The sequence below is a fragment of the Ascidiella aspersa genome, chromosome 2 (assembly GCF_963924565.1).
Source record: "Ascidiella aspersa chromosome 2, kaAscAspe10.2, whole genome shotgun sequence".
Taxonomy (NCBI): domain Eukaryota; kingdom Metazoa; phylum Chordata; class Ascidiacea; order Phlebobranchia; family Ascidiidae; genus Ascidiella; species Ascidiella aspersa.
In genome coordinates, this window is record NC_139448.1 from 17098387 (window position 1) to 17213875 (window position 115489).

Sequence of the window (115489 nt, forward strand, 5' to 3'; positions counted from 1 at the left end):
TACTGCTGAAAGGTGGAAAGCGAAATAAGATTGGATTAAAAGCAGTCATTTGGAATGATATGTATCTATCGACATTACTTGTCCAAGAGTGTAAAACGATGCGGAAGATGCTTCGATAAAAATAACAATGCGTTTAGTTAAGAAAAATTAAATGCATTACCACTGAAAGTACTGTTTCATTGCATTTTTTCTCTTTAGGTCGCCGATGTCTTTAAAACAGTAGAGCGTAATTTGCTTCATTTGCCCTCGACAGAGACCGAAACGCATTTTCTTGTCACTAGGTTGGCTACGCAGTTGGCAGTCGGGGCCTACCCCTGCCCGATCCTTGTCTGAACGCGCTCGATGAACAGCTCATCTTTCTCTTGCACCAATCTTCAGCCCACCTGCATCCCGAAGACGACGTTGTCACTTTCGAGCTTATCTTTTCCGTCTTAGATATGAGATCCAATTGGAAAGTTTCGCAGTAGCGTCGGCGCAATTCTTCTTTAGTCCATTTCTCTCATTTGTTGTTGTTGTTGTTGCCAGTATTTGTGGTGTTTAAATTTCCTCGTCTTTTCGACGTTAACAACTGGTGCACTCTTTCCTGCCTAGTTCGGAAATCGTGATTGTTTTTTTATTACTCGCTTCTGTATTATACATCGTTAGATAATAAATGTTCTCTTTTGCAATGCAACGTAAGTGCAAATTAAGATTTAATTCCAGTCATGTGTACATACGATTTTAATTTTTCGAAAACGTTCAGCTGTGAACTATTGCAGTTGTGCTTTTATAGGAATATGTGGAATTGTTATCTCAATATGATACTGTATTACATAGAATCACACTTATGGGTAGCATTGGCGCGTTTGTTTTCTAACACTACACCACCCCTGCTGTCTAGCGGCTATAACCAAAGAGGTGTGTATTTTTTAACATATCGTGGGTTACATAAACTGTTTTCCTTCGAACGAACCATTTATAATACTATAAATAAAATATATATATTATCGTTCACTAACCAAATGCGTGCATAAAGTGTTTTACAGTTTTATGTGGTTTATGGTATAAGTGTAATAATAGACAGGGAAAGTTTACTGTTTGTTCAGCAAATTTATCAAGTAGATTTTTAGACATAATTTAGACAAGTTTTAAGGTAGGAAGGTTCAGCACATATAGAGCAGTGCTCCGTAACCGAAGTGACAGGGAAACAGACCTGTGGTTTGTACATATTTTCGGAAAACTTCTATACCATTGGTAAAAAACAAAGAGATTCTAAACTCATTATGTTTTTTGCGAAATCGGTTACGTCACTATTGCGTATAATTGGTCCAGAGGTGTGTTTATAGTAAGCCCATTATTAGATTGTTCAGTTAAATATTCTATTGGGATTTCCTGTTTGAGTTTTTTGATAAAATAATATCGAAAAAATATACTCGAAAAAGTAGCTTCACGTTTCACGGATATCGTTGATTATTTTATATATGTTTTCCATTGTGACATGCCAGAATTTTCAAAATGAAAGTGCCGCACTTGTCCCCCCCTGGAATTTCAAAATGCGATTATTAGTATTATTTTTAAGTGTAATATGTATTACTTATGAAGATTAAAAATATTATACATTATCCATTGCCCCCAGTGGCGTATCCAGGTGGGCGGTAGTTCTTACCCCCTTTATGTAAGTGATATTACCGTTTTTTGTTCGTTTTTGTCATAGTTTGACAAACTGTTCGAAGCGGTGTGCTTTTTAAGTAATTGCACCCGATCCGTTAGAAATCAGTGCATTTCTAAGCAAAAAGGTCTACGACAATCAGGGCATCCAATGGCAGAAAAGTCTAGACTTTTAGACCTTGGGGTCCTGGCAATGCACTGATTTGGACCTTTAGGTAAACTCCCGGCGAAGATAAATTAAAAATATTCATTAAAAGTTCAGAAAAGATAACAAAAATTGTGAGATAGGATTAATAACACTTGACCCACCTAAACCCTAACGCTAACCCGAATCCTAACCCAAATAATGTGCGTTATTTTAATAATTCTTTAAATGCTGGGGAAAAAAGCCCAAACTCGGATGGTTTCTCGTCCATTGTATTTAAGATTATTACGTCACAAATTGAGGTATTGGGGCCTGAAGCGTTATAATTATTAAATTATCGCACATTATTTGGGTTAGGGCGCTGGTTAGCGTTTGGGTTTGGTTGGGTCAAGTATTGTTAAACTTAATCTTCTTATGCACATTGTTAATGGAAATTAGTGCATTGTCCAAGACCTCAAAGTCTAAAAGTCGGACTTTTTGATCCTTTGAATGCACTGATTGCCGTAGACCTTTTTGCTTAGAACTGCACTGATTTCTGACGGATCGGGTGGTAATTGGGTCACGCGTCTTAATCTAATGCAAAACCAAAATCGAGCGCAAAACGCCGTTTTTCGTCTTTTGTTTGGTCGACCGTAAACGCCGGGAGTTTTTCTCTTTCGTTATTTGTTTAGATCAGGGGTCGGCAACCTACGGCCCGCGGGTCGGATCAAATACTTTTTAACTATTTTAACTACGTAAGTGTAAAAACTTTTCGCGCTTCGCGCGAATCAGCATTCTACCTACGGTTTGTTCACGATTCGATGCGGTGTATTCACCTATGATCAGCGCTTCTTTACCGTTGCACTGTGGAAGGCAGCCAAGTGCGTCATGGAAAAACGCAAACGTATTCAAAATATTGGACATATATATTTTAACATTTTTTTATTTTCGGCATTGTAATAAAAACTTGCAAGAAATTTAAAAGAAATACCGGTATACCCCCAAATAAGTGCGCCCTAACGTAAAAGGTTGAAAAACACGCGTTGCTTCAAAATAGTTTTATCACACTTTCAATTAATAGTATGGATGACGACGTGTGAACTCGAATTTTAAATCAAACAAACGCTTTTTTCGCGCTTTGCGCCAACACTTTAGTGCCACCTTAACGTAATTAAACACGTTTTTAAGTGCAAAAACGATCCGAGGTTCGGCTGATTCACAGTTGTTCTAACATGAAAATAACACAATTCTTAGTTATCATTTTGTGCGGCCCGCAGAGATCTTTCCGAGTTTGGTTTTGGCCCGCGACTAGAAAAAGGTTGCCGACCCCTGGTTTAGATTGACTATATGATTAGCAAGTGTGTATTCGACAATTGACAACGCTAAGTCAAACCTTCTTTCTTTTTTTCTCTCTAAAAAACGAGTTATACACAGTATGTTCCTCGCTGTTCGGTCTCTGCGCTAATATCCGATGTTGGTGTAACATCGACATTTGTTTACCTGAAGCAGATTCTTAAAATGAGGTATAATGGTGACTGTCGTGCGCGTTTCAAAGTCTCCATTTTTAAGTAATGATGGTGAACGCAAAATTATGCTCTTTAAGCATACTATAAGACCACGTACTAAGTGTGCAATGGACACAACTTATTTCCCCTCAACCGCAGCTTGTAATTTAGCTGACTTGGCACACAGCTCGGCGCAGATGTTGCGCTAATCGTGGCATAATAACACCCGGAAAAAACGATCTTCGTTTAGTATTGCAGGTGGTGAAAGACGTGCTTGTAATTTAGCGCTCGTTCCGTTCATGGAACTTAAAACCTGCGCTGCTGATAGCCGAATTATGTGTGATTCTACCACAATTAAACACACATATTTCACGGTCTTGGTTGTTTTTTTGCCTGAAGTTAAAGATTGCACACCGTGATTTCGCAGCTGGCGCCTGACAGGATTGTCGACGACGCACGTGGTCGCTTTTGCTGGACGTATTTGGCTGTTTCTGATTAGTTTTTTTATTACGTCTTGCAATCACCATTCTATGACGTCATACTGTCACTTTTTTATGACGTCATTATTCATTAACGTCAGACGAAAAATAGGAAGTCCCCAAGTTGAAAATTCAGCACCCCATTTTTGATTTTCTGTTTACGCCCCTGATTGCCCCCCCTGGAAAATTTTCTGCGGGCGCCCCTGTCTGCATTATCTGTTTGTTGCTTTGTAGGTCTTATTGTATGTTCCCTTATGGCTGATACTGTGAAGAAACAATAGACTTGAATAAGATTTTTATCGAGAATAAATGATTAAATAACTTATTGTCGTATCTACTTTTCCTTCCTAATTCACCCCTGGAACAAATATTCTGCCATAAAATAAAATCCTTCTTTTAGAGAAGCCAAATGGCATCCTTTGAGAACCACTAGGTTCTAGAACTGCTAGGTAAAATATAAATTTGGTAAATTGTCTATTGTTTAGTTAATTAACTTACAAATGTATGTAAGTATTATTTTCTACTACTCTTTTTAAACAAAAAAATAAAACTTGAAGTTTTGTCAAGTTTCCTTTGTTAGTTGACACACTTTTCACGGTTGATTTCTCTACCGACCCTGTAAGTTTTAGAAATCCATTGCGCGTGTAGAGTGGACGAAAAGCGGTTTATGTTTCGTTAGTTTTTAACTTGTCTTTCAATTTAACAATGGAACTTGGTTAAAAAATAATTTCAATATACAAACCAAAACTTTTATTTAATCAATCCTTTTTTCGTAGGAAACAAAGCAGGAAAGTAAATGACTTCGGTTTTACCGAAGATTTTTGCGTTTTGTGATTGAGGGCGCTGGTCTTATAGCGGTGTAAGACCGTTAAAAGATGTACGTTTAGTATTTTTGGGTGAAGACTGCTACCTGAAGCCAAAACCTAACCATTTAAAACTAATGAAGAAGTATTTTTCAATTCGTATCTATTTAATTTCTTTCATGTTATAATGTTGGCTATATGTTTTATCTGAGTTCAATAATATCTGAAGTTAAGGGTTTTGGTAACTACAACGGTTGTGATTTCTTCTGAAATAGATAGGAACTTTTATAATCCACCACTTTGTATGGTAGCTGAAGAATCAATAACAAGTTAATCTATTCTTAAATTTTTGTGCAACAAAGCAGTTTCGCATCAGTATGTTATTAAATGTTACGATGTAACAACTCATGCACCAATGCATAAAACAGAAAGAAATGTAACAAAAGCCAAATATAATTTATCAAGTTTTCTACAGAACTAATCTGTTGCTGCAAATATATTAGTTACTATACTCTGCGTTGCCCAGGTTCAACATAATTTAATCAGTTTAATACTTTTTTGCTAGACTTGGAAATTTGGATTATTAAACTATGCTTGGGTAACTGGCGTTGTCCCGGTGAAAAAGTATTTACTGAACTGCAATAAACGCCATAAGACAAAATCAACTTATATACTTTTTTTCAGCCTTCTATGTCAAATAACAAAATACATGTGACATACATAAATGATTAGTTTAAACTTTTTTAACTGTGCTTAAAAATGTGCTAGGGTAAACAAAACTCATTGGGTATTTTAATTCTTTACCAGGTTGATGCAGGGCAGGGCTTGTAATTTGCAATAGACTCTATGTTCTGTACATATAGCCGAGATTAATATGTTTTATGTTATAAAAGGTGTTTTATTGTACTAGTGAGTAAAACGTACCTTTGTAGCAGATTATCAAACTAACAGTTATTTACATATAAAGTTCTGGATGCTTTTTTTCAAATTACTGTTTCCCTATTTATAAATTTATGTTGAATGTCTAACAATGCAATTTTGATAGACACAAGTCATTCTTTTTTGTCAGACTGTTTTGCAGGAAGTACAAGTAATTTTTTTCTGGGATTTTTAAACAAACCATACTTGCATAACAAACTATACCTAATAAACAAGAGGGTGTAGTATGTTAACTTCATCTTTAAGGAAAGACGTCAGCTTTCCTTCCAAAATGGATGATCAAATAAATCAGTCTGTACCTTCAACCAACCAATATCCATATTATTCTTCACCACATCATTCACAAATGGCGAGCGTTCAAAATCAATCTTACAGTAAGTTTTTGTCTCGTATTCTGTTTTACAGAGGAAAAAGTATAGATTACACTACCTGTTTTTTAGTATATATTACTTTTTGCAGTCTTTCCTGTCATACATATTAAGTTATTCTTTGGGCAGTGGTTTTAAGAACTGTTGGCATAAATAACAGTCAGTTAATATGAGTTTATTAAATAATAAATACAGTGTACATATCTGCAATTTAATAAAATCCTATTCTTGTATCAAAGTGATTGAATCGTTCATTTTCCTTGCTCACAATGGCTTTTTTGAAAATTTACTGGCAAAGTTTAATCTTGACTAAGACATAAATTTACCATGTTTTTTACCTCATAATGTATATATAAACCCAATGTAGTTATAACAAACACAAAATAAACAAACTTAACAAAAAAAATTTGGATCACTTTGATTTTAAGTAAAACATTGTATATTGTCAATTTAGGCCCAGCTCAACATCCAAACCAACCTTATGGATATCAAGGAGTCCCTCCATACCAACAAGGAAGTCCATATTTTAACCCTCCGAATCAACCTCATACTCAACAAATGGCATCACAAGCTAGACCATTACATGGTTTGATGCCAAATGCTATTTCAGGCCAACCTGTGCACAATCATTCCTATCCCACTGGCAATGCCAATGGACCTTCGGGCCAAGAGTCCCAACGTCAGCACCATGCTTTGCAAAATGATTCAAGGCCAATGCAGTTTCATTCTTCAACTCATAATACTAACAACAACCATATGGTTCAGCCGCCACCTCAAAATCACTTCCAATCACCAAGGCTACAGGGTCATGGTAACTTACAGGCATCTTCTGGTGGGAGTACATGGACTGGTGCTGCTCAATTTAGAGGTGCTTATCCTTCTAGCCATGCTGAGCAGCCTGTAGCTACGAAGGATCATGTTGAGGAGCCAGTATCCGAAGGAAGCACAGAAAACAATGTAACACCCAATAAGCGTGCTTACCCTTGTCCCAAGTGTCAAAAGGTAATTTTACTTAATCTTAAACTAGGAATATTGGTAATTTTAACATCATGTTTAAATAATTATTTATCAGCCGCCATTTTTGTTCATTTTCAATTGGTTGTAAAATTGTAATGTATTTAAAAAAAATAGCAGATAGACTTAATGACAAACTATGACCAAGTGATGAGTCATAAGCTTCCCCCACATTTCCATGTTTGGTTACCATTTATGTCTAAGTTGAATACCTTAACCGCACAAGGAGGGAAACCGATGTTAAATCTATGTCTGTAAAATTTCCAATTTTATGAGTTCTTTTTAACTTTGTTTTTGTAAATAACTAAGATTGGTAAATTAAGTATTCAACGAAGATAGATAAAGATCCCTATGCATATTAGAATATTTATCTTAAGGCAACTATCATTTTAGCTTTTTTGTTGGGTAGGCTATGGGCAAAGTTTTTAATTGAGGGGCCGACACCCTTAACTTGTGTCATGTCCATCAGGGTTAAGCATATTTAGAAAGCAATTTAGTTCACAATAAAATACCCAAAGGGTATTACAGGTCGAAGTTTGCCAATGTCTGGGCTACATGCAGGTCAAAGTACAAATTCATTAATGTATGGTATATATATAATTTTTTTTTTTTAAATAATGTGAATTCTGAAACACTGTGATGTGGTGTAGGTTTTTAAACGCGGTGATCACTTAAAGAGGCATCTGCTCTCTGTTCATGATCGTGAACACCCATATCAATGTGGAGAGTGCTCCAAAGGTTTCGCTTCAGTTGTCACTCTTACACGCCACTTACAGGCTGCACATTCTGACAATACAAGCAAGGGGATTCTGTGTATGAGGTAATACTTTTATACAATTTCCTTTCTTTAGGACTTTACCACAATCTTTATAAACCTGTGAGTCTTAATGTAATACTTAACTGGACACTGTTATAACATAAAAATCTTGCATGTTTTATTAGTTTTTTGTAATTCTATATTTTGGTTATCTTAAATTAGGTGCAACATTCGATTACCTACTTTGACGGAACTGGAGGTACACTCAAATGCCCTTCATAAGTTGGAAGACGTTGAGTATATGAAAAATATCAACAAAAGCAGTAAGACATTCCAATGTGAAATGTGCCTAAAAACTGTGTCAACAGAAAAAAATCTAAAGCGACACATTAAGAAACAGCACGGGTAAGTTTTTAAAATCTAAAACGATTTAACAGTAAGTTTGTGCGAAAGGTAGTTATTTTGAGTTGTTATATTTCAAACTTATGTTTGTCAATAACACCCTTGGTTACCACAAAAAATAATGTTTGACCTTTTATTTTAGTGTTGTCTTAAGTTTGAACTTTTTCGAACTTTGTTAAACATATTGTTTTGTTATAAAATTATACTTTTTTATTCTAAAGCTTTTTATATACAACCTAAGGATATTACTAGCTTGGTTTTCCGGTACCGTTTGTATGGTTTACAGTTGCACTGAATTTGTAGATCTGGCCTGGGTTTACCGATTTTGCAACTGCCTGAATTATTTATAATGCAGCGTTGTGCTAATTCTTTGAATTGCCTGTGAGATTTGCGTGTGTGCATTGTGCAGTAGTCTCATTTTTATTTGAGACTGCTTACTTTACTTCAGGGTTATGTCACCTATGAAAGTAATTTGATTTATTTGTGATTTGGTGTCAACAGAAGACATGTGATCGATTTTCAACAGAACTTAGCGTGCAGCTGATTCTATGAAATTACGGTTAGCGAGTGTAGATCATGCATTTTTAATGTAGTGAATTGGAAAATTGTGTAATGAGTTGTGCAGATGTGTCTTGGACTATTTCCAATCTTGGTAAATGGGTATTTCTTGATCAAGCCTGAATAGTTTAGTAAGAGTATAAAATGAGTCCCGTGTTCAATACTGTTAACTTCGCTGTTTACATTGTTTAGTCTTTGGATTGGAGGAAGCCATTGGTGGAGCACCAGCTTGACTGGTGTATTTGCTCAATGCTTCCTGCTATTTTCATTAGAAAGTCGTTTATGCTGCACTTGCATGTATGCTGTTTGTGTCAGGAAGTAGAGTGTGTTGTACTCAAAGTCGATAAGAAACCAAGTTTATTTTATATTCAAGCTTTGTCACTTGTAATTCAGGTTTTAATTTTAGTTTTCATGTCAATTTCACAATGATATAAAAGCAGTTAACTGTGTTTTAAAGAAATACACATACTTTTGCAGAGAAAATGCCCGGGACATTCTGAGTTGCAGTGTTTGTGAGCATTCCTTTATATCAAGCTCAAACTTGAAAGACCACATGCGAAGAGCCCATTCCACACAGCTTTCAGCAGCACCCATCAGTCAATTGAGCGCACCATGTAAGCTTAACAAATCTATGCTTTGTTTTATTGCTACGTAATCTTTGTTGGTAACCATATTTGTTTATATATTTTTTATTCTGGAAAATAGGTGGTGTCACTGTTTAACAACAAATTGTATTAAAATCTTGACAAGCTTTTACACAACTGTGCTTTATCACGTAAAAATATCACTGAAAGGAATTAAAATAAATAAAGAAGCACAATTGCGAGTAAAAGGCGATAAAAAGTATCAATCTTGTGTATTCACAGTTGCACACTCTCAAAACGTTCCACTTTAAATAAAGTGAAACAGGAACTAATGTTTCTGTATGTTTTCAAAATCGTTTATTAACGAAAACTATAATTTTATCTGCAGGCCGGGTCTATCGCATTACATTTATCTCATAGTTTGTTTTTGCTTTGTCTTTTGTTATTTTTTGCAATTTTTTATCTTCTACTTCAACTAAACTGTTGGCGCAACAATTTTCTAAAATATCTAGCATCTTGTTTTTTAGCATTTTTATAATTGTTTTGTCTATTTTATATGCCAAATTTATTTATTAACTAAGCGTTTTTGAAGGTTTTGTATAACCCGAAAAATACCTGATTTGTGTTTCATCGGTCATCAGCAAAACCTCAAACAAGTGGCTAACAAAGTCAAGACAGTAGACAGTAATGCAGTTTGTCATACCCACAGTCAGGGGCATATCCAGAAAATCAAAAAGGGGGTTCCCAAATTTTCAACTTAGTGAATTACCCTATTTTTCCTCTATTGTTAATGAATAATGATGTCATAAAATAGTGATTTGTAATGACGTCATGAAAAGATAATCAGACACAGACAATTAACTTCCAAAGTGCACTTTTAAGATACAAAGCAAACACATGCGTTTTTCTAAGTTCCATGTGCGGGACAACGCTAAATTGCAAGCATGTATTGTACACCCTTGCTAATCAGCCACCAAAAAGATACACCCTTGCTAAATCAGCCACCGGAACGAAAATCGAAAGGCAAAAGAGAAAAAAACTCCTGTATTTACGGTTGAAAAAAGACGAAAAATGGTGTTTGCGTTTGGTTTCGAATTAGCTTAAATGCATGAAAAAACGCAACGCATAATTACATGAAAAACATTGTTGTTAGAACGGTGAGTAAAACCCTAAAACAAAGAACAAAAAACGATAATATCACTAACTAAAAGGTGGTCTGTAGTCCGCACACCCACCCCTGGAAACACCACTGCCCATACTAGTATAAATCAATGTATTCCTAAAGGTCAAAACAAATTGTAGTTTAAAATTTGTCAAATTTTGAATATTCTTTTTTCTATCAGACCAATTTGATACACTGTATATGTCAGAATTAAAAATAATTGTACTACCTTGACAGCACTTTATTGTAGTCCTAAATATATATTACACCTTTAAATTAAAGATCTGACAATTTGGTGGCAACATAACTAAAGGCTTGTGTATACCTTTGCATTAAAATTCAAGATGCTCAGTTACTAGAAAGTTTGCACAATGCCCATTAGTTTGTTTAGTTCAGGGGTCACCAAACCTTTTTTAAAAACGTTGGCTGGATAACAAAAAAGACTGGCAAATGCAGATTAAAAAACTGTAAAGATTTAATAACAAGGCCTGGATATAAATTTTTGTGTCGAACTTCATTGACCTGATTATTATCAAAGGAAAAGAGTCTTAAAAAATTATATAAGCGTGCTTAAAACGGTGCTTTAGTTTAAAATTTTATGCAAATTAAGTTTTTATTTGAATCCCACAAATCTTTTTAGTCGCAATAATAAACTATGCCACCACAGACAACATCTGGTCTTATTCCTTACTGCAATATAGTATTGTTTTGTCAAAACGTATTCTGTCTTGTTTTAGCTGTGAAGCAGGTACCGGGACCAAACAACTTACCAATACAAAATATGAAAGGGATGCAATCCTTTCAAATACCAGCCTATCCTAACCTCCCTTCAAGAACAGGAATTCATTGCCCAAGTCACAAGTACAAACATGATCATCAGCAACAGCCCTCAAGCCAAGTGCAACCAAATCAGCAGGTCTATGAAAAAACAACTGTTTCTTCCAAACCAAATGCATTTGTAGGCAATTCTGTTGAAAGGTATACGCCTGAATATGGACAACAGCAACCTAGCATGAATGGTACCTTCTCACCTGAAGAGCGATACATGACCATTACCAGTAGCCTAAGTGCTTCTGATGATTTGGTAAATAACAGCAAGGATCTGCTGCAGGGAAACATTAATAAGGAAACCAATTCCGTGTCAGAAGCTTTCTCAATTGCCATGAAAACCCTTTCAGACTTTGGATACGATGACTTTTTAGGTTCATGTGGTGAATATGTGCCTATTAGTCTATCCAGCTTTCAATCTAACTTTGCTTTGCCAAACTTTCATTACCCAGCCTCTGTATCTTTAGACCAAGGCAGTTCAGTTAATGAAGGCACTGCTGCTGCGATCAGTTCACAATCATTGTGTACTGTGGGTTTAACAGGGCCTTATCCTCCTGTCACCACCGATGAAGTGAAACCAAGTATTGCAAATCCAGGTCCTAACATCGAGTTGGATTCACAGAAAAGTCGAGGAGGAAAAAAGAAAAGGCAGCAGGGAAGTGGAAGTGATAGTGATGATTTGCTTGACAATGGTATGATAGTGAAAGGCGATTCGACAAGCAAATTCACATGCACTGTGTGTCAACAGGTTTATCAGGTTGGTTTTGACTTTATTATCCTCGCACCTTAACGCCAAATGTAGTTATGATAGAACAAATATAGTTAAATGTCATTTCTTTCCTTTATTATCATTCTCAATCCAAACGACATTAGTTAGACAAACTTTACCTCTGCTTAGCTGTTAACGTTTAACCAATCTACTTTTAGGGGATTGATAACCTGATGCAGCATGTTGAGTCAGTTCATTTAAGTTCAAACCCGCACGAATGTTGTATATGCCATAAAAGGTTTGCCCAGGCTGGGAATGTGAAACGGCATATTCGCTTTGTACACCTACGTGAAAGGCCATTTCAGTGTCGCGACTGTTCCTCTACTTTTGACAGGTAATTTAAAATTTTCTGTTAGTTTGATGTTACCTTATATAGGTATTTACTATTTCCCCCTAAAATTATATTTATATAACAAGACTGTGCTATTTACAACGTCACATGCGATCCCATCTGGACTCAAAGTCCCAAACTCCTGACACATCCCATCTGCATCCGTGCAACTGCCCAGAGTGTGGCAAGCGCTGTTTGACGGCACACCACCTACGTGGACACATGCAAAGAAAACATTTTGCAAAAAACAAGCGCCAGTCAGACAAAATGATGGAAAAGTATGGTCACCTCTTTGGTAAAGACCCAAAAGTGGCTGGTTCACAAGTGTTTAATGAATTTGGTCAACCAATTGAAGGCAAGACTAAGTCCAAGAAAAAAAGAGTGCTTTTGGTATGTATTTTTGTGCTTGTTTTAAAAATAATAAAAAATATGAAGCTAAATTGCTGCTTATAACAAGTTCTTTAACTTGCTGCATGTCAACTGCACTTAAATTTTGTTCACAATAAGTTTAACAGTCGCAACAATCTAACTTTCTTTTCTTACTAACTGCTCCTGAAACATTGGTATTTTATCCAAAGGATAATGATGCTGTGCATCAAATTGCATCGTTTTCAAACCACCAGCATAATATGCACCCAACACTGCCTGCTAAAATACCTGACTATGTGTATGGTGCAACTGGTCACAATATGCATGGCAGCAACTTACATGAAGACTATAAATATCCTTCTAAAATAACTCCGATGGTGGGTTTTATGTGGTTTTTGTAACACTTATTAGTTCATAACAGTTTTTAGTGTGTCATTGTTTTCTTGTTTTTTGTATATGACCTTTGATTGGTTTAAGCAATTTAAATATATATATATATAACTAAGGTTTTTTTAAGACATTTAATTGTCTTTAAATCACTGCGGGGGCAACTATATTTTGGCTGTTTTAATATATTTGTCTTGAATATACTTTTAGAAATATCTTGCAATGCAAAAGAATGATTCAAAAAATGCAAATGATCTGAAGGAAGCTTCAAACAAAAGCAACACCAATAAAGAAAATTCACATCATGAATCACTTCTTGATCAATCTAAAATGGCAGAGGAAAATGCCTGGTCAGATAAAATGTCTGACAAAGCACCAGCCGCTGCTGACAAGCAATCACATAGAAAGACACCACCAAAGAAGTCGTACAAGCTCTACAACAGTAATTGCAATTTCCAGAAGCAGAAATTCAAACTGTTAAATTACAAGTGTCAACATTGTGCAGGCCGCAAATTTTCAAGTCTTGCCTTCTTAAAGAGTCACATTGCTGTTGCGCATCACAGCACCACTAGACGACATCTTTGTCTACTATGTGGTCGTAGTTACTCATCTAACCTCCAGTTGATGGCGCATGTGAGCAAGCACCATTGCAGCACCAAAAGTAAAAAGCGGGCACCAATTAGGAAAGGGGGCAAACGGATTATTGCTAACACGTTTGTCATGCAGCCTAACATTCAAAGAAATGATGCCTCTTTTGCTCACAGCAGCTCAGATCTGATTTCAGAGCCATTAGGACCACCACCACAGGGTTATCAGCACACTAAACCCTATGATTCTGTAGATCGCATTCAGACGCAGCCCCTTGTACCAACTCAGTGAACTGTCGTTTTATTGCAAAACCAATGTACACATTAAATGAGCTGCAAATAAAAACAGTTGTGGTTTGTACATATTTTACCTTGCGGTTATTTTCTGTTGTGCTGTTACTACTTACTACCTAGCATTTGCTATAGCTGCATAATTTATACTGCTTATGTGCTCGCCGCTGTTATAATCGTTTGAACTTTTTATGTCAACACTTGTAAGACAGTTTTTTGATCACTTGAAAATCAGTGTTTCTTTCTATTCGGAATCATGAATACAACAACCTATTATACATGCCAAACATAATTGAAAGAAATAACACTTATAGGAATTTATTTACTTTGTATGTCGTTTCATTTTAAATCAAGTGATGTGTAAGTGGTGCTTTTAGTTGATTGTATTTTTTTTCAACATGGACCTATTAGCTTGCAATGAGTACAGCAATAAACAATTACAATAAACCCTTCTTCATTTGTTTACCCCTACTATCACTGTCTATGTACTTCCAACATTCTGTACTGTTTCATTTTACCTTGGTTGAGTGCGTTGTTGTCACTTGAGTGGCTTTTTCTATTGGCGATCACACAAAAACATTTTTGTTGCTTGTTTGCACACCAAGCCTGCTTTGGTGCCTTTTCTTCAGGCATTTAATAGTTGCTGACTCAAACCGTTATCCTGCACTACAAAATTTTAACTTGTTGTCATGACGCTTCCCCCAAAGTTATGAGTAGCAAATCGTGTTAACGTGCTTTTGATATTTCTTTTTAATTGTTTTTTACAGTTTGCACTTTGTTGTAAGGTGGATTCTTTAAAGTGTATTTTCACTGCCCTGAAGTAATATTTGTATTTTAAATTTGTACAAATCAAGTTTTGTCCAGACAACTGTAATCGTTTTATCACCAAAAAGCTTTGCTATGATTGTATTAGTAGTTTGTTTATCATACCATGACAATATGGTATTTTTATTATGTTTGATGTGTTATCTGCATTGTGCAGCTAACTTATACCAGTGTTTAATCTTGGTATAATAGTAAAATGCCTAAAACGTGTTGATTGAAAGTCACATTTCATTTGCAGTATTTACAAATATTTAGAACTGCCATAAAATTGTTCAGATTTTAAACTAAATCATGCAATCCTACTTCCTTATTCAAAAAAACAATTGTGAGAACATATGCTGTTGTTTGGTTGAAACTGCTAGTGTGTGTACTGTACATACTTGTATATTTTGCTTACCCTATGTATGCTGTTAGCAATATTGACTTGTCATCAAGTTATGTCTTGGTGGTTTTGTATGATGTTTAGCTCTTAAATAAAATCATTTGTGACCTATTTAATTATAAAGTCATCCTTAAAGTTGTTTGGAATCTTATTGTAACTATGTAAACTTTTTCCAAACTTAAAATATCATGATGAAAGTGTAATTTTACACAAGTTTTAAACAAAAGTAGAAATCATATTGGTTTGGTACACACGTTTGATAATTAACAACACACTTTTTATTAACTCTGTTTGTTGTGCCCAAATCCATCATTATTGGCCTTCAGGGTTTTGTGCTGTAAGGATTCCCAAATTTCATGTGGCTTTGACTGGTGTTGTGGTGTGGGCTTCTGCCTCCTAAAAAAGTATTTTATTTTTTTAGTAATTCCTCCTTCGTGTTTAGGTGCCACGTTCATCTTGTCCAGATCAGCATAGGGTCTGTAAAAGCGATATAATATAAAAGTATATCTTTTTATTTTAAAATGGCTTCCACGTGTTTGTTGTAGGTAAAAAGTTAAGTAGGAATTCATAAGGAAATTTTTTGTCTTGCTACTTTTCTTTGATGTTAAATTGATTGCTGTCTTTTTGGGTTTCTTTCATCAATTCATGCAGCTGCACAATTTGGTTGTCAGAAAAGTTACTTAGGTTTTCAACAGACAAGTTTTGTCCAATTTCTTGCTTTTTTACTTCAGCAGAGACCTGTTCTTTTAAAGTATTAGCATACAACTCCCACTGTTGCATAAACTCAGGGATAAACTCAGGAGGACACGTTTTGTGGTGGCGAAACTCACTCCGAACGTATTGGTCCCCTATTGCCTTCAGTTCAATTGGAAGAAATGAATGCAACTGTAAAATAGTTTTGTAGAGACGTTTTACAGTAACAACATGTTTGCTGGTCATTGCAGAAGCAGTAACCTAAAACAACATAATAATTTAAAAGTTGTTAAAACACAAGTCTGTCCACCTATTTCACAATTTACATTGAGAAATAAAGACTTTGATCAGGGAATTCAATCTGCGAGCTAATAAAAATTCTAAAATTGGATTTTTAAATGATATAGTCAAGTGGTCTCCAATTTGTGGTAATGCTGTCACAGTTATCCTTGTTTTTTTAAAGATTGGCCGAAGCACAAGTCTAATGGCCTAGTTTTATCATAAATAGGAACTGTGGCCATTTGACTGCTGAATACCCATCTCTGACACTTGATAAAACTCTTATGTAACAACATTTTTTCCCCACTTAAACATGCACAAGATTATAAAAATATCTATAGTGAAAAATACTGCCATAAATCATTTATTTAACCTTTTTTTTAAGACAAGATCACTTATTGAGCTTTAAAAAGTTGTAAATTATTGTCAAGTTCCCCTAAAAGAGTTTATGTCAGTCAATTATTTTCCACTGTTCTTTCAAACGCACACAAAACTTTTTTTGGGGGGATAAATAAGTCTGAATGATGCAAATAAAACCGAAATTGTAACTTTATTTACTTGTGTGTGCTTATGGCTTGTATCCCTACATTCTTGTGAAAATTTAAAACAATCTGTCTAGAAATAAAAACATTTGGCCGATTTGTATATGATTGTAATCTGTGTAATATGCCAAAATTGTGGGGTTGCTTCCAAGGGAGGTTTTAGAAAACTAAATGAGGTTGCGACAACAAAAAGTTTGTTGTATACCACAAAAATTACAGCACACTGCTAAATGTAAATACATCTAATCACATTTTTGCTATTGTTTAAAATCAATTTTCCAACATCCACTGCAAAGGTTAAAAAAAGATTAAAGTTTAGCACAAATCAGTAGCACTGGTCATCAACCCATGATCTATGTATTTAACCAAGTACGGCAGTTTATTCAGAACAAAAAACTTAGTCAACTACTGAACTGTCTTAAAGAGCTGATTAAGATTCAGTATCTAGTAATCACGTAATTGTATAACAATATTTATAGTTTAGGTTTTTGTTAAACTTGAACAGGGCACTGGTCTAGAATCCTACCACAATTATTATTATATTCAATGAAACAATTATTATTGTTTGTATGAGTTGGGGTGGGCGAAGTATTATTATATTGGTTATATATTTATTACTAATTCTTAACCCACCCAAACAATGTGCGTTGTGGTAGCATTTTAGACCAGCACCCGGCGCTCGTCTAGAATCCTACCACAACGAACATTATTTGGGTTAGGGTGCCGGTTAGCGTTTGGGTTTGGGTGAGTCCAGTAATAGTGTTGAACAACATTACTTGACCTACCCACACCCAAACACTAACCGACACCCAAACCCACATATTATGCATTGCTTAATAATCATTTCAACGTTGTGGTAGGATTCTAGACCAGCGCCCAGCACCCTAGAAGAGTAGTATATTGATATTAGAATATATTAGCAGGGCGATTAATTAGCTTTTTTATCTGGTTTTGGTTTTACTTTTACATAGTCTATATTTCAAATCAACCTTATACGTTACTAATAGACTGAAATACAGTATTACAAGTTTTATCAGATGGTGATGTAAAGTTTACTGGGAGATCACTTTTTGAAGTAGGTCAGCGAGCGCCGTCGCAAACCGGTCACCGTTAAGCAATTTTTATTTTTAAGGATTATTTCACGTATGACGCAGTTTGGTGCCGGTATTATTGCTTGCATATTATACGCAAGTCTAAACAATTGCTGTTACAACTTAAAGTTTAACATTTATTAGTAACTCTAGATTAGGGTTGCCATACGTCCGGATTTCCCCGGACATGTCCGGAATTTTAGTGTTCAAACTGCGTCCGGGGTGAAATGCCAAAATATGCTTAAATGTCCGGAATTTTTTTAAATTGTTTGTTGCGAACGTCATAAACGACAATACAGAGCTTTATTTGGGATACATGAATGAGTCATGGTTGCCAGTTAGGATTTTTTAAAGCCAAATTTGAAAATTTAGGCTTTTTTTGAACCTCTTTGGATTTTATTTTTTCCAAAAGGGCTTTTTTAGGTTTTTTTTTGTTTTATTTCAAAATGTCATGAGTGTTATGTTAAGAAGAGATAAAACTTACACAAAAAGAGAAAAAATTTCCGAAAAATATCACAAAGAGAAAAATTGCTAAGAAAAATTTGCGAAAACAAAAAAAAAATTGCCAATAAAAAATTCCAAAAAGAGAAAAAAAAATAAGAAAATTTGCCACAAAAAGTGAAATTCAATGTACCGGCATGACCATTTATTGCATTTTTTATTTATTTAAGGAAAAACATAGGCTTGTTAGAGCAAAGAGATTATAATCTCTTTGGTTAGAGTTTGTAGTAGATTTGGCTTTTTTTGGCCTTTTTTTAGAGTAAGTTTGGCCTTTTTTCTTTTTTTCTTCTGGCAACCTTGGGATGAGTGGAGCTTGGCTAATAGCTGAAGGCCTTAAATCTTGGTCGATATTGCAAAATTTAGAACATGTCTGAAAAGATAAAAGTGTATATTCGCTGAAGAAAATTATAAAGCAGCAAAAGCAGTAGAAAAATAGCACAACAAGAAGTCTGTTGCAGACCAAATGAGAACTTGCATTCGTGTATTGCAATACAACATTTCTTTTCTGTTTGTCTATAGTTTCGTGTTTATCCTTCTTTCACAAAAAAACAATGGCGGTATGGTGAAATTAAGTGGGTTAACACGGTTTCCGAACCCACTTAAACCAATGATACTATATAATATACAGCTTATCGAAACAAAAGTGCAGACAATATGATGTTAGACAACGATTAATATGATACTTTACTGTAAAGCAAGATGAGGGGGGCGATATGAAACAATATTTAGCCCAAGGGGGCACTAGTGTCGAAAAGGATGGGAAATCATTTAGTTAACCCATTTCAGGCACAGTAAGCAAGAAATAGTCAAGGGACGACCAACATATATGCTGTATATAACAATTAACGATTGTAGAAATTAAACTGTTTTATTAAGAAAAAATTAAAATGTTGACGACGTTACACACTATTTAGCTCTCAAGCCAGGATATTACGCTATCCGTAACATTACTTAATAGCATGGTAAATTACCCTTTTAAATCATCGGCCAAAACACGCGGCTCAAGCAAATGACGTATACAGCAATAGTTCTAAGAGGACAGCTATGGAATCCAACATTTTGTTTAACTTATGCTTGAGAATGATTTGGTCTAGGAATACGAATTTGTCATGTACACAGCGCCTTTGCCAACATGTACATACGGCCTAATATTATTGCTGCTTTCACGAGGGCCGCATCCTACTTTACTTATACAAAGTATTTACCCGACTCATTTTATTCACAATACAGAACATTACTTTCCGTTACAATTATTTAAATTACTTAGACAGCCCACCCTTAAAAATACCTCCTGACAAAATATAAAACAACCGCAACCCCGTAAAGTTAATTACCTGCATTAAATGTTTTGTATTAGGTCTACATTAAGTTTATTTTTTTTTCAATATGCGTCCCGGATTTACGTTTCTAAAAAATGGAAAGCCTAGTTATGTTAGTCTTTTTCTTTTTATCGTGCCATTTTATCGCCAGTTCTAGTGTGTTCTTTTTGATTCGGCGCTCCTGGAATAAAGGCTTGCCATTGCCTTATTGGTGACCCCGACGTGATCGTAGCGCACAGTTCACTTCACATCTATGGTCAAGTATGATTAACACGCTCGGTGTGGAAATTTATCGCACCACTTCTTATCATCCTTAGGCTAATGGACTTGTCGAGAGATCCCATCGCCATCTCAAGTCTGCGTAGATCGCTCGCCTAAACTGACTCAACTGAATTGATCAAATTGCATGTGTGCTACAAAGGAGGACCTACACACGCCGAAATTTTACGTTTCTATACCTAAAGCGTGCTTTATTTTTTTCTTCTATTTTGTTGCGTTATTCATATCAAGCGTTCACTCGGTCAAAATCATTGAATACGCGAAGAGAGGCAGCGCCAAGCCGTGCCTCTCTTCAGATCACAAAAGTGCCATGCACTGCATTATGCGTGCCTTTTTCTTTCGCTAATTCTCTCGGAAAACCTGATGAACGATTTAGCTAAGATTTGAGCCATGACCAGGGCTGCCACTCCTAGTGGTTTTCGACTAGATTTAGTGGTTTTTGAAATAATCTAGTGGTTTAGTGGTTTTCTTATAGAATCTAGTGGTTTTTATAATCTTGAAATGGAGTAATAAACTTTAAGTTATTTCCCGGCTTCCATTGTTAAAAATGGTAAAGTGAATGAAAAATTCCCTTTTTTAAATCTAATGTAAAAGCCTGATCATGTTTGGTGATCGTCGATGGCTCAATGCTTGTTAATAACAAGTTTCGGCGCTCTTTCACTATTGTACGTAAAAATTAATAAAAAACATTTTTCTTCAAATGCCGCATACCACAACGCATATTGTTTGGGTTAGGGTGCGGGTTAGCGTTTGGTTGAGGGTGGGTCAAGTTATTATTAATAATAACATAATATTACTTGACCCACCCTCACCCAAACGCTAACCCGCACCCTAACCCAAACAATATGCGTTGTGGTATGCGGTATTATTGTTATTTTTTTTTTGCATAACTTTTCACGTACAATAGTGAAAGAGCGCCCAAGTTTCTATACTGATTACTGTTAGTGTCGGACAGCAGACTATATTTAGAAGTTTGTACAGCTGTAGTGCACTGTAGGGTGTGGGCCTATTTAATCACCGCTTGCCAACCAAAGGTGCTAAAGGGAGAAGAGGGGAATGAGAGGAAGGAGCAGGTCTAGGTAGGGTATAGGTAAAGCTGATAAATTAGCCGATAAAATAAAAAAAAAATCTTTCAAAAAGTCGACCTTTAGGGAGGAATTTTTGGCAATCTCTGGCTACGACCCCCAGGGTCAGTTATACTCATTTATAGTGAATAGAACTGCCCCCAGGGCCCAAACCCAATCTTTGCGATTGGCCCTTTTATTGTACTTTACAGTTCAATTGATATCATAGTCGGAGTGTGATGTAACTCCACCACGAAAAAACATGTTTTTATCGCCTGTTTTACCGTGAATTAGAATAATGACAATTTAAAGCCTGACTGAAACCGGACAAGACTTATAGATATTCAGCAATATGCCAAGCTTGCTATATAAAGTTAAAACAACCAAACACAAGTGGCGTTTAATGTACCGTACAAAGACAGTGTTAAGCATAATAAAAGAATACTGCCAAACTCAAAACCACTGTTGCTACATTTTTTTAAGTAGGTGCCTTAATATTCAACAAAAAACGGTAATAAAAGCAGAGCTTTTGTTGTGTGTATTTAGCAAATAGTAGCTTTAATCACGCAATTATGGCACACAGACTTAAAAAATAGTCTGTTTTTACATTGATTAAACGTCTGGAGATGTTAAATCAACATAAAAATGGAAATATGTTGTCGCGATAACAATCTAGTGGTTTTTCTCCGGATCTAGTGTTTTTTTATGGTCCAATCTAGTGTTTTTTTAATTTTGAGAGTGGCAGCCCTGGCCATGACTCAATTGTGACGTTCCAGCTATGAAACCTTTCTTCGTCCAGCTTGAATGCCGCATACAGCGTGTACATTGACTTCCTGTAGTGTAAAGCTCTAAAGTTGAAGTCATAAATAATGGCAGACCTATTGCAAATTTAAAAGTTTTGCATCAGACGACTGGACAAAAACTAACACGCAATTTTCAAAGAGATTGGTAAAAAAGGTGTGATGTGTGGCTGTCACAGGCGTAGCCAGGGTGGCCATGGCCACCCAATTTTTTTTAAATATTGTACTCTTAATAATAATTTGTTTTGTAGCTTTTATGAGCAGTACCACAACAGTGTCCATCGCAGACATGCCACGCCACCAAATGTCATGCATTGTTACGTCATAAAAGATGTAGTCATTATTACTTATAAAGTGGTTTTACTACTGTACTTTTTAATGATTTTGTTTTTGCTCTCTAAATAATTTTTGAGTATTGCACTAAAACTCAGTCAGTTGCTGCTCGAAACGGTTTGCCAGCATATTTATTTATGTTCGATACGCAGTTCAAACAATGGCAAAAGCTAAACAAAACGAGTTCAAACTTTATTTTTATTTTTAATATTACGATACCGTTTTTGTGGTTGTTAAAGAAAACGTGACTCGAAAAAATTTGTGCCTCACCATTTAGGAACCTCACCGCACGTCACTGATCTGCACCAACCCAGCGCCTTGCAGCTATTCAGAGGCAGTACGTCACCTGAAGCCACCAACCATGTCACGACATACGGTTTAACGTGCACCCGTGTCTGCAACATTACGTAATCGGCGACTCCCAGGGGAGTGACCGTGTGGTTTTGTGACGCCGTGTCGCTTGGTATATGCTGTGCACAGGTACAAGGCGAATAATTAAATTATTTTAAACTTAAGGCATAAAGCAAACAAACTACAATGCTTATTCATAAGATTATTTTACTAAATACCGGTTATGTATTTATTCGCAAGGAAACACATCGCCCTCCCCTTACACCAGTGCTCCGCAACCTTTTTTCACTTGCGGCACACCAACAGAGACAAAACAATTTGGCGGCACACCGACAAAATGTATGTCGATCGACAATATACTAAATCAGCAAAAATCCGAGGCAACGAATAGAAAAAGGAGCTACGTATGATAAAACGCGCCAAGGGCGCCGAAAATTTTACGTATTACTTTCCTTTATCTTCTAATTTTGCGGTTTTGCAGACTTACTGAAATTTCTCAGTCAACGTACTGAAAACTGTGCCTTATTTTGCTGATATCAGAGGGCTTTGACCAATTAAGTACTATTACATAATGTCAATAATATATTTACAACGATGATTTATCCCTTTTTAGTTTGATGTAGGCCTAAAGTTTGAAACATTCGTTGTATGTTTGTAATCCTGGTGGTTCCTGGTAGTTGAGTCAGTAAAAAAAAACTATTTTGATATTTGATTTCCTGTAATAGAAAGTAACCATATGTTTTGGAAAAGTTTAAAATATTATGAAGAGTTTATGAAATTACACCTGTATTATTGCATAATTTAAAATACCTGCCTAGATGACATATACCGGTACATTTTTCGCGTTTATTCGACTGATCATTAAAAGTGCATCTCCGGGAACGTCGCGGCACACCTGGTATGGTCTCGCGGCATACCAGTGTGCCGCGGCGGCACTACCTTACACCAATATACACAGGCCCGTACAAAGTGTTGGAACGAGAAGATAAAACGTACAGATTGGAGGTAGAGAGGAATGCATCTCTGTAAATCGACTCAAGCCAGCTCATGCGGACGAAACCCAGCCGGCAAAGTAACGATGCCACAGTGGCAGCTTGGAATTGTGATTGGAACAAACCCAAGTTGTTCTGTTCAAACAGCATGGCTGGTTGTGACGTCATCACGCCTGCCTATGTGTGTTATTCAAACTGTCAGCATATTGCTTGGTCGCGCTTTGCTATTTATACGCCTAATACGAAAATTGGTTATATACAGGACTGTAATAACTTTCTCTCCTTGGTTGCGGACGGAAGTGTTTCATAAGCCAGATAAACATAGTTCGAATAATGTTGTTTATATGTGTTCTGTTAAGAGCAAAAGTTGAAATTTGTAGAGCTAAATATTGTTCCAGCCACACCCGTCCCGATAACTAAAGAACTAACGTTTGCCAAAGCAACGATTTAAACATGTTTTCTAGTGACGTATCAAAACGTATCAAAACGGTGATTAGGTGTTTGAAAATTTTTAGATCAATTTGACGTTAAAAATCTACACCAAACAGTTTCTTGACCCATTGCAATTTCTGTCCAAATTTTTGACCTTAACTGAAACAATAACGTTCCAACGTCAACAAAAATCCGTTTCACATTATTGGTAAGTTTAATAAAAATTTATACAATCAAAAAAAAATCAATAAGTGAACGGCAAAACACACCAAGTGCTTTATTAAGACAAACGCATGAAAAAATCGTTATGACTGATATGCAGTTTCTTTAGTTGGAGTCTCTACCCTCGAAGTCGCGTACAAAGGATTAACCCGCACGTCGCCGTCACCGAACTCACTGCGTTTGGAAATGTACAAATTGCCAGCGGGCGACAAGTACAGGTCTTCGTTGTTGCCGCTACTCGGCGGCGTTATGGCGTCCGGCGGCAGATCGTACAACGTATCTTCGCGCAACGAACCGCCGGTAACCGGGGGCAGGTCGTACAAGCGATCATCTGACTTGCCGTCAATCGAAGCGTAACCGGCATCACTGGATGGGGGGTCAGTTGCGCTCACAGTGCCTTGCGGTGGTGGCGGCTGGCTGTAAGCGATCGCAGAAATAGACATGGCATTCTGGCGAAAAGGTCTCGACAATACCGACATAGATCGTACAGTATTGTAGCTGCTCATCGAGAATAACCTCGGTGGTACCGGAGGAATAGCTGTTGAACTGCGACCGCCGATTGTTTGGTACACACTGGACTCCGGTCGATTCCCAACACAGAAGTAATCGGCGACTCCCAGGGGAGTGACCGCGTGGTTTTGTGACGCCGTGTCGCTTGGTACCTGCTGTGCACAGGTACAAGGCGAATAATTAAATTATTTTAAACTTAAGGCATAAAGCAAACAAACTACGTAATTCAATGCTTATTCATAAGATTATATCATACCAGGGAATTGCAATCCGTCCGCGCACGACGTTTTTGAAATATTTTGCAGGTACAGTAGGCAATCACTAACAGGACGATTAGTAATAAGACAACGCACAGGGCGATGATAACTGACACCATTTTCGCCTTATTCCGAATTCTGGTCTTGTTTCGTTTCTGCGTCACTGGTGATGTCACATCCGGACTAGTGAAAGTTTCCTGTGCAAACAAGTTAATATTACGTCATCGTTGGCCGTCAATAGCAGAATACAGGGTGTCTTACGTATGTTGGTATAGCCACTTTCCTTATATGCACCCACCTATATTTTTCAACCGTTTTTAGTTATTTCATAAAATCACTTGACCATCATCTGACAGAAAGGCAGAGGCCGTTTTTTTATTTACATGAAACACATAGAAATATATTAATTTAAATTAGGGGAAAGTCCAAACTCTTAGGGGAAAGTCCAAACTGCACTAAAAACAGTATCAATAAAAGAAGGGAATAATTACTCACAAACTTAAAAAAACATTTATCTGACTAAAATATGGAATTAAATTAAGAATTTCATGCAAGTATATAACTGCCTAAATACATTTAACTTAAAAAACAAGCATTACCATTGTATAGTGTTGGCTTGTGTTGTAGGTTTGTATATTCCAAGTTGTGTTTTGCGAAATAGTGTTGTTAAATATCATCGGAGTCGTAACGCTTAACAAAATAACATTACATTATAATCCCGCTACAACAGCTAGAAACATAAACAACATTTTGAGAATGTTAAAATAGAAATAGAAATTTGGTAAAAATACATATGCTGGTGTTAATTGGGAAGACACAATAAGACTTGCAAAGCGACAATATCAGGCAGAATAATCTATACTGCTTTAAGAACAAAGCATTAAGAACAAAGACATAATAAAGTCAAATACCTAGTAATTACCAGGACAGAATAACTTTGAAAATGGTCTAAATAAGACCTAAACCTGGCGGAATAAGTCCTAAATAAATAGTTTGAACGGCGTGTCAGGGCACCGTTGTGGGGTTAGAAATTTGGGTTAGGGTTAATTATTAGAAATTATTAGAGGAGTTAGTGATGTAGAGGTTTGGGGCTGGGGTTAGGTAAAAGGTTTTATAGGCCTGATATTGACATTTGTCTTATGACAACGGGATTTATTCCGATTTAGACGTCATTACGACTATTAGGTATTAGTTCTATTTTAGTATTATTCCAAACCGTGTTTTACGTTTGTGTTGCTCTTATTTCTTTCTTATGGCTGAAGTCGATTTATGATCGAAAATTACCTTTCGGTTGATAAAGGAATAGTCGTCGGACATTCGCACTGTACAGCCTTTAGTTTGCTGTCACATGACTTGTCCTCGTAACCGTAGTCGTCTAAGCAAACTTTTGTTTCAATCCGAACTCCCAAACTGCTTCTAGAAAAAAATGGTTAAATAACGTTTTAGCCAAAATAAACTCAACGATGAAACGGGACAAAAGTAGTTTCTCATAGTCGCATTAAAGATTCATTTACCCTTGATGCAATATTTTGTAATTCGATACAATTCTAATATTTTTTACAAGAATACATACGTGCAGATACAGTCGGACTTTCGGGTAACATGGTCTTCTTCCTCGCAGAAGCGATGTTGTTCTCGCCAGATAACCGAATCATTATTGGGACATCGGAATTGCTGGGTCGACCAGTACCTTTTACCCTTAGAACCCCTTCCTTGGCGCTTCTTGATTAGCCGAACTTTAAGCCTCGGCGTATCTCCATTGATGGATCTTGCGGCTCGGTGAGATTGAGCTTTCGTCATGGCGAAGCAGGGGGTGCTAGTGGAGAAGTACGCGTTGGTCCACAGTCCCGAACGATATATAACGTCTATCAAAACCTGATTTCCAAAACATTCTCTATTAGAGAAAATGTCCGCTTCGGAGCCAAAGGGCTAACGTATTTTCTGAACGAAATTAATGTTTGTAAAACCAGACAATTCATGATTTGTCTGCGACGTTAGTTTCTTTTAGCACAAATATTCGGACTATTAGTAAACATTTTAAGAAATAGTTGCCCAAAGAACGAATAGAAATATTTTAATTGCCTTTAGACTCGCTCTCCACTTTCCACCTTTGCGTTTAAAGTTGGCAAGAAACGTGTCGATCGCCTGCTGTTTGAGGAAGTCAACTCCAAAGCAGTGGTCAGTGAATGCGGCGAGGTAAAGGTGGTCGTCATAAACCCCGCGGGTGCAAGGGCCATGTCCGCATTCGTAGTATCGTTCGACCTGTCGATACAAAGTTTGATATTCAACCCAGATTTGTAACGTAAAGGCGGTTTCATTTTCGTACGACTTGCGTTGAAAGCTATGGACTTAACATTGAGTTACATGTCAAGCTGCAACTTTATGCAGCAACTCTCAAACACCCAGTTTATACATACTACACACGAGATATGACTTCTGTAACTTCGGCGATGTGATACTAACAAGACCATATAATTTCTTGCTTCATTGAGTCGGTACTACATTGGCTAAAATAGTGGTTTTCAAAGTTTGTTCGATATGTCTGCTTTACAAACCAAGACACTGTCAATTCTTTCCTAGCCAAAAACACAAAAGTTTTTCACATTTTTTAGTTTTTCTTCGATGTTCCCTTCTGACAAAAACAAACCTATAGAAAAACACACGACAATTTTTTCATAAATATATGTAAAATGACAGTAGACGCATATGGCAAATATCCATCACAAGACTTTTTGTCGTTCATTAATGTCCAAAACAAACACCCACACACGAAAAAGGCAGTACGTTTTGTTTTAAAATATAATACCAGGCATTGGTCGCAATCCTTGGTGGATGATTTATACCAGGCCTGTGGCGTTCCAGAAAAATACGATTCACTTTGATGAAATAACAAAGCAAATACAAACCAGAGCATAACTGACGAACTGACGGTTTTAATTTAATATCTAAAAGTCTTGCTTAACATTCACTGCTATACAATAAAATTTGCCTTTACATTCGGTCGCATATAGCACGTATAGACTCGCGTTTCCGTCGATTTATCTTCAAGTTTGTGTGGTAAAGTACCCGACACCAACTTACGTGCTTAGGGACATGTGTAAACTGTTTCGTTATCGGTCCATCAAATGACAGTCAAAATCTGATCATATCCGATAGGTGTTTAATTGCCATTTTCGCACCAAAAGGATGCCCGCGGGCAAACGACTCGCCCACTTTCCCTCACTATCGATAAAACCTACTTTGCGGTATCGTCCACAGGAAAGCGTAATTTAGCCGTAATTACTTAATGTGAAAGTTAAGTCAATTTTGGCGAAAATCGTGACCGATATGTCGTTAGGAGGGTCTCGTTGGTAAAAGTCGAGCCCGATGTGAATCACCAAAAATTTATTGCATCTACAGTATCATATTTAAATATTTTTCATATACAGTCACCATATTTTCGAATGCCTAAACAACGGTGATGCACAATATTTTTCGTAATTTAACTTGTTTTTGAGAAGAATGGAAATTATTTACTTAATCACATAGATCCTAACAAGTGCACGGTATCATAATGTATGATGGAACATCAATGAATCCATAATAAAGACAGCTTTTTGGCATTACACTTTCTGTACCGGTACTTTAACAAAAGTTGCCAGATTGCCTATAGAAACCAGGGCTTTGGAGCAGGCGTAAATGTTAAACGGCTCCGGCTCCAGAGCTTATTGATACCACTGCTCCGGCTCCATTACGACAAGAACTGAAGTTTAAGGCTGAACGCTTAATTTGCAATATCTAGCGTTTTAAAATATTCACAAACGAAACACCACAATGATTAGTTGAAAAAGGTGCGCCAAAGAGGCAACAATTCTTAATTTTGTGAACGGTTGCTGTTAAATTATGTGAATTCAGTTATTAGTGGAAGGCTAGTAGCATAGCATCTTATGAAATACATCGGAGCCGGAGCTATTTTTTAAACAACTGGCTCCAGCTCCTGCTCCGGCTCCATTTAAATTTCACGTAGAGCTCCGGCTCTGTTAAAAATGCACGGCTCCGGGGCTCCGGCTCCAAAGCCCTGCTAGAAACCCTGCATAATAGTAAACTAGGCTACTTTTTTTGTGTTGTTTAATAATGACTGGTCTCTATACAAAACCTCGTACCTTCAAAATTTGGGTTTTTCTTTTTTTACCTGTCTGGTAGTTTCAAAAGATTCTTTAATAACCACCGATTTATTCAAAGAAATTTGGATCTAACCAACGACATATAAAGAGTGTGTTGATCTAACCTTTTCTCAAACACCAATCTATCCAAAGAGATTATAATCTCTTTGAATCCAACTAACTGAACAACACCGAAGTCTAGACAAGTTTAAGATTTCTATGACATTTTATCGAAATTCATTACGGACTTTCCCTATTTTCTTCAGTGACAACTTTTTTAAGTTTTTGTAATTGTCAGCTTGTTCAGTAATTTAAAATGGACACAACTAAGCCCATGGCGGAAGCAATGGATACCTTGCTGGAAATCTCAAAGCTCCTTAACACTGGGTTGGATGCGGAGACTCTTAACGTGTGTGTCCAGCTCTGTGAACTTGGAGTTAATCCGGAAGCCATTGCAACTGTTATTAAAGAAATAAGGTATTTTGTTTCTGTAATAATAATATAACTGGGATGATCTCTACAACATCCAAGCCGATACATATTTTGTTACTATGTCTTAACGCTTGTTGTATAAGTCTTTTGATAAACTTATGGACTTCAACTACTTATTTTAATGTTGGTCCCAGCCCAAACGCCTGTCGTGGGAGTGAGTTAGAGCGCCAGCTTTAGATTTGCCTACTTCAGTGATTCCAAATAAGGGTGAAACCATTCAAAAACACGAAGCTTTACAACATTGTTACTGTTTTCCAACTGTTATCTAACCTGAAAAATTTCAAAGTTGAAGAAAACCAACTTCTTATGTAATCCATGACTTCAGCAAAAACTATAACTTTATTGAATGTGATTTTTGTAATTTTTTTTCAGCGGGCCAATTTTGGGAGAAATATTTAAATTATGCTCTGCATCTGCAAGCCGACTACAGCTCTTTGATTTTATATTTAGCATCACCTAAAATCCCTAACACTCGCTTTGCTACATCTTTTGCACTTCCAAGACACAACTTTCCTATTTATCCACTAATTGGAACTAAACGATTTTGCCAAGTGAACAGTAACAACCTGGGAGACTCTTGCACGAACCACTGGTTGGGAACCCTTGCTTTGCCTATAATAGCCCAAATGTGATCTTAGGTTGTATCCAAATTTTATTGGATATGCATGATCAGTAGGGTTGTTCAAAAATACACTTTTTTGCCAAATTTCAGTGGGTACCCCTGGAATTGTTAGGTTGCGTCTAAAACCCCCACCAAACAAACCGAAGCACGTTTGGTTCAGTATTGACTGTGCTACGCCAATTTGAAAATTCAGATAATTAGACTAAAATTTTTGAAAAAAATAAATTATCCTTCCCTGAAAATTTTATTTTACTTTTTTTGCATTGCTTTGCAATTGATGTGTGATGCATCTACTTTATTTTTAATTTTTAGGCCATTTATCATATAAAACAGCCTAACAAATGTGACTACTCACTTTTAAACTGTAAAACAGGTTTATTCATAGCTATTCAATTGCAAAGCAATGCAAAAAAGTAGAAAAAATATTTTTTCTGGCGGAGGATAAATTATTTTTTGCCCAAATTTTAATTTTTAAATTGACAGAGCACGGTTAATATATACTGAACCAAAGTGCTTAGATTTGATTTGTGGGGGTTTTAGACGAAACCTAACAATTCCAGTGGGTCCCCACTAAAATTTGACAAACAAGTATTTTTTTGAACAACCCTAATGATCAGTTTCAATAAATGTTAGGCTAGCTGGACTTGTATAACATTTATACTTCTTTGTCATATATTATTTTATTAATATTAATTTGGTTGTTTTAAATTAACCCCAAAATCATGGACTTGATTTCGTTTTTGTTACAGGACACAGACAGCAAACCTTGCGACTCAATCTTCAAACACCAAGGAAACAAAATGAGAGAACGTTTTCGCTACATTCAAAGTCTTATGTAGCTTGTTATGTCTCATTTTAGAAAATGTTGTTTTGTATTTTATACATTTAAATTAGATTTTGTAGTAAAAAATATTTTGACAATCGACAAAAATTTTATTGATTCCACACAGAGTAATGAGTGCTAAGCCAATGTTTCATAAACGCATTAGGAAAGTCTGCATTGAGCATCATGACACACATAAAAAGTAACACAAAATGCATAAATTATCAAACAGGTATAGTAAGTTGATTTGCATAAAAGATAAAACTGAGGCAAGAAATTACACAAATTTTTATGAAAAAAATCAACAGATTTATTTTTCCTTGTGTACCTTGTCAAATATTTCTGGCATGCTTTGTTCACAGTTGGGTATGCTTCTTCTTACTTTATCATAAAGCTGGTGATCAAACATGTCTCTGAATTCTTCCCTTGTCATATAGCTGTCCGCATACAACATTTGAAAACTGATAAAATAATATTGGTTATGTTTAACTTTTCAATGGAACACAAACTCAATTGAACTGGTGCTGTATTTATATGAACTATCAATAATAAATAAAAATTTCACAACATTGTTTACATCATTGCTGAATGGTAATCAATAAAATAGGTTTACCCAGAAAATGACTTGGTCGCTTGCTCCAGTCGCCTAATGGTTTTAACATTGTTGAAATTCTTTGTTTGTGGTTCACCATATGCTCCCACATCAACATACATTTCCGCCTTTCCATTAGCGGGGTGAACCATGCCAGGATCATCAGGCAAATTAAAAGGACAAATCCATAATGGATAAAGCTGAAAAGGTATTTACCCTTTACTGGTTATAGATGCTTTCAAAATAGTAGTTTTACAAACACTAAAATAGGTTAAATTTGACACCTTAATTTCCTCTTCGAAAGTTTTAAGGCAATCTCCTAATCTATGCAGTGGTAGCAACATGTCCTGTACAACATGGTGTTCTTCATAAAGCCTTTTAACAGTTTCTCCCTGTGTAAGTTTCAGCAAAGATATTTTCGGTGGCATAAGCCAACCAACAAGAGTCCGAAAAACAGGATGATTTCCAAAAGGGATAATGTCCTTAAAATGGAGAGTAAAGATATTAGTTTTGTAATTTTTTGCACAGAGTATAGAAACAAAAGTAAATACTTGTAGTTCCCAAAATATACTTCGAGTGTGCCTGTGGTAGTAATCCCTCAATGGGATATACTCTGTAACAATTTGTTTATCAGATAGGATGTCCTCAACATGTTTAAAGAACCAAGGCTTGTACCATTTTCCAATGCTATTCAACTAAAATGTACGAATTTAGTGTATAGATAAAATATCAACTTTCCAAATTTGGAACTTTATTTTTTTACCTTTCCACTTTCAAACTGATCAGAAAAATTTGCTGTCATAATAACACCACTTGTGTGAGAATAGGCCAAACATTCCACAAAATCATTTTCCTCAGTGTTTCGAGATTCTAAAAATAACAACCTGCATTTCAAACTTACATGACTATTTATATTGCATGCGAGGTTTGGTATTGGTACCTTTTATTGGTTAAAAACAAAGCAGTGTGTATGGTCAACAACACAGGCAATTGAAACATTACATTGCAGCATACCTTTTGTAAAAATGTTTAACATGTCCTTTGTGTTGTTTGCTGGCTGGTACTTTATTTTTACATAAGGCTTGGCTGGAACAATGCGAATTTCTGCAGCCACCAAAAATCCCAGTGTACCATAAGACCAGGGAACAGCATAGAAAAGATCAGAGTTATCCTCCTTAATTTTTTTACAAACATATTGTATGTGACCTAATGTTTACTAAATACATATCCAAAATGTATAATACCCACTTTACTGCATTTTACCAAAGACCCATCTGGAAGTACTAGCTCATATGAGACACAAACATGCTGCATCAGTCCATACTTATGTGAGGATGTTTCAATGCCTACCAATGGAGGGTTTTATTACATGGTTACCAGTATAAGGAATGTGTAATATTGTTGAAAAGCAAATAAATTTCCAAACCAAACATACCGGTGCCCATGATAAGACCTCCAACAGTCAAATCATCGAGCTCTGGCACAATTGGAAGCGTCCAACCGAGAGGTAGCAACAAAGATGTAACTTGGCCCATGTTGACCAATGGCTCCAAACGGACAACCTGTAATTTTCCAATAGTAATTATGTAATTGAAAGTAATGTTTTCTACTGTAAATTTAAGTCTTAGACTTATTTTATAAGTATTGTAAGTCTGATCTCCGGTTTACCTGTCGTTGTGTGTCAACTTCTAGGATATCCATTAGGTTGATATTGATTTTCTGCATGTCTGCTTTGTACTTTCCCAGTCTGATTGAGACAGTTGCCCAGCCAGGTCGCCCTGTACACATTTTTTTGCCATTGCCATTTTTCTTCCAGTCTCTTACCTAAAACAAATAACTTATACAAAAAAGCTTCCACCATCTTTCTCTTGGTAAACTAAGACAAAATATGCATTTGTGTAGAATTTATTCCAAAAATTGTTTATTAAAAATCACTAATATTTCAAACCTGTCTTTGTACTTCTTTTACTCTTGCTTCGTGTTGCTGAGGTGCGCTATTGAACTTAAAAATTATCCAGGCACGAACTTTCATGTAAATGTTGAAAAAAAATGAGGCAGGAAGAAGGAAAACGCACACGATCAGCCATCGATAATTTACAAGAATGTACTCAAGATCTAAAATAATAGGCGCTCTTTTACTATTGTACGTAAAAATTAATAAAAATTTTTTTTTTCAAATGCCGCATACCACAACACATATTGTTTGGGTTAGGGTGCGGGTTAGCGTTTGGTTGAGGGTGGGTCAAGTTATTATTAATAATAAACATAATATTACTTGAACCACCCTCACCCAAACGCTAACCCAAACAATATGCGTTGTGGTAGGCGGTATTATTATTATTTTTTTTTGCATAACTTTTCACGTACAATAGTTAAAGAGCGCCAAATAATAAACAATGCTTTTAAACTTGTTACATTGATATAGAATTTGCGTAAAAAAAAATGCGAAATGCAACTTAATTTTACCCTTACCCATGTTTTATAGACGAGGAATGCTTGAACCAAGAAACAAAAACTACTAGCCTCCAATTGCACCAGTGCAGTGCAGTGGTACAAATGTAAACAAAGTTCGACTTGCGCAACAGCACTGTACGGTTCATTAATTTTGTCGGTTTCTTTTAATAAACAGTAAACACCGGCCAAAGAGTGGTAATCGAATTGTTAAAACTGGCAATCAAATATTTATTAATATAAACACTATCTATGACACTGGCACGGAAAATGTGGACCTTTTAAGCCATTTTAAGTGGGTCACAGGGTATTTATATAATATTTCTTTTTTGTCTTTTTTTGTGGGCCACGTGATAGCCGTACCTTCATTGTACTGTATTTTCAAAGTTGGTGTGCCTACCTTTGACCAAAAAACGCTACACGTTTTTGGCTCATTGTTGGCTGTTTGCATCACAGGGCATTTTGAAATGACTTAAGTCCAAATCAAGTCTTTTGCAAAAATAACAAGAGTCCCAGTCCAAGTCATCTGTTGCCCAAGTCAAGTCCCAGTCAAGTCATAATTAGAGCAAGTCAACTTCAAGTCATGTCATTGACATAAAAGTAAATTATTTGTCTATTAAAATTGGTAAACTCGTCCGATTATAAGCAACAATTTAACTAAAAAAACACATACGCAATACACAGCAATTAAAGTGTTTAATATGCAAAATTTGAGATAAGTTTTAATGAAAAACACTTAATTTACTCCTAAGTTATTTGCCAAAATGACTTAAGTCAAGTCATTTTGGTCAAAGGACCTAAGTCAAGTCAATGACTTAAGTCATTACAACACTGTCACAGGGTCACCAGGCCCTGCCCCAAACTGTACTATTAGGCTTGCAAAGTTTAACCATATAAATACAAATTTGTATAAATTCGTACAATGAAAGTTCGGGCAATTTAAACTTTAAACTATACAAAGGTATTTTCCACGCTTGTCGGGAGTGGGGGTGAGGGGGAAATGCAAAATATCGCTTTTAGGGCGACAAACGTTTCTATGCATTAACATTTTCTATTTGTGGCATTAGGGTACCGTACGCCAGGCGACGGATGGAAGATGCCAATCGACAAATTATCGGTTTTACACGGGCCGTAAAGTTAAAACGGGCTTCTCACTATACGTAAGTCTCGCCGATAAACGCTTGTTCTTAGAGTAGGGGAAAGCGGAGAAAAATAGACCCCTCACAAGACAGTTCGCTATTCTGCTGTGTCACCAATTTAAGCTTTACTTTTTGTATTTTTGATAGGTCTTATTGGAAGTGGAATAAAATTACTTAATATCTCATTATTTTATGTTTAGATCAGTTTTGCAGGTAGGCTAGAGCCGCTACAACAACGTAATATGCAATAGTGATGAATAACATGATGGATTCTAGTTTCTAACATTCTGTTAACCACGTAAATTTCGGGAGATTATGCAAAATGTCGCCCTTATTGCAGCGGTAGCAATTTAAATTGCCACTACAATAGGCCTACCATATGTCCTATTTTAGGAGAATTTGTCCTCTTTTCTCAAGAAAAGTAAATGGTCTTCCGAGAACGCTCAAAAATACTTAAATGTTCACTTTTTTCGCAATTCGAGTTAGACTTTTAGACGAACGTTGTATTTATTTCCCAAAAAATACTGTCTTGGCGGTTGTCTATAATTTCAGTGATATTTCGTGTAAACATTTTCACGATCTCGTTTAAATTGATCATTTCTTTTGGGCGAAAGTTAAGGGAATTGCAAAGTATTTATGGGTTGAATCTGAAAAATAAATTTGGTTTGTTGTTTTTGTGTCCGCTTTTGTAACTTTTGCCTGCAACTTCCAAGGAAATATAAAACATCATCAATCTCAACTTAACAATTCTACTTTCGTTTTACTTACTATAATAAATCTTAGTCAGGGACGGACCTAAATGTTTTATGCAATTAAAAGTGATTTAGCCTACTTCATACCGTTACTAAAAAAGATAGCAACGCGCAAAGCGCGAAAAAAATCTTTGTTTGGTTTACAGTAAGTTGGCGAACGAATTTACAATTCAACAGATTCCATGCACGCATTGTATTTGGCCTGAGAAGAGACGCTTATAACACTGATGTACTTCAAAGTCAAATAACCTTCGCGCGAAGCCCGCAATTTTTTTTTTGCATTTTAGTATAGTTAAAATAGTTAAAAATATATAACATCGCCTTTGTGCCCAGTTTGTACCAAACGTCGCGGGCCGAATGATTTAAATAAAGTGTTTTTTAGAAAGAAATGTTAATAGATGCCAGTTGAATATTGATGCACTATACGTTGTACCATGACCTCAGGTTTTCTAAAGATAATTAGTTAATTGCTTTAGACGTTTAGTTGTGACATAACCTTGTGACGTCATCTCTAAAATTTTCATGCGATCCTGGAAAACAATTTTTCATCTTTCAGGTAGGAAAAATATTCTACTTTTAACCCTGGTTATATAAGTATACTCCCTATGTTTGTTTTAATGATCAAATCGGTAAAAAATCTTAGCATTTTTGTGTGTTTAAAACTCTAGAAAATATAGTTTTTTATTTTAGTCGATCTTTCTTTTTGTTGTTATCTGCGTAATATAAAAACATATAGGCGTAGGCTAAAGGTTCAAAAAGGTAAAAAAAGTTTATTATTTCTAACCTGATGTTTAAGTAAGGGGTATACTTGGCTTATTTTGGTATGGTTTTGGGATGGTTGTGAGACACGTGTGAAACGCAAAAAGTCTAGCAAAAGGTAAAACATCTTAGTGATATTACAGAATAATTTAACCCCAAAATTACGCGATACAGAATAGCAAAGAAAAAACAGTTAGTAAATTATTAACCATAAATTTAATTTCATACAAAACAGCATTAAATTCAGTTAATCTTCATCAGGGCATATAAACTTGTAACCTTGCAGAGGTATATATATAGTATAGAAAATTTTTTTTTTTCGTCGTTTTTCTATACTATATATATACCTCTGCAAGGTTACAAGCTTATATGCCCTGATGAAGATTACCTGGATAGGTTATCGAAACGTCGGTACAGAATAAATAATTGTCGGAAGAACCTTCTTTATAATTAATACAATGCCTGGCAGCAACAGTATATTCATTAAATTCAGTGTTTCCCAAAGTGGGCGGTACTGCCCCTGGTGGGCGTTACAGAGTACAAGGGTGCGTTCTAACTATTTTTTTGTTTGTATAAGCATCAATCCAACATTCAGGGGCGTTATCAAAATGTCATTGTTTCACTAATCACAGGCCTATAGGCAATAGATTTTTGTTGACAAAACATCTGTTAACCACTTCCATATTATTATAATAACTTGTACTGGCTTTAGCTTGCATATCAGAGTAGCAAAGCAGTAAGGTTTACAATTATACAACTTAGGCATTGCTATGGCATTAGTCTTTAATTGCCTCTATTATTTTACCTTGTTTTATTAAATGCCCTTAATAATCCATAATTTATCATCAACATTAAATTACAAACCACTTCGTAAAAAATATTTTATTGCTAATTTACGCAAAATCTAGAAAAATATTTTCCTTTCATAAAAATCTTGTTTGGGTAGCATATGTTTCAATTTAATTTAATAAATACATTTCGTCGTGCTTTCACTTATAAGTTCAAATGTTTGTTTAACAAGAATAGTTCAATACTTTTTTATTTTTACGCGCGAAATCTTATACGCCCACGACAAATTAGCTGAATGTATGCCCATTTAAGTTACATTTATGATGCTTTTTTAATGACATATTGTGTTGGGCGTGGGGGTGTTGCAAGAATCTGTCGAGCCAATGGGGGTTGTACAAATAAAGTTGGGAAACACGGATAGTTGTAGCGTAAAGTTGTGCTTCACCGTTTAGATATCCCTACACAGGTCGTCATTATTTTAACCCATATAATACACTGCATGAAAAACGAAATTAATAAAAACATGGCCACTTGACTAGGAACTTGTAAGGTGGATTTATTTACAATAATTTTGTCATAAAATCTATAAAACACGGATAGTTAAGCTGAGGATGCCACTTTTTATGAGGCGCGGGCTCTACACCAATATTTAACTTTGCAGAGTACTTTTTATGGTTCAAGGCGACGCATGGTGTTAATTCGACTTTAAGGCTGTCCTATACTTTATCTCAAAATTACATATGTGTAGTTAAAGAACTGAAAAATATGGTTAATGGTATTGTGATTTGCACGTTTTAAATTCTAACTTTTTTGGATCTTTTTGACGTTTGCGAGAAGCCATAATGCAAAGATTATTTAACTATGCGTCGCGACACCCTTGTGCGTCGTTTCAACATTTAAAGGGCGTTGCACAATGGTTATAACTTAACAAAACCACGGTAATACAATGCTCACAAATATATTATTATTATATTTTCTGCTGCAAAAAAAACGATAAAATAAAAATTAGTAAAATGTTATTCGCTTGGTGCGACGCAATTCCAATGAACTTTTACAAGGCGTCGTAAGAAAAAACTACTGCCATAATATTTTTTTAAAACTACTGCCATAATATTTTCACATTACGACCATTGCATTGTGTGTAACATAAACGCATTCTCTATAATTATATGTATATGTGATATATGTTTTGCATCTCACGAGAACTTTGGATGATGCAGTCTTACAGCTGTAGTGGAGTCAATGACCCTCACCATATGTTTCTCAAAATGAGCTTGATCTAAGCCTTTGACAGAAACAAAATAAACGCAAAATATTTGGCTCTTCGGGCAAATAAGAAGTTTTGAATTTTTAGGTTGTCTCACTGATATTTAATCCAGAAATACCGAATGTTTTGATGTCATACGTCTTATATTTGAGGGGGCTCAAGCATATTATAAGGGTGCGCTATCGAAAGAAGATCAAGAGCCATGGGCTAGAATTCTATAAATCATAAATGAAAAGCATTAAGCTTAGGTAATTTAGTTTAGTAAATATCACCCAAACCCTTAAGGCTTAAGCTAACCTCAGACCTAAACCAAAAATCATGTGATGTTTACAAAATTAAATAGATGGACAAAATACCCATCCACTGAGCAACACATTTTGTAATAAATTAGGTTTTCACACAATCACTGTAAGCGTTGTTTGCTAAAAGGTGTGCAGCCTACTGGTTATCAAACTTTGAAAATCGCAATTCTGCCACGGATGAGTAAAAATTACCTTTATTGACCATTGTTGAGCGCAAGGAAAATGGCGTGACGGCTACGGTGTGGAACTAACTACTGCTCGACCCCAGATCCGAAAAAGGAAGATTTTAACCCGGCTTGAAGCCATCCATAGTGGTCAGATCGGGTAAAACCTTACGGCCTCAAGTTTGTAGAGTTCTGCAGCATAAGAAATAAACTTTAAAGGTGATAATTAACATTTGCAAAATTATATTTTTATGGATAATAAAAATATTTATTTTATTTTTTTTAAAACCAATTTTATACATAAGTTTTGGTTGCAAATCACTGATTCAAACCAAATGTTACTTCATTTTTCTTTATGCTATACTAAAAGTTGTGACTATCTGTATTCATACCTGAATACCCATGAAGTAATTGTTCCAAAGGTTTCGACATATCACACAACAATGACATTATCGCTAGTGTAGGCTACGCTTGTTGCCTGTAGTCGCCAATTTGAAGTTGCAACCTTGTCTTCGATTTCAGCGAATTGCCGTCAATTTTGTCCACTTTAAGGTCTTTCATCCAATCAGCGGACACGCGAAACGAAACGCAAACTTTCTGGGCGCTTTGAAATCGGAGCCAGCTGTTATGCGATAGCTGATACAGACTATGCAATTTAGTTCAGCTTCGCTGCCTCGCATCAAACGCCGAGCCCAAATTGGCTGTCGAATATAACATGTTGTCTAAGCCAGTAAAAAGCGATAATGCGCGCTTCTGAAGAACTGAGGCGAATTTTTCGGAAAACTTACGGGATCATTGTTCGGAATTGTTAGTTCGATTTTATGATTTTCTTTTCTACACTGATATTTTTGCCAAGATTGCGTAATGACAATATTAACATGATTTGTAAAAAACTGTTATCTAAAAGTAAATATAAAAACTGTTATCTAAAAGTAAAATATCAAACAAAAACACCATTATCGCATTTCCACAAAGGGATCAAAGTTTTTTGGTGGGCTTAAAATAAATAAAGGCGAAACAGTTAAACAATTGTAACCTAATTGTAAAATAAAATAAAATTTACTCTAATCACTAATAGATAAAAAAAACAAATTGGCTCTGGCCTTGTCACACAACCAATCCAGACGGCGACCTTATGAAATTAGAATTTGTTGAAATCCGTGATTTTAACGTCTAATATATGATTGATGGAAAGGAGAAACGAACTTTTGGGCGTAGCGTAGCGTCACTCCGATTTCGCTAATTTCGGTGCCTTAACAGTAATGCGTCGCGTCAGTGCCATTGAACAAAACGGGGCGCATAACTAAGTTTCGCTCCAGCGTCAATTTTCTGTTAAAAAGTACTACTTCTAATCAGCACAGCGTAGGTGACTCATCCACATTGCGCGGTGATTTGGTATTTTCGATTGCGTCTTTAAGCTGATGTTTTTACCAATGTTTAGCGCCAAATCACCCCGGTAGGCGGAGGTAAGTTGATACAAAGCCCGATGCCCCCAAACAAAAGGCTTATTTGGAATTAGGTGACTAAATTTTTACGAGAGGGAAAAAGAGGAACGCACGAAAAAGGAGACACAATTTTTTGCGTTTCCCACAGGCCTAAACGTTTACGTGAAACTGGGTTAGTTGTCAAAAGTGATAACGTAAAATATGTTGGCTACAACTAGTTAAGGTAATATAACAAACAAAATGGTAAAGTGGAAATAGGCAATGAAATAAGCTTATCCGAGGTCAATGTTTAATATGCATACTAGCATTCTAACTTGGCAGCGGAGAAAGAGGGTAATATAACCCATTTACATGGATTGCTGACAAAAATAGTTCTCCCTTGGTAATGTTCGATGTACGCAGCCAGAACGACAGGCAACGTTTGAAAATTGGTGGCTCATGTCTAGCTGTTTTAAGTTCCTCAATCTTTTTTCTAAAATGTAGACCAGTATACGAGCAAAGCAGCTTTCAAGCCAGCTCACAAATACTCTCACTCGCTCAGTACAATTGTTTCTATTTGGATCAGGCTGCCGAAAAAGGTGCATTCGGATTTATTGTTGTCGAACTTAGATTAAAGAGTTTAAAGCTAGGAGTGTCTGGGAAACGAACACAAAGCGTTTTACTATAACGAGAGGGGACCAGCTTGATTTCGTAGTAGGGTTGGTAAGATGTTTTTGAGAAGTGATTAGCCTTTCACGATATGCAGTTCGTGCGATATATATTAACTCAATAAAAACTCGGTTAAATATAGGCTTGCCATTTTTTAGAAACGTAAATCCGGGACGCATATTGAAAAAAAATAAACTTAATGTAGACCTAATACAAAAGATTTAATGCAGGTAATTAACTTAACGGGGTTGTGGTTGTTTTATATTTTGTCAGGAGGTATTTTTAGGGCCCTATTTTTAAGGGTAGACTGTCTAAGTAATTTAAATTGTAACGGAAAGTAATGTTCTGTATTGTGAATAAAATGAGTCAGGTAAATACTTTGTATAAGTAAAGTAGGATACGGCCCTCGTGAAAGCAACAACAATATTAGGCCGTACGTACATGTTGGCAAAGGCGCTGTGTACGTGACAAATTAGTATTCCTAGACCAAATCATTCTCAAGCATAAGTTAAACAAAATGTTGGATTCCATATAGCTGTCCTCTTAGAACTATTACATATTATGCTGTATACGTCATTTGCTTGAGCCGCGTGTTTTTGCCGATGATTTAAAAAGGTAATTTACCATGTTATTAAGTAATGTTACGGATAGCGTAATATTCTGGCTTGAATGCTAAATAGTGTGTAACGTCGTAAACAATTTATTTTTTTCTAAATAAAACAGTTTAATTTCTACAATCGTTAATTGTTATATACAGCATATATGTTGGTCGTCCCTTGACTATTTCTTGCTTACTGTGCCTGAAATGGGTTAACTAAATGATTCCCCATAAATGGAGTTAGAGTCTTTAGCCTGTGTGAAAGCAGAATTTAATCGGATGGCGTGTTAATAAATTATCACATTTATCTGCGTGACTGTGAAACATCTAATTGTTCGTCTTCACAAACTAAAATTTTACATTTTGTAAAATAATGTGTGCTTATTTGCATTGAAACGAGTAAATACCCAATGGCTAAGAACGTCAAACATCTTTTACGTAACAAAAACCAGTGACATATATCGTTAGGGAACCACTCACTAACGTAAAACCTTGTTGTGTAGCAGCCATTGTTAGCATGGCGTGATATTCAGCAAATACGTAATCCTGGTGTCATATTGCGTCCAACATAAGTAAAATCTTGATTAAAACGGAAAATTGGTTAGTATTAAAACCGCCGCCTTAAATGCGAAATTTTGCGAACTCTACCTAAATCTTGCGCGGTAACAGACATCACGAAGTTTTTAAACATATAAGTCTTAAGTTGGAAACATTAAAATTTTTTTCTATTAACACACTGATTGCTTTAAATCAAATTGAAGTCATAACACACTGATTGCTTTATGACTTCAATTTGATTTGCTGAAAACCTGCGACATTTATCGATCTAGAATTACTAACAAATGTTAAACTTTAAGTTGTAACAGCAATTGTTTAGACTTGCGTATAATATGCAAGCAATAATACCGGCACCAAACTGCGTCATACGTGAAAAAAATCCTTAAAAATAAAAATTGCTTAACGGTGACCGGTTTGCGGCGGCGCTCGCTGACCTACTTCAAAAAGTTATCTCCCAGCACCCGCCAGATAGGCCCAATATCCATTTAAATTTTTTTACTCACCACAAACAAAAAAGGACCTAGCTCCAGCAACCTCACCCACTGGAAAAATAATTAATTTATGTTAAAAAAATTTGCTTGACAGCCTTACCAACCAAAAATAAAAAGTAAAAAGTATTATTTTTATATAGTTTTGAGAAAGAATTGCTAAATGGCCAACTCAAGAATTTTTACATTTTTAATTTTTTTTTGGTAAATCTCAAACTGAAAAATTCGGGACAAATTGGTTAACCGGCCGGGACACCGGGACAAGGCCTTAAAACCGGGACTGTCCCGGCTAAACCGGGACGTATGGCAAGCCTAGTTAAATATAGATGTTAGAATCCGTACCAACAAGAGCGTGAATTAACCATTTTTTGGTGTTCAAAGAAACTTCTGTGTGTAAAATTAAAAATCACTTCAAATAAAAATTTGTTGCTTCGAAATGATAAAGCACCAACGTGTCGAGTCGCCAACGTTGGTCGTCGACGGTTCCAGTTGTGACGATGCCGACCCCCCGCCGCAGCCACTCGGCATCAAGCGCGGCCCGGGCGCCCGAAAACCCCTGAGGACGCCAAAGTGCGCCAGGTGCCGCAACCATGGCGTGGTGAGCACCCTGAAGGGCCATAAGCGCCATTGTCGCTGGAGGGACTGTCAATGCTCCAACTGCCTTTTGGTGGTCGAACGGCAAAGGATTATGGCTGCGCAGGTGAGATAATGTTGTAATACGTTTTGACTTTTGATGTAGATTATTCATGATTTGATATGGGCTTCTACTTACTAAATAACATAATTTGGCTAACAACTAGATTAGTGGTTCCTAACCTTGGCTCACGGCACCCTACAGAAAATATAATTTGCGCCACTTACTACAGGTTTATCGGGTACCTTGCACACCGATTGGGAACCACCTGAAATCAATCTAGATTTTTGTTGCAATGGATAAGGAAATAAATCGATGTTATTTTAGGCGTACCGTCAATTTTATTCAACTCTTATATTTTCAAAATATTTTTCTAAAACCGTAACAGAATTTCCACCTTTCGACGGCTTGTTGAGAATTGCTTGGACGTTAAAGATTACTGTCGATTGGGGACATCATTTAGAGATTGGCATGAGGGTGCTTCGAAACGTTTAGTCGGTAACCTTGTTGTAAAAGCAATATTATACGTGACGGGCCATACAGGCAAAATTAAATTTCAACATTTACTGTGGATATATTTTCTGTTGTGGTTGGATTATTCTTACAAACAAACTAAATGTCAACGTTACCTGCAATGTTAAACATAATGTTCCGTTAAGAACAAAAATACGTATTCAAAGAAATTTTGGTTCCAAAATTCAAACCTTGTATAGCGATTGTTCAAAATGGCGGATATTGAGGTTCCGCCCTCCGCGGGATATTGCTTTGCGAATCGAGGGAAATCGGTTGATGCTTTTCATATTTAAAAACGAATGTGCTATCAAATGTAGAACACTTTAGGGACAAATCAAATACATAAATATTTTATCATCATGATTTGCTTAAGGTTTTATGTTAATGAAATGGTTTTAATCCCAATACGAAGTGCGTCAAAACATTTTTGTTTATTCAGAATATTATTAAATGGCTATTTTTGTGTACCAAAGTCTGTTACTGTATCGAAAACAAGCATCACGTAGTTGCCTGGGCATAGTATTATTTAAGATAATGTGTATTTGATCTGGAGCATGTGGCATAATAACAACAATACTGCACTCAAACACAATCAGGGAGAACTCTGTTGAATACATGTTCAACACTTAAAATCAATATTTTTTTACGCTTTTACCAAATATAACTGTAATTAGCGTATGCGCAAAGACGATACAAAACAATCAGAATATTTTGATTAAATGTTATTTTAAATCCGGCATGATTTTATGAAATGCTTTAAATCGCAAATATTTAAACAAAAATACCAAATTTAATAAGCCAACTCACTTATAGGATTACATAATATAGTTACTCTCCAACTGCTTTAGCGGTCTGCCAGAAAATAAACATTTTGAATTAATATTTGTATGAATAAAATGTTTGAAAACTTAGTTTACATATACTTCACGTTCGTTATCCTTATTGGGTTAGGTCCTGATGATGTGGCTACTTGCACGTCATGTTACCAGGAATCCTTTTTGTCGCGTTGCCGTCCATTGGGCCTATAGCTGTTTTATATTGTTATGACATATGCACTGTTTTTGCTTGACTTTATAAATTACCCACATTAAACCACACTTTTAGTATTAAAATATGTTTCCAACTACAAACAGTTAGCCTAAAACAAAATGTAACCTTTAATCTGTGAGTTAAACCAATTATGCAAAGTTCCAAAAGACTTTTCTTGATAACGTTTATACTTATATGATTATCATGCGTAGATTTCACTAATATAAAACGAGTCGAACATGTTTAATGTTTTAAATCCCGTTAAGTAACGCACGGCTGATGGCGTCCAGAATCATTGCCCAATTGTATCCAGTTAAAATCTTTATTATTAGCAACGCTCTGCGCATTTTGAATGAACTCAAGTAATTTACCAATTACAAGTTTAAAAAGAAGACAAAACAAGCGTTAACCTGTTTCCGTAGATATGTGGGATTTTCCTTGACGGGCGGCCGAGACATGAAAGATGTGTTTAACGGCTCGGCAAATCGGTTGAAACAGAGGCTCGCACGAAAAGAACAGTCATATATTACCAAAAGGGGCCAATTGCAAGCGGCTGCGTGTTTTCGCCTCCGATTACAGCCTGATTATAGTATTAGCCAAACAAGGTTTTCTGGCAGGCTTCGGGCCACAAATTAGCAACACGCCTTCGTGCATATTTGCGTTGAAGGGATGCTAATCACGACGCGCCCTAAAAAAGTGGCCGAGGCCAAAGCTAACAAACCGAAAGCAATTACAAGTTGGCCGCGAGGAAAACGCGGACACGCCAGGGATATAGGCGAGCGCTGGGCCCAAAATCGTGCCGAAAATCCAGGCGGGCAGCTCTAGAGAAGATCAAAGCTAGCCGAGTGCGGAAAAGATGCCCCCACATTGTCCCAAGGTTACCCGAGCCTGGAACAAAGTGCCTCAGCCTGATGGAGTCAATTTGTCGACGGATAAGTAGACGCCTGTGAACGCCTGATGCAATCAACTCTAAAATAGAAACGCAATCAAAACAACTAACGTTAAAGAACCCGACCGGCGGTGCTATGGGAACGCTTGTTGACGGAATGTGATATAAGATAGGAGTAACTGTATAAACACAAAGCCCCTATCACCAAACAAAAAAGTTACCACGATTAAGTAGCATAGCGAATATTTCTTCAATATATTTCCAACATAAGCAAATTGTTGTATGTTAAATAGAACTAGCCGATAAATTTGGCGAACGCGAGACTACCGAGCTAACGAATAATTGTGACTTTGAACCCTAGTTTGGATTCTCCACATGGCACTCAGGGAACACGTCCGCTTCTTTCTTATTCGTGAAGTGCCGACTTTTTCGCGCTGTTTTCGTGACGCCAATACCTCAGCCCCAAATCGGTATACTAAGGGGGCATTAGAGGGGCGATAACGGCGGCATCGATACCCGCTTTTGAGAGGGGCCATCGGCCGAGGGGAGGGAGGTAACCGGAGCCCGAAGTTGCCCGCGTAGAGCCGCAAAGGGATACCGACCCTGGCAGCACCAAACCGTGGGAAATCACATGGCGAAGCTCCGTGGAAAATCCGCGCTCGCAGCGGCGTGAGACCGTCGAAATCTATCTGTTTACGATTCGGCTATTTTTAATCGCCACAAGTAAACAGGCGTTTCGCTTTCGACCGAGGGGGCCTAAGGGATCGACACCACATATACATCTACTTTGGAAATGCCGCTGGCTTCTCACATGTCGAATTTGATCACCCTTTATCCAACTATAAACTTGAGATTGCGCTGTGGCAGAGGCCCCCTTCGATGTGAGTTAAATACTCCCCCCTGTATCGCTGAACGTTTGAGGCGAAAATAGGGCTAAAAGCTTTTTTTAGTGCAATGTTTATATTAGATACAGTGGCGCATTATAACGGTGACTGTGAATGTTTCACGAATGCATTCCAATTTACATTTATTAAAAACATGTAAGTAAAGCCCAATAATAAAAACTAAATTAAAATGTTTCAAATTCCGTTTATCCAGTCTCACAGCTAATAAAAAAGAGTTAAAAAAGGTATACATAAAGAGTTATATTCTCATAACAAAAACTACCCCCTCGACATTTTTTTAAACGCTTCATTTCTGAGGTTTAGGTAATAAATCTATTTTACAGAAATAATATTTCAAAATTTGTAGTTCTACCATAATAATCCAACGTTTGCATAATGTATTTTATCAGATCATGATTCTGTCACGTTCAGTTAAATACAAAATGACTGAGAGAAATAGATGTCCTTACAAAAAAAACAGGGCATTTTAACTTCCTGTGTTTCTCTTGTGCGCCGTTTTTTCCAGATCTATTATAAGAGCACTATTTGTTTAATTGTGAAAAGAAGTGGGCAGATCAAAGGTTATACAAACATCTAAGAAGGCCCTGCAGTTCATACGTCTGCCATCGCGCGTACGTGCCTGTCACGTAAAAAGTTGTAAGGGTAGCAGGCTGTTGACGATTGTACGTGGTCACATCAAAAGACCGGGATAAGGCGAGCGTGCGATGGCCGTAAGCCGACGCCGTGACTTGACCGCGCGTGGACAAGCATTTCGTTAACACTCTCCTCGCGTCACTACTGTATATAGCGCCAGCATAAATCAAAGGCCAGCTTTGAGCGGTCAAAGCACAGCCACTGACCGCTCGTCGGCCCAGCGGCACGATCCTCCCGCGCAATTGACGGCACTTGTCCGCGGGGATTTAGCACAGATAGGCCGGTTGGACGGTTGCCTTACCAGGTGCGGTGTCGACACGAGTCAATATAGGGGTAAGGCGACACCCAGCTAACGGGGCTGGGTTGTTGCCAGAACGCTCACAATAGCGCTACGCGATCGTGTGTGCGTATATAAATGTGCTGCCCACCATCGTTCCCGGGCTTCGTCAGTCGGAACCGGGGCAAACAAAAGCAAAATTTACCTCGACGATCAAAAGCGTCTCGCGCAAATTCCGTGGCCGTATACATGAACAAAAAACATGCTGTGGTGCATATGATCCTTATCTGTGTCCAATAAAGCGCTGGTTGCTCTTTCACTCAACAAAATGAAAGGTTTCAGAAGTGCTGCACCTATTCATAACAAATCTGTTATTTATATTTACAGAATTATTTTCTATTGTCCAAAAAAGCCCTATCCTAACTATATTATAACCAAAGTGACACAAAGCAAAAAGTAATGTAAAATGACATCACATACTTAATTCCTTTAAAAAAACTATCTGCTGCCTTGACATTAATTATGTTTAATAAGTGTTTAATGGGGTAACGTCATATTGAAACTATCATTTTAGTTTATCCCAGTAAATGCGAGATGAACAATACCGGTTTTGGAAAACCAAAACAAGTTAAATTAACAGTAAAAATGTGCTGCTCACCTTTCCCCCACAGACACATGAAAATGTTTTCTTTGCTCCGAACGCGGCCCTCAAAAACTGTTGACTAAATAGAGACGGGCTAGCGTCACAACGCTGCATCCAAAGTGGACAGCGGGACGCCAGGCGGACGATTTTTCCGGCTTTAATTACTTTCGAGCTTTGATGAGGAGATTTCTCAGACAACTCCACTTCAAGCATAGCGACTAAGTGCTGGCATACGATGCGTTGTCGAGCTACAAAATCCGTGCTGTTTTCTTAGATCGTCATTTGACGGCGATCATTAGCGTAATCCCTCGTTAAAATTGAGCCGAAGCAACCAGGGAGAAAACTTATAGAGTTTCGGCATTCTATTATACTTGTTTAACCGACAAACGTTTAGGTACCGTGTTTGTTTGTATGCGCCATTCTGAGAACAGAAACAAAATGTCTGCCTTGACACCGTTGCGTACCAAGAGCAGTGATCGTTAACCTGAATGTGTGCCACGTCACACTAGTGTGCTTTGAGCGATTCTCAAGTATGCCGCGGGACTTTTTGCTGTTGTTGAAACATAACCTATTTGTACTAAAAAAACATACGAGCAGCGTGGGGACACCGGTATGCATGCATCTCCTTCGGGTAATTGATCATTTTATTATGAAGTTTACCTATCGTCTTTCGATGTATTAGAAGCAATTGCTTTCAACTGTTGTTTTGCAGAAATAATACCGCGAATTTTCTTATTTTGTTTTTACCGTGCCGCACGCTACACAGTTTAAGAGCCATTGATGTTGAGCTATTTTGTTACAAATTTCGTTTTCCGATTCAAAAAATGACTCTTAATTACCTTCCTGAATTTATGTCACAGGTCGCGCTGCGGCGTCAGCAAGCAGCAGACGTAAAAAAGGGCTTGCGAGTCGGGAATACGGACAACACAGCGCCCTCTATCCAAAGCGAATCAGTCCGAACCCCTGGCCCGGAAGCAATCCTTAAGGCAAGGAGCAAAAACCTAAAGAACGTCTCAACCCTGACTAAGAGTATGCTCAACGGTACGTAAGCTAAACATCATGGCGACCTCGAGTGCCAATTAATCAATTCCAGTTTCATAACTTAAAAAACAATAGTTCAGTTTGTTTAGTTAACGTCAGAATAACATTGCGTTACGAATTATGGCTGTTCGTAATATGTATAAGCAAAATAGACATCACATTTAAATGTACAGTGAAATGTTTTTAATTTCTAGGCGTTAACGGCGGAGGCTCACGTCAAGTTCTTCCTCCTCTGAGCGAGCGAATGCGAAAGAGAAAGGCCTTCGCCGACAAACACCTCGACGAGGCAATGATGAACAGCCATAAGTTTTCCATGTCACACGGATTGAACATTCCAGGTGCCAAACAGTTTCCGTCACAGCACGATAGCAGGGTTTTTCCATCGCCTTTGTTTACCTCGGTGCAGAATATACAAGGTTTAGCTCTGAAAGACCCTACAATGCAGGCGGCGCTTTCCGCGGGAAAATGGCTGGAAGCGCAAAAAGCACTTAGGTATGCGCCCGAATCTTTGCAACCGGCCAGTGAGCGTTTTAAATCTAAACAAGAATTGCCAAAAGACTTTGATAACTCTTCACAACGAAGCAGAACCAACTCGTTGTCGGGAGAATCCAGTTTAGAAGCGTCTGCAACGCCGCGCTATGAACGATTTGAACTCAATAAAAAGCGAAAGTCGTCGTCTGATGACCAGTCAACAGTCATTGGAAGCGCCATGACTGTTCAAAGGGTAATGGAAAACAATACCGCGTCATTCCACCGGCAACCGAGCATCTTTAACGTCCACCCTGCTCAGCTCAACGGAAGAATGGCTAAAGAGTTTCGGTCTCCAGATGCCTATCAAAAGTTTTACGACCTCAAAGCCATGTTTCCTGGCGTTAATCATCATTCGCTAAAAGCGGCATGTGACGTTTACGAAGTTGGCCTGTCAACACTTAAGGCAAATCCGTTAAATTCTATTCAAAGTTGGAACCAAGAGATTAGTCAGTCTTTGAAGCCAGGTTTTCCGAAAGCCCACCTTCCGTTCAGCTTTGGTGAGAACCCAGCGTGCCCAAACGTTTCGATGGAAGCCTTCTTGGACAACAACCACCACCTTAACGCTTATAACATACCTGGTAACCCAGGTTTTCGTAACTTGAACAACGCCATACATCTGCCCAACGTACACCTTCCCTGGGCAAATTCTATCGGTAATCTCGGCCATATGACTGGTTCCGAAGCTCACAACAACCTCATGCTTTTTGCCAATATGGTGTATGCAAATCGTTCTAATGTTACTGCTAGCGAAAAACTGAAAGAAATGTCAACTCATTCTGGGGACAACTTTTTTAACTTAAGAGCAGAAAATAACGGGCACAAAACAACAAAAAGAAAACATGCGAAAAAGACTCACTCACAGGGTTTGCATGCGAGGAAACAACTTTCGGAAGAAAGAAGTTGCAAAACTGGCAGTAACCAAAATAGCGATGACAACTCGTACACTTCCAGTATCGGAGACCTCCGTGATGATTCGGGAAGAGGGTCCTCTCCAGAACAAGCAAATTCATTCAGAATGGTCCATGCAGCTCCAAAGTTAGAGGAGGAGTTTGTACAACATTCAACATTTGAGAGCAAGAGAAATCTGGTCAGAAGAGCTGGTGAAAGTTGGCAAGAATTAAATCAAATGGCGGATGTTAACAGTGAACAAATGTCTCCTAAATTTGAAAGGCGTTCTTGTATTCCGTCGCCACTTCGCAAGCATAAACTTACGCCGTTTACGGTCCAGTCCATAATAGGAACTGCAAATGCGTGAATTTTAGTACTTCGTTTATTTGATTTACAAATAATTCATTTTTTTCATAGCTTTGATACGTTATTTTCCGTTATTTTATTGGTTGATTTAACATGCGTATAGTTCCCAAAACATATGAATTTGTTTCGTTCCACTTTGTTATACAATCGTTGTTGTCTGTTTTGTCAATTGAGTTTACATATATTTATGCAATAAACTTATAGCAAGCTTCATTCAATGAAAAATATACGTTTACTTGTTCCTGGCATCTTGGCAGTCCTTATTGTGACTCAAAAACCTTGTTGGGCTACTTCATTGCCAAGTAAATCGATCACCTATAGCTATATATGCCTGGATTCAAAGTAAAACATCGCGAAAACGCCCTTTGGTGAATAATATGCCCATATAAACCGGGTGACATTAAGGATATCGATTTCTAAGAGTGCGTGAGTGTCCCGTAAACTTTCAGGAAGGCCGACGAACAATATATCTGGAAAGCAGCGTCGCACGCGCGCGATCGAAGAGATACGCAGCTTAGCGCACTGTCCGGTGACGGTAAATCGCTGCGTGGCTGGACATTACGCGTCCGTACTGACGAAACTATAAGGTAGTTGCGGCGTAACAGAGCTGGCAAATTTGCAGATCGAAATACCGGCGCAGCAAATCGCGGGCCGAAATTTGAAACCACACTTATATCGAGTTGAGAGTGCTTAGGCGGACGATGAGGATATGAAGCGGGCCTTGTCGCGATCGACTTTCACCTGAGATCAAAAGGCGCGACACATTGATGTCGAGCTAAAATACCGGTATTACATTGTCGTTGTCGAATTTAGCCGCGGCCCTAAGTTGAGCGGTTATTTCGTAGACCTTAGAAGGCGGCTCGAGCACGATGCGTTTTGGCTGTGGAATTCGGATTTTATTTATGTTTTGGGAAACATCATCGTTGTCACCTTCACCTTGGTCGAACAATTTTATATTACGAGGTGTATAAAGTTTCATTAAAAGGCTCTATGTAATTCGATCAACCGAGTAGAATGTAGTTGAAATTAAAATAACAGATGTTGCTTATTGGTGTCTAGTTAATTTGAAACTTGGTACAAGGTCATAATCTAGCATCTGTTGCTATTAGGTGGTGATTTCGTCATATACACCATTTTCGTATTAGGAGCGTTACTGCTTTACTATTCCATACAACTTAAACGTTATATATCGCAGTTATTGTCAATAACGTGTATTAGACAATTTCTAAAACTTCATAAAAGTAACCGTTCAAACGTTGGTCAAATTTATAAACCGAGAATTGTTCTATGGCTCGGAGCTTTTAGAAAACCTTTACTCCAGTGAGCATAGGGATTCGTTTGTTTAAATCACTTTTGGCCACGAACAAGTAAAATGCCTTGTTACAGTAAAATTATGTTTTACGTAAAAGGCTGGCGTGTGGAGAACCGCTTTGTCAACATACTCGTGACAGGCAGGCCTCGATTATAACTTGCTCATACCACAGAACAACATTGGCTGGTAGCTGACATGGCGTTCGCGTGCAACCAGAACCATCCGTGGTTAGGAATACAAGAAAGCGGTAGGCCGACAGCCGTGTTCGCAAACAAGTTGATCAGTGAAATCGCGTGCTGTCGATTCCCTTGCCCCGACCTCTGGCTCCATATTTGGAGTGAGGTCGAAATACGCGCCCTTGCCTTATTCTGCTCGGCCGTAATCCTTACTAATTCGCGCGCGCCCGGGCCTCGCCTGGACGGTCATGTTATCTCCTTTTCCGTACCGCATAATGTGCGTGCCCACGCAACATCAATGTCGACGTCGACGACCGGGCTCACTGGAGCTGGTTAATCGCAAAGGCATGTTTCGAGCAGAAGATATCGCGTAAGTTTTGTAACCGCCTCAGTTTGCCCCGCCAAAGAAAACCAATCTTCCAAACTGAGCTAATTCGATTTGGGCCCGAAAGCCGATAGCGCTACGAATTGCACTTGCTGGCAGCTTCCGAATAAATCATTGTTGACATGGCAACAGCAGGTAAAGGGTTAGTTAGGGAAAAACCCACAGTGTACACTTGCGACTAGCCAAGGAAAAGCAACAATTATTCCGCTTTGTAAACTAAGCTTAGAATCGGACTACCGATGTAAAGTTGGCTGGCGATTAAAGCAATCCAAGATAAACATATCAGCGAGGAAAAAAACAATTAACGCGGATCAAAACCAAATTATTTTATTACTCATGGCATTCACAGCACTAACTATAATGAAAGCAGCGTGAACACAACCTTTTTGCAAATTGTTGCAGCTGCGGCCACGCAGGCCAATACCGATTGTTAAGCGTTATCGACAAAACTAACAAACCTAATCGTCCGAAAGTGATTGATGCGCCTGCCAACGAAATGTTCGAAACGATTAGCGGCGAGTCGACTTCGGTTCTGCCCGGTTATCGAGTCGAAGATGATCAAACGTTCGTCACCATTAGGAGTGGTATGCATGTCTTGAACTGAAACACTTCTAGTCTCGTGTATTGCGTCGAATTTTGAAACAGTGTCGGGGCGGATGATGTGCACATCCTGATGACTCGGCAGAGCAGAAAGTTTTGAGCCGGAGAATTAGTTCTTGGTAACCTTGGGATTTGTTAATACAACTACTGCACAGGGCGAGCCGACTTAAATTTGATTTAAATGCAACGCAGGGTGTTCGGCGCAAAGCATCGCCTGTTTAAGTTCCGTTTGCGTGGGGTCGTGGAAATGGTGTCTAATCTGTAGAACAAATAAGTCTAAATTTGCTCTAGTGCTCTGTCTCGCGATGACTCCACCTTCCAGCAGGAATGTTTGCAGCAACAACAAAGCAAAATCCTGAAGATATGTTACTGAGAATAATATTCCGCAAATTGGTCGACATATCAGTCTCGCAAATCTAACTACGTCTAAACAAACTGCACAGTTTTGTTAGGATTCTTGGTTTACATAAGCACGCAAAACTCGTATTGCCGTGCTATATTTCCGTGTTGCATATAGGGCAGTTATTATTCCTAAATTTTTTTTCAGTTTGGATCATTCCTAACACAGAATGCTGCATTCCATTCACCCAAAGTCAAAAACGATATGAACGTAATGTCACAAATATCCATAACGATGTTCATTATATTTATGCCTTCTGCAAGATCTACCTAGTCCTATGCCAGCTGTTGGGATTCACAAAAGTACAATTAAAATGATGCAAAAGTCTACAAAACCAGCAAACGTAATCATCCCACCTATTTTAGTAAATACGACGTTTGATAAAAAAAATAGAATCAGTGGTTCACCCTTGAAAAAAATCCATTCACCCTGCTGGGGTGAACCATCCAATACTTTAAAAAACAGTGACATAGGGCGTTTGCCCAAAAAGCGATATATATTCCTAATCCACACAAAAATTCTTTAAAGTCAGTATTTTCGCGCTCTATATATGTTGACAAAAGTGCTAGAGAACAGCACATGGAAATCTCCAATTTTAATCTTTTTTTTCTGCTAATAAATGATATTACCTGGAGTTTTTTAATAATATCCACACTGGTTGTGGACCCATTCATATCAGATATTTTATAAATTTTCTTAGTATAGCCTAATAAAAAATCTAAACCAGATTTTTATGAACCGCTTTTAGGCTAATTTCGTCCGGACCCAGGAGTAACCCAAATCTGCCCAAAAGCGTTTCCAGCATGAAAACCAACTGATACTTTAGGCGTCAAGCTATTCCATGTTGAAATTTGCGATCATTTGCAAAATATACAGTAGCCTAGGCTACAAATTCGGCTTGTTTATACGCAATATGATGAAGTGTTATAATTAACTTACACTAGTAATTTAACTTTTATGATAATGGGTATACTTTTTATGAAGTTGGGTAAAGGGATAAACGTGAGTCGCCAATTGGTGAGAGATAAACTAAGCCTACAATATAAGCTATGAAGGTTGTAACCCACAATTAACAAAAACGTGGTATAGCCTACAAAGCAACGACAGCGCGAAAGACTGCAAATCACTCGATATTCAGTCGGCTAAATGGAGCGCAATTTTTTTATTTAGCAGTTTAATTTGGTAACTTAATACTTTTACTATTTATATTGCTTAAATGAACTTTGGTTAACGATTCATAATAGGCTACTCTCTATTTTCCCTACACTAGGTAGAGTTTTGGAGTTTGTGGGCTTCTTATATTGACACCAAACAAGAAGTTAATAAACCGATTATACAAAACACTTCGAACTGGAGTTGAACCGGAACTTTTAAATTGCTTTAAGCCGAAACCGGAACGGAACCAAATGATACATGAAAAGTTGAACCTGAACCGGATAAGCCAAACGGTTGGACTCCGTATTTGAGATATCAGTAGGATTTGCTTCTTTCATTAAGTAGTAATGTAATAAGCTATTGCTGCCAGGCATAATATATAACTAGTGTTTCTCATCCAGCAGTATTATATAATGAATCGACGTTCTGTACAGAACGTCTTCATCAGGACACTGACATATCATGCAAAATAGATGATACTGGTCACTTGGTTGAGAGGTATGCTCTGCAACGCATTTCCATATTTTCCACTTAATAATTACCACTACAAAAAATTGATTATCAGACAACACTACATACAGACTTTTTTCGGCGTAAACCTTCTAGGAATATTGATTGTTCTACATGAAACGCAAGGTAATTTGTTCTAAACTAAAATATAAAAAAACGGCGAACTAAAATATAAAAAAAAAATCCGGATTTGTTCAATAGAGAATTTTATTACTATAAATAAAACACCACATAAGGATCGCAGGGTTAGGGGTTCACATTCCAATAAAGGGGCATGGGATTTATTTTAACACCAAATCATCGAAACACGATACTAGGCTAGGATTTGGCACCTCCAAGGGGTCAATGAAGGTCAACAAGAAAACGGGTCAGGGTGGGTTGAGTTTTTAACGGGTTTGGAGTGCTGAGAATGAGAAGAGTTAAGAAACGAAACAAAAAACAAATAAAACGACGCGTTTATTCCCGCACGTAGGGCTGGTCGCTCGACAGAGTCCAAGTAGTGGGAAAACCTGGAGTTGGCAACTTGACAGAGGAAACCGCTGCTGGCTGCTGTTGCGAGCTCGCCTCTGGCGCCACCTCACCCGCTGAATCACTGGCAACAGGTAACACATAAACGTTACTTAGAATCATCAGCATGTTAGTAAAAACGCGACGTGCCGCTTTGAAGTGATTTACAAAGCGGATGTCGCTTTTTAGTGGGGAAAACTCTGGCTCATCAAGTGGGATGACAGGGTGACCAGCCAAGTTGACTTCGGTTCGTGTAGCGTACATTATCTCGTTTTCAAGAAAGCAAACCATATTCGGAGGGTGAGTTCCAATTACTGGTCGTGATTATAAAATAGGCGATAGAAAATTTCCGAAGCCGACGACGGGGGCGGTAAGCGGAGCTGATGTTTACAGACTTTTGATTTGATAGAATGACTTGAAAGGTTGTGGGCAACTCGCTCTACGCACAAGAGCTGCTTTAAAAAGTGCAGAAGGCGGATAAAAACAAGTGACGACATAATGAGCAATGTCAACGCAAAGAAGTCTAATCAATATATAGAAAGCAAAATCAGCCAAGTAGATATGATTGAAATTCCTTCGCAAACGAACTGGATAGTGTGGTGTCGACTATAAATATTCGATAAAGATCATCAAAGCGCGCCACACTTTACTTTGAAATCGGAGCGGGCGAGTACCTCTCGCTTTTAGCGGCGGACTGAAAATCATTAGCAGAAAGCGGCGCTGGAAAGCAAATCCGTGGGTAAACAGCGAGGGTGAGTGGGGCGGCAATTCGAGGGGCTGTTTACTTCAGTCACAATCGCCCACTATGATTAGCGCTGACCACGTCGACCGCTGGGCCCACGGCTGAGCGATGGCCGAATAGTTGTTTCAACAAGCAATCGAGTGCAGCGCGCGGCCATCGGATACTCGCGCGCCCGCCGATCGAGCCTTTCAAGTGCGCTGAGCTATCACAACATGCGCCACACAGTTCTGCTCGTCTTTCGACGCCGATCGCTTATCAGGCAAGGGACACAACTTTGCGGACTGTCCCCGCCGAAATTCCGCGGCGAATTTACTGGAACGACGCACGACGCAAATACGATTAGCTCGCGCGGCGACCGCTCGGCCATGAGACCAGAAGATAGATGACTTTTCGCTATATGTAGGGGGAGGGCATTTATCGAGCCTCATTACATTAATAGGTTGCGACAATGTGTTTTCAACCTAAGCCTTCTATCGCTTCCATATGTCTCGTCAAGATTATATTGTCCCCTATTTTACTTTTCACCACTGCAAATTTACCACTAAACTCGTTGAAAACAAACTTGCATTTCGAATTGTTATAGACTAGGTGAAGAGTCACTCAAGCTGACCTGTGTCAAAGAAGCGTTTCGTAATCACAAGTGAACCGCGAGAATGGCGTAATATCAACCGGCGTGCCCGCCGAGCGAAGACAATTCGCTTACCCGTTAACGAGAAAACAGGATTTCCACTGCTTAACCTCGCGTCGGCGATCGAGTTTCGACGACGCGCTGATTGAACTTGAGAGTCAAAGACGATGACAAATCTGAAAGCCGCCGATCGTCATTCAACGCCAAACGAATCGCAGCGAAACTCGAGTTAAACGGCGTTGGGGAACCGCAAATGAGATTTCTCGCCGATGTGCTTAAGACTCCCGGGAGAGAAATACAGGTGTGGGATCGGCATCTTCTGGTTGGAACACGCGATGCGCCCCACCGAGCCTGACGAGGTGTGTTTTAGCTCAAAGGCAAATCTCCGCTAATCTGACACCGAAAGAAACGCGAGGGCGGCCAAAAAGCCGCTTGAAACAATCGACGGGGCCTTTCGCTTAGTTTCGGCGCGTTTGCAATGGGATTTTGGCGGCATTTAAATCGCACCTCATCCCGAAGCCACGCGGCAAGACACGTATGCGCCGCGAAGGCGAACTCAACACGCCATCATTCGCGGAGGGAGATGCAGGTGTCTTGCTTCAAGTAGCGGCGGATGGACACCGTTTAAACAGGGCGGGGCCTCTGCTGCGCTAATATTACCAGTAAAGCGATCTGCGTGATGACAGCTAATATGGCGGTCTTGCTTTGTGTGAATGCCTAGTGCAGCGTGGTCTAACTATATTTTGTCGCGGCCTATAAGAAGCAATTCGTTTCATATAGCGGGCCAATGTTGCATGCACGATTGGCAGCATGCTATGGTATCGCTGCTGGCTAATTAAACACACTAACTATACAACTGTATAAATTTTAAATATTTGTTTTGCTATAAAAATACTTCCAAACCAAAAACATAATTTGAAATAAAAGACTTTTTTTCTTCTGAAAATCACAAGGCAGAGAAACCAGTCTCACTCTTGGGCAAAGGCGGATCGGAGATTTTTGTTTGGCAAGGGCCATAACTTTCTTTAGAGATACTCTAAAACGTTTTACGTCACAAAATAAGTAATCGAAAACAACTTGCTGTTTTCAGGCGAACTTGTGAGCCAATATTTAACTGAAGTTTAGTGTCAATCGCACAAAGCGCGAAATCGTGCGTATGTGTGTTGGTGAATCGAGTAGGGGGCAGATCCAGGATTAAATACTTCTTTAGAGATTACGTCACGAAGTTACGTCATAATATAACGCCATAAACAAGAATTTGAATGAAACCTGTTTTTCACGAGCGAAATAGTGCGAAAATATGCTACTAAAGTACTGTCTTAGAAGGATACTTAAATCGATTGGTAACAACAGGTTTCAAAAACAGCGAAGCTCGAAAATGTTTTGCGTTTATATAGTAAAGTTTATAAAAAAGTTTTTGGGAAAGGATTTTCTTAGGTTTCCCCTCTGGATCCGGCTCTTATCTACTTCAGGGGGTGCGGGAACACTTTCAAAAGGTGGGTTATTTCATCAAACAGGATTGATATTCTTATTACGTCTTACTACAACCTCCAACCATTATGCTCCAAAGGATTGATATACGTTGTGGACTTGCAGCGTGAAATCAGCCGGCGCAATATTGCCATATTTTCGTTGTCATGCTTTTTTAAAAGAATGTACTAAGGGCTGCTTTGTAGTGGGTATTAAACTGACTGTCACCAGAGGCCAAATTAGCTTTCTGTAAAAAAACATCTATAACAGGAGTTGCGTTAAAAAAACACAAATAACGGAAAGTTGCTAGTCATATACAGTTGTTTGATAGCTTGATTAACAAAGGGGACATTTTTAAATCCTTGGCAACATCATAGCACCTTTTAGGAAACACTTTACTGAGCCCCTATATCTTCGGTACTTACAGTGCAGTACTATAGTAACGGTGTCATTGTGTCTAATATTAGCTTATCGTTTTACTAAATAACTTCGAACCAATTAAAAAAAACATCAATCGTAATTAGTCGGTAATTTATAAAACACAGTAAAGAAGTGAAAACGCGTACAAACTTTTTCCAGGCTACGGCGAATACAATCGCTAAACGACCCGTGAGAACATCCAGACGCCAAGGTCAAAACATTCCTTTTGTGTATAAAACAAAAGCGGCGCATTTTGGAATCGGGTGTCACCAAGCTAAGACCCTACACAGTCTGCCGGGAAAGTTCGCATCGCCACTGTAGTTTGAAATCTTTGCAATGGCTTTGGCGACCTGCTGCTTGGGTGGCTCTGCGTCTCGATGGCGAAACCTAGTACCGCCTGAAACAAACAACGTGACCCCTAAGCGGGGTAATGTCGTGGGGCCCGGCGACCGGCCCCAGGGAATTCCGGATGGCAATCTCGCCGGGGTTGTTCTCTGAAGAGCGCGGTTTGACCTCGGGGTCCCCGCCACGACCGACGCACTCGTGGGACGCGCGTCAAAAGGCGTCCTCTAAAGCAGTGCTTCCCAACCAGTGGGTCGCGAAGCATTTTATAAATGTTACAGTTTTCTATTTGATCGGGAAATTATTGCATTCTCATTACGTAACATTTAGGCAACAATGAAACAAATACGTAACAATTGGATGCGTTTTGTCGCATTAACTATCTCACTACGTACGCCAGTAGTTAAGATGCAGGTTTTATGTACCTGTTAATCTTATTTTAAATTAGTTGCATTTTTAATTATTGAGACACACGGCGCCTTTGGGTCAATCGAAGTGCCAAAACATCGTACTCACGTAGTTATAATTGGCAAAACATTCAGTTTTGGAGGGTCATTTTAATATATTGCTAAAAAATTTGTCATTTCTCATTGTGGGTCGCACAACAAAACTTGCATGAAAAGTGGGTCGCGAACTGAAAAAGGTTGGGAAGCACTGCTATAAAGGGTTCTTTCTGTGTTTTGGTTTACAGTAGTGGCTCGAAACCGAGACCAGGTGTTACCCGTGCGCACAAAAACTATTCTACATTACAGAAGGCGGCCGCCGCGAGATAACTGACGACGCGTAACACTATAGCGTCACCAAACGGCGTCTTTCAGACGGGGTCGACATTTTCCAGTACGTGTACTACAAAAAATGATGGGACTATTTTTCTGAGAAAACTTGAGCGATTGCAAATTACACAATAGTTTAACTGCGTCGAACAATTAAATTCATGCTCATTTACTACTTGGACTTCATTTCACACAAAACACAAAAGTCATTTAGCACAAAATTCATTTTTTTTTTGGATTTACACTAATTAAAATATATGACACATTTAGCTTAAAAAATTATCATTTTTTTTTTTAAATTTTGTATTGTAAAATTCTAACCTTGCTCCTTCCAACTGCTTTGCAGCTCCTGCTGCTAGCTGAGAAGTTGTTGACTGAAAGGCACTCATAACAATAATGGGAGGACCAACCTTTCTCCTATCATCTCTGCTGTAGTAGTAGTTGTTTGACAGCTTGGCATTCACACCTGGTGGCATATTAGGTTTGGGAATGGTCCTGGAAAAAGATGAAATATACTAATCAATTAAGTAATTATTTTAAAATGGTTTAGAGTTAATCATGCAGTAAACTTATTATTGGATTTTTTCTATTAGACATGCATTGTTTATCAATAATTTAAACTTGATAAAAAATCATTCTACAAAATCACCTCGGTGAAATTTCATCTTTGTAACGCAACCACATTTTGTTTCTTCTCTGAAACAATAAAAACATTAATTGCAAGTAACTATCGAATAAAATATATGTAAAATGAGTTTGTGTAAGTGTATAAAGATCTGAACTTGCATAATGTCTAAGTACAATGACATTAAAGATTTTTAAATTATGTATAATTGAATAATAACAGTTCCTGACGATTTAGTTATTGTAGTTACAGAAGTGTTTATTTTTTGATTTTAAGTAACTATTGGTCAATTCATAGAGTAAAAAATGTATGTGCGAAAATATCTAAAAATACTTGTGAAAATAAAATAGTATAGAAACACTTTTAAGATATATAAAAAGAATACTAACATTTCCTAGCCATTTGGTTATGGCAGATACAATAGGTGTTTGTTGCGACATATCCAAGGCCAAGCCTAAACTATACAAAAGCTTCCTAAGAAATAAACAACAAAATAATTTATTAACTAAAAGAACAAATTTTAAACAAAATGATTGTTCCAATCTTCTATGTACCATCAACTTAAAAGACTTTATAGCAAGCATTTAGTTACCAGATATTCATTCGTTTCATATACTAAAGTAATTTACAATGATAACAGCAATAACTTACGCATTTAAATAGTTTATGTAAATGCACAGACAAAAACAGCTTGCTTTTTAATTTAATAAACATTTAATGTAAAATTAACATTCATTTTAACTAATGCAGCAAACAAATAAAATGTTTGAGTAGAATTCAATACAGTAGAGAAGCTTGTTACGTTTCAATAGCTTCGTCAGACCATCATAACAAACCACTTTACCGAAAACAATAAAATAATTTGTAGACATCCCTTCACTTAAAATAACGAAATTGTACCATCTTTTGCTATAGTCTGGGGAAATCCGGGAGTTCAATAGCATTCTGATTAGTTAAGAGCCCAGTTTATGTTTATTTGAATTCGTTCTATCTTCGTTTGAAACAGAAGAATGCAGCATACTGCGAAGGGCAAGTTCTTCAACCTGTAGTCTTCTTAACTGATCTTGAAGCTTTTCTTTTAATTTAATCAGTTTGACTTCATCTGCTTTTAAGGCACTCAGTTTTGCTATAGATGACATTTACGAAATTGCTGTATGACTATTAATATGAATGACCGTTATACATAAACCTAAAAACAAAAGGAAACAACAATAATTTAAATTTAAGACACATTTAATCCCCAAAACAATTTAGTACAGCATTTTGTGAATGTAGAACTTCTCGCTTCCATAACTCGCCATCTTTGTAATTGACATTGTCACTGACTTTGGAAATTTTCATTGCCTTCAGATTTGCACAAATAGCTTTAGATGCCTGCAGGCTATTGTTGTTCACACTTAAAATGTGTGCAATTACCATTACAAAGTCTCCAACCTTTAGGCATTCTTCAGATTGTGGTAGGCTACCTAGGCCAGACACAGAGGCACATCCAGTACCATCATCAATAATAAGATTGGCTCCTAGCTTTATGAGGTGACCTTGAATCCAAACATTTGAAAGAGAAAATTGAGATACATTTGTTGTTCGTGGGTTGGTAATTTTTATGATCCATTTGTTATAGTTGACCTCAGTCTGAACCAACTTAGTAGCACCACTCAACTGTGATATGATAACTTTGTGTGCAGGTTCATTTAAAATTTGTGAAGGCATGTCCTAAAAAGGTTATACAATTCATCAAAATAGGGGGTTCTCACTTTTGCAAAGTTAAAAGAAAACTGTGAATAATTAAGAAATAAAAGCATCACCAATCACCAGCAAACAATTTTGTTATAAGCTTAAAAACTATAGATACAATGTCCTGAATAATAAATTTTACATAACATCACTTTCTTGTAAAGGCTGGTTATTGCTACCAGTGTATGTAATATTTTAAATTTCATTGAAATTTTACCCTTCACAAGCGGCAATGTTTATTCGATCAATTTAAAAATATATAAGTTCAAACCAAGTAAACCTTTTAAAATATATTTAACTTTTTAAATAAATTTTACGGAAACATATTTGTTAACAAAATAGGTGAGGGCCATTCTTCACATTTTCTTATTATCCAGCAACCATTAACCTCTCTTGTTACTTCTCGTTCAAATTCAAAGGATGCCTTTATTGGAAAATTATCAATTTCTTTTACATATTTGCTAACTTTTTGCATTCCTGGGTGATGATCGCACATTTTTTCCAAAAACTTTGGATACATCTCTTCCAATTCAGCTTTAGTTGGCACGTAAACCATGTTAATTTTAATGTTTAAAAATGCAACAAGTTCTTCACCTTTTTCTACAGTGGGCATTCGCATTCTTAATTTAGGGTTTCCAAATTTGTAACCTTCTGGGGGCATCATGATAAACTTTTTTTTCATATTAGAGGAAAGTTTATTCCAGTTGGTAATCACTGTGTCTTCACACTGTGTGTCCAATAAATCTCTTATTTCATCATGATTGCCAGAGTCTAATTTTTCAGAAAGTGAAATAATGGCATGTGGACAAAATCCAACAAATTCTTTTAGATTGAATGGCTGTTGAAAATATCCATTGATTAATAAACGAAATGCCCAATTCTGCATAATTGTAAAAGGGTTTTGGATAAATAACATTGACATTCCACTCTCTGTACTGGGAAAATTTCGTAGCAAACAACGCTGTTGAAGCTGAAGGTGATTCCGGAAAATTTCACTTGGAGACACTTTATGAAATATGGTTGAACAAGTATTCAAATTACCCGTAAGGCCAACTGGCCTGATATATTTTAAAGCAATCATTTTTGGATTCTTTTAGTAACTATTTGTTAAAATAAAACATACGTACATTTACAAGACTATAAAGTATTACTTTATTGCACACTATTTTAGCATAAAATTCGGCGCTGGTTTAGAATCCTACCACTATTATTAAATCAACGCACAATATTTGGGTTAGGTTGCGGGTTAGTGTTTGGGTGAGGGTGGGTCAAGTATTATTATATTAATTATTGAATAATAATACTTGACCCACCCTAACCCAAAACGCTAACCCCTAACCCAAATAAAGTGTGTTGTGGTAGGATTCTAGACCAGCGCCTAAAATTCTTACTGGTTAGTGCGAGATTTACCAGGGTTGCATTCACAACCGATTAAAAACATTGTGTTTTTTTTTCAGATGTACGCTTTTAGTTTTGGAAACACTTTTGTGACGCTTGAGTAACTATTCTTATCCTACTAGCGGGAAAATAACGAAGTTTGTAGATTGTCAATGCTCGGTTTAAAAAAAAATCATTATAGTATTATTTTAGCAATGTTGTTGTTGTCTTTTCTTGTTACTGATATATTGTTGTTGGGATTACAGTTTGTATAGCGCAATCAGAACGTTTATCTCTCATGGGCATTTTTATCGCCTTATATTTACCTCTGCAACCAAAAAATATGGTACGGGGCGGTTAAAGCAATGATACTATAATACTATAGTATCATTGGTTAAAGCAACGACATATAAAGAATTTTTTATGTCGTTGGTTAAAGCAACGCCTATATATATATATATATATATATATAGGCCTATATATATATGTTATAGATAGGCGTTGGTTAAAGCAGTGCTTCCCCAATTTTTTCAGTTCGCGACCCACTTTTTATGTAAGTTTTATTGTGCGACTCACAATGTGATATGACTAAACCAGTGGTTCCCAAACTGTGGTACGCGTACCACCGGTGGTACGCGAGAGTCTTTCAGGTGGTACGCGACTCACTTCAGCATACGTATAAATTTCGAAAACGTTCAACTTTTTAAACTTTCAGATTGGGTAATTTGCCGTGCTGCGTTTTAGTTACCTTTAACTTGAAGTTTCGCACGTTTATGACGTAACACTTATCTTGTTCAAGATAATAAAACGCTAATTGTTAGCTGGTTTAATATATATGTAGTAATAAACTAATAGTGAGCGGTATAGTATTGTCGTATGTATCGACCAGCTGGTGAAGAAAAAACACTATCGCATTGAACCTTTGGTTTTGTTTAATTTATGGCCTCTTTGTCTTCCTGATATGGCGTTTGGTAAAGTTTAATTCTGCTTACATGCTCATTTTATTTTGTACTAGACGAAATACCCGGCGTTGCCCAGGTTAAAAAGAATAGGGTAACACTAATTTACGGAATGATGAATGGTCGGAATGGTCGGAACGCTCACAGTATTATTATTAATTATAATAACACTTGACCCACCTTCACCCAAACGCTAACCCCCACCCTAACTCAAATATTGTGCGTTGGTTTAATAATTGTTTTAACGAGGTAACACTTAAATTAGTGAGCGTTCCGACCATTCATCATTCCGTAAACTAGTATTACCCAAAAGAATATTTACCGGTTATTCGTAAGATCTTCGTAAATGACATAAATAATGCAAACATATTTTTTTAAATGTCATAACAAATTTGCTTATGCCTAAACATTTGAACTGATTGTCACTACATAGAAATTTCAAATCATATGATGTGAAGTCGGTTAACTATAACGCACACTGATCTCTATAAAACCTGGATAGCGCAACTAGCGGCACGCGTGAGCGGTTTTTGAAGCCAATTAGAAGGCTGAAACGCCATCTTGTAAAGGTCCTAAAATGCGCAAAATTTGCATTACGCCTTATGGAGAAGGGTGTTAGTGACAGCGTTTTCTGACTATTTAGGAATGCTTGTGACTTAAAATTAGTGGTTTCTAAGGCCGCAAGCCATACTTCAATTATTTAAAGGAGAAAAAAATAAATAAAACTGTATAATTAACCCAAAAATCTGCTTTTTAAAGACGACTAAACCAGTGTATTTTTCCCATTTATTTTAAGACTACTTATAACTTAAAGTTGGTGGTTTCTAAAGCGACAAGCCAATATCTGACTATTTAGAAATAAAAAAACGTTAAAAGCACCTATTTTTTGTGTTTTTTTACGAGACTAAACCAGTATGACAGTTTTACACTCAACTATACTTATCTTTTATTAAATCTTTTGTTCAATTCTTTCTGCTTGTTGGTTACTTTTGAGTTAAAACTATAATAGTACTAAAATAATGCTCTGCATTTTTGTTATGTAAAGGCTTCTATTTAAGTTTTATTTTATTTTGTAGACAGACATGGAACAAAACTCGTGTTCGGCTAGGATATCCTTAACCAGGTTATAATTTAAAAAACCCAAGGATGCATTGTATTGGATGTCCTGAAGGTTAGCCATATTTTTGCATATACTTCTATAGACTGACACAGTCGGTTTTAAAAGTAACTTGGTTGCTTGCAGCAAAGGAAAAAACGCAATAATTGAAAAATATTTAACAACAGTAGCAATAAACAAATAGTACAAATTTAAAACAACAAGTGAACATGTCATTAATAAAACTTATTGATTGTTAAATAAAACTAGCTTGCTAAGCTTTTTTCTTATTTTTTCTCCCACTATTTTTTCAGAGGTTTCCTTTCCAAGATGGTACAGCCTTATCTTACTGTAGCACTTCGATACAACTTTGATCAGTTGAAAGACATGATTATCCATCACTGTACTGTCAAACATGTGACTATTTAAATCAGGAAATAATTGGGATGCATTAATACTGTGTAATACTGATGTTGCAATGGCATCTGGAATTCCTGTATTAATCGGTAATGTTCCACCAGAACATGCCAACAATCTTAAGAAGCATTTTTCGGTGTCAGAGCACACCCTAATTACACTTTCTGATGGTTTCATAAGACCTCCTCTGTCTTTGAATGTCAAAAAACTGGGTTGTGCTATCATTTTCTGGGAACCAAGTGCCAAGGAGCAGGTAAAACATGTTGTTTGTTTTTTTGCCATCTTTGCAACATACCCAGCTATGTATGTAATAGCTGCTTTTTTATATTCTGATAAAATTTTTATGTTTGGACTGTCACAGTAATCATGGTCTGTTGAAATGGGCAGACGTTCAATGAGGTCATATTTTTTAATTAATGCCACATCAGTTAACTTTACCTCCGTATAATTTGTTTTACAGGTGTCGCTTATTGCATCCAGAATTGTTGTTGAATCCTGGTTGGAGCAATTACCATTTGTACCTTTAATACAGCTTCTCATCAAAAGACGCTTGAAGGCTGCTGTGAACTGTTGTGCTGTTGGGTTATTATTGCAGCCACCAGCAGTTCGGACAGCACTGAAAAACAATTCTAGGTGATCTTGGCTAAACTTGTACATTAACAAATAACTTAGTGGAGCATTGGCTCTGCCTACTAAGTTATCGAACAAACCTTTTGTGCTCTGGATACAGGCTAAAAAACCAACAAAACCAGTTTTTCTTCTGGAAATGTGCATTGGAGTGCTGTCAGTTGTTTTTAACTGCATTATGTAAGTAAAACATTCTGAAAGAAAGGAATCCCATACAAACTTATTCGCAATCCGAAGGGCAGACTTAAAACCTTTGGCGAGGGGATTTCTTGAATTTAAAATGTCAAATAAACGATCAAACATTCGTAAGAACCTGACAGTTGGTGCACATCCCTTAAATTCCTTTAGTTTTAAATTCTCTGCACAATATTGGATGGCATCAGCCACACTAGAACTCAATGCCTGTGCTGCAAGGTTTACCTTCATTTTTTGCTGCTGCCATTTGATGTGTGCCAGCTTAAGCTTGTTGCCCAAACGCAAACCTTCATTTTGTTGGAGTTTTTGCAATTCAATAATGTATTGCCATTTGATTTTTCCTCCATCTCCATCTACCAAAATTCCCCAATCAGCAAAAGTATTTCGCACAAGTTTAAGCATATGGCAAACATCAAGAAGAACATAAATCCGCTCGGTTTTGTTCGAGGGATGTTCAAAGTTTGCTGTTAAGCAACCTGGTATCATAGATGCACCGAGTTCTCGTAACATAGTGAAATGACAAGAAGGACCGTCGCATGTCAGAGATACTACCTTTGCACCAGTATATGAAACACGCTGAATACATATTTTGACGATGTTTGCACGCTCTGCACCACTTAAGCCATCTACAAAAAAATATGCACATGGCACCTTCCAACCACTATTAATACATACAACCATTAAAACGAGAACATCCTTCGCATATGGTAAAGAGTCGTCATCATAGAGACCATTTCCATGATCTACAAAACCACGAAACTTTTGACCATCCCAAGCAATATGTTTCCTAATAGACATCTCGTCAAGCATAAGGGAGCACATAACTTGTTTACCATTGTTGTGGGCGATTCTCACCTTTTCTTTAATTGCAATAAAAGCTGGTTTTGTAAATCCTGGATCCGCATCTATTTTGCCGTACCATTTTCGAATCTGGGCTTGGTGGGGTAATGAAAAATCGAAACTTTTACGGACAAATTCATATGCTTTAGAGGAATAAAATTGTAGAGTAAGTGCAAATGATTTTAAAGCTGCTGAATATTTAAATCCTTTGCCAGATTTTGTTTTTTTGATTCTTGTTAATAGTTCAAATGGTACCTCTGATAAACACTGCTTTAACATGTCTTCACAGCGAGTTGAAATTAAATTTTTATCCTTTAAAATTCTAATAATCCCCTTTAAAGAATTGACCTTCAATTTTAATCTTCTCGCTTTTTGTCTTGCAACTTTCATTTTCTTTTTTAATCGTATAATTTTTTCATTGCTTTCTTTCAATTTGTTCTCTTCGTTTTTTGAATAAATGTTCAAGCAGTAATTATGGTCATGTGTTATGTAGTTCTTGGGAATCTTAAGTTGGTTGGTTGATCCTAGCATTTGTAGTCTGGCATTTGGTAGTTTTCTTTCTTTTGTTTGCTAAAAAAATTTTTACACTTTATTTAAACTTCAAGTGTGTTTTAGTTTACAATGTAGTTAATGTTCAATCTTAGGGTGCTTTAGTTTTTTTTAAATAATATTTAATACATTTTGCTTGGTGTGTCACAAATGTTTACTTTTTACATAGTATTTTTTAATGTTTAACTATAAATGTCGTTCATTGTAATACCCTAATTTGTTATATGGGTCATTCCACATTTAATTTAAAGTTTTTCAAAATTTTTGCACCCATCTATCAAAGACCTCAAAGGGAAAATAATTTTGCAACAGACTCCAGCTAAAGTGGCACTTTTAATCTTTATGGCTTGTCTAACTTTGACAAACTAAATCAATGGGTTCGAGTATAGTAATTTAGTTATTAGACATGTCTATCAGCTCTGATATTATCAGTATGGTATGTTTATATACATATATATATATATATATATAGAATGTATATATCTACCTTTTTTAAGTATTTTGGAAATTTTTTATGTCTGGTCGGAACCGCATCGCTGGCAAGTCGCACTTTATATCCAGTCCGAATTATTTTTTTCTCAGCAAAATGGTCGGAACACACCATCGAATGTTTCGTCGGCGCCCAATTGCTACGGTGAATGTTTGCCACCCAAAGATTTTTTCTTTCCTGATCTGCTGGAAATCTGTCAAGAGTACTATTACATAACTCATCTATAATAGAGAAATACTTCTAAAATTCCACGGAAGTGATTTGTAATAATTATATAGAAATTGATGTGACTTCTAAATGCTAATTACTAGTATTAAAACCTGTCTAATACTAACGACTTTAATCTGTCCTCATAGCTTATAGGTAACTAGTAACTGAAAGTTAAGCTAAATTAAGAACTAATATTTTCAATTAGCTAAGTGAGTAGGTAAACTAATATTCAATCTGCAACTATCTAAGCTAACTGCATTTATTAAAAGTATGTATATTTACAGGGCCAACTGATTATAAGCGTTGTTGGTCAAAAACAGTATTATCAACCAGCATAGTAAAGATGTACCAAATTGAAATACATCTACAACACTGACCAAGAAAACCATTTTCAAAGATTGGCTATACTACTACAGTTATTATGAGTTTTATAACCAGTAAGACAACACTCAAACTGGATATTTCTGACATCTATTATACTTATGAAAAGTTCTCGGAAATTTTCTCTTTAGGACAGTTTCTTCATCCGAGCTACCATCACTGTCACTTCTACTAGCTTTTTTGCGTTTGCGCTTTAGGCAACCAAACGCACAGCATTGCATGCCTGGCATTTTTATACTTTATTTGGATAGTTAAAGCAAAACTGGTCAACTGCAATACATATTCAAATATTATCATCAGCAGTCGATTCTCATTACCCATCTATAGTTGGGTAATACTAATTTACGGAATGATGAACGGTCGGAAATGTCGGAACGCTCAATAATTTAAGTGTTACCCCGTTAAAACAATTATTAAACCAACGCACAATATTTGGGTTACAGTGGGGGTTAGCGTTTGGGTGAAGGTGGGTCAAGTGTTATTATATTTAATAATAATACTGTGAGCGTTCCGACCATTTATCTTTCCATAAATTAGTGTTACCCATCTAGTTTGAATTTGTGAAAAATAGCTACTTCAAAAGGATTTATATACATGCCACTATCAGTGCCTCCTAAGAAAAAAATAGACAGAAAATGGCCAATCTGTTCACGTTGTGCTCAAAATTACTATTAATAAATTTCTGGCCGGTAACTGTCTATACTCCAGAGTTTTACCAGCAGCTTCTCAATCAAAAACTAAGCTGAAAGGTTGGGTGGCATTAAAGTGGGAAAAAAATCATACTGACCTAGAATTATAACACAACGATGACCCGACAAAACTTTTTATAAGGAATTGCAATTACTTAAAATTTCAGAAATATATAAATTAGAATTTGGGAAATTTATGCACAAATTCCACAGCAATGCTCTACCTCCCACATTTAGCTCTTACTTTACTAAAATTTCTGATATACACAATCATGTTACTAGGTTAAAGGATACTAGGCAATTATTTTTACCTCGCACAAACACATCACTAGAGCAGAGATCACTTGGCTATCAAGGACCAGTGGTATGGGGAAATATTGATATCAATTTAAAATCATTATATATAGTGAAATGGGGCACCTTGACTGGTAAACTTGTTGGTTGTATCGGTGCCTCCTGGCATAATATTCTTATTGCATTTGTTGTTGTATTAACGTTATGTGCCAAAATAATAAAATTGAATTGAACGCACATAATTTGTGTTAGGGTGTGCGTTAGCGTTTTGGGTTAGGGTGGGTCAATAATGAATATAATAATACCTGACCCACCCAAATCCAAAGGCCAACTCGCACCCTAACCCAAATATTGTGCGTTGATTTAATAATTGAGGTAGGATTCTAGACCAGCGCCGTGCCTATATATTGAATATATATAGGCACGGGTTTCGTCGTTCTAAAAATGCCAATTTTTGCGTTAATTATACAGTATTAGGTTTTTTTCTCTTCCAAATGATTAGAGTATGGCTTGCAGCCTTAGAAACCATTAATTTTAAGTAATAAATGTTAATAAATAGTCGGAAAACGCTGTTACTAGCACCTTCCTCCATAAGCCGTAATGCAAAATTTACGCACTTTAGGACCTTTTCAAGATGGAGTTTCAGCGTTCTAATTGGCTTCAATTTTCAACCACTAGTTGCGCTATCCAGGTTTTATAGAGATCAGTGATAACGCACAACACTTGGCTAAGTATGCAATACATCTTTTAAGTGACGAAAACCTGTGACATTTGTCAATTGAGAATAACTTCCAAACGTAAAACTTTAGGTTGCAGCAGCAATTGCTTAGACTTGCTTGATAGCGTCATGTTTAAGCAAATACGTAATCCCGGTACTAAACTGCGTCAAACGTGAGAAAAATCCTAATTAAAAAAACAAATGCTTACTGTTAACTACTGGAATAAACGCAATATTTCGCGAACTCTGCTAAGTATTGGTGGGTAAACACATTGTAAGAAGTCATTAGGCTTTGGCCTCAATCACTATCGCTAACAAACGGCTTAAAAATAAAAATTCAATTCTTCGTAAATTTGCGAACTCTACCTAAATTTTACGCCTGTAACAGGCATCAATAAGTTCCTAAACATAATAGTCTTAGTTAGAAACATTAAAATTTTACTTTACTAAGGAAATATACTTACTTTTATTTTTTTTATTAACCGGCAGGTAATTGCGCTTGAAAAAAAGTTTTGCGCGGATACGTTAAACTTGGACTATCTTTTACTTAAACTCTGCCTAACACAAAAACTTCTAAATATACCTATATTAAATTAACTAACGCTGGGGCCTGGGATACGTGCTTAAACACAATCTTGGTAAGTGACAAATCACATTGTAACATTTTGTAAAAACATTTTGTAAATCGCATTGAGTGTGACGTAACAGTGTGATGCAACACATTGTAAATTGAAAGTGAGCATTACAACAGTTTTCCACCAGTGAGGTTTGAACACACGAGACCAGTTTTCTACCACTGAGCTCAAGCGCCGCAAACTCAATGCTGCTCGAATTTCATGTTATAATCATCACCGACTGGGCGAACATCTTGCCACACACATACACACATCTCACAAACTTTCTCTTGTATTATGTAGATAATATGCTAAAATAGTTAAAGTTTGAGATATTCTGGTAAGGTGTAACTTAGGTGGTACATCAACACTGTACAAAAGCTCAAAATGGTACGCGAGAAAAAAAGTTTGGGAATCACTGGACTAAACGAATGAAAACAAATTAATGAGAAAAGAAACAATGTATACAAAAGGAAAATTGCTACAATCATAAAAATTAACACAATGTATGATTGTTACGTGCGAACTTGACTATTGCACATTTTGAAAAAGAAACGTGATGCTACTTGGATCTCAAAAATCGGTTTATCAGGATAAGATGCAAAAATCCATTGGCAGTAACCAGTAATGCTACCCGGTTCACTGATCTCATAAAATTTCGTGAGACGGTTCTATAGACCCAGTGCTCAACCGCCTGAATTCCACCACTATATATATATTTATATATATTATATATACATCTGAGTCTTATTTTATGTAACTATGTAAATCAGCATCTATAGCACTATAAAGTTGTTTGGTATATCACAATTGCCAATGCGTAGTAGACAAATAACTATGCAAAATTTAAATAAAATTTAGCCCACTTTATAATATAAATATAATATTATTATAATTAAGATGTGGAAGTGGGTTGAATTAACGGAGCATTCAAAAATGGCATACAGCGCCAAAGAGCTTCACAGCAACACATCAGAAATTACGCAATACAATAAATTCTAAATTATCCACTAATTATTGCTTATGACGCTACAAAGAGACAAAATATAGCCGACTTTATATTATAATTAAGGAAATCATCGCGGGTGGTAGTTTGGTGAGTTGGTGACCCTGGACTAGGCCCAGAGGCGCCCGCAGAAAATTTTCCAGGGGGGGAATTAGGGAAATTCCCCTATTTTCCGTATGACGTTACTGGATAATGACGTCATAAAATAGTAAAAGTATGACGTCATAGATTGGTGATTGCAAGACCTTAAAAAAACTAATCAGAAACAGCCAAATATTGCATTAACTATCATTACAAAACAATGGAGATTTTGAAACGCGCACGACAGTCTCCTTTTAAGAATCTGCTTTAGTTAAACAAATTCCGATTTTACTAGCGCAGAGACTGAACAGCGAGGAACATACTGCGCCTTACTCGACGTTTTTTAGCGAAAAAAAATAAATAAAAAAGGTTCGACTTAGCGTTGTCAATTGTCGAAAACACACTTGCTAATTAGCCAACCTGAAGGAATAACGAAGAGAAAAACTATCCAGCGTTTACGGTCAAACAAAAGACGAAAAACGGCGATTTGCGTTTGATTTCGGTTTCGCATTAGCTTAAGACGCGTGACCCAACTACTTAAAAAGCAGGCCACTTCGAACATTGTTAAACCATGCGGGCGTCAATGACTATAGGCCTACTTGTTTTAGGACGTGTTAAGTTATTACAAAAATTTGCAAAAGTAAAGACTCAAACCTTCTTGCAGTATGTCAAACCAGGCAAAATTTAGGCAGAATTTCGCAAAATAAAGAACAGTAAGCTAATTTTATTTTCAATGGGTTTTTTCCCCACGTTTGACGCAGTTTAGCACCGAGATTAAGCAAGTTTAAACAGTTAATTTCTGGCGCATCCTAAATTTTTACGTCTGAGAGTTATTTTCAATTGACAAATTGTTTTCGTTACTTAAAAGACGTACGACATGCTTAACGAAGTGTTGTGTGCTATTCCTATAACTAATTCATTAGTCGTTCTATTTCGAAAACATCACGCAACATTGCACTTTGGTTGCATGTTAAATTGTCACGATTGTTTTTAAACCATCGGCTGTAACATGCGGCTTAACTTTTATCCCACGCCAGTCGATTAGATGCCACTATTATACAGGTTGTATCCTTATAACTCTTATTGTAGGGAATCATTCAGTTAAACCAGTGATTCTCAACCTTATATGGCTTACGGCACCCTTCCAAAAATAATATATAGATTTTCGGCTCCACACTTGAATTTTCGTTTAGTATTTTACTGAAATGTCACTTAAATGACAATGGAACGACACAATCAACTTATGACCTGTAGGAAAATGTCATTTGACACAATCAACTTAAAGATTTAGGAAAATGTTATTTAATGTAATGTTTTCTAACTACACACAAATAGTTGTATCAAGAAGCTTAGCAATTGAGCAAAAATCAGCTTCTTAAAAATTCTCAAATACCTATCGCCACCCTTGAGCATTAGAAATGGCACACCAGGGCACCGCGGCACCCCGGTTGAGATCCACTGAGTTAAACCATATACCAGACACATTTAGCGGCAAACAGTCGAGGGACAGTCATTGCCATTTCTGTGTTACAATGTGGGCTACATGTTCTCTAAATACCGCGAAATGCAAAAAAACACATCACATGGGGGGGGGGGGGATTAAATTCCATATAAACGAGTAGATTGTGTATCAGTGATTGTGTGTGCTCGCTTCTGGTGCGCTTCAGTGGGCTACATGCCTTGGGACTGGGGGGCTGGGGAGCAAATCGTCGCAGAACAATAGGAGCAGCGACGTCACTGCGAACTTGCCTACAAAGGGCGCGCAAAACTTCTAAAGTAATAGTGTAAAACATTTTTTAACATTTATAGGGCAAAAACCTGCGTGACCGTAACGATCAAGTAAAGAACATTGGCTTGGTAAAAATAAAATTTCATGTATGGGGAAATTTAGACTTTTATGGCTTCTTGCAGTTTGTTTAATCACGTCTATGAGTTCGCGCAAAATATTGCGGTTTTTCCAGCGTTTTCTTAACATTCCTTCATTAGGCATCAATATAGTTACACAGACAACGTACAACAACCCTAACCGAGTATAAACTATGCAAAGGGGTTCAAACCCTCAAAAAAATTAATTTTTATACGGGATTTTCTTTCGATGGACGAAGTATGGTACCTACCGGGATTACGCATTTCCTCGAATTTTGCGCAATTTGAACAATTGCTGCTACGACTTGAGGTTTAACTTTGCTAGTGATTTCCAATCGATTTATGTCTGTGGTTTCCGGTACGTAAAATATGCAAGACATGTTTAGCCAAAGTTGGTGTGTTTAGACGTTCCATTTAAACAAAACACACACTTTTTTTGTTACACTCATAATATTTACTAAAAGACAAATCTCGAGCGAATAAAAGCGTTTGGGGTTTTGTAGCCCATAATACAAATAGATAACGTCATTATGACGTCGTATAGACACGATATTCGGGGTCTTTTCCGTGATGAATCAGCAAATCATCTTGTGTTGCAAAAGTTTGAAGTTTAGACATTTTTTCACTGAATTTACTGACCTTAAAATATATTAAATATAAACTATATACTATAGTCTAAATTAAGTTCGTAGGCCTATTTATCTATTCTTGCTCATTTAATGTATATTACAGGAATTTTAGAATTTTGTTTCGTGAAAATTGCCTTCATTTACCGTCAACATCGACGGTTTCTTTTCAGAGTCATTCCTTAACAAACAAAGTTGTGTTTGACTTTAATTACAATTTTCTCTACCAGCCAACATTTCCCGCAAACAACAGCAAATGCGTAAAATATAAGTAAAACAATTTGTATTGTAGTTTTAGAACGATTTTAACGGGTTTCATGTTTACATACGCACTTTAGTTGCGTTATTGGCGTTTTAAAGTTGTTCAAGACGGCCTTGAGAGTTGCTGGCGATAAAGTTCCCCCATTATGCACTGCATAATTTATACGTGAGACAACAGCTCGCGAATGTACGCTCCCAAACCGGTGAGCGATATACAGCATTCCCATGCGATGGCCAACTGACACAAATTTGCGCATTCTTTATTAATTCATGATACCTAACCGTATAGTCCTCCTTTGTAGGGTACGCTTTTTATATTTGGTAAAAATTCTCAAGCCATGCACCGTCAACTTTACATTTGCCTTAATCACGAAAGCTCATGCAGTATAAAAATAGCTCTCGTCTGATACATATCTGATACTTCAATGCGACATCAAATTTATTAGTGTTGCCTATTGCAACTGCGACATTTTTATATGTGGATATCTTAACCAAATAACTACAACAGTGCATCTATAACATGCGTAGGCCCACACAACATACGGCCGCAGGGCCAAAAATGAATACGCTGCCCTCTGATGACGTAGTTGTTTACCACCCATCTTTTTTATTGCACGCTTCTGGAGAAAACGGTTCGAAATAAAATCAGCCAAAAGAACTCAGTAATAACAATTGAATAAATGAAGTTTTATTTACTCTCCGTTCAACGTGTCTAAATTATAAAAACATTTATAGAAACAAACTAAAAACAACTAATCACGTAACACAAAAATAAGCTAATTGTTTTTAAATAAGCACTAAGTATATTCTAAAACATCGTATTGATGAATAACCACAAATCTTAAAAAATAAATAGGTTACTCTTACGGAATGGAAACCCTGCAATTTTGATGTTTTTTTTATATGGTAATTAGGAATCAAGACTTTTCGTGCTGCGAAACACTGGCGGACTGCATTGCGCGACGATGAAATTTGTCATGTAAAACAGTAAACGGTACGTGTCCAGAAAATATTGGTCACAATGTAAATATCACATGCACACTGCACAGTTTCAAAAGGAACTTGTAATATACAACGAATTAGATTGGCCGTCACATTAAGACAAGCATCATCGTGTAGTTAACGATTGACAGCCTCTTCGACCAGACTTTGAAAGCTTTTAATGTCATTTTCTGTCAGGTCGTTTTCCTTATCTTCGCCATTCTCTTTGCCGTCAGCAATTTCGGGTTTCTCTTGAAGAATCAAGCCCAACTCTTCAATATAGCTCAGCGCCATTTGCAGGGTTTCATATTTGGAGAGCTTCCTATAGAAAAAGTAAAAGTGAAACAAAAACGAATCATTTTTGTGGCAGACTTAACTTTTTTTATATGCAAATGTTCCACACTTTAATGACGTTTAGGTTTTATGTTTATAAAATAATTATAAATTTTAAAAGAAATATGTGAGAATTCGTGTTCCTCGAGACATTATAAGAACACGGCAAATGACTTTAGGTTTGGTAATATTGACATTACAAATTCCGAACACGTCAATTAAAAGTAGCAATAATACGCAGTGGAAAGTTAATAAGTACACAACTAAAAGGTCATTATAAATGCCATAATGTTGCATTACTAATATATTCTTATTTTAGGGATAGACTTATGGCGAGCGACAAACCTGCGTCGGCTGATGGATGGAATGACTTTTCGGAGTGAGTCAAATGCAGTATTGAGACCTTCCATTCGGCGACGTTCCCTAGCGTTGGCAGCCTGCCGTCGCTTCTTTCTAGCTGCTGTACGATGACTTTCGGGCTGCAATATAAGAAATTAAATTTAATTAGGTTTTGTTAAAAATCCACTTTGCACAAAATTTATCGCAATATTTAGGAGGCAAACATAAAAGGAACGGGAAAAAATATACTTAACTTAAACTTGACATTTGTAAGTTATTTGGGTTGCGAACCTTGCCTTTTACTAAGAAAGGTTGCTCAACAAATGTATGCGCTATATATTGTTTAAGATTTTTTGCAAGTTGCTTTTGCTGGTTTGAAAAAGTTTGAACATCTGAGTTGAGATATTGAGCTGTTGGTGGTACGATAGATTAAATGGCAGCAGCTGATGGGCGACGATATGCGCGTCCAAGAGCCTGATCCGGGAAGCTGGCGAGCGGCACGCGACTCGCAATTAAGTCGTAATTACGCCGCGCGACAATTCAGTTTGTCGCGCGCTAGTTAGCGACGAATTGTAACTGTCGCGCGACCACCGCACTACCGTAGGGCATTCGAGAAGGGCGTCGGCCATCTCTTGCATGCATAATGAGAGGAAAGCGCGTTTCGGTGTCGATTAGGATTCAGGGCGGCAATTTGCGTATTGTCACCGACCGCTTGCAGATGTCACTACGATCCTTTGTTTGAGTTTTTCGTTATATTGTTGTTATCCGGTTTACGTTGTCGCCTATTGCCTGCTATTGCAGGACGCGAAAGCGCGCACGCAACCCAACTTCATCCCCAAAAGTTCCCCTACTAATTAAGCACTTTCGTTTGAATGGCGTTAAAGTGCTACTAAAAATATTCAAACACTATTTATGCAACAAATAAATTTATCGCGAATTCGATTTAATAATATAATTTTACGATTTTCCGGTATTTGGCAATGTCATTAGGTCAGATAAGTATAATTACTGTGTCGAAAGTTAAAGCTAATTTAGACTTAAAAAACAACTCAAATTTGTATGGCTTACGTACATCACAACCACGGGTACTCAGTAACCTATTAACCTTAAACAAACAATTACAAATTTTTTTATATTCCAATTTAGATTTATATCATTTAAATAACTTAGGAGGGTCTAAATGAGTTTTAAATAAATCTATACTATTTGCTATTTTCACTACTAACTAGTTTATTTTGTTACAAAAAAACACTTTCTTGTTACCAACATTTTACAATGTTTCCGCCTGTGAAATTAAATTTATTTGAAAAACCTGGCTAATTGTACAATTGTGGGCCTGTTTGTATAACGTTTTCAAACTCACCTTTCTTGTACCGGTTGGCAAACGTAGTCCACCTAATCGATCCTCGTGATAGACATCAGTTGGATGCTGGTTTACCGGCATTTCTAATAGAGTCGTTGCCTGACAGTTCCAAGGTAAACCTGCGGTGGCATATGTGTTCGTTTGGGACGGATGGAACTGCTGGTAAGAATGCTGCTGTTGCATGGCTGTGAGAATTTGCGTTTGCAAGTCGTCCGTCAATGGGAGTTCGCCGATCAAGTCGTCTTCGAAATCACTGTCTTCCAGGTCAACATCGCCTCCTACCAAACTTTCAGTTGATTCAGATGCATTTATTTGAGCCGAAGGTGAATTTTCGCTAGTGCAGTCCTGCCGCTGAATGTTATTGTGCTGATGTAGCAAACTCATCATAGTAGATATGGGAGGAACAGATTGATGCCAAGCGCCCATCGTCTCTAATGAATTACAGCTTGTTTCTTCTCTACAGCCGAAGCTTGTACAATTATTGTTGTTGGTATTTGCACTGATAGTAAAGTTGGTTGGCATCTCTGTTTTGCAAACTTTCGTGTTTGGCTCTTCTACCTGCAGCCACATAACGTCGTTTAATTCCAACTCTTCAAAAACCATACCTACTGCTGCTTGCGCCACTTTATAGACCGCTTGGGATGATTTCTGCTCTGCACCTCACGAATGTAAGTTACAACTTTGTTAGATATTTTCCAGACACTTTATTTCTTTAAGTTGCTATGCGGTCGATTTCAATTCGTATACCAACCCAGTCGTCAGGGCGCGCTCTTTAACGGTCGCGGAAGAGAAAAAATGCACGCGCTTGCATTTTTAATGAGACTTTTAAATTTGCTTGGCTCGTGTCTCAGCAATACAGCAGTGTTATGTTTTACAGCGATGTCGTTCAACCGATTCCTAAAAATTCAAAAGTACCTCTTAAATCATAAAAAAAACATCATTTTATTTCACTTGTCTCCATTTTATCATACCGGTTGCCCTAAAAGTAAATACTGACCTAAATTATACGTTAGAAGTGTGTCCTGTATTTTAGGTTTAAAATGTTTGTAATGTGTACATATAGGCTAATACTCTGTAATGTAGTCATAACCACAAAGAGTATTCAACTTTGACAAGAAAATAAAAGAGTATTCAACTTTGACAATAAGATGTCCTGAAAGCTTTTTCAAATAGTTAAGAAACAACGTTTAATTCCAACTGAGTAAAAACGTTGTCAAGGTTTTTACGAATCGTACAAGGAGGGTTATTGGCGGTCCGCTCCTTTAGAGTTAGATCTAAACAAAAATAGGGAAGAGATTTAGCTTGCCAACAGTTCTTGCCTTAAGGATCGGGCGGGCTTTTGTGCATATAGATACCACAAATTTATGAATTTTAATGGATGGTGGTTTTGTATTTTTCCTTTTTTTATTTCATGATTTATCTACGCTTCATTTTCTTAAATAGTATAATCCCAAAACATCGAAAAAAGTTTTAGTATTATGATTTCGTTTGATATTTCTTCTCGGTTTATCACTTCAAAGAATGGCTGTACCCACAAATCCTTTTCCCGTGTTAGGCTCTATTTTATGTGTATCCTTCAATGCTATATTTATTTGAGTTTGCACAATTTAATTCGTTTACAAATTTTAATATTTCTGTTGGCCATTCGCATGAAACTGGTATTAGTGTTATTTTTATATAAGGTGATCGGGGATTATTGGCTGTCAGGTTTATTTTTTCGTCCTCAAGGTTGTACTCACGTTCTGTTTTCATATGTTTAATTACTTATTTTTAGTTGTTTCTGAGCAAAGTGTAAGCTTGGCGTTTGGTGGCGCTAGAGATGTTAAAAATCTGCTAGAGCTTTGCCTTGTACAGGTAAGGCTGCTGCGGCGGAGCAATTTAGGCCAACTACGTTATATAAGTAGCCTAGTCAATCGATCTGAACGAAATAAAAGCGAACATAATTACTAGTAGTTTAGGTCTATACATGAAGTATACCAGTTTGGGTTAAGACCTCTAGGGGCGGTAGTATAAACCCTAAAGAAGCTTTCAAAAGGTGACCGGTCAGTTTAAACAACGACAAATGAAGTGTTTCTATGTCGTTGGTTTAAAGTCAAATTATAATGTTTAGGGAGGATACAAAGGCTATGATGTAATTATATAAATATACCGTAATAAAAAAATTTCGCCCTTCCTTGACACGAGGGTCCTAACATCCCGTGACGCCTACAGTAAAAAACTTACATGGTTTTATAGATTCTGTTCGTGGTTACTATGATTCAAAGAAAAGGCTGGCGAAACAAATTTTTCCCTTTTTCGATTAAATTATCACTAAACTTTTTTCCATGAATGTATTAGAAAAATATAAAATTTGCATCAACGTATAACAACAACAAAAAAATTTGCATCAAAAATTTGCATTTTGCATTATAACAAAAAATTTGCATCAAGCGTATATAAAAAAAAAGTACAAGACACTAAAAATGAGCAATATTAAAATTAATTTCCTTTGTGCTTTAAAAAAAATCAATTGATTTTTTTACTTTTGAAAATTACGAAAATAATAGCCGCTTACCATGACACTTTTGTTGTTTACCAAAGCGTGACTGTTGTAAAGGGTGTTGTTGGATTTGTTTGCCTCAAAGCGATCACGCCCTTATTGTACTTTGCGTGTCAGTTGTCGCGTTGTAGTTTAAAATGGAGCCCGCAGGAAAGTGGATCTTCGCCGAAGCGGTCAACTCTATATTTCAGGTGAAAATACTTGGTGTTGTATTTTTAAATGGGTTTGTTACCAAACGTTCAAATGTTTCGTATTCTTTAAGGGTAATACTAATTTACGGAATGATGAATGGTCGAAACGCTCACTAATTTAAGTGTTACCCCGTTAAAACAATTATTAAACCAACACACAATATTTGAGTTAGGGTGGGGGTTAGCGTTTGGGTGAAGGTGGGTCAAGTGTTATTATATTTAATAATAATACTGTGAGCGTTCCGTCCATTTATCATTAATTATTAGTGTTACCCTTCTATAATCCGTTGTCGGCTTGTTGCTGTCGACCGTCGTTTAAACAAGCGCTACTATTTCACATAAATTCTGCATGGAAAAGCCATTAAAAGAGAATTGGCGCTGGTCTAAAATCCTACCACAACGCACATTATTTGGGTCAGGGTGGGTCAAAACTCGCACCATAATTTTTTTGTATATATATATAGTAACAAAACCTTAACAAGCAAGATTAAATAATATCAAGCATTTGTATTATATAAATAATATCAAGCATACTGCCATGAAACACTTGTTAAAATAACCAGTGAACTATGCAAATACAGATGGAATAAACTATTTGTGCGAAAACTGGGTACCAAACTTTAAAATTTAAAGTAGGGTGCACAATCCATTTTTCATGAAAGAATGAGCCGGGCCCAAAATTTGAATTGGGAAGTTCTTACATGGCTAGAAAATGAGTTTGCAACTCAGTAACTCTACGATAATACAGTATGCCTTAAATCAAAAATGTGTCCTTCTAAAACTAAAGGTAAACATTTACAGACATTCCAGATTGAAAGCCAGTTTATGTCACTCGCTCTCTCTGTACTTATACCTCTAGGTTTAGGTAAATATCTGACTTTCATAAAACAGTAACTTTACACATTTATGGGTAAACGTATTGGTTTAATAATCGCAAAACAAAACACTGGATGAATAAATATAATCATACTTGACCAACCTGAATTTGTGTGGTCATAAAATCATTTTTTTTACTGTTTTATGGATTATAAAAAGTGCTTGCTTAGGCATTTTTGTATTACAGAATGTCAGTAGGCTATTCCTAAAATCCAAACTGTTGATATTCGAAAAGACCACGTTTATGAAGAGGACTTGTGTTTTTATTATTTAAAAGAATTATTTATTTAAATACGTAACAATGAATAAAAAAATGGACAATTTGCGATAAAAGTTACTGCTGATCTAAGGGGGCATTGTGATATATTTCCTGCTTTTATGGGTCAATATGGTTTAATTGTGTCGCAGTTCCTGATTTACAATGCTTCCACAACATTTTTTTTACAAATATTACTCTGAAGAAACACAAAAACTTTATCAAATATTCAACAAATTTTAACTTTATTAAAAATTTTGACTTTATTTTAAATTTTGAATTTATTTTGACCTATAAAGTTCTTAGAAACATTCCCCTAGTTGGTGAAAACAACTTTATTCTTTGATTAGTGGACAGACGAGGTCCTTGAAAAATTTTGACTTTATTGACTTTTGCGGGCCCTAATTATTAGGCTAAAATTACTTTTCCAGTTTAACATGTTATGTGTTGATTTATCCCCCTAAAAATTCACTATAAAAAGATAAAACTGAAAGAAATGTTAATAATATTGAGAAGGATACCACGCAAACTCAAAATTCTGCATTCAAATACATTTCCTTGTTTCATGAGGGTTAACATTGGAACTATTAATTTTTGCAGGCACCACCGTATCACCTAATTTTGGAAGCAATTTTAATTGTGTGGATCATCAGACTTCTTCTCTTTAAAAGTTACAAAATCAACGAAAGGCAAAGTTTAACTGAAAAGGAAAAAGATGAGTTAATCACAGACTGGCAACCAGAACCACTGGTACCACCACTTGAAAAAACCATGGAATCCGTGGTTCCATATCGTCTTGTCACTGGGTCAGTTGCTGCAGCATATCTATATACCTTTCTAACATAAAATTTATATTTTAGTGGTAATCTTTAGACTTATTTTGTAAAAACATATATGTTTATAGTACTCAATAATTATTACTGATGCCATGTGTTTTTTTTGTTTTTTTTCTCTTCCCTTAAGTGAAATGCTGTGTTCGCCTAACGAATGTTTAAACTTTGCATGTATAGGCGATAAACAAGACAACTAACAAGGATATATCAACCGAGAGTTGCCCCTGAGAGCTAACTATTTTTTGTGACATAAGCAAATACACAGGTGGGATGCAGAGGTGCAACCTGCTAGTGGACATATCTGCTCTTCATACACTGACAATGCTACATAAATAAGCTGTTTTTGAGCGAACTTGTGTGCAAACACGCTGCTAAAAAAACATTTTAAATGCGCAAACACGAAAAAATGGGCATTTGTTTGGTTAAATTTGCAGAAATTTTCAGTAAAAAAGAGCTAAGCGCATTACAGAGAATCGTATTGATTGAAATACAGCATTTATAGTCTAATTCAATGAAAATTGCTTGCCTATGTTATGAGTCACACAGTGCAATACCATAGTATGCATAGCACACAGAGACACACATATGGCAAAAGTGGCTTAAAGTTTGCGCAAAACATAGTATTCTAAAAAAATATATCAAGTTTTACAGTTATGTAAACTTTTATAATAGGGCTGTGGGAAAGAACATTGTTGTTGATGGCCACGCATGTCTTAATTTAGCAACAATGAATTTTCTCTCTCTTCTGGGTAACAAAGCAATTGAAGAAAAGTCATCTGCAAGCATTAGAAAATATGGTGTTGGTTCATGTGGCCCCAGAGCATTTTATGGCACTGTGGGTAAGCAATCAACTTGTTTTTGCAGTAAAATAATATTTGTTATATGTATAGAATAATTATATGTGTTTTTAACTCACTTTTAAAAGCTTTAAGTTTAATTCTTGCGTTTGGTTTTCATTTGTTTATTTTTGTCAGATGTCCATGAGGAATTAGAAGGAAGGCTTGCAAAGTACATGGGAGCTGAAAGAGCTGTTACATACTCATACGGGTTTGCCACTATTGCCAGTGCTATTCCTTCCTATGCTAAAAGAGGTGATATCATTTTTGCGTAAGTACTTGCAATATGTTGATTCTAAAAGTTATATGCACATGTTTATGTATTGTACAATATGGTATATTCTTAGCTACGTTCCTTTAATAGCTCTTACAATATATTTGGAAAGTAGCAGACTGCAGTAACTCAATTTGTTTTCACTTGTTATATCACTGAGCCTACATATTATTTGTAATGCTAGGGTAGTGGTTTGCAGAGGGTGTTAAATTGAAATGTATTACAGGGCCTGCTATTTTAACCAGGTATAAATTAAACAACATGTGATATTTTAGAGATGAGGCAATATGCTTTGCAATCCAAAAGGGCCTTCTCGCTTCAAGAAGCCATGTCATTTATTTCAAGCATAATGATATCAACGACTTGGAGGAAAAACTAAAGATTCAGGAAAAGAAGGATTTAAAGGTCTTGAATAAACAGTTGGAGTAACTTAATTCTAATAAACATTCTTTTGAATGTTAAATTTGATATAAAGACTCTAGAGCTATATGCCTTCCTCTGGTGTCCTCTTGGATTGTAAAATTATAATTATTTTTTACACTTAAAATTAGTATGTAGGCCTACTGTATGCATTGTTCTTCGCTATTAGTTAAACATTTAAACTATGTATGTTTTTTCCATATTTTAATGCTTTTCAAACATTTGTCATTAATACAACCTCTTTCAAGTTATTTTATTGATTGCCTTATGTTTATTTCAGAGCCCCAAGAAGGCTTCTGTTACCAGAAAGTTTCTAGTTGTTGAAGGAATTTACATGAACACTGGCGAAATATGCAACCTACCTGAACTGGTTAAACTTAAGTACAAGTACAAAGTGCGATTGTTTATTGATGAATCTTTATCATTTGGTGTGCTCGGAAAACATGGAAGAGGTGTCACAGAACACTACAATGTTCCTGTAGGTCCTTATTTACAATTAAGTATGCTTTGTTTAGTTATCTTTTTCTTGATGGTTTGGAATTTAACAGATCATGCACTCATTTATTCCATAGCGAAAAAGTACTGACCAGTAATTGTTAGAATATTACAGGACTAAAAGTTTAATCGCTAATCAGTTGGCCTAATTAGGATTGTCAAGAGATTTATAGTGTTGCTTCTCTTTCCTTTGTTTGTATCTGCTTCTTGAATTTGCTCACAATTGATAACATTTATTAATATGCTGCCTTACACCCCTGATCCCCTTTGTGTGATTTAGAAACTGTCTTTTCTCAGCCAGCATAATTTTTTTATATGGTTATTTCCGTTTCAGATCAGCAAAATAGATTTGGTTGTTGGAAGCCTTGAATATGCTTTAGCGTCGTTGGGTGGTTTCTGCTGTGGTCGTGCCTTTGTAGTTGATCATCAACGCCTATCTGGCCAGGGCTATGTCTTCTCGGCTTCAACACCCCCATGTTTGGCACAGGCCTCGATTGAAGCCCTTAATATTGTCGAAGCTGATCCAGGTTTACAACCGTTGTGTTTTACTGAAACATATTTTTGTTTTGCCTTCAATTTTAAGTAGAGCGATATAAAAATGATGAGATATGCAAATTGGTAAATTGATTTATTAATAACCTATTTAAAATGCAAAACTTCTTATTTTATTTTTTAGCTATCTTTTCACGGATAAGGGCAAAGTCTAGAAGAATGCAGGAACTTTTATCGGGGTAACTTCTATTATCATGTTTATATGTTTCCCTATTAGTGTGAACTGACTTTATAATTGCACATTAAGTTATTTACATTTTTACTATAGTGTGAAATTTAAATTATATTAAAATATTTAAATTTTTAATTGGTTGTACTATAAGGAAAATTTAGCTACTTTGCAAATAGTAAATTAAAACAAAAAAGCAGTTTTTTGACATATCTATAGTATATTTTTGTTTTTTTACATATATGCCTATCTAAGTTATTTATTTTACACCATTGCTCTAACCTGGGTGTTTGGTTGTCTATACTAAAGTTGCAACTTGCAAGACTATGCTTTTATTTGCAAGCTTGACTGGACAAATGGAGTCGCCCAGAACATATAACTAACATATTTTAGAAAATTGTATGCTTGAGTACTTAAATTGTCAAGCCTAGTCAATGGCCAAAATGCACCACAACACATATACTTTATGCAAGTACTTCTTAACTGGTGCACCATGGAAGGCTACCAGGTGCGCCGTGTGCAAACGAAAAAATAATTGAATATGTAAACCATATTTTTTAATATCCTATCAAGCTTAGCATATTGATTCCACAGTAGCCTACTTTCAAGTAGAACACATAAAAATATCTACAATGCAACAATATTGAAATCAGATTAATCTATAATGCCATAGTATTAAGACCACTGACATAATAAATCCGAATATACAGTAATGCCTACAACAGAATAAAATCTAAGATAGTCTAGATAAAACCTTAACATGTCTAAATAAGTCCTAAATTAATCAGAATAAGACCTAAAAGGATAAAATAAAGCCTATAACTGTAAAAAGAGGGTATGGGATGACTGGGGGACACCTGTCTGGCATCCGCCTTTCTGCTGTCGATGGTTGGGCGCCCTAGTTTAAGGTGCCATTTGGGTTAAGGGCAGGTAATTCGGGTTAATAGTTGGGTTGGAGTTGACTATATTAGGAGAGTTATTGATAGTTATGGGTGGGGTATGAAACTAAGGTTAGATAAAAGGTTGTATAGGCGTTTTTAGACCTTAAGATCTTATTGCGATTTCCTCATTATTTTGACTATTAGGTATAAATCCTATTTACGCGTTATTCATAACTGTATTTTTGTCTAAAAGTAATGTTGTAATAACTTCAGTCTTAAGGCTGGATTCCAGGCTGGCAGAATCTTGCCAGCCTTCTGGTGACAAGCATTTTTGGCGAAAATTCTTCGGTTTTTGGTCGCGCCCCTAAACTTAAATAATGTGTTCGCCTGAGGAATCTATGAACCTTGCCATGTTTGGGCGATAAACAAGGCTATTAATAAGTAAATTAGACAACAAAACGTTACGCCCAAGACAAAAATTTTTGTGACATAAGTCATTACCAAATGCATAAGGGACAAGTGAAGGTACAACCTGGGGCCTGGGGGTGTCCGTACATGTCTGCTTTTCTTGCTTTAAAAGTGTTACATAGATAGTTGTTTTCAGGCAAACTTGTGTGAAAACATGCTGCTCAAAACCAGATTGAAAAGCACAAAAAAATATTCTTTGGATAAATTTCCAATTTATATTGCTCAAAATAATGATATTTATAATAAAATTAAATAGAAATTGTCACAATCACAGCGCAACATGCCCCATAGTATGCATATTACCTTTGGGATAGATTTGTTGAAAACAAAGACACATAAAGCTAGCAAAAGCAGGCCAAAGTTGGCGCGAAGCGCAAAAATTTTTTGCATTTGCGTAATTAAACAACCAAAAATATACTTTAGGCCTTAGGGGGAGAAGTATAGCCTGGTACATTCTTAATATGCCGATGTGAATGTTATACCTGTACATTTAACAGGAATGGAAATTCAACTCAATATAGAAGCACTTGCCAATTTAAAGTAAAACTGCCAACATGTAACAATTGTATGATCAAAAGTGTGTACGTTTTTAAAATAATAAACAGTCTATATGCCTTACATTGGCTTTTTCTCACTAAACAACGTGCTTCACACTACCATAACTTTTTTCAAAATGACACAGCAAAATTAATTTCTGCCAATTGTAAAATAGATGTAATTATATATGTGTAGAAACAACCACAAGGTATTTTGTAAATTTGAAAACAATTAAAAAAAGTTTTCGAAAAAAAAAAAAATTTTTTTTTTGCATTAATTTCTTTGGTTTTCTGGCTGATTCTTCGGCCGACAGAGTCGCCAAGTCGCCAACATTCTGCCATACTGCTGGATTCCCTTTAAAGATATGCAACTATGAAGCCTTATAAATAAAAAAAATCGCAAGCATTTTAAGAGAAATACCAGCCCACCTGTTACGTGTTTATCAACACTTAAACACCCAAATTAATTAATTGCCATAAGCCAAATCTTAGAGTTCATTAAGAGATTTTACGAATTTTTAAATAGGGCTTTAGATTACGCGTTTCAGCTTTCGTTTGCCAAATATGTTCTTCAGTTACACCACCTCAAAATTTTGTACTTGCTTTGCTCACCAGGTGCGCTGCAACATTTTCAGATGTCTCTAGGTGCGCCTCCAAGTATAAAATGGGTTAAGAAACACTACTTTATGCCTTGTTACAAAGTGTTCCATATTATTCCTGCCATCAGACTTTTTGCTAATTATTCGTTGTTTACTATTAACCACTGTATTTTCAGGTTATTACTAGTTAAAATATTAACCCATATTGTCATCCACAGTTTGTCCTTGTTAGAGTTATTTTAACTTGCTCAATAGGTAACAATTTTTGCTATAAAATTGTTCAACTTTAAATCTTATCAACTATGTGCATTTAGCTAAAGGGCATGAACAATGTAGAAGTATATAAACAACTTTGAGACTTTTTATAACACATTTAAAAACTTGTAGTTACTGTTGTAAAAATGATCAATATATAAAGGAATTAAACAATATTTTGCTATAGTTTTTAAATTTTGTATAATATTTTAAATTCAACTATAGCATTAGATTTTTAAATTCAAATTATTAGCATTAAAGATTTCAAATTCAAATATTAGCATTTTTGTATTGTAGTATAAAAGCTTTTGAGATGTCTGGTTACATTGAATCTCCATCGTTCCACCTCAAACGGAAAAATTCAGTGTCAAAAGAGGACGATTTGTCATTTTTGAGAGCTGTTGTTGATCAGGTATGTGCTTTATTTTTTATTAGCACAAGTCCTCTGGTATTCAAAATTACTGTTTTAAATAACAGGATACTACGCTGGGCCTATTTATGCCATTTTAAAGTTGTTTTAATCTTATTATCCTGGTTTAATATACAATGGATAATGGCTGTTTCCTGTACTAAATTCAATACTCCACTATAATCATGTATAATTGTATTTAATTCAGGCTAGTAAAATACAGTTATTTAACTGAATTGCTTATTACTTTATATTATGCTTTTCAGTGTGCAATGAACGGCGTTTGTATTGTGGTTGCCAGTCGCTTAAGCAAAGAGGAATTCCATCACAACTGGCCACCTAGTATTCGTATTGCCGTATCAGATGCAATGACAGAAGAAGATATGTTAGGGGCAGCTACAACCATTAAACAAGCAGTGAACAAAGTAGAAAATGATTGCAAATGTTAGGTTTAGCTTTACCTTGTTAGTGATTTTATTTGCAGTGCAATGATGCATGTTTTTATTATGTTATTTACTGACATTTCTTTTGTGTTGCTGCAAGTATTTTTTTAAAACAATGGAGGCTAACAAAAATACAATTCACACTTTTAGACATATGCATGTAGCAGTCTACAACGTGTCATTTAGGTTAAATTCCATCAAAAAAATATATATATACATCATGTGTCTTGTTTTTCTTTGTTGTAGCAGAAACAGTTTAATTTGGATTAAGGGATTGATTGTTTCATTAATATATTTTTATGCAAAGGAAATCGCTCATTAAAATATTTCTCATTTCAAAGGAAATTGCTCTTTAAAATATCTCTTTTGACAAAGGAAATGTGCTTTGCAAGCTTAACTGTTTTGCAATATGACATGTGTGCTTTGGCTAAATTAACTATAAGAGTGATCTAAAGCCAAAATGTAGACACATGTTCTTGTAGTTTTGGTGAATGTAAGGTTAGCTAAAACTATACTGCTCCCTGTTTTATTGTTGCAAAAATGAAGCGAAAAAGGTAGCTTGATTGTTATGTGTCCATATTATTTCTACAATGTTGTTTCTACGCAAAATCTTTCATGTGTTTTATAATCCATCTATTTTTTTGGTAAATTGTGCTATTTTCAGGGAAAATTGGATGATGTTCTATTTCAATTAATTTTAATTTTACATGCTATATTGTATTTTATCAGTTAAGTTGTATATAATTGTTATTGTGATTTAATCTGTTCTATACTGTTCTAATACGCTATATTGTATTTTATCAGTTAAGTTGTATATAATTGTTATTGTGATTTAATCCGTTCTATCTAGGATGAAAGGTAATTGTCTTGCTCTTAATGAAAAATTTCTAAATCCATTATAAATAAAAACTGTGTAATTTGTTCAAAAAATGAAACCAACAACGCTTGTGTTTTACTTATTTTTTGTCTTTTTATATTATGCTTAATACAGAACTTTGTACTTCAAATTAATACAGAGCGACAGTCCCGGCTTGACCAGAGGTCGTGAGTTCAAACCTCACTTCAGGCCAGTTGTTTTTCTGGCTTGCTCTGCTTGCATTATAGATCGACAGATTTGGCGAGTCTGCAATGGCTTTTCGGTGTACTATTGATACGGAAGCCGTAATCGTTGGTCATAAAGCAGCTTCCGAGGGCCTAGATCACAGTTGTTATTAAACACATGTGTGTGTGTGTCTTTCATTCATTACTTCAAATTAACTTTCAACTTGCTATAAATTATTTGCTACTATGTTTTGGCATAAACACAACAAACACCCATGAATATATAACATAAAAATGCAGTGATTTAAATTGGCCATTTGTTGTTACTTGTGCCAACATTCTTTGTCAAGCTTACCTTTTTCTGTACAATTTTGTTGTTTTAAAGCAAGAACCATTGACATGCTAAGTTTTATATTTGTTCTGTAACATGACTTCGATTGTAACCTTCCAACCACACGTTTTGTCCTTTTAGATTGTTTAGTAAGCTTTAAAGTAAAATTTAATTGCAATTGTCTGCAATGGATGCTGAACGACCATGGGTTGTGGCTGAAGCCATCCATTCAGCTCTTCATGTAAGTCTGTTTGTATTATTAAATGGAGGTAAAACATGTGCATGATAATCAGTAACAAAGTTTGTTGTACATTTCTTCTCTTACTTGACATGTTGATTTACAATACACTTGGTTTTGATTTTGAAAACAACACTTTTTGATTAGGCTCCAATGTATCACTTGCTGGTGGAAGGGCTGCTGGTGCTGTGGATCATACGGCTTATCTTCTCAAAGAGCTATAACATTCAAGACAAAGACCCCATCACAGAGCAGGAAAAAGATGAGCTAATTGCAGAGTGGAAGCCAGAGCCGCTGGTGCCACCCCTGGAAGAAACCATGGCAAAATCTACTCCATATAGAGTTGTTAGTGGGTAAGAAACTTTGTGTATGTTAGTGGGTTATGAATATCATTCAGGTCTTTGTGGTAGTTGTTTTAAGATTTACAGCAAATATACTCTTTATAGACTCGTAGAACATCAGGAGTAGTAGTAGTTCAAATTTCATTTTGCAGTATAAAAAAAATAATAATTTCTTGTAGCTTTTTGTTGTGCTTGTTTTCTAAATAAAATAGGTACACACAAAAATAATTCTTTGAGATAGTGGTTATGTCATAGCAGGGGCGTATCCAGAAATGTAAAAAGGGGGCGGTCCCGAATTTTCAACTTGGGGAATTCCCCGTTTTTCCGTCTGACGGTAATTACGTCATAAAATAGTGACGAGTATGACGTCATAAAATAGCGATTGTGACAATTTTTTTTGGTATAACGGCATTACTTTTAAATTTATACTAAAGAGAAAAAAATAAAAATATAATGTCCAATATTTTTTAATACGTTTTCCGTTTGTCGGCGACGCACTTGGCAGCCCTCCACGGCGCAACGGTAAAGAAGCGCTGTTCTGGTTCAAAAGACAGCATTAAATATAAACAAAACGGCTGTAGGAAAATCCTTCGCGCAAAGCGCGAACATTTTTGGCACTTACGTAGTTAAAATAGTCGAAAAGTATATGAAATGGATTCGTGTATAGTTAAGAGGCAGCGGGCCTGATAAAATACACCGGCCAGATTTCTCATACTGTCTCCTGTCGTTTGAACCCTATAGATATGACAAAAAATAGTATAAAAACGCTTATTTTGTTGGCTCAGAATTAGGGCTACAGCAGTGTCTTAAATGAAAGATTACGTTTAACTAAGACAAGATTGAAGTGTAAAACAATAATAAAGCTTTAACATTGACACCCAAGTAAATCATAATAAGATATAATTTATCTCACTTGAAATGAAAATATTCTTTATGCAGCATAACACACATAATTTTCTCGTACTGAAATCCATAAAAATATAATTGAAATACCTCATCAAATATATACAGACCGCTTGGAAAAAATGTTACAGTGGATGGTTACCAATGCAAAAACTTTGCTTCAATGAATTTTCTTGGACTGGTGGGTAACAAACGGATTGAGGATCAAGCTAACTCCTGCATTTCCAAATACGGAGTAGGGTCATGTGGCCCACGCGGCTTCTACGGAACATTTGGTAAGGCTTTTCTGTATAAAGCAAAACCAGTGGTTTCAATAAAGCATTATTTATGCTGGTGATGATTCAGCTTATTCTTTACAATTTTGTGAAGTAAATAGCAAACATATCGATTCGTCTCGTAACAATGATATATATATTCAGAACGGCATATTTTTTTGTAATTTTTTGAATTTACTGTCATGTTTTTTTTTATTGCAGACGTACACCTTGAGCTAGAAAATCGCCTGGCGTCGTTTTTTGGCACTGATGAGTCTATTCTCTACTCGTATGGCTTTTCAACAATAGCCAGTGCAATACCGGCCTATGCAAAGCGTGGTGACGTACTATTTGTGTGAGTGTTTGCAAACTTCGACTGTGACAAGATTTGTGTTGTCTGGCAAAATCACTGTATTACGATCGACTGTACAACAAGGGAAGTGTATAACAATCAATTTTATTATGTTCAGTAGTGAACAAATAGCTAGCCACTCCTAAAATTTTAAATGTTAGACTTTGATCTTGGATTATTGCCTCCAATTATATTGCATTTATGTGATATTCTTATTAATAACAAAACAAATTATTAACCGTTGAAAACAGAGCCACTTGTAGTAAGCTAGAAACTTACATGTTTTAAAAATCACTCTTTATACCATTCGCCTGTGGAATACAAACTAAGCTTGTGTTTATGTTTATGCCATTTTTGTTTTTAAAATTAGTGCAGTCAGTTAATATCCTACCGTACACTTTTTGTTTAGCTAACCTTGCCATCAAACATTTTAATGACTAACCGTTTGGTCAGTATTCTTTCTGTGGAATTACTTAATCTAGAACATTGCTCTTCAACCTTTTTCCACTTGCTGCACACCAACGGAGCTAAAATAATTCGGGGACACACCTTCAAAATATATGTCAATCAACAATAGACAACGTTAGCAACTCTTTTAGGCAGCCAAGAGGCCCAAGAGTAAATTGAGCGATTTCTGATAAAACACGCTGAAGGCGACAAAAAAAGATGTGTTACATTTGTTTATCTTCTGATTTTGCAGACTTCCTAAAATTTCTGAATCCGGTCAAAGTGCTAGAAATAGTACCCCCTTGCAATAAATAAATAGAAAACAAAGGACTTTTAAAATCACAAATGCCAATAATACACATGGCTAATCTCCCTTACCACTATGTTGTGAAGTTTGAAAACAATTGTTGTATCATATGTTTATACTCCTGTTTTAGTTGAATTAATTAAAGCTATTTTATATAGTTGATTTCCATTTATAGAATGTAACATAGGTTTCTAAATTTTTTAAATATGATATAAGGTTCATAAAACTACACCTGGATTATTGCCTACGATTTTTATTGTCGTTTTAGGTATATTTATGTAGGTATGTCACAAAAAATTTAACACCCTGTTTAGGTGTGCCTCAAGAGACAAAAAGTTGCGTAGCACTGACTTAAACTTATAAAACATTGCTGATTTAGTTGTACAGAAAGTTTTTGTGTGGTATGTGGTTTGATATTGGTAAACTTAAATATAGGAGACCTAACTTAACTAAATTTTTGCTTTACAGAGATGAGGCGGTTTGTTTTGCCATACAAAAGGGTATTCAGGCATCTAGGAGCAGAGTGGTGTTTTTTAAGCACAACGACATGCAAGACCTCGAAGAAAAACTTAAGCAACAAGATCAAAAAGACAAAAAGGTAAATCAGACAAATAACAACATTTCTTGTATAGCTGTGGTTTACAGAATAAGATGTTTTGCACTGCAAGAACATACTGTTGGTTCTGCATTTCGGTGTGATTTATTTTGAATGCAAAAAATAATGTTCTTTGTTTTTTTAACTGATCAATCTAGCTGTGCAGCTAACAGTTTATTCCATTGGTTTTTAACTTTAAAGGGAACGTCTCTAGCCCTAGGGCTATTTTTTTGGTATTTTATAGTGACCACTGCCCGCCAACTGCTTTCATGTCTGCTTACATATTATCCTTTAATAGTTCACATAAAGTACATTTAAAGGTAGTTTATTTACTGTTATTGTATTGCATGCATGGCAATAGTAAATAATTTTGTGACTTGCAACTTTATGGGCTGCTTAGTTAGAAAAAATATAAATAAGCACTGGTTTATACGAAGAAAGCAAAATCTTGACTGTACTTTAACTGGTAAGTTTTCAAATTGTATTTAGAAGACTATGTATTACCCTTGTTTTTATTTGTTCACGGAACCACAACAAAATAAATAATTTAACATCCACGAATTGCATTCCTGAGAAAATACAGCAATTTTCGCAATATGCTTCACTGTTTACTATCGCGATACTATACCCCTTGTGGTATACCTTCCTTCGTAGGTGTACTCCATTGTAATCTAAAGCTGGTCTTTATATTCACGTAAATGCCAGCATTTGCTTTTATGGGTATTTGACGCATTGCCCAGTACAATTTTTTATTCAAGAATCGTATTTCAGGACGTTAACAAATATTAATTAGGTTGTTTAATGGTAAACATACAACTAAATAACAAGGCTAATACTACCAGAAAATATTCAGTGTTTTGGAAAATGCCCCTAAACGTGTTGTGAAGTTATTGCTAACATTTGTCGACCTAGTTTCTCCAGCTGTGGGTTAAAAAAAGAACTTAAAATGCGCAGGAACCGACGAAAGCCCGGGTTACCAGAAAGTTCATGATCGTGGAGGGCCTCTATATGAATACGGGCCAGTTGTGCGATCTGCCAAAGCTCGTCGAGCTTAAGTACAAGTACAAGGTGCGCCTGATTGTTGACGAATCGCTGTCCTTCGGCACGCTGGGTCAACACGGCAAAGGAGTGACCGAACATTTTAAAATCCCGGTAAGAGATTGTGCCTTGTAATTCCGTGCTGCGTATCCGAAATATTCGATCTGGAGTTCTTTGTCTATAGTATACTTTCGATCAACTTCCCAATTCCCACTGAACTCTTCCTAACTAACCAAAGACCCCAAAGGAAAACCAAGATCTCAAAAAAGGCATGTAAGAGAAAAATTTACACGTTTGTTTCACGCTCCAAATGAGGGGCACAGGGCAGTCTATTCATCCAAATAAGACTAAATTACTGTATGGCGGTTAGTGTAATCTCTTCCAGCATGCCTACTCCCCACTTTTATATTTGCCCTACTTACGCCGAAAACCCCTTTATTGCATCCCCTAACCTTTCTTTGTTCATTTCATAGGACTCTTAAGGATGTGTCGTATATTTGCTCCTATTGTACAAACACTAATATCGCATTGAAACTAAAATCGATTTAATTATGCCTTATCGCTTGTTTAGAGAAAACAGTAGAGTCTTATAGCAATTCCTAGATTGATATCAAAATGTGCAATACCTATATTCGCATAAAACCTTTAAAAAACTGTTTGAAAAGTTAGACAACGTCTCGTACTATTTACACGACATTGCTGTTTACGTGTACTCGACAGGTGAGCAAGGTGGATCTGATCAGCAGCAGCCTGGAGTACAGTGTGGCGTCTGTGGGCGGCTTTACCACCGGGAGCCACTACGTGGTCAACCACCAACGCATCACTGGACTCGGATACGTTTTCTCCGCCTCGTTACCCCCGCTTCTGGCTAAAGCCGCCATCGAAGCTCTCAACATTATGCAGGAAAATCCACGTACGCCTTGCTTCACCCCAAGAATCGAAATGTTTTTAGTTTTTTGCGTCTCTTGGCAAGCCGGGATAAATACTATCCCTAAAACGTAGTGTCGCCGTTGCTTAACTTTTAGGCGCCCGCTGCCAACAAATCTACGTTGGCCTTTGATATTTAGTTCTTGAACTAAAAAACATATTCTAAAATTTGTTTGGACACTTAGTCGTAGTTTCTTAAAATCGTGACATATTTCATGTACGTAGTTTGTCTTAGCAAAGTACTTTGCTATTGGCTGACTTTAAATGATAACATTTTATTGATTCACGCAATTTGACAAGTTTCTTGAAAAGTGATTTTAATTAATGTTTCATGAACCCGTGTTTCTAAATCTGCTAAGGTTAAAATCATAGAATTATTATTGCAACCTCCTCATGACAGCAATCTAGACCCTTACTTGCGTGATCTGTTTCAGGGATCTTCGAGGAACTGCGCATGAAAGCTGCAAAAATGCAAACTCTTCTAAAGGAGTAAGTAGAATTTTACTGATATCCACAAAGACAAATGTTAAAAAAGGAAGGGCTGTTACGGACCCTTTTTGGCTAAGGAACTCATAAAAGCTGTTTTTATAATGTATCATCGTTCGAGCTATATAATATGTTTTGACATCTAGTTTATGTCGGCATAATTGTGCTTTAAATTGGACCGTTTTTATACGCTCGCAGTTTTTTATATATAAAAGAAAGAACACATTGAAAAAAAATTACTGTCAGTTTAATGGGGCCATGGACAACGTCTGGTATTTCTTAGCAGGATTGTTACGTATAATTAATAACTTCCCCCGACCCCTACAATTACGGGAAGCCATACTTCCTTGCCAATAATTTGTTTAAAAACACTTCTCATTTTTTTTTTCAAATTTGGAAGATCTTTTAACCATGAATACCGTTTTGCCTTAACCAATGAAATGTCACATTCTTACGAAATAAACAGCATCTTCACATAGTTTTGCCACAAAACAGTGACATGTATTATATTGTCTTCTGTGTATACTGTTTACATGTTGATTACAACACGTTTGTAAATCGGCCTCCATTTTGTGTCCCAAGTCCAACTATCAAACTCGTCAGAACTTTTTTGTCGCGACTTCTCGGCTTGTCGTTTAAATTTGTACTTTTTCCTGTTTAGCAATTATTTAATGCTTAATAATATTGGCAACTGTAAAATCGCCTCCTGAAAAGTTTGGAACAAAAAACTTGTAATAATCGCCCTGCTAAAGAACGCTGGTTTACACGAAAAGCCGCGCTCGTCAAAGACCACGAAAAAGAGAAAACAGAAGAAGGTGACGCGAGAGATAGAACAGTCAAAGAATATGTTAACAACAAACGATAATAAATTAAGGAAAAATTATTTTTAATATAGACCAACGGTGTGTTTTGAATAGTATTACTGTCGTACAGTTTAATAAGCTTTGTCTTGCAAAAAGTTGCTGTCTGCTCATAAAAATTCCAGACTAGAAGGTAGAAGGTGTGCCGTATCACGCAACTTAATAGATTTTACTTGACCACGGCCTATGGCAGTATGGTGAAACAAAAGTATGGTGAGGTCAAGCGAAACAAAGCTAATTATAAAGAAATACGAAAATATTTTCCTAACTTAAAGTAATTTTAGTGCAACTTAAACCAAAAATCGATCATGTAAAATACCTCCTAAAATGCCAATTTACCTCTAATCTATGGGGTAACAAACCCTGATACACGGCAAAGTTGATTTTACTTAGTTTCCGCTTGCCACATATATTAAACTATGAACTCTAGGGCTAGTATTTTAATATTTGTTGATTTTGTTTGGCTTAACTTGCTTTTATTGTTTGTTTTTTAGATTTGCCTTGACACAGATGGTATTGACAAAACTTTTATTTTAGCATCTCTAAAGTTAATGCTATACGTAAAGTTTGTTTAGGGTGATAACACGTAATAAACTGATAGCAATACTGGGTAGTGGTAAGTTAAGTTATTTGCAAAATTTGTTCTTTTAAGAATTCCCGAAATGGAGATCATCGGCTTTCCCGAGTCACCCATCTTTCACATGAGACGACGGACTGCAGTTTCACAACAAGATGACCTTCAATTTTTAAATAAAATAGTTCAAAAGGTAATTTTGAGTTATTGTTGTGTTATAGGCATGTTGCTTAGCATAGATAAGATGAACAGTAGTGCTTAGTGGGCCCAAGTGTTTTGCCTGGCACATTTGAGGGATGCTTGCAAAAAAATTAAGGCGTGCTTACAAAAGCAAATTTACTCTGGCTTAAAACTTCTGTGTATTTTAGGTACGGTGACAGTTTTAAGCAAGAATATATACTTTGTAATCACGCCTTAATTTTTTTTCAACCGTACCCAGTAACCAGTAATCACCAGAACGATGCACTGCAATAAAAAGGAACTTTTTATTAGTGATGCATATAAGGTTCTAAGCATCTTCATTTTGTTAAGAGTCGTTAATGATAAAGTGTACCCGCTTGATTTAGAAGATTTTATTGGATACTCGTTACACACAAATGAAACTTTACAAATGATTAGTGTATGGAGAACGGAGTTTGCCTCACCGTTGCCAGCCGCTTAAGGATGGATGAATTAAAACGCGAATGGCCGCCAAGCATTCGGATCGCAGTCTCTGTGGAAATGTCGCAACTCGACATCGAGAAAGCTTGTCACGTCATAAAAAATGGTGTTCGCAAGTGTTTGGAGTAAAACTCTGGTTTTGTAGTTTTGCTTGGCTGTGTAGTATTTTACGTTTGACTCATATGACGGAACAAAAGAACTCTCCAACCGCGTACTAAGGTTGACCGATTGAGAACACCTGGATACGTCAGCCTACTGCACCAACAGAGCTGATAAGTAAAAATCACTGTATAAAAACTAATTATTTTTTTAACCAAGTAATTATTTTGTATTTATTGTATTTGCACTATCGTACGGCGTTTTTGCGCGCAAACACTCAAGCAGAAATTTTCTCAAGGAAAATTTTTTCGCAAACAAGATAAAATCGATTATATCGTATTTCTTGTAATTAGTATTGTAAAGATACGAACTTGCGTTGTAAAAATCTTTATATGCCGCTTGTAGACCGCACCCTTACTCTGTTTGACCCACCTCATCTACACACAAAACTAACGACAAGTGTTAGATTACCATCAAGTCTTACAACCGAAATAACCTCGTACAGTTTAAACATAATGAAGTGGATTGCGATAAATACCGAGTTTAATTTTTTTTTTCAACGGTTAACCTTCATTTAAAGCGAGTAACAGTGTTTAGCTATTCATCCTTTCATCATATTAACCAATGAGAAGTTGTTATTGTCTAACTTGCGGCCTTCTGTTTGACCTTCAACAAGTTTTACCTGTCCTTGTTGAAAGGTGCCTTTATGTGCAGAGTAACCATGTGATTAACCGCTTATACTGGAACTATTCATTGTGTAACAATCAATCGCTACTTCGAATTAATGCAAAACTTTGTTTACGCACAAAAATGCAACTTGTCTTCTATGCATTACCGAGTATTTTCCTTGTGTTAATGCCCGTGGTTAGCTTGTGAACTATTTTACAATGTATTTTTTAACGACTTGTCATGTGAAGTTTTTAACCATTATCACCATCATCCATCACCAACACACACCACCAACGTATTTACCTTTTGGTTTTTAATTATGGAATGTGAATGTATTTATGCAATTTTTCAGATAACTTTTCAGTATTTAACAGTTGTTAAGCGTATTTGCGCACTATAGTTTCACCAATCGCGAGTAGCTTTGTATTTTATGATTGGCTTAGTAATGTTTTTAACGGATTTTATTGTGGTTGTTATGTTTGTCAGTGACTCGTCTTTCTTGACCGCGGCACAAATTCAAAAACTAAAAAAGTAGGGACTTCATTATTATGAGGTGCTTATAACAGATAAACACTCGATACCACAAAGTACTATTTTACCACTGCTTTAAACGGTTCATATTTAGTTCCTGTTTTGGGCGTTTGTTTAAATGTGCACTGTAACAAATCGTAAAAATAGCATTTTACCCCTCGTTTCCGTAAATTTTTAGTGTTCAATTAAAAAATAACCGTTTTCTGGAAATTTTATAAAAAATTCGGCCTGTTTTTCACATATGTTGATGAGCGTTTACCTCAGTTTAATTGCCATTAAACTTGCTCGTTAACATCAACCTTCATACTCGTAGTGCGTTAGAGATGTTTTCGGTTTACTGTACATACAATGATAAGATTGTTTTCTAAGAAAATGTTTTTAGCTTGCTTGGTAGTTGTTCTAATTATTTTCTTGTGACTAACATGTATGTATTTTTTACAATATTTATAATCCCCTCGAATAAAACATATGAAGCTAATTGTTTGCAGTTTGGAAGTGTTTCTAGTAATATGTTGCTATAGGTTTACCTACCTCACGCGTCCAGCCTAGTGATTCAAACATTTTAATGGTCGCAGAGCCACTTCGAGGTGAAACAATATCGACGCGTACCACCTTAATTCAAGAAAAAAGTGTTTTCGATCCGATTAATCTTTCCTACATCGAATGTATTTAAGCGATTTGATTTTGCTGGTTTTCGTCAAGCAAGACAGGCAGTGCACTATTTTGCTCACAGCGCACCGGAAATCATGTACGGTTCCTTATTTTTGACGTTATGTTCATTAAAGCAGAAAAACCCTCTTCGCTTCCCCATGTAAAAAAAATATAATTGGGGTATTGCGCGAGATGCTGGTGTGGTTCGAGCAGTATATTTTGGACCATAAATTCTAGCCCTGCAGTATCGTCAGCCCAAGTATCAATTATCTTCTTCCCCAGTCCCGAAAGGTAAGTGCGAGTTTCTCTAGTTGTTATGTAACGTATTTGTTGAGCGTGTTTAGAATAAACCTCTGTTTCAAATCGTTATTCCATACTTCCTTTTTAGCGATGTCCTGTTGACGCAGTCTGCATGTGATATGTTTTGTAGCTAACCCCCAACGAAGCCGATTTTGTGTTATAGGCCTAGTTCACCGCGGCTTTGTAATAACTGCGCTGTAATGTGATTTATTCAAAGCAAGTTATGCTGAATTTTTCGAATGTACAATAAATCTATAAGCGACCTTACAATATGCACTTTGAAATGTAATGACAGTTTGTTTAGTTTCCACTAAGTGGATATACAGATTTTATTTTTCAGACAGCATGTCCTGAAAGCAGTGCAGTAAAAATAGAGTTAGCTCCACCAGGCAACATATCAATAAATATAAATCGCTCTTCTGGTGTAAACGAAGTATAAACCGACGTTTCGGCAGCAGATACCAGCTGACCTCATCAGGGTTAATAATTAAAACGAGAGTGCGTTAGCCATCTTATATACTGAGCAGTAAAAATTGTAAAAACATGTCCTGAAAGCAGTGCAGTAGTTCAGATTTTAGTAAGCTGAAGTTACCGATTGTTTGTTCGTCGTATTGATCCTTGTATCCTATTTTTAGACTACCAAGGTGTACTAATATTCAATACCGCTTGTTGAATAATAATCTGTATACCAGTGCAGTCAAGTAGCCTACTTGCTTTAAGCTTAAGGTTTGAATTTGGTGGTCGATGACCAAAGACATACTGCTTATAAAAGTTTGTTGGCACAATCATAGTTTTGCACTTTGTAAAGATTATTTGAGTGCCAAAAAAGAACTTTGAGAATAACGTAACACCTAGTAATAATAACACTTAACTAGACTTTTAGTACTGGGTAAGTGGACTTCGAGATCGAAACACTAAGATTGTGAAAGTTATAGAAGGCATCTGTAATATGCCAGGCTGGCAGAATCTTACCAGCCTTCTGGTGTCAAGTGTAAATGGTGTGTTCGCCTAAAGGCGATAAACAAGGCTATTAAGATTAACATCAAAACGTTGCGGCGAAGGCGCAAAAGTTTTGTGGTATTAACAAATACACAAAGGACATGCGAAAACTTCTGGTGGTGTACATGTCTGCTATTCTTACTCCGTTACATAGATAAGCTGTTTTCAGGCGAACTTGTGTGGAAACATGCAGTTCGAAAAAGCATCAAAAAAAACATCGAATAAGAGATTCTTTGGATAAATTTTTAATTTATATTGCTCGAAATAACGATATTTATCATAGAATTTAAGAGAAATTGTTGGCCGAGGTTATCACAATGCAACCTGTCACAGTACGCATAGTACCTTCGGGCTGAATAAAATTGCTTAAAACAGAGACACAATCCTAGCAAAATTAGGCAAAGTTCGTAAAACAGCCAAACTTATAGTTTAAGCCTTAGGTGGATCCTCGATATGTCCATGCGAATATTATACCTGACTGGTTAACAGGAATGACGACTATCGTGATTGCTTTTTCAACTTAATACAGAAGTACGCCAAATCAAAGTAAAACTACAAACACACAACAATTATATGATCGAAATTCCTCACAAAACAACGTGTTCGCACTTCCGTAACTTTGTTTTAGAATTGCTCAACAAAATGAATTCCTGCTAATTGAAGTGTAATGTTCCTACGTATTCGGTATTTCAAAAATATATGTGACTAAATATGTGTGGAAACAACCACAGTTTTTTTTTTGCTGAAGTGGATCTTTCAAAAAACAATTTTTTTTTGGCACTAATTTATTCGGTTTTCTGGCTGTATTTGCGGCCAGCATAGTCGCCAAGTCGCCAGCATTCTGTCATTTCGGTGATACCGTGGTCTTATCATAATAACAAGCAAACATATTTATTGAACATTCCTTCCATACCAATCTTTGTAAGATGCGACATAAAAATAATTAATCTGTGTATGAAACGTAGAACGAATCCGCAGAGTAAAATGTGCACAAACAATAACAATATAATCGGTCTTGCAAATTGTACAACAAACAAAACATAAAAAACCCATGAAAAACGGTTTTCGACTTCAATGTAGAGTAAAACAAACAAATCAAACGATTTGTTAAACGAACAACTAACAATTATATAGTTAAAACAAGTAAGAGCGTATATAAAGAAAAAAGAACTAGTTTAGCTCAACACAACGTGGAAGACACTGTTTTGTTATAAACATAAAACATGAAAATATCGGTTTATCTTGCAGTCGACCATAAAAGCACCTACATAATTTCTGTGATACACGTACAATGTGGCCATAAAACACGAAAAATGTTTGGTCGCAAACATCTTGCAGTCGGCCTTAAAAACACCAAATATAACAAATATCGACACAAATCCACAATGATAGTACATTTATTATAATTATGGAAGATTAATTTTCAAAAGGGCGCGATTCAAAAGAAAGCAAGATAAATAGGATATTCACTAAATACAAGTAATACAATTATTATCAAGCTTCGCTTGTAAAAACATAAATCGTAACTCTTATCTACTCAAAGTACTTCATCTCCGAATAACGTTTTTTATTTCAATTTAATACTGAGATTACTGACTAAAAGTTTTCCATCAAGAGATGTTTGGGTAAACTCATTGGCGTTCATTTTGGCCAATTGCATATAATTATCAACAGAACGGATATTTTACCTTATCTTAAATCATGGTTTATAATAAGATAAATTACTCCAATTGTTCTATTCAATAAATATAAGCAAAGCGCAATAAAATAATATACACAGTGTGATTAGTAATTATTCTAGAAATTTCGGATGAAGAACAACTTCAATTATTAAGTTAAGATGCAAAAAAGGGTAAATACACCACAAAAATAGAAACAGCTCCAGAAAAAGTTGCATCTTGGGATATAGTTCATAGAACACCCTGAAAGAATTCGATTTGAAGTCTGTTGCACAGTGATTCTTACCAGCCGTCTGCGCCAGCGCCTTTGTGCCTTTCATCCGAAAACGCGTGCACGTGAGATATGTGATTCTTGACGCCATTCACATAAGAGATTGTACGTGGATTAATGGGGGTTACCTGAAAAGTTAATAGGAATATATTAACATTATTCAGGTGTTGAATCAGGTCTACAATAACTGTATAAAAATATAATAAAGCCTAGATAAAGTTCAATGAACACTTCGGTCTTATGAGATTTTTAAACCTTTTTTATTGTTAAAAAGCTTATAAAATATTAAAACTTAAGTTTAATACGACAATCATCATTGCTTTCGACAATTTGGCATGGTTTTGTGTTGCAAACTAGCATTGGTCATGGATTTAGGAAAAAAGCATGGTTTTGTGCTACTAAACCTGAAAGTATTAAAACTACCAAGATCCAAAAAGTCCTTCTATATAAAAAAGATGCAAACTGTTTGGGTCTATAAAATTAACAAAAAATTTAAAATTGTGGTTTTTAACATAAAAAAAAACAACTGGGAGAAGAAACTTAAAAGTGTAGGTTTTGGTCAGTGGTCTTCTTTGGTCTTTGTTTGCCAACCTCAATAAAGTGAAATTAAGTAGTTTACAGTGATGTTACAATAAATAAATATATCTCTAGATTTCATTTACATTAAAAATGCACCCTGATTGGGAACCACTGGTTAATTTTAGGCAAATAAAAATTTAAACAAAAACTCACTATATGTCCGATTTCTCGCAAACCGTCCAAGATACTTTCATTAAAATCCGCTTCATGATAGATACTATTTGGAAAAAGTTGATGGTGCAGCCTCTTTCCCTCAATGCCTTCATTTAACTCATCAAATCCAAAGTATAACAGTCTAAAAAAGGTGTATTACTTAAAATTGTACTATCAATAGGTTTATCACTTTTTTGAGGGAGGTTTGTAGTTTTTTTAATTCTTGGAATAGTTCACAATTTAAAAACGGTTTAACATAAGTTAGTATTATTCAATTAAATGCCTAACATAACATACAAAAAAAATTCACATGTAAGCAAAAGTTCTAAGCTGTTTTTATTAAAAACAGATAATTTAATCAAATTAATAAAGGTACAGGTACCTTATCAAGGTCTGTGCAATCGCTGTCGGAATGAGAGGTCCACCAGCAGCACCAATTATAAAAACAGCATCATTTGTTGCTTGGTTGTACAACATACAAGGAGACTCTGATGACTGAGCCCTCTTTCCAGGTTGAATAAAATTAGGAGACTGCTGCTTTGGATTGTCAATTTCTAAAATAAAATAAAAAGGATCTTATTAGTGTAACAAATTATTTGAAGGGTAAACACCATAATATTGGTGTATGTGGTTGGGAGTGGACAGACTCTGATATTTTTGTTTCACTTACCATCAACCAGGCAAAATCACTGAAACAATATACCATAACTACCTAATTGATCATTGCTTATTTCGGTAAAAAAAAATCCATACATACGTGTAATGAAGTCAGCCATATCATCATTAAACAGAATCCCAGTGCTAGGGGAAATAAATCCTGATCCAAAATAGTAGTTGACGGATGTAGTAACTGATACAGCATCTCCATTTGGAGCCAGCACTGACACATGCATTGTAGATGACATTGGACTACTTGTTGACTGCGGTAGAGCTCCATAATATTCAGGGTCGGTAAATGTTTCATTGTCCTTGATTTTCTGCTTAATTTGTTCAATGTATTCTGGCGAAAGAAATTTTTTCATTGCTTTTTCAGCGTCTTTCGCAAAACTAGGGTCACCAAAGTGTGTTTTGGCACCAAATGCATGTTTAAATGCCTCCACTGTTCTTTGGAATTGGACAGTTTTATCTTTGTTGTAGGTTTCTTTGGTGATGTTGAATTTGTCCAAGATGGCTAACATCATGCCTAATAGTGGACCACCAGATGGAATTGGTGGAAAAACTAATGTCAAATTTGCATTTGGCAGAAACATTTTAGTTGCCTTTCTTTCAATTGGTTTGTAGTCTTTTAAATCTTGAACTGTCAAAATACCACCAGCCTTCTTAAATTCATTAGCAATGTTTTCAGCCATCTTTCCATTGTATAGTACATCTGCTCCTTTTTCACTTATTTCGGTTAGGGTTTCAGCAAGTCTTTTATTAGTGACTGTATCATTGACTTTTTTAACTTTCCTTCTCGAACTGTCACAGTAAATGTCACAGAGCCCACTTGAGTTTAATATTACATCCTGCCGCCACAGCAACTCTTGTGCAAGTTCGGCATTAACAAGAAATTTATTTGCTTTATTAATAGCATGCTCAAATAAACTCTTCCATGGAACGCCACCTCCAAATTTTTCATAGGCAAGGCTGCAAAGAGAATCAATATTGTAAATCATAGCTGATTAAAATAAATATCAATGCATACCATTTCTTAAAAATATAAACTTTTGCTACCAGGCACAATAATAATTAATCAAAACAGTTCCTACAGTAATTACATTTATTCTCAAAAGTTTTGACTATCAAAACAGGTTAAATTACACTGAGTACTCTAACATACAATGCTGCAATTATATGTACATTGGGTTATTTGTTATCACAAAGTTTTATTGTGATGTTGTACGCCTGAACGATGGAGAAAAAATAATTACCAAAGGAGCTAATCATTCCTATTGTTACCTCAATACCTCATGCCTTTAAGTGCACCGGGAACTCCAACTGTATTTGGGCCCTGCAGTGGGTTGACCTTGTTTAACATGTATTTTGTGCTTTGTTTAGGGGCAACTTCTCTTGCATCAATTACTGTAAAATTTCCGCTTGATTTGTTGAAGATTGTCATAAAGAAACCGCCACCTGTAAACACAGGTAGTGAATATTTACAAAAATTAGAAAAAAACAAGCTATGAACAACTGTACAAACAAATTAAGGTTGATAAACCTATTTGGCAAACTTGTGCCACAAGTGCACCTTGTTTAAATTTGAACATTTTAGAACATAAGAGATTTAAAAACAGTCTTGCCAATGTTTTTAAAATAGTCCAACTCTTCTCTTTCAATTTTTGCTTGGTGTGGAATACAACAAATTGTGCACAAGTGTCAAAAGTTACTATTTATTGTTGGAATTTGCAAAAAATGTACACATATGGTGTAGACCTACTCTTACAAATACTGTACCATACACCATTAGTTTAACTATTTTACCTATTCCACTATATTCGGGCTCCACTACACCTTGACATAGCATTGAGGCAATTGCTGCATCAACTGCTGTGCCACCTTGGCGTAGAATATCTACTCCGGCAGTTGAACATTGTTTTAGTCCTGCAACAAAACACACAATATGAAAAGAGGGAACATGCTTCAATGCTTTATACAAATAAACAGGTAGCCATAAAGCTTTATCAACTATAATTATCTTGCTGTTATTTTTATGCAAAATAGAATTCAAAACACCTAATATGAAATGGACATTACCAATAATTAATCGCTAGGCAGCCCAGGTTATCAAACTTTTTTGGATAAGGACCAAATTAAATTTTATATTGACCAGTAGGCCAGACAAACAGATAAATTAAATTTTTCGTACAGCAAAATTAATAGAAAAAATGTGTTGCTGTACTTCCTTAGTTTCAAATGTTGATACACTAAAAAGACTTTTAGAATCGTTTTACCAACCAACATGAAAAGTCTGTAAAATTTAATATAGTTTAAAATAATTTGTAGAATAATTACATTAAACCAGGGGTGTCCAACTCAAACATGCTTTGTTTGCCAATTTGTATCTTATACTTATTCTTTTGAAAGTTAAAAGCGCTTTTCATTTATTTTACCCATGAAACGTTTATTTACCCATGAAAAACATTTGTTTATTGAATTGACCAAACTGTTTCTTTGCAAGCGTTTGTTTTTAGCCAAACTCTTAAGATAGATTAGCCTTAAATTAAGCTGTGTAGTAGAAATGCGCATTACTGCACCTAAGTGTCTGTCGGTGAGCTGATTTTTGCTTCTTGTTTCTTCACACCGAGCTATATAATTATGTGAATGCTAGCCTCCACTACAGTATAATGTTATAATATCAGAAGTGATTGCCGTGATTGTTTTATATTGTGAATAAACAATGACAACTGGCTAAATAACAAACTTAGTATTTTTTGACAATTGGCTGAATAGGAAATTTATCATTTTTTGACTGAACAAGAAATTTTGCATTTTTTAATACTTGGGGCGTTTGCATGCCATTTTTTTATTAGGCCGTGTGTTGGAAACCCCTGTGTTAAACAATAAAGCGGACCGGGTCTTGTTTTGTATTATAATCTATATATCGACATATCAGGTATGGTTTGCCCATACCTGCTAATCAGGTTTTTTTTAAGGTTTGGTTTGGGTGAACGCTAAGTAGTTTTAAGAGACCGCAAGTGTTTCATTTAAATACCAAAAAGTTGCAAGTCCAAAATTTGGGAAACCACTGGAGAATTTTGGGGGACCGTTTTGGTCCCCCAAAACACCTTAAAAAAACACTGCTTGCTATGTGGAGATATCTTATAAAATATAATATAAAGATATGTTTTGAATAATATCCAACTAATATATTACAAAAGTGTTTCAGTAAGAAATTTAAGAACAAAGCTACAATTCCGTTTTGATTTGTTTATTTTATGCTTTCATGATTAACTTTCACCCAAATAGTTTTCTGCAGCACCTATCTGTTGGATGACAATAAAATGACCAAACGATTTGTGCAACTATGCTCTCATAAAGTTAGACACTGTAATACATTGTTTCAATCTAACTGAAGAAGTGTTCTGTCGATCCATGTTGTGCAGTTTCATCATTAGATATATTAAATAAGAACAAGCAGTTGGATACATTAATTTATATTTTTTTTTTATTTACACATGATAACACACATAAGCTGACTAACAGTGCAAAAACACATTACCTGAAGCAACAGCAGCTTTTGTGTAGACAGCATGATGATGTGCTTCCATATCATGATGTGTTGGTTTACCATGAGTGTGAAACTAAGATGAAAATTTTACAAACACCAATTGTATTAATACTTGTAATTCATAAGATCACACAAACATTTTATGCAGACAGTTATATATTATATAATATTCAATATATAGTTAGATAGATTTTATTTTTTTGTAACCGAAACAAGCAGAATGCAGTACAATATAAATACATATAAAGTTGATGTGTATAGGGATGTTTTAAGTAAAATCCAAATGAGTCATTAAATAGTAGGTTTTGAATCTGGAGTAATGCATCCAGAATAAAGATCCTAGTATATCTTTAATGGCAAATAATCACAAAACAATTTGTTTACATATTTATATTGCAATAAAAAATATGAAAAGTTATTAGGTACCTCAAAAACATCACCACACTACATGAATATATTAAAAAGCAAGCACTATTCATGCTTTATAACAGCAATGGCCTTAAATTAATCCAACCTGACACTTTGATATACGTTTAATTAAACAAAACTTTCTGCAGTAAAACACTGTGTTTTAAAGGAATTATACTGGTTCCAATTCCAGATATAAACAGCAGATTTTGATTCCAAAACCTTTCAGATTCCAACCCAAAGGATTTGATATTATACTTTAAACATCCCTAGATATGTTTATGTCCAGATTATAGTGTTTTATCATGGGTGTATTTTAAAAACTACAAGCAACCAATTTCCATTTACCCAAATATAAGTTCAATCAAATAATAAAAAGCCTGAGGCAAGTTTAGCGTTTTATGTAGAATATATTCGGTATTAAAAACAAATGGATTTGTTGGGTTCGGCAAGTTTACATACAAAAAACGTACACCATGACAGATATTTTATATTATTATACCCATAAAAAATCTTTATGGAAATTTAAATCCAAAATTTGTTTACATATGACTCACCGCATGGTCTGGGAAACGATTTATAGCAAATCCTATGGCAATCAAAAAAAGAACAAACAGGACTAAAAGCCTTGAAATACACTCGCAGGTCCAGGGTGAGGAGGATTTGTCGCTTGAACCGCGAAAAGTCTGTTTAGACAAAGGCTTGTGCGTAGGTGAGCCCTTAAAGGCAATTCTTGTTGATTGCCCTTCTTCATCACTCTCAGTCGAAATCCGACTGTAATGTGCAGGACTCATGCTCAACTGATTGATACCCTACGTTTCTTTCTACACCTGAAATAAAAGAGCAACTTTGAAAACATTTAAACAAAAAATGGTAGGATTGCATTAAAAGTATATTTTTACAAGTTTTTTTGGCAGTTGACACTGAACCACAGAAAAAGGTTAACAACACAAGGAAAGAAACACAGATACAACTATATATTCTTAACACAGATACAACTATATATTCTTTATAAAGTTAATAGTTTCTGTGCTGCATTTATGTTCCTAATAGTTTTGATTAAAGTTATTTCCTTTTGTTTGTCTCCCAACAACTCAGTGGCTTCTATCATTGTGGATGTAAAGTTTTTCACTTCACGACACATAGCGAGGGTCATTGCTGAACTTTCAGATTCTGTTACGATAGAAAACAATTTGTTAAAATCAGAAGCCAAGTCAAGCACCAGAACATAGGTTGTTCCACGAGCCTGTGATAACTGCAATTCATTTAAACTTTCTAAAAGCAAAACAAAATTGCAGGCAGAAACATAGAGATTGCATAACACAAAAAAGTGTAAATGCGTGTCTATCTGCTGAGTTGTAATACACCTGTGAAGAAGATCTTTCACTGCAACTGAAAAACAACGACAGAATCTTGACCACAGGTTCGTTGACATCCAATTCTTGCAACATGGACTTGCCAAAACTAAGGTCACACGATTGAGTAGTTGGACGATGCTAATCACGTAGTTGCATGGTTTTGTGTCAACTTCACATAGGCATTCAACAGGTTTTTGATTTAAAGGCACAAACAACTTACCGCTGGTGGTTAAAGATATAAGAATATTAAGAATAACATCCCAATCTGGTTCAATGCTAAATGGCAGCACTTGAGACAAAGCCACCACCATACCATTGCAAAACAAGTCCTGTTCTTGAACTGATTTAAAATTTAAGTCAAGACATGGCAGTGGTATAAAGCCAGGATCAACCAACATACATTGTAACCAGGCAGTTAAACCTGTTCCTTCACCAAAGCCACTTATCAAGCTATATTGTAACTCTTCAGGAAAGTTGCACACAGTGCTTAAACTTGCTGGCAACATAAAGTTGTGTCCTTTGAGAAGATGAAGGTAGTAAATCTGAGTTGACCAATTTAAGGATGCAATAAGTTGCTGTGCCCAATTCAGCAGTTTTGTTTGTTCCTCAGAATCTACACTTGAAATCCTCGTGGCTGCTAAGTTTACTGCAACTGGAACCACAGCCTTGATAGTGCCTGAAAGATCATCAGACAATTTATTTGACTCAATGTACAAACAAAGATTGTAAGACAATATGAACAAATCAGAATTTGATACATTATTCCAAAAATACTTTTCCTCATAAACAGACCCCAATAGCAGAACTGCACTTCTAAAAGGTAAAGGATATGGTTTCTTAGGGAAAAAACTGACTGATAGTTGCAATATATGTAGCAAAGAAGGGGCAAAGTCAATTGTACCAAAACAAGTGACAGGAGAAATAAGTAGTTTAATAAAATTTGATGCAATTCGAACACTTTTATCCCTTTGGTCAATTGTTAAGCATTTGCACATTTCTTGTAACAAAAGGTTATTACCATCATCAGATTTCAGAAGTGCAACAAATGGCAATTGAACCAAAGCGTATGTAATTTGCCTGTGTTGCTCTTCATGATTTATAACCTGTTCAACAATTTTTTTAATGGTTAACTTAGGTGAAATTACTGCAGCATTACAAATACTTTTAACAATTTCTTCTTTATCAAAGTTTGCCACCATGGTGTTGAAAATAATGTTTATTCTCTTATTTGTCTCACTGTTAGCAATTTTGTCCAAAACATTTTTTACTAAAATGTGCACACAACTATTATTCTCATTGCCACTTTCACATTTGGAGTAAAATAAAGTATTTTGTAACGAAGAGATTCTCAAGGTCATTGGAATACTGTCAAAAGAGTATATCAACATGTCTTGAATGTTTATTATCCTAGTCATGGTATGAGCATTAACTTCTGAATTTGAGCAGGACTGAAGTTGCAATTTCAACAATGTCAAAATACTTTCATAATGCTTGCCTTCTATCAAGCATTCTTTCTTTTTTTGAAGGCAGTCAAGACAAGCATTAAATTCATCCTCATTTAGTTCATTCTTGAGTAATTTCTTAATAACATAGCTTGTACTCTTCTGGTAACCTTCTAGCAGGTATGTAATCTTAAATAAAGACCTTTTAATGTTTGGTATTTCTGGATAATCTGGGATTGGTAAGCCTTGATTACTTTGCAGACAGTTATCATTCAGGAGCATTTGCAATGTATTTATAAGATCTGAAAGCTGGCAAAATATTTTTTTATAAGAGAAAAACATTAAATGACATACTTTTTGCAATTCTTGAATATGTTTTTGCATGAAAACATATATTTCATGGCAAATTTTATTCTCATTCCATTGCTGTGAGCACTGGCGCTCTACAGACACTTTTTTAAGCAAATCAAAATTTGTTCGGAAATCCATGGTTGTATAGGAAGTAGTAGACAGCAGTTGATTAATATCCTTTAACATTGTCTGATCGAAAACAGGTTTTGTTAAACTGGGTTCAACATTTTCAAGAAAATACTTTTCTCTTTCAAGTGCTTCCAATAATAGTTTTTGGTTGAATCCAGCACAACTCAAGGTTTTGCACAATTTTGTAAATGCTTCATGGCTGTGGGTTAGCAAATCATTTAATTTAAAACTAAATTTAAATGTTGACTTTTTGGATATGGCTATGCATGAAAGCAACGAAATATGAAATATAACAAAAACAAATGGATCTTTGACATATTCAATCCACTTTGAAATAACAATTGATAAAAGATCCAATGATTTTAATGAAAGTGTCAAAGTTATAAGACTTTTTAACAAATTAGATTCTAAAATTACTTGAAAAAACAAATTCCATGAAAGTGGTGCTTCATGTTTGTAAAGTGTATGCAGCTTATTACTGTCGGATAGAACTTTTGTCAAAAGGTTATATACCAACTTTGTTTTCCAGAACTGTTCATCTTGCGGCAAACTGGGTTTATTAAGTCCTGCTACAATGTCTTTTATAAGTTGAACAACATGCTTTGAAGAAATTGTTTTTCTTTCAAGGTCAAGCAAACTTTCATTAAATAAAATTTCTTCTGCAAAATGCATGTCACAATGCAAAATATACATTCACAATTAACCTTATCACCTTAAATGTGTGTTTCAAAAACAATTGGTGAGTTATACAAGTAGGTAAATCATCTTCACAAACCTTTTAATATTACTTTTAAATTGTTTAAAAACAGGGTGTCACTCTAAACTACAATAACACTGGACATTTTCCACTTAGGATTGTATAAAATATGGACTTGAGCTGCTTTTAAAATGATAACAAAATATTGTTTAGTACAAAACATAGTAACAATATATTCAAAGAAACTAAACTTGTAGGAACCTTTTTTTAATAAAGTTGCAGTGGTACTACTACAAAACTTGCAATGTATTTTTTCTGATTTAATGATAGTTGTTTCCGGCATAGTCATGGCAACTAAGGGTGTTGATAAAAACGGTTATTGAATAGTGTGAAGGATTCTTATTGTCATGCAATATTGGATTTGTTGGTTTACAGAGCAAAAATGTTTTTGCTTGAAAGTTTATGCCAAGATTCTGCAGAAACGTCTGCAGGATATAACAGCAATTGGGATGTGAGCTTTAAAAAGCTTTGCAAGGGGGTACAGGACATACTGAGAAGGCCTTAGGGAAAAACGCTAAACTGTTCTTGAAAGACCTATATTGGGCTACTTTTTAATGTGTGCCTAAATGGTCACCAACATAATGTTTTAATAATAATCCAATTTCGTAACAATATTTCACTTTTCATATTTAGCCTAAATTTTTCTTTATATTCAGCCAAAATTTTGGGTGTTGATTGGCAATTTTCACAATTGAATTGCCAAGCAGTTTGGTCTGGCTATGGGCCAATATTATAAATATGACAAAGGCACCGGGCTAAATTTTATTAACAGTTAAACATGCACCTATATTTTCCAAAACTTTTAGAAAGCAGGGGACACTTTTGACCTTTGCTGCCTCCCTTCACCAAAATTTATTTGGCTGTGCACTTAACAAGATCTTGTTGAGATCTGTCATACTTTTCAAACTGGTCTATGGACATAATCTGATAACCATGGTCCACTGTGGAAAGTATGCCAAGTGCACTCGAGAGTTTTTTTAAACCTTTAAAAGTCCACCCCAAAAAAAACGCTTGTGCGGCATATGTTTACAGTGCAATATATGCAATACCGAGTGCATTAGAATATTATAAGGTGCACCCGAGGTGCACTTTTTTTACCTTTGTTGCACCCGGTCTACCGTTTTATTGGGCATGCACCCGCTAGATCTTGTCGAGATCTGTCATACATTTCTGACTGGCCATGGCTGAATAATACAGATTATTCTACATTTAAAGTAAAAGTAAAAACACAGCTTTGTGATTATGAAACATCTTAATATTTAAAGTGGGGGAT

General features: G+C 36.1%; 14 protein-coding genes and 1 long non-coding RNA gene across 19 annotated transcripts in view; 7 read left to right on the top strand and 8 right to left on the bottom strand.

The window, feature by feature from the left end:
- Window positions 1–991, top strand: part of LOC146164065 (zinc finger FYVE domain-containing protein 9-like) — a 13688-nt gene extending 12697 nt beyond the window's left edge. For all 3 annotated transcript variants that reach the window (XM_083381103.1, XM_083381104.1, XM_083381105.1), the window contains exon 20: window positions 282–991. In XM_083381103.1, the coding sequence (XP_083237229.1) occupies window positions 282–467 (186 nt within the window). In that variant the 3' untranslated portion in view covers window positions 468–991. The remainder of the gene's footprint in view (window positions 1–281) is intronic.
- A 4528-nt stretch (window positions 992–5519) lies between these two features.
- LOC146164066 (uncharacterized) lies at window positions 5520–15424 on the top strand. Of its 2 annotated transcripts, XM_083382018.1 has the most exons (10): window positions 5520–5871; window positions 6320–6867; window positions 7530–7699; window positions 7859–8041; window positions 9074–9210; window positions 11080–11927; window positions 12098–12273; window positions 12357–12660; window positions 12849–13016; window positions 13237–15424. In XM_083382018.1, the coding sequence occupies exons 1-10, from the start codon at window positions 5724–5726 to the stop codon at window positions 13903–13905; spliced, it is 3351 nt and encodes a 1116-aa protein (XP_083238144.1). In that variant the 5' UTR covers window positions 5520–5723; the 3' UTR covers window positions 13906–15424. The 2 variants fall into 2 exon arrangements, with proteins under 2 accessions (XP_083238144.1, XP_083238145.1); XM_083382019.1 differs by lacking the exon at window positions 12849–13016.
- On the bottom strand, window positions 15296–17215 carry LOC146164067 (succinate dehydrogenase assembly factor 3, mitochondrial-like). Its single transcript, XM_083382020.1, has one exon. The coding sequence runs from the start codon at window positions 16048–16050 to the stop codon at window positions 15700–15702; it is 351 nt and encodes a 116-aa protein (XP_083238146.1). The 5' UTR covers window positions 16051–17215; the 3' UTR covers window positions 15296–15699.
- Window positions 17216–24092: 6877 nt separating this feature from the next.
- LOC146164068 (uncharacterized) lies at window positions 24093–26614 on the bottom strand. Its single transcript, XM_083380662.1, has 5 exons — window positions 26350–26614; window positions 26061–26192; window positions 25376–25466; window positions 24776–24973; window positions 24093–24674 (listed from the first exon to the last, which is right to left on the bottom strand). Exons 1-5 carry the CDS (start codon window positions 26574–26576, stop codon window positions 24093–24095), a joined length of 1230 nt encoding a protein of 409 aa, XP_083236788.1. The 5' UTR covers window positions 26577–26614.
- Window positions 26615–29188: 2574 nt separating this feature from the next.
- On the top strand, window positions 29189–31424 carry LOC146164069 (mitotic-spindle organizing protein 1-like). Its single transcript, XM_083383212.1, has 2 exons — window positions 29189–29395; window positions 30782–31424. The coding sequence occupies exons 1-2, from the start codon at window positions 29235–29237 to the stop codon at window positions 30834–30836; spliced, it is 216 nt and encodes a 71-aa protein (XP_083239338.1). The 5' UTR covers window positions 29189–29234; the 3' UTR covers window positions 30837–31424.
- On the bottom strand, window positions 30881–34016 carry LOC146164070 (delta(24)-sterol reductase-like). 2 transcript variants are annotated; one of them, XM_083383210.1, is made up of 11 exons: window positions 33920–34016; window positions 33396–33562; window positions 33116–33271; window positions 32883–33009; window positions 32696–32793; window positions 32462–32621; window positions 32211–32317; window positions 31999–32142; window positions 31732–31929; window positions 31469–31647; window positions 30881–31316 (listed from the first exon to the last, which is right to left on the bottom strand). In XM_083383210.1, the coding sequence occupies exons 1-11, from the start codon at window positions 33921–33923 to the stop codon at window positions 31166–31168; spliced, it is 1491 nt and encodes a 496-aa protein (XP_083239336.1). In that variant the 5' UTR covers window positions 33924–34016; the 3' UTR covers window positions 30881–31165. The 2 variants fall into 2 exon arrangements, with proteins under 2 accessions (XP_083239336.1, XP_083239337.1); XM_083383211.1 differs by lacking the exon at window positions 33396–33562 and having other exon boundaries at window positions 33116–33225; window positions 33920–34009.
- A 9214-nt stretch (window positions 34017–43230) lies between these two features.
- Window positions 43231–51283, top strand: LOC146164071 (uncharacterized). Its single transcript, XM_083380663.1, has 3 exons — window positions 43231–43507; window positions 49191–49371; window positions 49566–51283. The coding sequence occupies exons 1-3, from the start codon at window positions 43244–43246 to the stop codon at window positions 51155–51157; spliced, it is 2037 nt and encodes a 678-aa protein (XP_083236789.1). The 5' UTR covers window positions 43231–43243; the 3' UTR covers window positions 51158–51283.
- Window positions 51284–55889: 4606 nt separating this feature from the next.
- On the bottom strand, window positions 55890–62153 carry LOC146164072 (uncharacterized). Its single transcript, XM_083381614.1, has 4 exons — window positions 61591–62153; window positions 61226–61272; window positions 60898–61071; window positions 55890–56286 (listed from the first exon to the last, which is right to left on the bottom strand). The coding sequence occupies exons 1-4, from the start codon at window positions 61783–61785 to the stop codon at window positions 56151–56153; spliced, it is 552 nt and encodes a 183-aa protein (XP_083237740.1). The 5' UTR covers window positions 61786–62153; the 3' UTR covers window positions 55890–56150.
- A 237-nt stretch (window positions 62154–62390) lies between these two features.
- LOC146164073 (uncharacterized) lies at window positions 62391–64125 on the bottom strand. The gene has a single exon (XM_083381613.1). The coding sequence runs from the start codon at window positions 64014–64016 to the stop codon at window positions 63249–63251; it is 768 nt and encodes a 255-aa protein (XP_083237739.1). The 5' UTR covers window positions 64017–64125; the 3' UTR covers window positions 62391–63248.
- Window positions 64126–66329: 2204 nt separating this feature from the next.
- LOC146164074 (uncharacterized) lies at window positions 66330–67621 on the top strand. The gene is made up of 3 exons (XR_014494568.1): window positions 66330–66442; window positions 66682–67037; window positions 67245–67621. It is a non-coding gene; the product is annotated as an uncharacterized LOC146164074 (long non-coding RNA).
- A 9228-nt stretch (window positions 67622–76849) lies between these two features.
- Window positions 76850–79867, bottom strand: LOC146164075 (uncharacterized). Its single transcript, XM_083382617.1, has 3 exons — window positions 79248–79867; window positions 77891–78024; window positions 76850–77534 (listed from the first exon to the last, which is right to left on the bottom strand). Exons 1-3 carry the CDS (start codon window positions 79848–79850, stop codon window positions 77351–77353), a joined length of 921 nt encoding a protein of 306 aa, XP_083238743.1. The 5' UTR covers window positions 79851–79867; the 3' UTR covers window positions 76850–77350.
- A 1975-nt stretch (window positions 79868–81842) lies between these two features.
- On the top strand, window positions 81843–90437 carry LOC146164076 (serine palmitoyltransferase 1-like). Its single transcript, XM_083381133.1, has 10 exons — window positions 81843–81977; window positions 83710–83915; window positions 84615–84781; window positions 84917–85049; window positions 85328–85457; window positions 85753–85950; window positions 86302–86494; window positions 86644–86698; window positions 89725–89839; window positions 90103–90437. The coding sequence occupies exons 1-10, from the start codon at window positions 81924–81926 to the stop codon at window positions 90283–90285; spliced, it is 1434 nt and encodes a 477-aa protein (XP_083237259.1). The 5' UTR covers window positions 81843–81923; the 3' UTR covers window positions 90286–90437.
- Window positions 90438–91529: 1092 nt separating this feature from the next.
- On the top strand, window positions 91530–101400 carry LOC146164077 (serine palmitoyltransferase 1-like). The gene is made up of 10 exons (XM_083383028.1): window positions 91530–91892; window positions 92037–92242; window positions 93242–93408; window positions 93610–93742; window positions 94962–95091; window positions 96043–96240; window positions 96847–97039; window positions 97488–97542; window positions 99052–99166; window positions 99592–101400. Exons 1-10 carry the CDS (start codon window positions 91839–91841, stop codon window positions 99760–99762), a joined length of 1422 nt encoding a protein of 473 aa, XP_083239154.1. The 5' UTR covers window positions 91530–91838; the 3' UTR covers window positions 99763–101400.
- Window positions 101401–103760: 2360 nt separating this feature from the next.
- Window positions 103761–111000, bottom strand: LOC146164078 (scoloptoxin SSD14-like). The gene is made up of 8 exons (XM_083381149.1): window positions 110737–111000; window positions 109763–109844; window positions 108025–108144; window positions 107511–107676; window positions 106322–107190; window positions 105947–106118; window positions 105565–105706; window positions 103761–104960 (listed from the first exon to the last, which is right to left on the bottom strand). The coding sequence occupies exons 1-8, from the start codon at window positions 110971–110973 to the stop codon at window positions 104844–104846; spliced, it is 1905 nt and encodes a 634-aa protein (XP_083237275.1). The 5' UTR covers window positions 110974–111000; the 3' UTR covers window positions 103761–104843.
- A 57-nt stretch (window positions 111001–111057) lies between these two features.
- Window positions 111058–114158, bottom strand: LOC146164079 (uncharacterized). Its single transcript, XM_083382156.1, has one exon. The coding sequence runs from the start codon at window positions 114150–114152 to the stop codon at window positions 111189–111191; it is 2964 nt and encodes a 987-aa protein (XP_083238282.1). The 5' UTR covers window positions 114153–114158; the 3' UTR covers window positions 111058–111188.
- Between the last annotated feature and the right edge of the window lie 1331 nt (window positions 114159–115489).

Bases quoted from the DNA above. Each gene is read 5' to 3' on its own strand.
- LOC146164077 (XM_083383028.1), top strand. From the start codon at position 91,839: ATGGATGCTGAACGACCATGGGTTGTGGCTGAAGCCATCCATTCAGCT. The intron at 91,893-92,036 runs GTAAGTCTGTTT...CTTTTTGATTAG, and splicing joins CCATCCATTCAGCTCTTCAT to GCTCCAATGTATCACTTGCT. The intron at 93,743-94,961 runs GTGAGTGTTTGC...TTTGCTTTACAG, and splicing joins CGTGGTGACGTACTATTTGT to AGATGAGGCGGTTTGTTTTG.
- LOC146164068 (XM_083380662.1), bottom strand. From the start codon at position 26,576: ATGACGAAAGCTCAATCTCACCGAGCCGCAAGATCCATCAATGGAGAT. The intron at 25,467-26,060 runs GTAATTTTCGAT...TATTTTGTTAAG, and splicing joins ATTCCTTTATCAACCGAAAG to CGTTACGACTCCGATGATAT. The intron at 24,974-25,375 runs GTAATGCTTGTT...TTGTTTGCACAG, and splicing joins CAAGCCAACACTATACAATG to GAAACTTTCACTAGTCCGGA.
- LOC146164070 (XM_083383210.1), bottom strand. The intron at 32,794-32,882 runs GTATGTTTGGTT...CTCCATTGGTAG, and splicing joins AGGTCTTATCATGGGCACCG to GCATTGAAACATCCTCACAT. The intron at 32,143-32,210 runs GTAAAAAAATAA...CGTACATTTTAG, and splicing joins ATCAGTTTGAAAGTGGAAAG to TTGAATAGCATTGGAAAATG.
- LOC146164072 (XM_083381614.1), bottom strand. From the start codon at position 61,785: ATGCTTGCTATAAAGTCTTTTAAGTTGATGGTACATAGAAGATTGGAA. The intron at 61,273-61,590 runs GTTAGTATTCTT...TTATTGTTTCAG, and splicing joins TAACCAAATGGCTAGGAAAT to AGAAGAAACAAAATGTGGTT. The intron at 61,072-61,225 runs GTGATTTTGTAG...ATCTTTTTCCAG, and splicing joins AAAGATGAAATTTCACCGAG to GACCATTCCCAAACCTAATA.
- LOC146164079 (XM_083382156.1), bottom strand. From the start codon at position 114,152: ATGTATATTTTGCATTGTGACATGCATTTTGCAGAAGAAATTTTATTT.
- LOC146164071 (XM_083380663.1), top strand. From the start codon at position 43,244: ATGATAAAGCACCAACGTGTCGAGTCGCCAACGTTGGTCGTCGACGGT. The intron at 43,508-49,190 runs GTGAGATAATGT...TTTATGTCACAG, and splicing joins AAAGGATTATGGCTGCGCAG to GTCGCGCTGCGGCGTCAGCA. The intron at 49,372-49,565 runs GTACGTAAGCTA...TTTAATTTCTAG, and splicing joins GACTAAGAGTATGCTCAACG to GCGTTAACGGCGGAGGCTCA.
- LOC146164067 (XM_083382020.1), bottom strand. From the start codon at position 16,050: ATGACCAGCAAACATGTTGTTACTGTAAAACGTCTCTACAAAACTATT.
- LOC146164069 (XM_083383212.1), top strand. From the start codon at position 29,235: ATGGACACAACTAAGCCCATGGCGGAAGCAATGGATACCTTGCTGGAA. The intron at 29,396-30,781 runs GTATTTTGTTTC...TTTTTGTTACAG, and splicing joins ACTGTTATTAAAGAAATAAG to GACACAGACAGCAAACCTTG.
- LOC146164075 (XM_083382617.1), bottom strand. From the start codon at position 79,850: ATGGTTTTTGAAGAGTTGGAATTAAACGACGTTATGTGGCTGCAGGTA. The intron at 78,025-79,247 runs GTGAGTTTGAAA...CTTATATTGCAG, and splicing joins TGCCAACCGGTACAAGAAAG to CCCGAAAGTCATCGTACAGC. The intron at 77,535-77,890 runs GTTTGTCGCTCG...CTTTTTCTATAG, and splicing joins CCATCCATCAGCCGACGCAG to GAAGCTCTCCAAATATGAAA.
- LOC146164076 (XM_083381133.1), top strand. From the start codon at position 81,924: ATGGAGCCCGCAGGAAAGTGGATCTTCGCCGAAGCGGTCAACTCTATA. The intron at 83,916-84,614 runs GTCAGTTGCTGC...CTTTTATAATAG, and splicing joins CCATATCGTCTTGTCACTGG to GGCTGTGGGAAAGAACATTG. The intron at 86,699-89,724 runs GTAACTTCTATT...TTTGTATTGTAG, and splicing joins ATGCAGGAACTTTTATCGGG to TATAAAAGCTTTTGAGATGT.
- LOC146164066 (XM_083382018.1), top strand. From the start codon at position 5,724: ATGTTAACTTCATCTTTAAGGAAAGACGTCAGCTTTCCTTCCAAAATG. The intron at 7,700-7,858 runs GTAATACTTTTA...ATCTTAAATTAG, and splicing joins AAGGGGATTCTGTGTATGAG to GTGCAACATTCGATTACCTA. The intron at 12,274-12,356 runs GTAATTTAAAAT...TTATATAACAAG, and splicing joins TGTTCCTCTACTTTTGACAG to ACTGTGCTATTTACAACGTC.
- LOC146164078 (XM_083381149.1), bottom strand. From the start codon at position 110,973: ATGAGTCCTGCACATTACAGTCGGATTTCGACTGAGAGTGATGAAGAA. The intron at 109,845-110,736 runs GTGAGTCATATG...TTTTCATCTTAG, and splicing joins ATCGTTTCCCAGACCATGCG to TTTCACACTCATGGTAAACC. The intron at 105,707-105,946 runs GTACCTGTACCT...CACCTTTTTTAG, and splicing joins ATTGCACAGACCTTGATAAG to ACTGTTATACTTTGGATTTG.
- LOC146164073 (XM_083381613.1), bottom strand. From the start codon at position 64,016: ATGATTGCTTTAAAATATATCAGGCCAGTTGGCCTTACGGGTAATTTG.